This window comes from Schistocerca serialis, chromosome 8, assembly GCF_023864345.2.
Source record: "Schistocerca serialis cubense isolate TAMUIC-IGC-003099 chromosome 8, iqSchSeri2.2, whole genome shotgun sequence".
Taxonomy (NCBI): Eukaryota; Metazoa; Arthropoda; class Insecta; order Orthoptera; family Acrididae; genus Schistocerca; species Schistocerca serialis.
In genome coordinates, this window is record NC_064645.1 from 147988341 (window position 1) to 148129161 (window position 140821).

Genomic DNA, 140821 nt, shown 5'->3' on the forward strand with positions numbered 1-140821 from the left:
TAGGGACAGCTTAAACGCCAATCAGCACACTCGCAAAATCCACCTAAGATGCGATAATCAATACCACGATAGAATAACAGTTAACATCGTCAAATGATAAATCCTAGTACGCAGGCAGGCAAAATCTGAGCAGATGCACATGGAACCGCAAAAGACAATTCCACAAACAACTCAAACAATGCTAAAACATTAATTATACAGCAACAAGACGAATTGCACGTAGACATGAACTTTAAGAACACAGAAACTGTCGAAAGACCAGATACACGTCGTCTACTGAGACGAACGACCTAACGACCAACTATCGGTTGTTGCCAATCAAGTCAGGCAACGGAAACGTCGGAGTATAAAACCCCCAACTGACAGCTTGATCACATGAGGTCACTTCGACGGACACACACACACACACACACACACACACACACACACATACAAGTGAAGGTTGCACTACTGGAATGTTACGATCCATTCAACTTAAACTCGCTGAATCCGGTCGGGCGAGTACTGGCTCTGCGGACCTCACTGCTGCTCCGTCCCCCCCCCCCCCCCCCCCCTGAACGCCGACGCACGACGACGCGGAAATACTAGAGGTCGCTCCAAGGATAGTACCACAGTACTCGCTATCGATAAACGCCGCTGCTGCCACTCACGGACAGACAAAGCGAGCAAACGTAGGGGCGCCAGTGAACGCTCTAAGAAAACCAAACCACGACGCCAACCTGTCAACGGCACAAACGCGAGCCGGAACACGGCTCAGCGAGGTGAATCACATTTTTGCTCCACTAGGTCGATGGTCGTCTCCACAAATGCCATTATCGAGTTAAGCGGTGGCTCGAAATATGCAGAAAGGCACGGACACAGGCTTGCCGGAGCAGTATATTACGCTATGGGAGACATTCTCAGCGCTTGCATAAGACCTGTGGTACTAATCGAAGACACACTGACAGCTGAGTGTGAGAACCACCTGTACCCCTTCATGCTTGATGTCTTCCCCGACAGCGGTGTCATTTTTCAGCTGTGTGAGTGTCCGTGTCCCGAACCCAAAACCATTCTACAGCGGTTTGGGAACATTATAGTGAACTCACGTTGATGTCTCGGCGACGAGAGTCGTCTGATGTAAATCCTATTCAACCCAGTTGGCTCGCTATCGTGCGCCATCACCGTGTACGGAAATCAGCGGCCTGTTATTTACGCGAAGTACATGACCTGTGTGTAGACATCTAAAGCCAAGTACCCCGGCGAGCCGGAGTGGTTGAGCGATTCTAGGCGCTTCAGTCTGGAGCCGCGCGACCGCTACGGTCGCGGGTTCTAATCCTGCCTCGGGCATGGATGTGTGTGATGTCCTTAGGTTACTTAGGTTTAAGTAGTTCTAAGTTCTAGGGGACTGATGACCTCAGATGTTAAGTCCTCTAGTGCTCAGAGCCGTTTGAACCATTTTTGAACCAAGTACCTCCACAAACCTACCCAACAAACTATCCAAGCCCTGACACGTAGAGTCAGTGAAGTATTACTTTCCGAAGATTGATAAACAAAGTATTAAGCAGATGGTTGTAATATTTTGCCTCCTCAGTATATGCACCTGACGTATCAACCATCATTGAAGAACTGACAAGAACGTGATTCTCTACTTTGTGTTTTCAGAACACGGCTTTTGTGTTGTGGCAGTTCCGGCACTAACAACCAGAAAAATTTAGTGTAACTGTGAGCTGGTTGGGTGAAACATCTGTTTTTACTTTATTAATCACGCTGTGTGTGTGTTTTCACTCATTACTTGTTTTATTTTTGTGTTTTTACGTGCTTCAAGCTTCCTATGCGGCAAACGTGTCAAGAAGCTTTTTTTTTTTTTTTTTTTTTTTTGTTTGTCATCAGTCTACTGACTGGTTTGATGCGGCCCGCCACGAATTCCTTTCCTGTGCTAACCTCTTCATCTCAGAGTAGCACTTGCAGCCTACGTCCTCAATTATTTGCTTGACGTATTCCAATCTCTGTCTTCCTCTACAGTTTATGCCCTCTACAGCTCCCTCTAGTACCATGGAAGTCATTCCCTCATGTCTTAGCAGATGTCCTATCATCCTGTCCCTTCTCCGTATCAGTGTTTTCCACATATTCCTTTCCTCTCCGATTCTGCGTAGAACCTCCTCATTCCTTACCTCATCAGTCCACCTAGTTATTCACCTCCATTTGCTTATATTTATCAATTCATAGTGGAGGTTCAGTCTGAGGGTAGCAGGATTTGCTAGTACTGTTGACGTTATTCTTGGTGACTGTGCACTTCCAGAGGAGGTACAAACTACAACCGTTATTTTCGCCGAGGGCATGCAGTTGTACTGTATACTCTTGGGTAAAACATTTTGGAGGTAAAATAGTCTTCCATCTGGATCTCCGGGCAGAGGCTTCTGAGGGACATCGTCATCGGAAGAAACTAACTAACAACAATATAGCGGGCGGAGCATGTTATCTTAGATCCCCTAACCGGGTGGGTAGGATAGAAATTTTGAAACGGAATTGGATAGGTTGAAATTAGATATCGTGAGGATTAGTAATATTCGGTGGAAGTATGAACAGGACTTCTGGTAAGGTGAGTACATGGCTATAAAGACAAAATGAGTTAGGGGTAATGCTGGAATAAGTTCAATAATGAAAAACAAAGTAGGAATGTGTTAAGGTATTATGAGTAGCGCAGTTAATCTGTTGCCGTAGCCAAGATGTGCACGAAGTCCACATCCACCGCCATAGTACAAGTTGGTATGACAAATGGCTCCGGAGATGGCGAAGTGATCGGAAAAAATTTATGATGAGATAAAGGAAATCATTCAGATAGTTAGCAGTTAACAGAGAGGAAAATTTAATTGTGGTGGGGGACTGGAATTCGATGGTAGGAAAAGGAAGAGAACCAAAAATAGCAGGGAAATGAATGAAAGAAGAAGCCGCCTCATAAAATTTTGCAGAGAGCATAATTTAACAATGGCTAACAATTGGTTTAAGAATGATGAAAGAAGGCTGTATACGTGAAAGAGACGTAGGAACATTGGAAGGCCTTATATAGGTTATATAATTGTAAGAAAGAGATTTCGGAGCCAGATTGTAAATTGTAAGACAGTGGCAGTTGTGGACTCTGAACTATATGTTAAAACTGACAAAATAGCAAAAAGGTAGGAAATTAAGGATATGAAACCTGAAACAATTAGGCAACGCTTGAATAGAGCAGGGGAAAGGAATACAGTAGAAGATGAATGGGTGGCTATGAGAGGTGAAATACTAACGACACCACAGGATCGGATAGCTAAAAAGACATGGCCTAGTAGAAATCCTTGGAAAACACAAGACATAATGAACTTAACTGATGAAAGCAGAAAATTTAAAAACGCTGGAAACGGAGCAGGCGAAAGCGACTAGAAACGGCTAAAAAATTAGATTGGCAGGAAACGCAAAATGGCTAAGCAGCAGTGGCTAGAAGACGAATGTAAGGATATAGACGCATATATAACTAAAGGAAAGATAAAACTAAAGACAGGAAAATTAAAGTGGCCTTTCGAAGAAAAAGAAACAGCTGTATGAAAGCCAAGAGTACGGATGGAAAACGAAAACTAAGGAAAAAGTGAAAGCTGAAAGGGGAAATAACTATATACAGGGGCTATACACGGCAAATGAAAGCGATACCGCAGATGAAGAAAGGGATGACGCAGATAAAGATGAAATAGAACATATAATACTGCGAGAAGCAGTTGACGAGGCACTGAAGGACGTAAGTCGAAACAGGGCTCCTGGAATAAACAACATTTCGTCAGAACTACTGATATCCTTACCAAACTATTCAAATAGTGAGAAAGATTTTCAGTACATACGAAATACTCTCAGACTTCACGAAGAATGCTATAATTCCGATTCCAAAGAAATGAGGTGCAGAAAATATGAAAATTACCGTACTGTCATTTCAACTAGTCATGATAGCAAAATACTAACACGAATCATTTACAGAAGAATGGAGAAACCAGTAGAAGTCGATCTTGGGGAGGATCGTCTTGGGATCCGGAGAAATGCTGGAAAACTAGAGGCAATACTGACCCGGTGACTTTTCTTAGAAGACGGTTTAGAGAAAAGAAATTTACGTTGTAGTACTTCTAGAATTAGAGAAAATTTTGACAGTGTTCATCAGAATACATTCTTTGAATTTTTGAAGGTATCAGGGGTCAAATACATGGAGCGTAGGCTATTTTCAAATTGTACACAACTCAGGCAGCCGTTATAAGTCAAGGGGCACGAAAGGAAAGTATTAGTTGAGAAATGATTGCCTATGTTGTAGTCTATTTACTATGGTATTCAATCGGTGGATTGAGCAAGCAGTAAAGAAAACGGAATTGGGTGAAGGAGTTAAAGTTCATGGAGAAGAAATAAAAGCTTTAATGTTTTCAGATGACATTGCAATCCTTTAGGGGACAGCAAAGGACTTGGAACAGCAAGTTTTTCTATTTCCAGCATTTGATAAACTATTTAAAATTTTGTGTATATGCAAAGACTATCTTAAAACATTTTCAGAACCGTAAGAAATTTGATTTTCTTTTTGCTCCTGATAGTCATCCTCTAATATTTTATATTTCATTTAGGTTGCATGTATCTATTAAAGAAATTATATGCCGACTCACATCACACCAGAGTGCTGAACTGTTAGTATTATGGATATAGTGTAATTTACGTTTCCTGCCAGCGACATTTGTCATCTTTTTAATACAGATTTGAATCATCAGCTTTCAGTTTCTGGCACGGTTTATATGTCACTAAGAAAGATGTCATTGGCAATGTATACCACTTATCGTGCATCTGTTACTATCATAAGGCCACTGTCTGCTTATTAGCTTTTCTTGAACAACAATATTTTTCTGCAGATCATCCTGGAATGCATGAAACGTAATATAGGGGTCTGTGGGTAGCGGATTTGACTTTTAATCAGGGCATCTTAGGGCGCAGGTTCAATCTCAGTTACTGCTTAAATTCTGAATGAAAATCAGCAACAATGGTTGCCGAAGTCTTCCAATATAATGAGTCACCCTAGTACTGTCAATAGCCTTGTCAAAGGAGGGTGTGGGCTGGACATAGTTTCAGACCAATTTATTACTCTTAGGGTTGGAAACTGTCCCTAAGTGACGGAATAATTAGCTGTGATTCTTATCTCTTGGCGGGGTCGGCCAATAGGAAGGTGACCATGAGAAATGATTGAAAAATCAACGAAAGGTAACATTATATAAGTTGGACCATGGAATACCAGAAGACTGCATATATAGTAGGGTAGTCAGAAAATCTGGAAACGGAAACGCAAAACCTCAGTCCAGATAAAGAGTGTTTCAGCAAAGAGAACCCACAAAATCTGAAAAGGGAAATGCAAAGCTTCAGTATACGTACAGTATAAAGTGTGTCAGTAACCCACGTTATAATTTTTATCTGTTTGTAATAAATTTGTTCAGACAAAAAGAGAATAGAAGCTTTCGAAATGTGGTGCTACAGAAGAATGCTGAAGATAGACGGGTAGATCACATAACTAATCAGGAGGCATTGAATAGAATTGGACAGAAGAGAAATTTGTGGCACAACTTGACTAGAAGAAGGGATCGGTTGGTAGGGATATTCTGAGGCATCCAGGAATCCCCAATGTAGTACTGGAGGGCAGCGTGGAGGGTAAAAATTGTAGAGGGAGACCAAGAGATGAATACACTAAACAGATTTAGAAGGATGTAGGTTGCAGTAGGTACTGGGAGATGACGAAGCTTGCACAGGATAGAGTAGCTTGGAGAGCTGCATCAAACCAGCCTCTGGACTGAAGACCACAACAGCCACATAATAAATTTACATGAAAACTGTATCACATATCGTTGCTGTTATATCTTAGTAGAAATATGTCCTGTCATATACATTACCCGTATTTCATACAGCAAATGAGTCACGGAATAAAAATTTAGGAAACTTCCCTTTTTCCCCGTTCACAAATCGAAGATAATCCTCAAACTGGCCAAAGAAAAAGGGAAAATATATCCACAGTTCTTCCATTTTAAATATTTTATTTAATACATAACTACAGAACTGGTGGAAAGGAGATAATTACTGGACAATATGAATTAAAATGGAGTTTTACGGCTAATTCACCGAACACGTACGCTTATTTCTTCCTGAATACTTACTGTCATTTCCATTTCACATATTGATTTTGTTTCAGCCGCTTGTCGCGCTGTTCACAGTACATAATATCCAGTGCACATGTTATTATTCAAGAATATTTCTAATTTTTCACTTGTTCATTCTTACCTCAAACAGTATTAAACTTTTTCGGTGATGGTGTATTATTCTTCACCAGCACAATCACTGTTACTCGGTTCCTACAGGCGTGCATCCACACACAGATACACACACACACACACACACACACACACACAGACACACAGACACACACACACACACACACACACACACACACACACACACACATACACACACACACACACACAAAGAGAGAGAGAGAGAGAGAGAGAGAGAGATGCTAATCCACATATACGAAGGAGCTGTGTGTTTCCCATGAGAAAAGTCGTAATAGATATTTGAAGCAATTTGTAGAATTAAAGGTGCTTAGAATATTGCACAGGAAAAATATATTATGCTAGATAAAATTTTATTTATCACACATGTGCAGTTAGTGCCTTCAGATTTGATGCAGCGTTACTAGTTTAACAATAAATTTTTAAGTTCCAGTTTGCATATACCTTATAAATCACTTTTTATCTTGCATCTTGTTAATGTCGAACAGATCTTGCAGCATTCTGTAGTATAAATAACATTTTACTCCTATCGCTACAATACAGGTGTAATTATGTCTTAGGTTACTTGTAATTCATATCTAAAATATACTGCACCAAAATGTTGCTCTTGTACATCGAAAAATATGAGGTATAATCTTTTATTAGTGTTAGAATGCAGACTACCTCTAAGAAAAAGACCCAGTCAAGTGTGATATAAATACTAGCATTTGTATTTTACTTAGTAGTTTACGTGGGTGATGCTTGAAATAAACAGCGGCATGAAGGCAAAAGAAAAACAGCGCCAAGTTCACCTTTAGAAGTTAATCATCATGTTGAAGATCGTATACGATGTGTTCAAAATCTGAAAAGAAAGATAAACAAGTTTTATAATGTGAAAGGTTCAAATGGTTCAAATGGCTCTGAGCACTACTGGACTTAACATCTGAGGTTATCAGTCCGCTAGAACTCAGAACTACTTAAACCTAACTAACCTAAGGACATCACACACATCCATGCCCGAGGCAGGATTCGAACCTGCGACCGTAGCAGTCGTGCGGTTCCACACTGAAGCGCCTAGAACCGCTTCCACCGTGGCCGGCAACGGCAATGTGAAAGGTAAAATTGAGGAAATATCTGAAGCAGTGCTACAAATTTCAAATTTTTATGTGCTGGTCTCATAATAATACGGACAGGTATATGTAAAGTACAAACATCTGCTGAAATACCAGAAAAAATACGCCTGACGACTCTTAGGATAGACACCCCGTATGTATAGTGCAGGAACTACGTACAGGTTTTCTACTAAAACTGACTGTGACGGAAAAATGCTGTGCTGTGTTACGATATGATGAGAAAATGCATGTATTTACGTCATCCCATAGACCCTCCCCCCTTTTATTACCGATGCAGTTCTGTGAGTTTCAACTTTCGTGGTCTCTGGAGTGTAGCGGCAGAGTTATCTTATTAAAAAATTCTGGTAAACATTACCATAATTTATGAGGTAAGACATTTTGACATTACAGTGTGTGGCCAGGCCTTGGTCGAATTTCTGTAATTTAATGACGTCATGGCATATTCTGCAAAAACGTGAAATATTAATATAATTTATGACATCATACATATTAACATCACACTAAGTTATTGGACACTTCTTAATTTCTATAAATTAATGACATCATGGCACATTCTACAAAATGGAGGGAAATATTAAAACAATTTATGATGTGAAACACTTTGATATTACAGTTTGTGATAGGGACATTGCTGAATTAGTATAAATAAATGACATCCTGACATTTTCTGCAAACCACCTCCCATTCATATTTCCAGTTTTTGATCGATTTTCTCCCACTTTCCAAGATTGAAAACCGAATACACCCACAAATACAGGACTGACAATTACCACACTGTGACATTTAAAGAAATTATATACATGTCCCATTTAAACACATTCCACATACCGTTAGTTAACAACAGATATACTCCTACCATGCATATTCTGCTAGCACTCGAAAGTATGAACACACCCCTCCATTGCTATATATAACTCATTGAGTTTTGTCGGTATTCTCTCAGTATTCCAAATACACACATAAGTGCGAGACTGAATAATTAACTCCGTGTGACATTGAACCAAATACAGCGATATCCTACGTAAAACAAACAGCACACTGCATTAAATAGGTACCAGGTCTAAAAGGAACGCTCTCCTGGATTATCAGCATGTTAGAAACAATGAAATCACTATAAGACTGCTTTGGAGATATACAACGCCACACGATTATAGTGGACTTGTAAATCATGGAATAAAAATCTGAGTACTCGCTAAATTTACAGTGTAAACAGTTAGCATCTCCACCGCTATTAGACAGGAATAGTCTTGGAGATGAACTTTATTCAGAATTTAAAAAAAAGAAAAAGAAAACCTTCCGAACCCGAGGTTGGAGCCCCAATGATACCGAGTGGCCACTGTGTCATTCTCAGCCTTTAGGCATCATACGGAGGGCATGTTGTCAGCACACCACTCTCCCGCATGTCGTCAGTTTTCGTGACCAGTGTCGCTAACTCACAATCAGACAGCTCCTCAATTGGCCTCGCAAGGGCTGAGTGCACTCCGCTTGCCGACAGCACGCGGCAGACCCAGACTGTTACCCATCCAAGTGCTAGCCAAGCCCAGCAGCGCTTGACTTCGGTGATCTGACGGGAACCGATGTTACCGCTGTGTCGAGGCTGTTCGCGTACTTTATTTAAGGTAAACCAAAAATGTAATGCGATGTTATATTTATAATCGTACCCATGGTCAGCGATGACTCTTGAGATTGCTAGCTCAGTATCTAATGCCCTTTCCGCTGCCCAAGGGGAAGTACTGGGGCAGTTGTTGGGGTGATAATCGTTAACGTCGGTGTAGCCGATTTCCTCGACTAGCCGCTACCTATTGTAATGGCGATAGAGTGTGCATGGCACGGACGGTAAATCCCAAATCATTTGGCTGTCTCAGAGGTGGACGTTATGTATCATAAGGGGACGAATTTATGATGGTTGGTGGTTAGTGGAATAGAGAGCGCATGAAATGCCATTATCCTTCTCTCTTTCTCTCTCTGCCTTTCTCTCTCCTCTCTGTATACATCCAGAAAATTGTGCTTCCCTGATTAAAAGGTGATATGATATGTATATATGCAAGGTACAGAAGCCTCTGGCAGAGAGTGCGGGCAGCAATGGCGGCAGTAGACTCTGAGCTGTAAAGCTGCCGTGCCACACCTGATAGCAGATATGATGACACTTGTGTCTCTACACCACATTTTTGCTTGCTTTAAATGAAATGCAGTTCCTCTATCGCTCCTAAATTTATCAATGTGTTGTGAGTGTAAACCTTGAATTTTTATGTCATTATTTACATGGTCACTACAAGGGCAGTTCAATAAGTAATGCAACACATTTTTTTTCTCGGCCAATTTTGGTTGAAAAAACCGGAAATTTCTTGTGGAATATTTTCAAACATTCCCGCTTCATCTCGTATAGTTTCATTGACTTCCGACAGGTGGCAGCGCTGTACGGAGCTGTTAAAATGGCGTCTGTAACGGATGTGCGTTGCAAACAACGGGCAGTGATCGAGTTTCTTTTGGCGGAAAACCAGGGCATCTCTGATATTCATAGGCGCTTGCGGAATGTCTACGGTGATCTGGCAGTGGACAAAAGCACGGTGAGTCGTTGGGCAAAGCGTGTGTCATCATCGCCGCAAGGTCAAGCAAGACTGTCTGATCTCCCGTGTGCGGGCTGGCCGTGCACAGCTGTGACTCCTGCAATGGCGGAGCGTGCGAACACACTCGTTCGAGATGATCGACGGATCACCATCAAACAACTCAGTGCTCAACTTGACATCTCTGTTGGTAGTGCTGTCACAATTGTTCACCAGTTGGGATATTCAAAGGTTTGTTCCCGCTGGGTCCCTCGTTGTCTAACCGAACACAATAAAGAGCAAAGGAGAACCATCTGTGCGGAATTGCTTGCTCGTCATGTGGCTGAGGGTGACAATTTCTTGTCAAAGATTGTTACAGGCGATGAAGCATGGGTTCATCACTTCGAACCCGAAACAAAACGGCAATCAATGGAGTGGCGCGACACCCACTCCCCTACCAAGAAAAAGTTTAAAGCCATACCCTCAGCCGGTAAAGTCATGATTACAGTCTTCTGGCACGCTGAAGGGGTTATTCTGTTCGATGTCCTTCCCCATGGTCAAACGATCAACTCTGAAGTGTATTGTGCTACTCTTCAGAAATTGAAGAAACGACTTCAGCGTGTTCGTAGGCACAAAAATCTGAACGAACTTCTCCTTCTTCATGACAACGCAAGACCTCACACAAGTCTTCGCACCCGAGAGGAGCTCACAAAACTTCAGTGGACTGTTCTTCCTCATGCACCCTACAGCCCCTATCCCGCACCGTCGGATTTCCATATGTTTGGCCCAATGAAGGACGCAATCCGTGGGAGGCACTACGCGGATGATGAAGAAGTTATTGATGCAGTACGACGTTGGCTCCGACATCGACCAGTGGAATGGTACCGTGCAGGCATACAGGCCCTCATTTGAAGGTGGCGTAAGGCCGTAGCATTGAATGGAGATTACGTTGAAAAATAGTGTTGTGTAGCTAAAAGATTGGGGAATAACCTGATGTATTTCAATGCTGAATAAAACAACCCCTGTTTCAGAAAAAAAAAATGTGTCGCATTACTTATTGAACTGCCCTCGTACATTAAAAAAAGGGTCGTATTTCTCTAAGAGGACGTTATAGAGAGATCATTGATTTTAACTCTCTAATAATGCAGGGGCATGTCCCTTGCTAACTTGATATATATATTTGTTGCAGTGTACTATTTATGTAACTTGGGATATCGCTGTACTCCCTTAAATATCACATTGTGCTAATTGCCCACTCTTGTATTTATTTATGTGTCATTGGAATACTGAGAGAAAATCAGTAAAATTGTAATGGCCGTTAAAAGCAATGATGGGGTGTATTCATGCGCACAAGTGCTTGCAGACGGTGCGTAGCAGGAGTACATTTGTTGTTAAATAATGCTTTGCAGAAACTGGTTATCGATTTGTTTGGTTATCATATTACTGTAATTATTCAGTCCCATGTTTACACATGTCTGTGGTAAACGCTCTTCCAAAAGTGGGAGAAGTGGGAGAATATCAAAAAATAGTTCAAATGGCTCTGAGGACTATGGGACTTAACTTCTGAGGTCATCAGTCCCCTAGAACTTAGAACTACTTAAACCTAACCAACCTAAGGACATCACAAACATCCATGCCCGAGGCAGGATTCGAACCTACGACCGTAGAGGTAGCGCGGTTCCAGACTGTAGCACCTAGAACCGCTCGGCTACTCCGGCCGGTGGGAGAATATCAGTCAAAAGTTGTAGATAGGCGTGTTCAGGCTCTAGAGTGCTGACAGAAAACAAGATGATATCATTAATTTATAGTAAATCAGCGGCGCCCCAGTCACACACTGTAATCTAAAAGTCACTTATGACATTGTGTTATTATTTTCTACGATTTTTCAGATTATGCCTTGAAATCATTAATTTATATTAATTAAGCAGTGGCCTATTCACACATTCCAATGATAAAGCGTCTTATGACATTAAGTCAATATTTCCATCCATTGTGAAGAATACGAAATGGTGTCATGAAATTATAGAGATTCAGCTGTGTCCCTATCACACACTGTATTGTCAAAGAATCTTTCCTCATAAATTAATATTTCCTACCCCTTTTGCAGAATATGCTATGACGTTATTAAATTACAATAACTCAGCCAAGCAACAGGTACACGCTATAATGTCAGAAAGTCTTATCTCACATTATTGTAATATTCACCTCCATTTTTAAGTACGATGAATACAGTGTACTGACTTCAAATGATTAAATTCCCACACAAGTTGAATAGTAATAAAATGGCGAGGAGGGCTTCATTTAAGCTATGCTGTTCGTCTAGAGAGAGAAAGGGTAGGAGGTGGAGGGTGGAATCTTCTTAAATAATTATCTTAACCAATTGGCCCACTCTATGCATGACATCCATTTTCCCGCTATTTTTGTATCACGCAGTTGACAGAGAGATGTGGGTGGTGGAAGGAGGGGGGAGGACAAATAACATGCATTACGTTAAAACCTCACCTTGAATGTACCACGTGCAATGGCCCAAGAAGCATTATGTTACATTCTGACACTGAGTCTACCAGGCATAACCACTCCAGAGGTGACGATGAGGGTATCAGGCTACACCGTGACCTGGAGTATGGCACTGAAAACCTACCCGTGAGAAGAGTGACGCAGTGAAGAACGGGAAAGAAAACTGATGCTGTGGTAAGAGGACCATCTGTCTGGTTTTAGCTAGTGTAAGTGTATCAGACGGACACTCGATGTCCGTTTCAGAAAGGAAGCAAGACTTAAGGAAAATGAAGATATGTTCATAGGATCTGTTGATCTAGAAAAAGCTTTTGACAATCTGAAACGGTGTCAAATGGTCGAAATTTTCAGAATAAATAGGGAAAGACGGGTAATATACAATACGCGCAAAAATCAATGAGGAACATATTCCCGACTGTAGGGTCGAACAGCGATCAACACAGTTTAAAGAAATATATTTTTGAAGTAATTTTTGATTTGCTTACCGGTCTAGGCACGAAGTACCGTCATCAGGCTACTATATGTTCAAAAAATGCCAGTAAACAGTTGGAACAAAATGCAAGAGAATTTTACGAAACCTGTTCCTCTGTGAGGGCGCGGATGGTACAGACTGCAACCTTAAAACGTGTAGTTGGCCCCTTACCGCCGGAAAGCAGAGATCACGCTCTCTTCCCAAGTGCGTATGTCCCATATTAAAAGTCAATGCTGAGCTCTAGAAATCATTTTAAATCAGTGATTTAAAGATTTATTTTGAGATGATACGGGCCCTTGCACAATGATGTTTTAAATGCACTTGACTACCTGTTGTAAGTTGCAGATGCACAAAGTAGCTATGGACGGAAGTGGTCTTATCACTTACAGATGTGCAGGACCGCCAGGTGCTGAATATAGTAACTGCACGAAAATGCCGCAATATGATAACGTTCGCAGCACGGCATGTTTGTATGAATTAGTGTCGTGGTCCTTTGTGGTCTCTTAATATCAAAACTCATCGATGTAGCTTCTCGCAGTTGCCAGTTACCGACGCGCAGTGGTTATCACGGCCGTGGCTGGTGGATGAACCACGACCCAGCGTGGAGAAGTGTGATACAACATTGCTGAGAGCGCCTGCATACACATGGCCACAGCGTGGATGAACAGACGTTAACAAAGTGATGGATACTCACACTGTGACGCCACTCCCTCTGAATGCTCGGAGCTTTTCAATAAAAGTAATTTAGGGTTTTTAATATACAACACCATACTTTTGACGACATTTAAATGATTAAAAGATTCATGCTCAGATCGATTTTTATTCTGATATAAACTGTATACAAGCGGTCTGAGTGTAAACATGGGTTTTAATGTTTTATTGTAGTGGGCACTATTTTATACTTTGTTTCGTTACTTAATTTGTTAATTTCATATGTTATGTTATTTAATGTATTAGTAATCTTTCACATTGTGACTTTCTGTAAGAAGTAAAAAATTTAGCTCTGTGCATAGGGGGCTCACTTATCATTGCTGCCCCCAACCTGGGTTATTTTGAGGTTGCACTCTGTACCATACCTTACGATCATACAGAGAAAACAAATTTTGTAAATTGTCTCACACTATTTTTCTACGTTTCTAGGTACTGGACTTATTTAATCATAGGATGGGTTGAGGATGGTGCTATGTACCGAAACCGAGTAGGCAAAGTACACAAATTTCAACGAAAGACTAAAACGCATATTTTTTCTAAAGGGAACACTAAGAACGGAAGGCCAAGAACGAAGTGCTCGGATTAGAAACTGTTAAGACACGGACGCCGTCTTTCGCCACTTCTGTTCAGTCTATAAATGGAAGACGCAATAACGGAAATAAAAGAAAAAATCATATCAGCCGTAAGATTTGCTGACGACATTGCTTTCATCAGTGAAAGTGATGAATAATGATATGGACTGTTCAATGCAAAGGTCAGTGTAGTGTGTGCAGACTATGGACTGAGTGTAAACCGAAGAGAGACTAAAGTAGTGATGAGTAGCAGAGATGACATTAGCGATTAATTTAACATAAAAGTTGGTGACCACGAAGTACATGAAGTGAATGAATTATGCTAATTCGGAAGCAAAATAACACAAGACGAACGAAACAAGGAGGTCGTAAGAATCAGACTCTCACAAGCAAATAGGGTATTCCTTGCTACTGGTATTGATTATTGACCTTAATCTGAGGAAGAAATTTTTGAGAATGTACGTGTGGAATCATGGAACATGGGAAAACCTGATAAGAAGAGAATCTAATCGTCTGAGGTGTCGTACAGTAGAAGTAATTATGTTACGTGGAATGATAAGGAATGAGAAGGTTTCTCGCATAATCGGCGAAGTCAGTAACATGCGGCAAACACTAACAATAAGAAGGAACAGGACAACAACGCATATCAGGGAACAACTTCCGTGGCACTAGATGTGAAGGGTAAAAACTGTAAACGAAGACAGATTGGAAAACTTTGGAGAAGAAATTGGGGACGTAAGGTGCAACTGTCACTCTGACTGGTGGCTAAAAATATCCCCAGAATGCAGCAATTTAGTAGCCTTCAGAGGCTGTCGAAACATCTGTTGTTAAATTGCTTTAGTGTTGTATAATGTCTTAGTCGAACACCCAAAAGGATTTTGCTGAAAGTAACATCGGTTGTGGAAAATTTGTAGATCTATGAACCTCAGAGTATCCGGATGCACACATAGAGTTTACCTTTTAGATGAGCTGATTACCAATTAACTTTAATTTTAAGCAATATGCACAGGTGTACGTACCTGAAGGAAAAGGTTCCTGGAGAGAGTGAATACCTTCCCAATCTGCAGCTTAAGAGGGCGTGACACCTGTAGCATGAAGATGCGCAGGGTGCTGCAGAAACGCTTGTCCGCCTCTGGCCAGCCACAACTGAAGGCAGACTCCAGAAGCCGCTCGCTCTGAAACACAAATGCCGCCACCGCGTTCTCTGTACAGTAGGGCGAAACTTGTGTCACAATTAAAAATGGCGTTTTTGCCATATCAGAACTAATAAATGAATTATAAGTATTGCACTGACGGAAAAAAATCGCGACACCGAAAAATAAGTAACATAGAGTAATGACATTTCAGGAATACATCTATCTTCCGGATTTCCGGAATATTTCTGGATTTCCGGAAGGCTTTTGACACTGTACCACACAAGCGGCTCACAGTGAAATTGCGTCCTTGTGGAATATCGTCTCAGTTATGTGACTGGATTTGCGATTTCCTGTCAGAGAGGTCACAGTTCGTAATAATTCACGGTACGTCATCGAGTAAAACAGAAGTGACTTCAGGCGTTCCTAAGGTAGTGTTATAGGCCCTTTGCAGTTCCTTATCTATATAAACGATTTGGGAGACAATCTATGCAACCGCGTTCGGTTGTTTGAAGATGACGCTGTCGTTTATCGACTAACAAAGTCATCAGAAGATCAAGACAAACTGCAAAACGATTTAGAAAAAAAATCTGAATGGTGCGAAAATGGCAGTTGACCCTAAATAATGAAAAGTGTGAGTTCACCCACATGAGTGCTAAAAGGATTTCGTTAAACTTCGGTTACACGATAAATCAGTTTAATCTAAAAGCCGTAAATTCAGATGTTAAGATTTGTGTGAAGTCCTAAGGAACAAAAATGCTGAGGTCATCGGTCGCTAGACTTACACACTGCTTAAACTAACTTAACGCTAAGGACAAAACTCACACCCATGCCCCAGGGAGGACTTGAACCTCCTGTGGGAGGGGCAGCACGATTAGTAACATGGCGCCTCTAACCGCGCGGCCGTAAATTCAACTAAATACCTAGGTATTACAATTGCGAACCACTTACATTGGAAAGAACACACAGAAAATGTTGTGGGGAAAGCTAACCAAAGGCTGCGTTTTATTGGCAGGACACTTAGAAAATGTAACAGACCTACTAAGGAGACTGCCTACACTAAGCTTGTCCGTCCTGTTTTAGAATACTGCTCCGCGGTGTGGGATCCTTAGCAGATAGGACTGACGGAGTACATCGAAAAAGTTCAAATAAAGGCAGCACGTTTTGTACTATCGCGGAATAAGGGAGAGAGTGTCACAGAAATGATACAGGATTTGGGCTGGAAATCATTCGTTCCGACGGAATCTTCTCACGAAATTCCAATCACCAACTGTCTCCTCCGAATGCGAAAATATTTTGTTGACACCGACCTACAAAGGGAGAAACGATCACCACGATAAAATAAGGGAAATTAGAGCTCGCACGGAAAGATATAGGTGTTTATTCTTTCCACGCGCTATACGTGATTGGAATAATAGGGAATTGTGAAGGTGGTTCGATAATCCCACTGCCAGGCACTTAAATGTGATTTGCAGAGTATCCATGTAGATGTATATGTAGATATAGGTAACATAATTAAGTTATTAACAATGCAGCATCACAGGTTAAGGTAAGTGCGAAATAAGCCATTGCACATAAGACATGATGGTACATTAATAAACAGTGTAACCTCCAGAATATTGAATGAAAACATCCAAACGTGCATTCATTGTGTTGTACGGACGCAGCTTATCAGTTCGTCAAATGGAGTTCCATGCCTGTTTCACTTAGTCGGTCAATACAAGGACAGTTAATGCTGTTTGTGGATGATGCTGGAACTGTCATCCGACGATGTCCCATACGTGCTCGATTAGAGACAGATCCGAGGCAACATGTCGGCACTCTGTAGAGCACGTTGGGCTACAGCAGCGGTATGTGGGTGAGCGTTTATTTTGTTGGAAAACACCCTCTGGAATGCTGATAATGACCGTCAGCACAAGAGGTCGAATCATGAAACTGACAAACAAATTTGCAGTCAGCGTGCGCAGGATAACCACGAGAGTGTTCCTGATGTCATACGAAATCGCACCCCAGACCGTAACTCCAGGTGTAAGTCCAGAACGTCAAGCATACAGAAAGGTTGGTCGCAGGCCCTCCACTGTGTGTTGTAATTCGATCTTTGTTTGACACAGGATTTGCGCTTACTCAAATTCATGAGCGCTTATGCCTAGACTGTGTGGATACAGCCACGAGTGAGGGGACGGTTGGACAACTGTGTTGGCACATTACAAGTGTCCGTGCAAATGTGCAAGATGAAGAACGAAGCGGGAGGCCCAATATCCAGACTAATGCAATCGCTCAAATGGTAATTATCAAACTGCGATGTAACGGATTCACACTACTGGTCATTAAAATTGCTACACAAAGAAGAAATGCAGATGATAAACGGGTATTCATTGGACAAATATATTATACTAGAAATGACATGTGATTACATTTTCACGCAATTTGGGTGCATAGATCCTGAGAAATCAGCACCCAGAACAACCACCTTTGGGCGTAATAAAGGCCTTGATATGCCTGGGCATTGAGCTTGGATGGCGTGTACAGGTACAGCTGCCCATGCAGCTTCAACACGATACCGCAGTTCATTAAGAGTAGTGTCTGGCGCATTGTGACGAGCCAGTTGCTCGGCCACCATTGACCAGACGTTTTCAGTTGGTGAGAGATCTGGAGAATGTGCTCGCCAGGGCAGCAGTCGAATATTTTCTGTCTCCAGTAAGGCCCGTACAGGATTTGCAACATGCGGTCGTGCATTATCTTGCTGAAATGTAGGGTTTCGCAGGGATCGAATGACGGGTAGAGCGACGGGTCGTATCACACCTGAAATGTAACGTCCACTGTTCAAAGTCCCGTCAATGCGAACAATAGGTGACCGAGACGTGTAACCAATGGCACCCCATACCATCACGCCGGGTGATACGCCAGTATGGCGATGACGAGTACACGCTTCCAATGTGCGTTCACCACTATGTCGCCAAACATGGATGCGACCATCATGATGCCTTAAACAGAACCTGGATTCATCCGAAAAAACGACGTTTTGCCATTCGTGCACCCAGGTTCATCGTTGAGTACACCATCGCAGGCGCTGCTGTCTGTGATGCAGCGTCAAGGGTAACCGCAGCCATGGTCTCCGAGCTGATAGTCCATACTACTGCAAACGTCCTCGAACTGTTCTTGCAGATGGTTGTTGTATTGCAAACGTCCCCATCTGTTGACCCAGGGATCCAGATGTGGCTGCACGATCCGTTACAGTCATGCGGATAAGATGCCTGTCATCTCGACTGCTAGTGATACGAGGTGGCTGGTATCCAGCACGGCGTTCCGTATTACCCTCCTGAACCCACCGATTCCATATTCTGCTAACAGTCATTGGATCTCGACCAACGCGAACAGCAATGTCGCGATACGATAAACCGCAATCGCGATAGACTAAAATCCGACCTTTAGCAAAGTCGGAAACGTGATGGTACGCATTTCTCCTCCTTACACGAGGCATCACAACAACGTTTCACCAGGCAACTCCGGTCTACTGCTGTTTGTGTATGAGAAATCTGTTGGAAACTTTCCTCATGTTAGTACGTTGTAGGTGTCGCCATCCGCGCTAACCTTGTGTGAATGCTCTGAAAAGCTGATTATTTGCATATGAAAGCATCTTCTTCCTGTCGGTTAAATTTCGCGTCTGTAGCACGTCATCTTCGTGGTGTAGCAATTTTAATGGCCATTAGTGTACTTTTGGGTTCTGTTCGATGAATTCCGTCGTTTGGGACTCATCGCTATTTGCCAAACTGTCAGATATCCCAAGCGTGTAATGTGGGCGCCGAAAATGTTCATCTATAAACACAAATAATATTGAGCGGGCCTCGCGGGGTAGCCGCGCGGTCTCGGGTGTCTTGTACGGACTGCGCGGCTTCCTCCGTCGGAGGTTCGAGTCATCCCTCGGGCATGGGTCTGTATGTTGTCCTTAGCGTAAGTTAGGTTACGTAGTGCGTAAGCTTAGGGACTGATGACCTAAGCAGTTTGGTCCCGTAAGACGTTACCACAAATTAAAAAAAAAAAAAGTTAAGCGGATGAGCACTTTTGGACGACTATCTACGAGATGGATATGCCTGTTTTTTCGCGCTATTACAGGCGACTAGACGTTGATGACCAGTACCAACGCGAAACAGCAATGGCGTCGTGCAACGTTGCCAATACCGGATAAATTAGAGACCGACAAGTTAAGAAATGACGGCTATTGTTTTTGGGACGTAAAACGCCTTCTTTCGATTGATTTCAGAGTACGTTGTTCTAGTAATACAGCCGCAGTGTATTGCGAAATAGATGTGTGAGACCTAACACCTGAGCCTGGTACGAGGAACTGTTGTCCGGGTTAGTCCTCTTCATTGTTAATGCGTTCCCAATCAATGCTGCCCACATCGAAAAAAATCCCCAACTTTTCCAAGACTGCGAATACTACGCTTTATTTAGACTTCAAGGTTGATGGACTTTCCTAGAGGTCAGTGGACGTCATGTGACTCAGATTTTCACTATAAGCTTCTCGACCACACTCAGAATGGCGTCGACATGGCAAGCAGTGACTGTTACCTCTTACTGCAGTTGGTGGACAACAACTTGCAGACCAGGAGGGCCACAATTCGTTTCCCAAGCGGAGAACTTATATGAAGAAGGCTTGAAGACACTAGGCCGAAGTTACGAATAGCTTTCGCGAACATTTTGCACCATTTTACTTTGTCAAACACGTTTTGTAGAACAACAAATGCAACGTACGTGTCTCGATTTTCCGTAAGTCTTGTTTCCATTATGAAACGCAAAGTCAGCTGACTTCCTCTAGTGTCTTTTCCTTTCCTAAAGCCAAACTGAATCTTCTTTCACGTTCTTCTGTATATTATTTTTGTCGAGAGCGCTGATGTACGAACTGATAAGCTGACTGTATAATAGTTTTCACACGTATCTAACATGACAACTTTCTGAAACGTGTGGAAGATTTTTTTAATTTTTTTTTATTTTTGTAAATACTGATGCCATGTGTCTAGTAACGTAGATTCTATAGGCCAATTTGAACTTGAATAATCGTTTGGTTTCCAACTTCTCCCAATGACGTGAGATGCCTATGTCTTCCGTCTCGTTTGATCTCAAATATTCGAAAGCTCTGCTGATTGCTGACTCTAACATAAAATCCCTTTTATCTTTCATATCGTCTTCCATTTCATTTACAGTCACGCTACGTTCACACTGCGGGATTTGTCGCGGAGATTCGTGCCCGGCACATCTAGCTGATGAGGTGTGGCACAAGTCGCAAATCCCTGCGACTTTTACCTGCAACGTCGACGCTAGAATTCCGATAAATGCTCTGTTCCGGCACATGTGCCTGTCTCCGTTCGCCGAGCGATATCACGGCACAAATCGCAGATATATTTTCTACTGCGCTTGCGCAGTTCACAGGCAGACGCGAGGTGTTGCATCTTGGGTACACGTGATCAGCTCTGTACGTTACGTAGCAATTGGTGTTATAACCTGTAATCTCGTCCTATTTTGCATTCGTTTGCGATGATGGAGTGGATGAAGGACTACACAATGAAACTAATTCAAGAATTTCTTGAAAGACGCTGTTTGCGGAATCCATCATCCCCTGATTATAAAAATCGCAATGCCAAACGGGAAGAAATTCATCAGTTAGCGTGTTTATTCGGCGTTTCTGAGAACTTAAGATCTCAATTCCAACGGGAATATAATAAATCAACGACAAAGCCATCAGAATCGGGCAGAGAAGATGTTTACATATCTAAGTGGTATGCCTACAATTCACTGCTATTCATGAAGGACATAAACACGCCAAGAAACAGTTTATCCAGGTTTCACGTAAGTAAGATCGTATTAATTCCTCTTGTTTTTTTATTACAAACTTTTTTTTACGTAACACTGATCATTGTGAATGTGTTCTTTTCTGTAGTACCTGAAAAAAAATATTTTCGATGAACAGTCTCTGAAGTAGCTTCGACACTAAGCAAACAAATGTTGCCACCCCACTTGTCCTTCAGCGGTGACAAAATATGCTGCGCCGGCCGGGGTTGCCGAGCGGTTCTAGGCGCTACAGTCTGGAACCGCAGGACCGCTACGGTCGCGGGTTCGAATCCTGCCTCGGGCACGGATGTGTGTGATGTCGTTAGATTAGTTAGGTTTAAGTAGTTCTAGGGGACTGATGACCTCAGACGTTAAGTCTCATAGTGCTCAGAGCCATTTGAACCATTTTGAAAATATGCTGCAAACTCATTTCTCACTTGCTTTGCGTCTTCGGCAACATTTCTGCCCATACTTGATAGCGATGTAAGTGGTGGATGGTCTCTCCATCTCCCAGGTTCTACAGTCCCTTAATCTGTGTTTTTAGAACTGCCTGGTGGTGAATAAATTAGGCGAGCTTCCGATTTCTTCTTAGGGAGTTGTGAAGATAAATGCAGCACGAAACCACAACAGTTGCTTTATGGGGATCAAGATGAAAAACAGACGACAATATCCCAAAGGCATTTTCGATTACTCTTCGGGCTCTACAGAGTCTGTAATTATATACTCTTTCTTTGCTGCCTTTGTTATGATTACCTGGAAATGGTTCCATTATGTGTTCTTTTAGTGCAAAGGCATCGTCAGCAACAATTACGTTGGGGGTGGACACTTCTCTTCCAGACAGAGGTTCTGGTTCTGGTATGTGCAACTCGCCTGCTTCAAGGGCTTTGTTAAAAGTTGTTCGGTTAAATACACCTCCGTCCGAAACAGGTCCTTGCACTCCCACATCTGCATAGGAAATTGGTAATAGACACCAACTAATGCCATTAACAAAAAGCTGAAAGTGTCTTTATAGTTGTAATTAGTGCTAACAGCATGGTTCAAATGGCTCTGAGCACTATGCGACTTAATTTCTGAGGTCATCAGTCACCTATAACTTAGAACTAATTAAACCTAACTAACCTAAGGACACCACACACATCCATGCCTGAGGCAGGATTCGAACCTGCGACCGCAGCGGTCGCTCGGCTCCAGACTGTAGCGCCCAGAACCGCACGGCCACTCCGGCCGGCGCTAACAGCATGAGCAGGGTTAACAATTCGAACATATTTTCCATCTAAAGCCCATATGCAGTGAGGGAAATTCCAGCGATAGTCAAATTCTCGTGAAATTTGCTTCTATTGTGCTTCAGTTTGCGGTGCGTGAAAAATATAAACAAAGATTCGGAACCTTTTTTCCGTTTTTTGGGGTACATCAGAAGAAGTAAGAAAAGACGATGACTCACAACTGGAAGAAAAAAAAAGTATGAATACTGCGAGTATTTGTAGTACTTCTAGGACACAGTTGAGTCACCCCAAATTCCACCGCAGAAGAAAGCGAAAATTATTCAAAATAATTCGTCTGCCGATGCTGCACTTGAAGTTTTAAAGAGGACAAGTGAGCACCTCCTCACGAAAAAAGAAGATAAATTGACGTCATTTTCAAAATATATTAAATGTGAACTACGAGAATATCGTAATAAAAAACGTCTTACCACTCTGCAAAAGAAAATAGAGGACTTAACATTCGAGGCAAAACTCGAAGAACTAGAAGAATTTGAACAGAGTGAAATTACGAAAATTTTAAGAGAAAACAGTTAAATGTCTACATCTGCGTGTTAAATTCAGTGGTATTTTGTTCTAAGAAATCAATAAAAATAAGTAAGTAATAAAAATAAGTAAGTAAGTAAGTGCATGTACCTTAAGGTGCTGTACGAATCTCCAGTAGCTGAAAAGCATAGTGTAACGGCAAGTTGTTCAGCAGGGGTACAGCCTCTCAACATTTGTATCCTTCAGTGTGTAGTACTGTGCCGTCATATTTAGTAATACTTCAAAGTCCGTCGTAAACAAACGAAGAAAATTTTTGAAGCCCTGTCTGTCTTGAAGTTTAAGGTCACGCATCCCAGAAATATAAGCTCCATGACTAACCCCTTAATTGAGAAAATTACGCACCCACAGCTTGCGTTCCTTTCTCCGCTTATTCTCCGTATTCACTATTATAATCACAGCTCTAGCGCAAAGAAATAGAAGTTCTGCGTCGGATGCCATGTTCCGTGAAACTGACTGGCTGCACGTCGCCAGTGAAAACGCTCACGTTTGCTACTTGGTCCAAGTCGCGAGATACATGTGCCGAGAAACATTTCTCCGCGACTTGTGCCGGGCACGAATCTCCGCGACAAATCCCACAGCTTGAACGTACCTGTAGACAGTTTCTCCCCCTTGTAGAGCTCTTGACCCTACTCTTTCAGTCCATCCGCTCTTTTCTCTGCCTTTAACAGAGCAATTCCTCTTGCACTCATAATGTTGGTGCCTTTGCTCTTAATTTCACCTACCGCTATTTTAACTTTTCTGTATGATAAATCTGTCCTTTCGACTAGAATTTCTTCTTGCTTTTCTAAACATTTTTCCCTGCAACTGTCTGATTTAGCGCTACTGCACTTACCATGTATTTCCTTCCCACGAAATGTTGCATTGCTCTACTGCTGTCTTTTCCCGATCATTTTTATTTCTTCTTTCGACGACCAATTAAAGTGTCGCTTCTGTTACCCAAGATTTCTTTCCAGTTACCTTCTCGAACCTATGTCTACCCATGTTCCATAATTGCTCTTTCGACTGATGTTCATTGCTCTTTAACTGAACTGTTGTGCTCAGTATCGCACTAACTCTAGCCTAAGAGAATTTGAAACGCTCTTCATCAATCCTCAACATCTCAGAATCACAATTCATTCTACATTGGTTCTTCCGACCGATTCTCTTAAATTACAGCCAACTCTTCATTATTACTGCATTGTGATTTAACTCTATATTCGTTTCTGAGTACGTCTGACAATCTAATTCCTCGCTTCGGAATCTCTGTTTGCTCATGATGTAATCCAGCGGGACCATTCCCACGTCTCCAGACGTTTCCAGATATACATCTTTTCCTGTAATTACTGAACAGCGTATTTAGTTTTCACACAGTTATCGACGGATAATGCACGGCTCAAAACTTTGGCGGCCGATGGATAAATGCGTGACGCTGCTGTGCGATTTCACCGTGTAACAGCGTCGCACATTCATCCATCTCCGCCAAAAATTAGAGTCGTACATTTTCCGTCGATAACTGTGTGAACACTAAATACGCTGTTCAATAATTACAGGAAAAAGATGTATATCTGGATACGTCCGGAAATACTAGGGCATAAAGTTTTTGCAAATTTTATTCTGTGTACTCAGTTGCACAGTAACTATGCCTCGCAGACAGCACTTAAACAATATGCTCCCTGTGGCCGAGCGGTTCTAGGCGCTTCAGTCCGGAACCACGCGGCTGCTACGGTCGCAGGTTCGAATCCTGCCTCGGGCATGGATGTGTGTGATGTCCTTAGGTTAGTTAGGTTTAAGTTGTTCTAAGTCTAGGAGACTGATGACCTCAGATATTAAGTCCCATAGTGCTTAGAGCCATTTGAAACATTTTGAACAATATCTACAAATGTCAGCGTTTGAGAGTGAACGTGAGGTTGGGCTCAAAGAAGCCAGTCGGAGTAATCGGCGAATCCCTGTAATTTGAATAGGACCGATGCCACTATTCTACGATGTTGGCAGGAACGGGTGAATCGCGGCTGAACAAGCGTCGAGAAGGAAACGGTCGACCTAGAGAAACGGCAGAATACTAGGGCCGAGCAATCATCACGGAGACACAAGAGCACTGTTTTGATCATTATTATGGAGCTTCACTGACCACAGAGACCATTAATGAGCGCCTGAGAGAAACGGGGCTGAACTCACGGCGCCGCTTTAGCGGACTACAGTTGACCTCTGTACAACAACTAGCACGTTTGCAGTAGTGTGCGCACATTCAGCCTGGAATCTTATTGACTGGAATCTTCAGGGATGTGTTCGCGCTTCGAACTGAAACCCGATAACCAGCGAAGACGTGGCTGGAGACGCTCCAGATAGCGGTGGGCTACCAACCTCAACCTGAGGTGCCACTTCATTTCATAGCAGGAACCCTTTGGTTGTCATCCACGGTACCCTTACAGTACAGTGGTACGTTGATGATATTCGACTCCCTATTTTTTGCCCTTCATAGCAAGTCATCCTGGACTTAAGTTTCATCAAGATAATGCCCAGCCGCACATGGCAAGAGTTTCTACAGCTTATCTTCGTGCTTGATAAACCCTATCTTGGCCAGGAAGGTCGCCCAATCTCTCCCCAGTTGAGAACGTTTAAAGTATTATGAACAATGCCCTCCAACTAGCTCGGTATTTTGACGACCTAACGCGCTGATTGGACAGAATGTGGCACGATATCCCTCAGGAGAACATGCAACAACTCTATCAATCAGTTCCAATAGCTGCTTGCTTAAGGGCCAGAGACAGACCAATGTTCTATTGACTAGCTCAATTTTCGAAGCACTTTTTAATGAATATATCATCCAATTCTTTCAAAATTATAACCATTTTTCTGTGAATGTACATTTATATCCTGTCCTTTCTGCCTGCTGCTACCGAGCCTATATACCCTCGTAACTTTCTCTTCTATTCCTTCTCCTATACGATGTTCAAATCCCTCTAATTACAGTAGAGTCCCATTAATCCGAACTAATTGGGACCGAACCTTGTTGGGAGTGCTGATTTGTTCGGAATAGACTGAATTACGGTGACGAGTTTTCTGGAATGAAGTATACCAAGAAGATAAGTAGGTACACCTTGGTAACAGATGGGAACAAGTGTGGGAACAATGGCTCACTCTCACTCCCTGCCCTTATTGTTGCTATGCATTGTTGAGACCTTTGTAGTGTCTGCGGTCAGTGCACTGACAGTTGGCTCGCAAAGCGCTTGGTTATGTTAGTTATCGATTGCTGGCACGCGTTAACAGTTGTATTCGTTCAGCTGTAGTGGTGAACGTATTTTCATCATGAGTAAATGTAAACCTACAACTTTAACTCTCAAAGAAAAACTGAATGCTTTGAAGCGGATAGACAATGGTGAGAATGTATGTAAACTGGGAGCAGAACTGGATGCTGGTAAAGCAACCATTTTTGATTGGAAGAAGAACCGAGTGAAGCTTGAACAGTCCTGTGCAACGTTTTCGGGAAAAACACTCGAAATTCGGCAGCCTTTGAAGCAGCCCCAGTACGATAAAGTGGATGAAGCTCTTTTCCTTTGGTTTACGCAGGAAAGAGAAAGGGGAACGCCTTTGAGTGGAGCACTGGTTTAGGAGAAGGCTGTTTACCTTAACAAGTTAATGAATGGTGATGAGTCTTTTTGTGCGAATACTGGTTGCTTGAAAAGATTCAAAGAACGTCGTGGAATCCTTCAGTTAACAATTACTGTAGAGAAGCTTCCTTCTGACCGTGATGTAGCGAAGGAATACTTGGGTGAGTTTGAAAAAATCATAAGAGAGAGAAAGTATTCTCCCCATCAAACTTACAACGCTGACAAGACTGGCTTTAATTTTATGGCATTGCCAACAAAAAGCTTGGCATCAAAAGCAGAAGACCATGCTCCTGGTTTTAAAATGTGCAAAGATCGTGAGACTTTATTAGCGTCCAGCAACGGTGCTGGTAATCACAAGCTGCCTTTAATGTTGATCGGCGTATCTGCTAGGTCCAGAGCTTTTAAAAACTGCAACATGAAGTCCCTGTCCGTATATTATCGCAACCAGAAAAAAGCATGGAAGGATGATAAGCTGTTCAAAGAATGGTTTCACGACCAGTTTTTTTTCCCTCTGTTCGACGGTTTTCTAAGGAAAATCATTTGTCTCCCCGTGCAACCCTTTTAATTGATAACGCGCCATCTCACCCAGGCACTGAGGAATTAATTGATGGAAAAATTGTGGCGAATTTTTGCCGCTGTATTTTACACTACTTCCACAGCCGACGGACCACGGCACACTGCAAACATTAAAACTAATTTACAGAAAACAATTTTTAAGAATGCTGATCCAAGATGATAGCATTCCTTTACTGGACGAAATAAAAACTACCAATGTGAAGGATGTTGTTTATTGGACCGCTAAGGCTTGGCAGAATATTTCAGAAAATACTCTGAGAAAATATTGGAGAAAACTGTGGACATCTCTTGAATTTCAGGACAACCTAGTTGAAAATGGAGAGAAAAATCTACTACAAATGATACAGACAATCCCTGGATGTGAAGAAGCTAGTGAAGGAGACGTAGATGAGTGGATGACATGTGTGGAGAACCTTACTGACGCTGATTTAGTTGCTGCTGTGGCTCAAGACCAGGGAGAAGTGGACTGCTGTGACGGAAGTGACAATGAACCTGAAAGCGACAAAGAAGAGCTGGTGCCACACAGTGACGCAGCAGAAGCCCTTGACGTCGCCATACGTTAGTTGGAACAACAGCCCGCTGCTACACCTGCTGATTTCATGTTTATGAGACGATGATGCAGCTATGCGTCATATAACAGACTGTCTTCATTAGGCCAAAAACTGAATGAGTTTTTGTTCTCTAAAAAGTAGGGATAAAATGTCTGCTGTATTTTACTAAGTCTGACAGCTTTTCTTTCATTGTTATACATTGTTTAAACCTAATGTTTTCTTGCCAAGTTTTCTAATACATGTTTACTGTACTGTGTAAATTAAAACAGTCTGTATGTACAGCAGTTTACCGCACAGTTTTCCATACTTAGACTAACCTTTTTCATGTTCGGATTAACCGAACGTTCGGATTACTAGGATCCGGATTAGCGGGACTCTGCTGTATTAGTTTTTCGTATCCCTTTGTATTTTTATTACCCGTTCATTATTCTCATATACTTTCTCTATTTCTTCATCTTCTGCTTGTATTCACAGTGTATTAACTGTTATTGGTTGATACTGATGAGCTAAATCCTATCACTGAACTGTACACAGTAATTCACTCTCTGCCCTACTTTTCTGCTCAAACCTAATCCTGTTCCCATTATCCCAACTTAAATAAGAAGGCATATATCTGATGAGACCAAATTCTCGTCTGATCAGATACATACCTTCTTATTTCAGTTGTGTGGTGACTACTGACGGCAAATTCTGGTATGCTGCTGGGCAGTTCGAAGTGAAACTGAAGAGTGGCTGCACGGTAAACTACCTTAACAAACAGTTACAAGGAGTCACGACACGCAACCAGTGTTTTTCCGCGACCATACTAATAATCATAGTCTGCCACCGTGTTTGTTTCTTGCAGACAATTCCGTAAACTGCACTTAAAATATTAGGATTGGAATAGATTCCTTGAAATAAATATTTAGTAGCTCTGGAAGGGAATTATGTGGTAAAGTAATTCAAGAATTGGATGTCTCTGGCCTTCGCTATCTGAAAGCTATCCAGTAGTAAAATGCTTCATCGAAATGAAAAACCATCTTTTCATTTTACCGTTGCTCTTTGGAATATTTGGATGAAATACAATGGAGCGAATTACATCACAGGTAGGCCGGAGTTTGTGTTTGACAAAGAACGTACATTTACATTTAACGAGACGTGACGTGCAAATTCCTCGCCACTGTTTCACGACCCACTTGTTCGTTGCTAACAGTCATATAGAGAATATGTTTCCTCGGGGGAAAGCCTTTAAGCATGTGAAACCTTTAGATACACCGATGAAAATTGGCGGCATGTGCTGCTTACAATGCGATATACACTCAGTTTTCCTTCTCTGAAAGCACTTTCGTGACACTCTGCACAAGCTATCAGCACTTCACCTAACTGTAGCCTTAAAATCAATTTGGTAATAAAAATTTTCCGAAAAACATAGTCCAAATGACCTTCTGTAATCTTATTATATATTTATATAGATATTCACTCGACGGTATTTTCTCTAACCCCCAAGATTCAAATGATCGAATAACTCTTTTGTGGACAGAGGATCATGTCGTTGAGAGACGGATAAACCTCAGTCTGGTACTCATCGATCCCACTGAAACTCCAGGAATTTACAAATTAATTTATTTCCTAATTTTAAGTCGGAAAGAAAACATAATTCTTCCGTGTGCTTCGCCACAGATCTTCTGCGTGTTGTATATGCTCCATTTTTGTAGTTGAAATAACACATCAGTTTATAATATGATGACTGATAACCTTTCTGATTTGTCACGCATCCGATTTTGATGTCATATTCTGCCGAACGTTGGTGCAGTTTTAACCGAAAACATTCCCTTAACACTGGCACGACAGCCTGTGTACAAACGACGATTTTCCAAAATTTTAGCCAGGTAGCTTCAGTGAAAGGAACGGAAAAACTGGTTTGAGTAGCTTGTTTGTGAGTACAAACGAAAGCTAATATAGTTACAAAAGTAATCCTATAGACACTCAATCCATCTAGCGAAACTGACACATAATCTCCCAATCACCGGCATTAGGCGGCTCCACCACGTACCTGGTCTATGATTTCCTGGCCGTACCAGCAAAAGTGGGCAGTCTGGTTGATGTATGCTGGGAAAGTCAGCACTTTCTTCAGAACGGTTGATCTCTTCGCGCCCGGACGGAAAGCCTGGCAAATACAAATAGAAATCTGCATTATATTTGAGCTTCTGAAGTGATTATTACAACGAGACGTGGCTGTAACATAGGCAGCGAGTGATTCGTGTAGAATTTCTTTAGCTGAAATGTCCCCAAAAAAAGTGTTATGTGGCTACACACAGGGGCTTACAGGATTCGCCTTTACAGTACTTCCGACCGGAAGGGGAGTTATTTACTAGGACAGTCTACATGCTTTAAATATAACAATGGCTATTTCTGAAATAAACTTGTGGCACAGGTAATATAAAGCGCAATGACGTTTCTGGTATGGATCTAGCGCAGCCCGAAGAATGATTTGGTGCAGTTCTTCACTCTGATCTCTGCTGTGCAAGCCTCTTCAGCTCTGTATAGGTACTACAACGTATATCCGTCTGAACCTATTTACTGTATTCAAGCCTTTGGTCTCACTCTGTAATTTCAACCCTCCACGTTCCCCATCCAGCGGGTATTGTAAAAGACTGGCATTTGAGCACCATTGGTTCTACCCTTCTTGCGATTCCTTGTTCCTCGAAGTCACATAATCTGCTTTTCACTCATCATTCACCCTTGTTCGTTTACACTAGCATTGCGGTAAACACTTGCACCAAAGTGTGAGAGTGAAGTGACTCGTCAACTGGAAACGCGTTCCAAATTTGATGTACACTGAACAGCAAGATTCTTGTGGGCAAAACGCTATGTTGCACAGGGATTCACTATGTAAATCTGGCGGTATGTGGAGCAAATGTAATGTCGTGTCCAGGAATACTGAAATTGTGCCAGCAATTTGATCGCCGCGCGGGATTAGCCGAGCGGTCAAGGGCGCTGCCGTCATGGACTGTGCGGCTGGTCCCGGCGGAGGTTCGAGTCCTCCCTCGGGCATGGGTGTGTGTGTTTGTTCTTAGGATAATTTAGGTTAAGTAGTGTGTAAGCTTAGGGACTGATGACCTTAGCACTTAAGTCCCATAAGATTTCATAAACATTTCAGCAATTTGATTGGGAAGGAAGGGTATCGACTTGGATCACAGACTGTAATTCGTAGGAAAAGGGTACCATCAACCGTAAGTCTTCGTAACACTTTTATTATTTAAGCAAACAGTTTCGTCGCTTCATTAGCCACATTTTCAGGCCACTATGCAAAAGATATTGGAGCCGTCCGAACTTAGGTGCACTTATTGTAGGTACAGTACATACTGAACTGGATACCGCGGACTTCTATTTATTCTACCTGTACACTGCACACGCCCGAGGACAGTTGCCTTTTTCACGTGGGGTCCTGAAGATGACAATAATGAAGCGTCGAAATTGATTGATTAATAATAAATAAAAATAAAAAAATAAATAAATCACAGCTGCTGGTATACTTTTTCTACGAATGATTGATCAGCCGCAGTCCCACATCCACGTCTACTTATGAGTTTCCAACGATGAAGAGATTCGCGCAGAGGTTCTCGAATGGCTACGTGACCAAGGAGCAGATTTCTTTTGTCGAGGAACTAAACGATTGGTAGAATCATGTGACGGATATTTGCAGACGTGGTGAATATGAAAAACATTGTCATTTACCTACGTTCATTTGAACTCTAACGCAGAATTCAATAAACGTTTCATGGCCTGTCTCTGTAATGTCTAACTTAATTTATAAAAAAATTAAAACAAAACAAAAAATCAAGCAAATCTTGCTTAGCTACCAGTGGAACATTAACCATAATCATTTCCTTCCTCGTAATTTTGTTCGTTACGGAAATAGGAAGAACAGTACGTCTTGTTTAGTTTGCATACTACTTTTTTTCTTTTTTCGGTTCGGAACTTCCTCTTCTGAAGGCCATTCAAAAATGTATCACTGCAAACCATTCACGATAACATGAAGTTATTAGAAACGTAACAAAAGTCCGACTTTGACTCTACTCTCGTAGCACACAGGACAGGTACGTGGGGAAATATAACTCGTTGAGTGTGAACGTAGGCCTCCGCGGCCGTTGTCACAGTCAACAAAATTCTTCTGGGTTTGAGGCCGCACTCTCAACTATAAAATTCCGACGTTGCGGCAGCTGTTGCAAGGCGCCTTCCTCCGGGTGTATTGCTAACTGCTGGATGCTGCTGCTGTTGCATGACAGGGGACTCATGGGCCCCTGTTGTTCGATGGAGTCCAAACGGGGGGTGCTATGCCTCCACGGTGGCGATTGTCCGTGAGTTGACCTGACTTCATGATGATGTCCTTGCAGTCGGTTGGGACGGTGTCTTCTGGACGCATGTGCGACTTATTGGTCGCGAAGCAGGTGGAGCCATCGGGTTGTGTTAAGTCGTGGCACCCGGTGACCCAGTGCTCGGAGGAGCGGATTTGTGGACTGAGCGCACTTCTCGTAGAAGAGCTGTGCAGCCTGGCGGAACCTATCACGAACAGTAGGTATGTTGGAGACCCGGTTGAGGTCGGCGGACGGGAAGTCCTGAACTGCTGGAGAAGCACTAGTTTGTTACTTATATACTATGAAGGAGTACTGTCATTGGATATGAGGGTAAGGAGGAAAGGGTATTAGTTAATTTTATTGGTCTTTGCATTGCGTGTTGTTATTGGCGGAAATCGGTTTTTTCCACTGGGGTTTCCTTCATTGCTTGCCATTGGTGGAAATCGGCGAAAAGGAAACTGAGCGGCGTCTGCAGCGTAGCGCTGTTTACTAACTGCGCACTATCGACTCTGTGTACCCTCCGCTGTTGTGGCCTACCGCGCGCCTGTTGCTTTGCGAGAGCTGTCCTTCCGCAAAGCTGTCACTGCAGGCAGCCATGACGCTGAAAGTCGGTACCCGTCTTCTCTATTCGTATTGTCAGGTCGCTTGGCTATTTCTGTAGCCTCTCTAATCTTCCTCCTCAAACGAAACGGCTGTTTCGCCAGTACGCGGACCTCTCGAAATTCGATCTTCATCCTACACTGATACTAATGTTCTGCCACTACTGATTTGTTGTATTGTTTGAGGCGGATGTATCTCTCATGTTCAGTTAACTTTGTGCTTATTGGACGCCCACTCTCCCCTACATACACCAGTTCACATTCGCACACTATTTCATAAACTCCGGCTGCACGAAATTTGTCAATTGTATATTTTGTCGAGCCCAGAACGTCTTTTACATTGTTGTTGCTACGAAAAATCGGCTTAATACCTGCCCGACGGAGAATTCTGCCCAGACGTTCAGTAACCCTTTGTACGTATGATAGCAGGATGGTGTTCTGTGCTTCGTCCTGCAGTACCCTATTGCCCCCTCCTTCAGCGCCATGGGTTTGTGTATCATCCTCATGTCGTAGCCATTAGCTCCAAAAATGGACCTTAGGTTCTGTAGTTCAGTATTCAGATTGTGTTCATCGCTGATCCTGAAGGCTCTCTTAGTTAAAGTTTGCAGGGCCGATTTCTTTTGCGTAGGATGGTGGTGGGAGAATGCATGCAGGTACCTGTCCATGTTGGTGGGCTTCCTATAAACTGTGTCCAAGTGTAGGGAAGCAGCCTACTCACGCTGTAATAAATTCACATCAGTCTTTCCATTGTGTGCCAGCCGAATCCGCTGTAACTAGCTCTGACGTCATAAATGTTGCGCAATACTTTTAAAATCAAGTAAGTAACCTGAAACGGTTCTAGCATGTCAGGAGTAATACTAAATTAATATGTGTTGAATTTCAGTTCGATAACGTTAACCATTTTCGAAATTTGAACGTTTTTATGTAAAAATCATTGGTGCAACAGAAAAGAGTTAGAGACTTAAAAATTTATATTTGCATTCCTTTTTCATAATCATTTGATAGAAACAGTACTTTGGATCTCACAAATTAAGATTTTAGTTGAAATTCAATATTTTCTGGTTTTTGTCTTAAAAATTAAGGAAGCAAGATAGATTAAGTAGGCTAATAAATAAGGCTAGGATGTTTATATTTAAGTAGAATGGAGTTCCGCTATAATCATAAAGATGTGAGAAGTTTCAATTGAATAACTATATAACTATAGCGATAGCGTATATCCAAAGGGCAAGTTCAGAGCTCGTCTACTGCGTGTAGTGTAATTAAATTAATTCTCTCGCCCAAAATAATTGACTTAGCCACGTCAGATTTTTATTATGATTACTTACCTGTGTGCTGAAAGCACATTTAAATTGAGAGCTTCATCGGCCATCAGCAAAAGGAGCTATGATGTATTCAATGACTTAAAGTGGTGGATTACTAGCCCAGCGGCTAGTCGGGAGAGCCGATTTGATCAGGCGTTCCCTTAGCCGTCCGCACCGCGGCTTTATATATAACAACGCTGCGCGAGGAATAAAGGCCCCAGTTCTCTCCAGACGCTGAATAGCACACCATCTGTGTCGGGAGACGCGTCGCGTCGGCATCATCACTATAAACAGCCTCGGATGCCGTATAAGTTACTCAGGATACGCGTAACCATGAAATCATTTTCGAGTGAAGTGTTAATTCTGAGATGACTTTAATTATCTATCTTCAGTTTGCGTATGTCGTATTTTCACGTGCCGCCGCAGGACAGACATTCTACCATTATTTTAGCGTGGCGTTTGATGAACATAATCATCAAATTATGGCGAGCATTCACTTAAACATTTAATTTGGACAGTTATAGTTGCATCAGCGCATTAGACTCTGAACTGCTCTGTTAGTCAGATTGTGTGGATTCTTTTTTTTCATCTGTGATTTTCAGAATATAACGAAGTTTTTTTTTTCACGATCGTTTTTGATTATGAATCCCAGACAATCTCCAAATTCCTCGGAGCTATAAGCTGTAGCTATAAGTATATTTCTCAGATGAAGTGGGCACTAGGAATTCTAATTACAGGCTTCACGTTTTGCTAATCACTTTCTGGTTGCCAATATTGTAGTTAGAGAGCCAGTGTTGAGAACGGCAAAAGACAGCATAAATAATAGGAACAAAAAATTTTAAACAACATAAAAAAATGGTTCAAATGGCTCTGAGTACTATGGGACTTAACATCTATGGTCATAAGTCCCCTAGAACTTAGAACTACTTAAACCTAACTAACCTAAGGACATCACACAACACCCGGCCATCACGAGGCCGAGAAAATCCCTGACCCCGCCGGGAATCGAACCCGGGAACCCGGGCGTGGGAAATAAACAACATAATTCCACCCGCAGCCCCACATATGGTTAAACGGCCGGGAAATGAAGTGTTTCTACATTACAATTCTACATTTAAATAACAACATAAATTCCACCTGCTGCCCCACATATGGTGCATCGGCCGGCAATTGCATCTTTTCTGCAGCTACATTTTAAACAACAACATATAATTTCCACCCACCGCCCACATATGGTGAAACGGCCGGGAAATTCATCTTTCCTATCCACTAAAGTTTCTACATTACAATTCTACATTTATGGAACAACATATTATTCCACCCGCCGCCCCACAATTGGTGCATCGGCCGGGAAGTGTTTTTACAAAACATAATTAAACAAAAATAAATTACCAACAGCCGCCCTACATATGGTGCATCGGCCGGGAAATGCATAATTTCTGCATTCTACAAAACCTTATAACATTAAATTCCACCCGCCACCCCGCATATGGTCCATCGGCCGGAAATTGCATCTTTTCTGCAGCTACATTTTAAACATCAACATATAATTTCCACCCGCCGCCCCACATATGATGAAACGGCCGGGAAATTCATCTTTCCTACCCACTAAAGTTTCTACATTACAATTCTACATTTATGGAACAACATATTATTCCACCCGCCGCCCCACACAAGCTCCCCCTCAGGCTTACGGTAAACTTCCACCACGAGAAAAGGAAATACCCCGTTCTTTTCTATCACCATGTTAAAGTGAATTTTGCTGTGCTGCAGGTTGAAATGTTGGTGGAAGTTCTGAAGCTCTTCAAAATGGTTCAAATGGGTCTGAGCACTATGGGACTTAACATCTATGGTCATCAGTCCCCTAGAACTTAGAACTACTTAAATCTAACTAACCTAAGGACATCACACAACACCCAGTCATCACGGGGCAGAGAAAATCCCTGATCCCGCTGGGAATCGAACCTGGGAACCCGGGCGTGGGAAGCGAGAACGCTACCGCACGACCACGAGCTGCGGACTACTGAAGCTCTTTTTCTCCGTGTGGCCAGATAACAAAGGTGTCATCAACGTATCGTAGCCAGCATTCAGGGCGTAATGGTGCGGATTGGAGTGCTATTTCTTCGAAATCTTGCATAAAAATGTGTGCTGCGGCAGGCAAAAGAGGGAACCCATAGCTACACCGTCCGCCTGCTCATAAAAATCCCCTTTCCACCTGAAATAGGTGGTCGTCAAACAGTGGGGCACTAGTCTGCAGATATCAGGTGCGATGCTTTCCTCTGAGGTGCTCATGGTGTCCGTCACGGGCACATACGTGAACAAAGACTTCACGTAAAATCTGATCAAGCGTTACAAAAGTAAGCATACATAATACATACATACGTAATCCCCCAGTTATCGATATTAGTTGACTCTAAACCTGGTGAATGATTCCTGGCCGTACGAGCAGACAGAGATGCCTCATATTAGCAGACTTCTGACTAAAAATAGGCTATGTGAACAAGTGGTGGTAAGTTCCTATGGGACCAAGTTCTTGTGGTCATCTGTCCCTAGGCTTTTTTTTTTGGTCATCAATCTACTGACTGGTTTGATGCGGCCCGCCACGAATTCCTTTCCTGTGCTAACCTCTTCATCTAGAGTATCACTTGCAACCTACGTCCTCAATTATTTGCTTGACGTATTCCAATCTCTGTCTTCCTCTACAGTTTTTGCCCTCTACAGCTCCCTCTAGTACCATGGAAGTCATTCCCTCATGTCTTAGCAGATGTCCTATCATGCTGTCCCTTCTCCTTATCAGTGTTTTCCACATATTCCTTTCCTCTCCGATTCTGCGTAGAACCTCCTCATTCCTTACCTTATCAGTCCACCTAATTTTCAACATTCGTCTATGGCACCACATCTCAAATGCTCCGATTCTCTTCTGTTCCAGTTTTCCCACAGTCCATGTTTCACTACCATACAATGCTGTACTCCAGACGTACATCCTCAGAAATTTCTTCCTCAAATTAAAGCCGGTATTTGATATTAGTAGACTTCTCTTGGCCAGAAATGCCTTTTTTTGCCATAGCGAGTTTGCTTTTGGTGTCCTCCTTGCTCCGTCCGTCATTGGTTATTTTACTGCCTAGGTAGCAGAATTCCTTAACTTCATTGACTTCGTGACCATCAATCCTGATGTTAAGTTTCTCGCCGTTCTCATTTCTACTACTTCTCATTACCTTCGTCTTTCTCCGATTTACTCTATACCATACTGTGTACTCATTAGACTGTTCATTCCGTTCAGCAGATCATTTAATTCTTCTTCACTTTCATTCAGGATAGCAATGTCATCAGCGAATCGTATCATTGGTATCCTTTCACCTTGTATTTTAATTCCACTCCTGAACCTTTCTTTTATTTCCATCATTGCTTCCTCGATGTACAAATTGAAGAGTAGGGGCGAAAGGCTACAGCCTTGTCTTACACCCTTCGTTCTTGATCGTCCACACTTATTATTCCCTCTTGGTTGTTGTACATATTGTACATGACCCGTCTCTCCCTATAGCTTACCCCTACTTTTTTCAGAATCTCGAACAGCTTGCACCATTTTATATTGGCGAACGCTTTTTCCAGGTCGACAAATCCTATGAAAGTGTCTTGATTTTTCTTTAGCCTTGCTTCCATTATTAGCCGTAACGTCAGAATTGCTCTCTCGTCCCTTTACTTTTTCCTAAAGCCAAACTGATCGTCACCTAGCGCATTCTCAATTTTCTTTTCCATTCTTCTGTATATTATTCTTGTAAGCAGCTTCGATGCATGAGCTGTTAAGCTGATTGTGCGATAATTCTCGCACTTGTCAGCTCTTGCCGTCTTCGGAATTGTGTGGATGATGCTTTTCCGAAAGTCAGATGGTATGTCGCCAGGCTCATATATTCTACACACCAATGTGAATAGTCGTTTTGTTGCCACTTCCCCCAATGATTTTAGAAATTCTGATGGAATGTTGTCTATCCCTTCTGCCTTATTTGACCGTAAGTCCTCCAAAGCTCTTTTAAATTCCGATTCTAATACTGGATCCCCTATCTCTTATAAATCGACTCCTGTTTCTTCTCCTATCACATCAGACAAGTCTTCACCCTCATAGAGGCTTTCAATGTATTCTTTCCATCTATCTGCTCTCTCCTCTGCGTTGCACTCTCAATGTTACCACCGTTGCTTTTAATGTCACCAAAGGTTGTTTTGACTTTCCTGTATGCTGAGTCTGTCCTTCCGACAATCATATCTTTTTCGATGTCCTCGCTTTTTTCCTGCAGCCATTTCGCCTTAGCTTCCCTGCACTTCCTATTTATTTCATTCCTCAGCGACTTGTATTTCTGTATTCCTGATTTTCCCGGAACATGTTTGTACTTCCTCCTTTCATCAATCAGCTGAAGTATTTCTTCTGTTACCCATGGTTTCTTCGCAGCTACCTTCTTTGTACCTATGTTTTCCTTCCCAACTTTTGTGATGGCCCTTTTTAGAGATGTCCATTCCTCTTCAACTGTACTGCCTACTGCGCTAATCCTTATTGCTTACACGCTACGTAATCTAACTTAAACTAACTTACGTTAAGGACAACAGACAAACTCATGCCCGAGGGAGGACTCGAATCTCCCAAGGGGGGCAGCCGCGCGAACCGTGGGAAGGCGCCCAGACCGCGCGGCAGTCAACAAGTCTTCACCTTTCTGTTACAGTAATAGTGATTATTATTACTATAGGGAATATAGCAGTACACAGTTATGTAATTACATCCTAAATGAATCCTTGCAAGAAACGTCACAAGCCATAAAAAATAAGCATTTATCTGTTTGACCTTACTGATTATTTTAACATATTGTGACTAAGCAGTTTCTATTTTACGGGTAAACTGTGCCAGAAATTTTGCACTGTGTTCTGTTGCCGTTAAACGATGAAAAGATGTTCTGCGCATTATTTGTTAGACCACACATATAATGTGCCACACCTCTGTCAATGAAAGAATTAGTGTCGTCTGGAATCGGACATACGTCAAACAAAGATACATTATAATTATTGGCAGGTTAACGATGAAGAAATGCAGTGGATACGAAACTGAGTCCTGGGACCGTTCCCTGCTTTATAGCTCTGGCATGAAATTGAGAATTATTCCCTATTTATTGACAATTACGATTACTGAAAGGTCAAAAAGAAACGACACATTGGTCGCACGGAGTATAGCATTGAAGATAGTTAACTGATGAGAAAGTGTACTGTTTTCTTTATCCTCCTACTGCCTTGAGATGACTGTGTTGTCCGTTTAGCTACCTTCCGAGGGTACTCCAAGCAATTGCTGCAGTACTTACGTCCACAAATCCAAGGCCTTGTAAGCAGATGTTTACTGAATTTACGCCCAGCATGAGGACGCTCGATTCACTCATCAGAGATTCCAAGTCGTTGATGATTCTGTAACAACAATGATGGCCCGTTTCTCATCAGTCTGATGTCGAATGAAGAGCAAGGAGAAGAGACTTAGTGCGAACTAACAGCAGCACACTCGCTGTAATTGTCTTAACTTTAGCGGTGACTAAGATTCATGAAAAAAATTACAGTGAGATTGGACCTGGGATAAAGGGCGAAAAGACAGTAACTCGTGGAGGAGTATACTAAAATATGAGCATACTTTTGGAATGGTTTCATTCACATATTTTGTCTTTGTGTGAATCTTTCTTTTTTATTTTTTACTTTTTACTTTTTTTATTTACTTTTCCCCGTGTATATTTGGCCCGTCGACAATAAACATGTGCAGAGATTCTTAACTGAAAAACGAAGTAATTATATAAAATTAATCTAGTTGGAGTATGTTTAAGTAGTATAAAAGACAAAATTAAAATTCGGGGAAAAATTGTGGGAATCTCTGATATAGCCATGGCGTTTACGGTCGACGTTGCTTTAGAAAGGCATCCAACACGAAATTCAGCAATAGTTAAACGAAGATTTCTTATTAATCGTTATATTATTATTTCCTTAAATTTAGGTATAATTCGGGCAACGGCCTTGCCGCGGTGGCTACACCGGTTCTCGTGAGATCACCGAAGTTAAGCGCTGTCGAGCGTGGTCGGCATTTGGATGGGTGACCATCCAGGCCTCCATGCGCTGTTGCCATTTTTCGAGGTGCACTCAGCCTCGTGATACCTACTGAGGAGCTACTCGACCGGACAGTAGCGGCTTCGGTCAAGAATACCATCATAATGACCCAGAGAGCGGTGTGCTGACCCCACGCCCCTCCTACCCGCATCCACTTGAGGATGACACGGCGGTCGGATGGTTCCGGTGAGCCACTCGTGGACTGAAGATGGAGTGCTTAGGTATAATTCAGTTATGCCAACGGCCTTGGCGGTGTGGTAACACCGGTTCCCGTCAAATCACCTAAGTTAAGCGCTGTCGGGTTGGGCTAGCTCTTGGATGGGTAACCATCCGCTCTGCGAGTGCTGCTGGCAAGCGCGGTACACTCAGCCCTTGTGAGGCCAACTGAGGAGCTACTTGACTCAGCGGTTTGCTGAACACATGCCCCTCCATACCCACATCTAGTGACGCCTGTGGGTGAGGATGACATGGCGGGCGGTCGGCACCGTTGGGCGTTCATGGCCTGTTCCGGCGCAGTTTAGTTTCAGAATTCAGTTCTAGAATTTCTTAAACACTACCTACACTTTATTTTGAGCCCTGCGCAAAATTTTGTAGTGAATTATTTTATAAGTTGATTAACTTGTCATGATCGAAGTTCAGAGCCATGTAGACTTTTGCCGAGGACATCATATTCGCCGTTGACTGCAGAACTTAGATTTTTCTTTCACATTTGCAATTTCGCCCTTTGAGACACTTTGGTACTGCAAAAGATTTTGTTTCATTACATGTCAGACTTTGAAATCTTCCGACATGTCTACATGTCGCCGTCAAAAATAAGGCATTTCAGTGTGGAAATATAGTAACATCAGACGAGTCCGAAGCTCTGTACATCGTGAAATGATGTAAATGACGTAATGGAAATGAGCGTTTGGCGTCATTGGCCGGGAGGCCCCTTACGGGGCAGGTCCGGCCGCCTTGGTGAAGGTCTTATTACACACGACGCCACATTGGGCGACCTGCGCGCCGGTTGGGGATGAAATGATGATGAAGACAGCACAACACCCAGACCCTGAGCGGCGAAAATCGCCGACCAGCCGGGAATCGAACCCGGGTCCCTTAGGACGGCAGTCCGTCAAGCTGACCATTCAGCTATTTTTTCTTTCTTTCTTTTTTATTTTTCCACTTTTTCATTGTTTTTTCCTTTTTTCCACTTTTTTTACCGAAGAGAATATTGAAAAAAGTAAAATAAAAGAAAATATAATTTAATAACTAAAAGTAAATAAAGCACCAAACATTTGCGGCGCGATAAAAATATGGCGGCTGTGGGGTGTTTTTAGACCGCTTTTTTTAAACAAAAAGGAAAAAGGATTTTGTAAGGTATGTTTTTCTGCTTTTTTATTTCATTTATTTTTATTTTATTTTATTTTTATGCAAATGGATAAAAGGAAATCCGTTCCTCTTCGGCTACATAAACAGAATAATAGGAAGTCGTACCGTTACGACAAAGGATGCTCCATATTATAGCCCGCTGTGATTTTTTCGATGACTGTCGTCTTGTTGCTGTGTTGTTTCCGTTGTTTGTACAGTCTCATAAAAAAAAGGGAACTGGAAAGAGGTGCTGCGTTTATCTTCTCATGTCATCGATAATCCAGCTGCGAGGCGGATTATGGAATGCGCTCCAAAGAAAATTTGAAAAATTTTGCCTATCTTTATGGTTCTATCGGGGCGGACTGTAAATGACGTGAAATGTTACCAATGGTAACATCCTACCCATAAATCGTTACAAATCAATGTTCTAACTCACTGTTTACCAATTTCTGCTTTCAGCGGCAAATACGATTCTTTTCAAAAATTTTCGTAGTTAACTGAAGTAAAAGTTGCATGCAGCCCTATAAACACCAAAAGCTATATTTATTTGACAGTCGCGAAAACGACGGAAGAGTTGAAATAGACGATATTTCAGCCCCTGTGTTGTTCTGAATCACGATGCAAAGTTCTTTCAGAATAACACAGGTACTGCAACATCGTATTTATCCGCCGACACCGGGTAAGCGACTTTGAAGATGGATGAGTACGGGTTGTAGACGCATCGTTGACGAAATATGAAAGTTTGGGTCTGGTCGTAAATCGTACATGGCTAGCCATATGGTAAGGCGACGCTCGCTATAAGCGGGAAATCTGGGTTCGAGTATCGATCCGGTACTAATTTTCATTGTCTTCATACCATTTTACAGCTGATGGTTGTCCATATTCACCAAAACGTATTAGAAGTAGATGGTTTCGAAGCTGAAAAACAGTTCAAATCGCTAGACGGAGGAAAGGCCACTAGATCTGATGGCACCCCTGTGTGATTTCGTATTGAACGTGGAGGTCTCTTCTGGCGTCAGTTTACCGTAGGTTTCTGGAGCAACGGGGCGTTTCACGCGACTGGAAAAAAGAGATCCTTACAGTATACTGACGAATATTTGTTCTGGAGTAATGTAACACGCACTGTTATTTCCAGAGAAAGCAAATATGTGTCTCAACTAGAAAAAATGGCTTCAACAGTAGAAACAATAGTTGGTACGACTTGAGTACAATAAACTAAGTTAAAAAAAATGGTTCAAATGGCTCTGAGCACTACGGGACTTAACACCTGAGGTCATCAGTCCCCTAGACTTAGAACTACTTAAACCTAACTAACCTAAGGACATCAAACACATCCATACCCGAGGCAGGATTCGAACCTGCGACCGTAGCAGTCGCGCGGTTCCGGACTGAAGCGCCTACAACAGCACGTCCACCGCGGCCGGCTAGAGTAAGTGAATGTTCCTTCAATTAGCAAAGGAAATTATTGTTTAATTGCTGACACGGCAGTGGCTTCACTAGGTCAGGTAGGCAAACGGGTGTTAAGGATGACCAATTAACATCTTTCTTCCACGACTGTTCACTCCAGACAACCACGTAACTAACCACCGTAATGGAAATGTATATGTCTCTGAAACTACTTGTGTTATTATATGTCATTAAAACGAAAATAGCAGAAAATATCTGCTGTAGTTACTTAGCACTCCGTCTGCAGGCCACAAGTGGCCCATCGGGACCATCCGACCGCCGTGTCATCCTCAGATGAGGATGCGGATTGGAGGGACGTATGGTCAGCACAGCGCTCTCCCGGTCGTTATGATGGTTTCCTGTGACCGGAGCCGCTACTATTCGGTCGAGTAGATCCTCAATGGGCATCACGAGGCTGAGTGCACCCCGAAAAATGGCAACAGCACATGGCGGCTGGATGGTCACTTCTAGTACTTCTACACGGCAAATACATTTTTCTTGCATCAGCGATGTGAATACAGAATTAACTCGCCAGCCTAGTTTTGGGTGCTAGAAGAGTATTACAGGGCAGATTATGCTGGTTTAAAATCAATTATCGCTCTACCGTGGAGAGTCACCGCATGAGCATGTGCGATAGAAAGCTGATTTATGTCAAGCGAGAACAGTGCAAATATTATTCATAGAACCGCTTTGTTAGTCTGGAAGTCGCAAGGAAGTCAATTACAGGCTAATACTTGAATGACGAAGCGTGTCGGAAACGATGACGTTGATACTGCTTCGATAGCGCGTGGAATGAAGCAGCTACTGTTAGGGGGGTGCCCGGAAAAAATAAATAAAAGCGCCGTTCAAAAGGTTATAGAAGATTATTTTTGTATAATTGTATATCTACATGTTTGACTGAGAACATAAAGTTTTGCAGTTTCCAATACATACATGCTATGTTATCAGTTATTTTCGCATAAATTTCCCAAATTAATAACAGATTGTTGAAACTTGTCAAACAAATCTAAACTACTCCTCACTTACCGAGAAAATCAAAAGTGAATCTTTGTCCAAGGAATACCAAATGCGTAAAACAATTTGTACATTGCACCATAAATCTTATTATTATTTAAATTAAGTTTTTATGATCTCAAATAGAAAATACATGAGTAGAATGTTCAGATGAAACTCTGAAACAGCTGTGTGTCTAAGAAGGCAAAAAATACACAGCACTCGTTTTAATCAGTATACCTGCAAACAAAAATATTAAAGAACAGTATTAATGAAAGGAAGTAAAAGCAGAAGAAAATATAGATCTACATATGTACTCCGCTAGCCAGCAAGCGGTGTGTGGCACTATTCGCGCCAAAGTCACATTCCCTCCCCCCCCCCCCCCCCAACCCCCCTCTGTTCCTTTCTCGGATCGCACGAGGGAGAAACGCCTCAGTACGAGCTATAATTTCTCTTTGAATGGTGATTCTTGCGCGATATGAAAGTTGGTGGTAATAATATATGCTCTACATCCTCGGCGAAGATTGGATTTGGGAATTTAGTGAGCAAAAAAATGGTTCAGATGGCGCTAAGCACTATGGGACTTAACATGAGATGTCATTAGTCCACTAGACTTAGAACTACTTAAACCTAACTAACCTAGGGACATCACACACAGCCATGTCCCAGGCAGGATTCGAACCCGCAACCCTAGCATGTAGTGAGCAGCCCCTTCCGTTTAGCGCGTCGTCTATCTGCAAGTGTGTCCCACTTCAAACTTTCTAGGAGATTTGTAACGCTCTCGCGATGGCTAACTGTACCAGTCACGAATCTTGTCGCTCTTCTTTGCACCTTCTCAGTCTCCTGAAGCAGACCCAATTGGTAAGGGTCCAGTGCAGACAACAATACCCTTAGACTGGACGAATTAAAGTATTGTAAGCAATTTCCTTTGTTGAATGACTGCATCGCTTCAGGATTCTATCAATAAAACGCAATCTAGAGTTCGCCTTACCCGTTACTTGTTTAATCTGATCGTTCCATTTGAGAGCATTTCGAATAGTCACACCCAGATACTTGACGGATGTTACCGCTTCCAAAGACTGGGGATTTTCGCTTTGTTATAGGCAGTAGGTTACACTTACTAATATTGAGAGATAACTGGCAGTCATTACACCACGTCAAATTCACACGACTGACAGAAACCATTATGGTTTCGTAAAAGAAATTTTTTCAGAGGAATTGAGAAACAATGTGTAGTGTTTATCTAAAAGAAATATTAAAACCCTGTTGAGTATTAGTATGCACTATGCTGTTGTATTTGATTTAACTTCAGACGGTTTCTTCGTATTTTATAGAGTTTACGAACTTCTTGATAAGCATTTACACTGCCCAGTCACATTATTGGGACCACCTGTCAAAAGCGTGATTAACCAGCTTTGGCAGCCCGCACTGCTACGAGGCGTGCAGGAAGGAAGTCGATGACGTCCTGGAAGGTACGTACAGGGATGTGCAGCCTGTCGACTCCATGGCCGTGGTCGGGTGCGCTAGGTTTATCGGTTGACGATCCGTGGCGCTTACAGCCCCAACAATGTAATTCCACAGACTCTCAATTGGGTTTACGCCGGGGAGTTTGGTGGTCAGCGGAGTACGGTAAACTCGTCCTGGGGCTCTTCGTCCCCCACAAATATCCAGCGAGGTGCGTGACACGTTGCATTGTACTGCTGGAAGATGCCATTGCGACGAGGAAAAACAAACTGCATGTGGGTGTGGATATGATGTCCAAGTGTGACGGTACGTCACATAAATATTGACATTTTTAGCGGTTGTAAATCATAGTTTACGTATTTTATGAATGTAATTAGTGTAAAAGATATAGTTAACGTTCTTGAAACAACTAATATGCAGCGATAGCATCTTTATTTAACGTCTATGAAAATAAAAAAGGATCGAAAGAGACGCGATTGTACGGCCGAGGAGGAAGGGAGTATTTTGTGGTGGACACACTGTTTTGTTTCGCTATACGGAAGGCAGCCATTGAGCGGCTACACATATTCTATGTAAGCTATTCGTATTTACTGCTAAAATAAACTTGTTATTATTATTACAAAATGAATTTCTTTGTAATAGTTGCCTCCTCAAATGCTCGCAGTGTCTAACTATTTTTAATAAGCATTTCTTCAGTAATTTGCGCTGCGAGAAGCTCATCTTCTGATGCAGCCTCTGGTCGGCCATTACGCGCCGAAGTATTAATTTATTTTTCAAGGTGTTAACAGTAAATGTAAATGCAAGATACTGCGTTGTAAGAACCTTTCTAAATTGCAACAGATAATTAATTTACCTTAAAGTTCAGTTGTTAAACTATACAGATTCCATGAGTTCAGTAAGTTTTATTTTAGCCGCTCCACGGCAACAATCGAAATTCCCTCAAGCCTTGCGTTGCAATCAAAAGATAGAAATTAACAAAATTACATTCAATTCAGTTAACCGCAACTATATTTTAGTCATTATGTTGGTACATGAATAACTGAGTCCCTTCAGGAACCCGTTTCATATTTACTTATGCACGTAAGTAAAAGTGATAAGAAAAGACAATATCCCTGAGAGAAAGAAGCATGCTGATAAATTGAAATATATATATATATATATATATATATATATATATATATATATATATATATATATATATATATACAGGGTGTTTAAAAAATGACCGGTATATTTGAAACGGCAATAAAAACTAAACGAGCAGCGATAGAAATACACCGTTTGTTGCAATATGCTTGGGACAACAGTACATTTTCAGGCGGACAAATTTTTCGAAATTGCAGTAGTTACAATTTTCAACAACAGATGGCGCTACGGTCTGGGAAACTCTATAGTACGATATTTTCCACATATCCACCATGCGTGGCAATAATATGGCGTAGTCTCTGAATGAAATTACCCGAAACCTTTGACAACGTGTCTGGCGGAATGGCTTCACATGCAGATGAGATGTACTGCTTCAGCTGTTCAATTGTTTCTGGATTCTGGCGGTACACCTGGTCTTTCAAGTGTCCCCACAGAAAGAAGTCACAGGGGTTCATGTCTGGCGAATAGGGAGGCCAATCCACGCCGCCTCCTGTATGTTTCGGATAGCCCAAAGCAATCACACGATCATCGAAATATTCATTCAGGAAATTACAGACGTCGGCCGTGCGATGTGGCCGGGCACCATCTTGCATAAACCACGAGGTGTTCGCAGTGTTGTCTAAGGCAGATTGCACCGCCACAAATTCACGAAGAATGTCCAGATAGCGTGATGCAGTAATCGTTTTGGATCTGAAAAATGGGCCAATGATTCCTTTGGAAGAAATGGCGGCGCAGACCAGTACTTTTTGAGGATGCAGGGAGGATGGGACTGCAACATGGGGCTTTTCGGTTCCCCATATGCGCCAGTTCTGTTTATTGACGAAACCGTCCAGGTAAAAATAATCTTCGTCAGTAAACCAAATGCTGCCCACATGCATATCGCCGTCATCAATCCTGTGCACTATATCGTTAGCGAATGTCTCTCGTGCAGCAATGGTAGCGGCGCTGAGGGGTTGCCGCGTTTGAATTTTGTATGGATAGAGGTGTAAACTCTGGCGCATGAGACGATACGTGGACGTTGGCGTCATTTGGACCGCAGCTGCAACACGGCGAACGGAAAACCGAGGCCGCTGTCGGATCACCTGCTGCACTAGCTGCGCGTTGCCCTCTGTGGTTGCCATACGCGGTCGCCCTACCTTTCCAGCACGTTCATCCATCACGTTCCCAGTCCATTGAAATTTTTCAAACAGATCCTTTATTGTATCGCTTTTCGGTCCTTTGGTTACATTAAACCTCCGTTGAAAACTTCGTCTTGTTGCAACAACACTGTGTTCTAGGCGGTGGAATTCCAACACCAGAAAAATCCTCTGTTCTAAGGAATAAACCATGTTGTCTGCAGCACACTTGCACGTTGTGAACAGCACACGCTTACAGCAGAAAGACGACGTACAGAATGGCGCACCCACAGACTGTGTTGTCTTCTATATCTCTCACATCACATGCAGCGCCATCTGTTGTTGAAAATTGTAACTACTGTAATTTCGAAAGTTTGTCCGCCTGAAAATGTACTGTTGTCCCAAGCATATTGCAACAAACGGTGTATTTCTATCGCTGCTCGTTTAGTTTTTATTGCCGTTTGAAATATACCGGTCATTTTTTAAACACCCTGTATATATATATAGATATGACGTAACGAATGACAGCGACGTCACACAAGGATAGATGTGCACTTGTGTTGATCCATTGTGCCTTCCAGAATGACGAGATCACGTAGGGAAAGCCACGAAAGCATTCCCCTTCAGGCCCGTAACGTTCAGACGATAGTCGTAGTGTGTGTTTTCAAAATCACGCCGTGCGTGCCAACAGCCGCCTGATCGGTGGGGCACACAACGTGATTGACCTGGAAAGGCCACCTGTCGCCACTCTGTGGACGTCCAGCTGCGTTCGTCGCTGATAAGCAGCACTCCGCATGCATGCATTAAACAGGCGGCTATTGTGCTAGCCTACACGCAGGAACCTCCTCTGAACGATCGTTGAGGAGACGCTGTTGGTAGCATCTTGATTCACCTGGACGGCGCCCGCCCCCGGTAGCTGCTTGGTCAGCACGACAGAATGTCAGTCCTAAGGGCCCGGCTTCGATTACCGGCTGGGTAATCCGCTCAGGGACTGCTGTTGTGTTGTCCTACTCATCATCATTTCATCCCCATCGACTGGCAAGTCGTTGAAGTGGCGTCAAATTGAAAGACTTGCACCCGGCGAACGGTCTACCCGACGGGAGGCCATAGTCACACGACATTTACAGTTCTACCTGGTCGGTCAGTTGCTCAACAGTTGCACGTCTGTTCGCCCGTACACATCTCCGAGGATCACGTTCACCCAAGTCATCTATAGCCCATTGTGCATCGCACTCGCTTCGGCATCAGTTTTGCATAGCAACATTTAGCAAAGCACAGTGTACTTCAGTCACGGCGGCTCGAGAACAGTTTACAGACATAGCCGTCTCGGAAATACGCCCACCCTTGGCCCGAAAGCCAGTGGTAATGCACTTTCGGTCGTCAGATAAATCGCTTCGTTCTTGCATTACGACACGAACTGCACTGTTTCCGAATCCCCTCGACACGCTCTACATACCCTGCACTGCTGGTGCTGCCACCTGCTATATGTGTGTGGTTATCGTACATTAACCGCGAACAGAGGAGGTGAACGCATTAATATGACTGGATCGTGTATAATACCTTACGCCAAACCACCTTCTGAAGTTTTTACTATCAGAAACAATCTTGATCACAATTTATTTATTACGGTGACCGGTTTCGACCAGTACTGTGGTCATCTTCTGTCCTACAAGTCGTATACATAGCTTTAATTAGAGGGCTACATACATGAAAGAAAATAAATAATGTTACAAAGCTATAAAACGATGAATTATCAATGAGTAAGAACCTCCTTCTGGTGATAAATCACTACTGGGAAAACCAGTAAACTATATACAATGGCAGCTCCGCCCACTTCTGACGCAATGATGTCATTGCTAACCAATGGGTTGTAGGTCGAATAACAATGCAAAAGGCCGACCTTAGTGGCCGAGCGGTTCTAGGCGCCACAGTCTGGAACCGCGCGACCACTACGGTCGCAGCTTCGAATCTTGCCTCGGGCATGGATGTTTGTGATGTCCTTAGGTTAGTTAGGTTTAAGTAGTTCTAAGTTCTAGGGGACTGATGACCTCAGATGTTAAGTCCCATAGTGCTCAGAGCCATTTGAACCATTTGAACAATGCAACATTTCTTAGTTAAAAGAACATTGCCAAGAAAGGAAATTAAACACACACTAAACTTAGCTTGTTAAACAGCTATTGTCAATTAAGAAGCGTTAAAAATATTTAAACATATAGGATAAACGAACTTCATTTTAACAGTACATGTGTTGCCCTCTCAAGGGCTGTTAGTGAACCATTTTGAACCATTGGTTGCGATGGTCAAGTTGGACGCCGTTCAAAGTGTGGCAGCAGGCTTCTTTCCACTGAAGTTGTTGTAAAGTCGATGGGCTAACTAGTGGTTGCCATGGTGAGGATAAACGCCAGTCCAAAGATGTGGCAGCAGGCTTCTTTCTAACGAAGTTGTTGCGAAAGTGGAATTCCGCCAGAAGTGGGCGGAACCTCCATTACATATAGTAAGACGTGCACTGGTTTTTCTATTAGTGATTTACCACCAGAAGGAGGTTCATACTCATTGGTAATTCATCGTTTTATACCTTTGTAACTTTATGTATTTTCTATAATGTGTGTAGCCCTCTAATTAAAGCTTTGTTTTCGGCTTGTAGGTCTGAAGGTAACCACAGTAGTGTTCGAAACCGGTCACCGTAATAAATAAATTGTGATCAGGACTGTTTCTGATAGTAAATATTTGTAACGCATTGATCACTGTTCACACCCACATTGTATTCAAAAGTAACCTTCTGAAATGTACATCGGTATGACAAAGACAAAACATCACAGCCATATAGCCTTACGTCACTGTTAATATGTTACATATTTTTCTAGGGGGACGACTTGCAGGGAAGTATATCAGACCTTCGGTATCCTAATTAAGTCACTCTGATCATTCACTAAATAAGTCAAACAGGAAAGTAAGTCAGGTTAACGATGACTGTTTAAATGTAAAAGACTGTAAAAATAATTAGGCCCAAATCTACTTACGACATTATAATTTGATGGTGCTGAATGTTCTTCACTAACGTCCTGTAGAGTTGTGTGCTAGGCTCGGCGTCGTACTGTGTCTGCACGGCTGCATTCTCGTCATACGGTTCACCTTTCTCGGCCACCGGCTTCTTGCTCTTGTACGTGATTTCCCATGCAGTAGATATCTTGTCTCCTTCTGCAGACTTCTTCACGAGCCCATCTTCTTTATGCAGGCGCATGTTTGCGATGATGTTGTTCAGTATAGCGATGTCGGCTGTTACATTGACCATTAAGCAGGCGAAGAAAAGGTCAACTACGACGTTCACCTGTACCACTGTAGCGAGCATGAAGAGCTGAAAGACGTACGTTATTTCGTAGTTTGGATGCGTCTGCGTGTCTATAGGCATCCAGATAAGGAGCGGAGTTTTCCGTATGACTATTGTGGTGTTTTCAGGCGTTGTTATCAGCGTCTTGGCCAGGGCAGGTTCTACAAACCACATCGGCATGCCAACCAGAGGGAAAATCTGCAAAATAGAGTTGAAGCTGTGCGTAAGAGGTACAAGAATATGCGGTAAATGCTCTTGCAGTTACAAGGCAATTATGGGAGCAGGTGTCAAAAGCTGCGCTTAGTCTTTCATAGAGAAAATCATTGTTGCAAAACTATAAACTGTTGCTGTTTTTGTGTTCTTGTGGAGCCGTTGTTGGGGGCTAAGTGAACCTCTTTATGGCGTGTGACTCATTAAGTATTCTATCACCTTTCAACACTCCATAAATGTGCAGGAACACACTGTTCCTCTTACGTGCGTAATGCAGAATGTGATTGTGTTGCAACAGTATGGAACTTTGGCGAACTTCCGCTGGCTGGAGTCACCCTCGCCAAGCCAACACGATGATACTGACGAGGTAACGTTACGAACTTGACCACATAATTTGACAAAACCGCACTCTTACCGTCTATTCCGGGACAAAATTTGGGCCATAATTCTGACACTTTGCAGTTCCGACATATGAGTGTGCCGCTTTTAAACAGTCGCCCAAACGTTTGTCTGTCGACCACTACGCTCCGCTGCAACCACCTTAAGCAGTCGCCACGCGGACCGTACGTTCGAACGTTATTCCGACGGAACAGCGTGGAAGAAAGCAGTGGGGAGTAATTACGAACGTTAGGCCAATATTGAGCATGACAAATTCTCCGTATGTGCGTCTAAACGTAGACCAGTGACATAGAAGAACGCCACTTGAGTCACATGCACGCCATCTTCTCTCAGCACAGAGTTTGGAGAAGTTTTATTGGTTTTCAGTTGAAGCTCATACTTGAAGTTCTATGAAAATATACCGTGGTGATGAACTAGCAAAGTGACATCTCGAAAATCCATTGTTTATCGGTTCGATTTGCTACGATGCGTGTTACCAAAGTACACCACTTCAAGGCAATGGCACATTGAAGATCTATCAAAATCGCCTCACGTTATTTAGTTGTCTTTTCTTTTTGTTTTATTCACTTTTACGTTTTGTGACAGGTTCTGCTACTTTCTTGTTGAGATGATAGAATTATGTTCTATAATGTAACTGCACTCTCTCACACGATTGTGTGTGTGTGTGTGTGTGTGTGTGTGTGTGTGTGTGTGTGTGTGTGTGCGCTCGATTCACTTCATCTACTAGAGAGCTTGCAGTAAAATATTTTCCACATCCTTATTTAGTCTTGTGCTTCACGGGTTCTAAAGGTGCTGTAGACAGCACATGACATTAGAGTTTTACTAAAAAGTGAGAAATATGAACTAAATCTCATCGTACATGAAGACTACTGTAAATTCGTTTCTCACTATTTGTAATGGAATTTTTGCAAGCTGATGTCCCTACTACCTGTATATGAAATTTTCAATTTTGCCTTACATCATGTTTATGGATTTTGAAATTTTTATTTATGTATACTGCACAGAGAACAACGTGAATAGAATGGGGCAGCGGTCATATCTGTCCAACCTGTTCGACAACACATATTTTACGCAAAAAGGAAGTGAGTCATATGAGTGCGTTATATCTTAGACACACGAACACACATGTTCAAAACTACAAATATTTTAACACTATTTCTGCATACATTGAGGTGACAAAGGTCATGGGATAGTGAAACGCACATACACAGATGGCCGAGTTATCGCGTACACAAGGTATAAGCATTGGTGGAACTGACATTTTTACTCAGTTGATTCACGTGGAATGATGTCCGACGTGAATTAACAGAATCTGATAGCAGAATGGTAGTTGGAGCTAGACGCATGGGACAACTTAAAGCCCACTGAAACATCAATGAACTGAGTGATGTTCCCTTGTGAGACCTCTTGCCAATTGTCGGGAAGCACAACGAACGCTTATTTACCGTCGATATCGAAGCATCCCGTAAAAAAAAAAGAAACATAATGACCGTAAGAGACGAGTAACAAAATACATAATGGCAGTGAATTCCCCCAGTGCTGCAATCCTCGCTCCCCCATAACCCCCTCCAACATCCAACGTCGTGTTATATGGACAAGCTCTATACGGCACCCACCGTCAGTTAAAAAGGACGTGTTTTCATCATAGCGAGTCTTCCTTTCGTGTGTTATAAACCTCCCTTTTTTTTGTATGTATCACAATCAAAAACTCATTTAAATCATATATTTTTTGGCGAGCATGGTGTTGTATCAGTAACAAACTTGGTATAAGAGACTAACCATATGGAACCGCCAATTTGTTACTAATATCGCTACGATCTTCGAATGAGGTATTACAAAGTTTATCAAAACAATAATTGACGTTTTAAGAGATAGAAACCTTCACAGTCAACTGCTACATGCTCTGTTTGAACTAAGGTGAGTTTGTTGCAACCATGAGATGTATTACTAATGCTACGTGATGGATTCACCATATGTACACCAAATGCAAATAATGTAAAGTTACAAAATACTCAAACATCACAGATGATTAAAAAGTATCAATGGCGTCGAACAGGTGGGGCATCTGCTGGTGTCAATGTTTCCGATGTAGAGAGGGAAACCAAGTTCCACAGACAAAATTTCGGAAGTTGTTCACGTACATTATCCTCAACGTTCTGGTGTAAGGGACCCATGGTCACTGCTGGCTAGTTGTAGAATAATTATATTTCATTTTTGTTATACCGGAGCCTAGGTAGCCGCTGAGGGACGGCAACCCATGTAACAACACAGAGGACGAGGTTGTCTATGACCAAAGGCGTACCCAAAAGCACCATGACAAACACCGGCTATTTACACACAAGATAATCGAAACAGACCTTCCGAGCACTACTTCCTTCAGGGGGAGCTCGAGCCACTGCCTGCAGGATGTATCACTACGCCGAAATCTGACTGGCTGGAGACAGCTAAATAGAGGCTAGAATCAGGCCCGAAGTTCAGTTCACGCCGGATGTCGATCTCGTGTACTGTAAACCGTCGAAGGTTACGTCTTCGTCGCGGAATTGGATTGTTACTAGTGTGTGAGTATGTTACCACGAACCTTTCTGGAAAATAGGAAGTGAAATTTTCTTTGCCTCAATCAGGAGACTTTTTTCGTTGTTGTTACCTTTCGTTTGTATGTTCAGTCACCAACCTTGTGAACTTACATCAATAAAAATTATGTTGTGAAAAATTGCGAATTGTCAGTTAAAACAATTTTATTTACTAAAGCCATTTATCTGCTAAAAATACTTATCTGCACAACAGTGGAAATGAAAACTAAGGTGTTGAACTCCTTCACGGTATATGCTGTGAACAACAGCGCTGTCTCTCTTTACTCTTCAGCATCAAGCTTGCATCCGGTAGTGCTTGGCTCTACACACAGGTTATAAACTAGTGGGACAACAACATGCACATACGAATATGGCAGTAGTATCGCGTACCCAAGACATAAATGGGCAGTGTATTGAGATTAATGTGAAAAGGTGTCCGACGTGCACGACGGAAATTAACAGACTCTGAACGCGGAATGGTACTAGAAGTTAGACGCATGGGATATTCCATTCCGGAAATCGTTAAGGAATTCAATACAATGGCCTAGCTGTGGCTAAGCCATGTCTCCGCAATATCCTTTCTTTCAGGAGTGTTAGTTCTGCAACGTTCGCAGGAGAGCTTCCGTAAAGTTTGTAAGGTTGGAGACGAGATACTGACAGAAGTAAAGCTGTAAGGACCGGGCGTGAGTCGTGCTTCGGTAGCTCAGATGGTAGAGCATTTGCCCGCGAAAGGCAAAGGTCCCGAGTTCGAGTCTCGGTCGGGCACACAGTTTTAATCTGCCAGGAAGTTTCATCTGGTTGACAGTTTCTGTGGTTATATCATGAAATAGCCACACGACTGGAATTGGCGGATTGTTGCTTTAATTTTGGGTACCAGTGTATTTAGGATTTACCGTTGGAAACCGCTGGCTGACGACTGGATACTATGGACACTCACAAAATTAAAAATGTTTTTAATCTCACGAGAGGTGCAATGCGTACAGTTTTATATAGCTAATTACAACTAGTATATCGTAACTGTCTTAAGTCATACCATCCAAACAACGCAGACGATCATCGAGCGCCTGTGGTAGGACCTGCGTAGGTCTGCGCTGTCTTCTGTGAACCGCTTCCTCATGTTCAGCACATCCACCACCAGCTGCTGAACTCGGTTCTGCCGTACTAGAATCGACACTATCTGCAATGCAAACAATACAAAATATAAACAGGAGACTTTTTAAACACTATGGAAGACATGGAGAAAAGAGCGTAATGCCAGTGCTTGACTGCACACTTTTTTTTTTTTAGTAATTCGGTAAACCTGGGACAGCTATAAGCTGATGAATAATGTAGTTCGTGCTGTTGTGTTCGAGAAGCTACTAGCAACAGAAGCGCATACAGAGAGCGTAAAGAGATGTGCAACAAAAATCAGAATCAATATCAGTCGTACGTGAGGATCACGCATTGTGCTTTGTGGTTTTCAGCTGGAAGTTGATGACTGAGGTCGAAAACAATTTAGGGCAACCATTTTTAACCCGATTTATGATGTCATGTTCGACATTATGTAAAGCAAAATATTTCTATCAATTTAGTTTGCGAATAATCAGGGCTATAGAGACCAAATGCATATTTATCATCATTAAAGAGGGATAACAACATAATTATTCACGCCTCGATATTGTACCCTGAATTAATTCTAGTTTCTATAAACTATTTACATAATTTATAAGTAATTAATTAGATCTTAATATCCTGTCGATAAAGATCATTATCAGCAGTAAATACTTCTCTACCATTAAAAAGTAAATGAATTATTTTCTTTGATATGACACAACATTCTGCTGTATGCTTGCGTCAATCTTTTTATCACACATTAATACTCGCACCTAAGGAATTCACTTACTTATTCTAAACGCTGCCTTCCTGTACAAAACTCTCAATTATTTATTCCAATCGCTGTCTTCCCGTACGATTTGTACCCTCTGCGCCTCCCATGGACGTTATTCCCTCATCACTTATGCTTCTTAACTTATGCCCTACATGCCTAGATGTTCTTCTTGCCAGTGTGTTCCACATATTTTTTCTCCCGCCGATTCCACGTAGGAGCTCCTCATTTCTTACTTTACTAGTCCACTTAACGTCTGATATCCATCTGTCACACATTATCTGAAAGACTTCGGTCTCCTTCTTTCTCAGTTTTTTTCCGTAGTTCATGGTTCACTTCCATGCAATGCTGTGTTCAGGAGGTAATTCTCCCAATTTTTTTATTCAGATTGTGGCATATGTTTTGCACCAACCAACTTCCATAGAGAGGAATGCTTCCATTACATGTGTTGGGCTGTTTCTTATGTTCTCCTTACTTCGTTAATCATGCGATATTTTGTTGCCAACGTAGCAGAATGCCTTCATTACTTTGTGGTGGCTAATCTTGTTCCTGCTGCTCGTCAATCCATTGAACTTGATACGTCAACACAGACAACACAAAACAAAATTCTCTCTTCATTCCTTTCAACAGGTTCCGAAGTTTTTTCCATACTTTCACAGAAGGCAGCAGTACCATCAACTAATCTTATTATTGATACTCTTTCACCATGAATTTTAACGCCACTCCTGAATCGTTCTATTTTGTACCATTTCTTATGCGATACACATTCTAGGCACTAGAGGTCAAAGAGAGAATACGACCTTTTTAATACAAAGACTTCTGTAGTTTTTCTCTCATGGTTCTTATTTGTATAGTATTGTCATTCTCTATAGCTTACACTTGTTTTACTGAAAATTTCATACGCATTGCATTACTTCACATTAATGAACACTTTTCAAGGCCGACAAATCCTATGCGATCTATATTAAGGTGGAAAACCTGTGCAACGATAAAAATGTAGAAAGGTGGTTTGTGGAAAACTTCCAGGTTATAAATAATGTCACTATGATGTTTATCAATATAAAAATTAAAAGCACAGGTAGTACAACAAGAAAAATTAATGGCTGCACCGCAGGATATAGACCATTTACGAAAAGCTTAAGGAAAATAGGAAGACATCCTCAAAAGACTTTTCTTTGATTTGTGGGCAGTACAATTAATAATAGTGTGTGTGCTTTACATACAGCTTTATGCAGTAAAGATCTGGTGGTTGTCCATAACTGAAATAAAATTCTTTAATCCACAGAATGTCTCTATAATAAGTCAATAACCACATGACGGAAAATGTCGTACAGAGTGCAATGCCCTTTCTTGTTGGCTAATATATAATAGTTGGTAACTGCTGTATTGTAAGTGGAATTGGACTTTGGCACAGGTTCTTAGTCGCACGACCACTTTACAACGACTGGTTGTTCACATGGGTTATCCACTCCCTTTAGCACCACGAAATGGTACAGGGAAATCAATTTTTATTTCTCGCCTTTTATACATTCACCTTAAAAGCAAATATCTATGCCAATATAAAAAGTTGTTGACAAATAAACAATAAGTTATAAGCTCTCTATTGGGAGTTAGTCATTCTAAAATCACTTTCTCCAGTCACTGCGTCAAGAATAAACTATTCCCTCATTTCTCCCCTAACAGCCACGGAGCAGGAAATGTAAACAAAGGCATGGTGAGCACAACACATAGACCGTATATAACATAGACCGCGCATGTCCCTACCCCTGCTGTGTTAATATTTGAAACCAATATCTAAGTCACTTGACTTTGGGCAGGAAGCCGTCTTTATGTCATTACGCGTTGTGTGAAGCGGAGCTGACAGTTACAGTTTCTGCCGTTTAGAGTTGAAATCAAATATTTATTTTGACAAGTCAACGAACTGTAGTACTACTCTTACACATGCAGTAGTGCAGTTAACCTACTTTCTCGAAATACCCGTTAATAAAGCAGTGGTTATGGTTTTTACATGTGTCAAGTTGAAACGTATTGAAAGTTGTTCTAAAAAGCGACAGAACGGCTGTTCTTTAGTGAATAGTTTTTTTTCACTGTGAATTCTTGTAGTTCACCGCTTCCACATAAGTGGAAGACAAAATAACAATTCCGAACGCAGCATCATTTTTCTAACGGTTCCAATATGTGTAAATGCTTCAGTAAGCTTTGGTATGAAAGTAAATTCGTTTATGGGCATAATGTCAGGTATTTACACAAAACAAGTACGTTTGCTTTCTGACTTTTGCTTAATCCAGTACAGATAACGAAACGATATCAAGATAGGAAGCGTAATATATTACAAAACGTTGATTATACTGGCGTAGTGAGCTATATATTAATGTTATATCGTCTCAAAATCTTAATCATTCACCAAGTTTTACATCCAAGGACCAACATCCACACTAACTTACAACTTATGTAAATACCTCTGCAAGTATTTTAAGGTAATTCACTCACACAACTGAGATTTTCGTCACTTTACCTAATCTGTAGGATACGAAACAACTTTCTAATCTAAGCATATGTGAACGTCTTTACTTCTGCATGTATTAAAAAGAACAGCATTTGATCTGTAACAAAAACGTCATAAATTGAGCACTATAAATGCGTAATGACATGCTCGGTTTCGTGCCCCGAGTCACGTGACATAGGTGTTGGTTTAAGTAAAATGACATCATGAGGAGTGTATGATATCTAGTATAGTCTATGGCACAATATACCCACCAGAATAATCAAATATGCATATTACCTGTGGCGCATTACTCACACGGCATTTGCCTAACGATATAGTACCCCCGCTAATACCGTGTGAGAGCTCTTCATTTCTCAGTTTATCGTTCCACTAAATTTTCAACTGTTTCTGAAAAAGTCTGAAAGGCTACAGTTTTCTTCTTTTCAACTTTTTCTACTGCTCATAGTTACACTTCTACACAATGCTGTTTTTGGGAAGTAGAGTCTCAGATCTTTCGTTTCAAATGAAGGCATATGTTTTCTATGAAACTGTCACGCAACCTATTTTGTGATGAATATGAACATCCCAACAGTCTGTATAGTTCATACTTAAACGCTTCATGAAAACAGCAGACAGTATTCACTACTGCTGATGACTGCGTTGCCACTCACTTCTTATTCTCCTTTCGTTTTATGAGTTATTATTTTCTGCAGCCTTGGGACGTTTTTCAGCTGGCTTGTGACAAGGAAATTAACTTAGGAGGATCACAGTGTCATAAAAATTTGTGGCCCTGAAAGCCATCCTTTAGCGTTTGTAGAACAGGGAAGCCCCAGAGTCCTGTCTCTGCAGAGCAAGTGTTCAGGAGGGCAGCCTGTGTTCTGTAAAAGAAACTGCACTGTACGAGATATTGGAAGAAATCCTTTTTGGCAAGGTAAGATCTAAAAGCCAGGTGAAATACTCAGAGTTTGTGACCAAGTGTCTGACTATTGGTCACAGCCGCACCATGTGGGAGTGATATTTTAAGTCTGAGTACGAAATCTGAAAGTGGTTCACAGTAATTATTTCGGCAAAAGGCACCTTTTCTCCTCCAAGTCTATGTGCAAGGGTTTCCATTGGCCGCAGCTTGAAATCTGTCGAATGTAACGACAGAGCTTCTCTGCCCACACCATTATCGGTAAACCATGAGAAAACCTGTAAGAAAAGAAATTCGTTAAATTTTTTATAAAATTATTAATGATCAGAACTCACAAAGTATGCTGCAGTTGGCTGGTGAGATTGCAACACCAGCGGTATGAGATAAGATCCACCTCATTACTTTAAGGATGTCGTCTAAGATACGTGAAACTTTAGATTCGTGTGAGTGATGCTTTCTGAAACCGTGCTGATTGACAATGAGGTCATTCTGTTCGAAATACTTTATTACCCTAGTGCTCAGATAACTTTCTAAGACTATAAAACAAATGTACGTGAATGATATTGGACAGTAGTTTTGTGGATTACTTCTGAAAACTTTCTTGCTGACAGGCGTCAGCAATGCTTTCTTCCAACCTCCGCGGATACTTCGTAAGGAGGATTGCAGTGTATTTTCGTACAGAGAGGGGCTAACTGAGTCTCAAAATTCATATAAAACCCAATTTATGCAATTTTTTTTTGCAGGGTGTCACAGAGATTCTATCTGTCACCGAAGACTTGTGAAAGAACTCAAATCACTAAAATAGTATGGGATTGACCCAAATATCTACATCACCCTTTCTTTTTGTCTCAGTGGTGTGAGTATTAAACAGGACCAATACAGCCAGACCAACCTTTGTAAACAAACATTCGAAAAAGGGCTTCAGAGTTTTACCTTTGTTACTAACGCTGCAAGGTGAATAGTCAAGAGGTATGCACACAGAACAAGAAAACTCTCATGGCTCAGAAATTTAAAAAGTTGATATTAGGCTTAATCTTAGGTCTTCAATTCTTCTTCTTCGTTATGCGTTTAGCAGCTGGTAGGTCTTTTTCAACTGCCGCATGTCTAGAAAATAGTTTTGTCCTCCGACTTTAAGTTCCGCACGGAAAACTTAAATCTTGTATAAGTTTCTAAAATTATGGGGGCAAGGTAGCCTGTCGAAACTATGTAGCTACGAGTGACATACCAGCAGACTTTCGGAAGAACATCATCCATGCAATCTCGAAGATAGCAAAGGGAATAAATATGTGAACTATCACACAGTCAGCCTAACAACTCACGCTTAAACGTTGCTGATAATAATAATACATAGAATGATAGAAAAACATTGAATGTCTGTTAGAAGTCCAACAGTTGGCTGTAAGGCTCGAGAGGGCAGTCTCGCCTTGCGGTTGACAATGGGGAGAACACAAATAAAAATCAAGACACTTTCCTAGGATTTGTTGACCTTGAAAATGTGTTCGATAACATCAAGGAGCAAATGGTTTTTCAAATCCTCAGAATACTAAGTAGATATGAACTACAGCGGGAGAAACGTAGTATGCAGTATGTGCAACAACCAAAAATGTGCAATGAGAATGGAAAAAACGAGAGAGAAGTGCTCGGTTTAAAATGGGGGTAAGACAGACATGCATTTTCAATCTTTCACTCCTAATACTGAAACCTATACATCTAAGACGCCGTAACGAAAATAAAAGGAGCTTTCTCTATCGGAATTAAAATTTAAGTGACAGGATGTTAATTATTAAATTCTCTGATGAAAGTATTAATACTCTCAGTGAAAGGGAGGAGGAATGACAGAGCATTTAGGGTGTACTGTACAGTCTAATGATCACAGAGTTTGATTTTAGAGCAAACAAACGGAATACAAATGTTATGAGGAGCAACAGAATAATAGATGAGTTGAACATCAAAACTGAGGAGCTTTGTAGTAAACGACTTGAAGGAATTATGTACCTTCGTATCATAATAACACGTGGCGGACGGAGCAACGAGGATATAAGAACCACGCCAACAAAGGCAAAGGGGTATTTCTCGCTAACAGGTGTCTTGTAGAATGAAAAATAGGCCTTAATTTGAAGAACATATCTATGAGTATGTACGTTTCGAAGGCAGCATTGTGAGCAAGTGAAACATGGATTTTCGGTTATTCGGAAAGAATAGAATCAAAGCTTTTGAGATGTTAGGTTTAAGAAAGCAGCTGAAAAGTGAAACGGACTTATAAGATACGAGAAGACTGTCCGATGAAAGATGATGAAGGTAATATAATGGAAACGTTCAAGTGAAGAAGTAACAGGAAGAAGAAGTGTGGCAAGACAACATCTTGATTACGTTCGGTGGTACTGGACGGAGCCAAGGAGCGAGAAACCGGTACGGAGACTTCTATTCATTTATATTTTTTAATAGTCGTGCATCTGACTGGTTTGATGCGGCTCGCCACGAATTCTTCTCCTGTGCCAACCCTTGCACCTCAACGTAGGCTTTGCAACGTACGTCCTTAATTATGCGCTGAATGTATTCCAGTACCTGTCTTCTTCTACAGTTCTTATCCTCTACAGATCCGTTAGTACCATGGAACTTATTTCATTATGTCTTCACAGATGTCCTGACAGCGTGTCTCTTTTTCTTGTCAGTGTTATTCATATATTCTTCTCCTCACCGACTCTTATCAGTCCACTTAATTTTCAACATTCGTCTACACCACTACATCCCAAATGCTTCGATTCTCTTCTGTTTCGGTTTTCTCCTAGTCCATATTTCAATGACATGCAATACTGTACTCCAAACGTACATTCTCAAAAAATTTCTTACTCAAATTGATATTAGTAGACTTCTCTTTGCCAGTAATTACCTTTTTACAAGTGTTAGTCTGTTTTTATGTCCTTCTTGCGCCATTCGTCAAGGTTTATTCTGCTGCCTAGGTAGCAGAATTCAGTAACTTCATCTACTTTGTGGTCACCATTTCTCATGTTAAGTTTCTCGCTGTTCTCACTTATGCTACTTCTAATTACTTTCGTCCCTCTTCGATTTACTTTCAGTCTATATTCCGTACTCATTAGATTGTTCATTCCGTTCACAGATTCCTCTTCGCTTTCACTTGGAATAGTAGTGTCATCAGCGAATCTTTTCATTGACATCCTTTCACCTTGAATTTTAACCCCTCTCCTGAACCTTTCTTTTATTTTCGTCATGGGATATTCGATGTATAGATTGAAGAGTAGGGGCGAAAGACTACATTCCTGTCTTACGCTCTTTTAATCTGATCTCTTTATCTTTGGTCTTCCAATCTTATCGTTCCGTCTTTGCTCTTGTACATATTATGCATTACCCGTCTTTCCCTACAGCTTACCCCTATTGTTGTCGGATTTGCCAACAGCCGTTCACCACTTTACATTGTTCAATGCTTTATACTTGTTGGCAAATCCTATGAATGTGTCTTGGTTTTTTTACCTATACAGACTAGAAGAAATCCGACATATAGTCGAGGACTTCGGGTATAAGTTCTGCTCTTACGTTCGCGTAGGAGAGGAAATAGTGGAAACCTGCATCAAGCTTCTCACCCGATTGATGCCCCTCCCCCCACCCCCCCAAAAAATATCCGTTCTTATTATTCTTTAACGAAAGTATAGCAAGTAAAACAGTTTTATTCTTGGTAATCAAGTTTTGCTTCTACTAATAATAAATTGAGCAAATACTTTTTAAATCAGAAAGCAGCCCCGTTCTTTTAATGTGTCGAACTCCCGTGTATAAAATAGCTTGAAACGTCTGGTTACTTTGCAAATGAGTAACATGTGTTAAATATTTGACGTTAAACGAGTACAACTTTTATGGTGAAGAATACCTAAAATGGGTTGGTTTTATTAGCGTCGAATTATTCATCCACAGAGTAATCAAAAAGTATGTTCAGTGGTACTTGTGGATACTGTCGGCGAAATCGCAGTAAGGAAATAATGAATTAAAGCCTCACGGTTGTTGCTTCTGTTTTATCGCATGAACTACGAACATTTACTTTTATTGTAAGGAAATGAAACGCCTACAGGCGTCCTTACGATCTTATTTATTGTGTACCTACCTGTTTCCGCACTTCAATGCGTCATCTTCCTTTCGTTGACGCTGAAGGGGTTATCACTATCCACATATCGCTGCATCATTGGGCAATATAACTGGTTTACGCAGACTATCTGTAACTGTCAACTGCCTTTAGAATGAACTAAGGGCTGAAGATATCGCACTGAAGCGCCGAAACTGGTAGCTTCACAATAAATAAGATCGTAGGCGTTTCATGTTCTTGCAATAGTGAAAGGTCGTGGTGCCTAAGACTTTCAGTCAAAATCTTACTTTTATTATTTTGTGGGCTGTACACAAGACAACGTTTCGGAAACATACGAAGTTATTGTTACGGTTGCTGGTTGTGATAGTTATTCACATTCTCAACTACTGAGTGAAAACAGTCTGGGTAATTTGCACTCCGTTCGATACTTGATATATTCTCTGAAACCTCTGACACAGAATTGTAGCTCTTAGTTATTAGATTATTTTAAATACGGTCTATAATTATTTGAAAAACTGAAAATTAATTTTTTATTAACTTATGGTTCCTTACTCTAAAACAGCATGATGGAATTAATTTGACATTTAACGTACGAGATTTGATTAATAATTTTATGTGTAAGTAATTACAGACCATAGAATTAATGAGACATTTATCTTTGAAATTGGGAAACTAATGAGCGCATATCACCTTCGATCAAAGTGGTTCCAATTCTCAGAAAGTTTTGAAGGTGTTCAGCTGAGTTACAGGTTTTATTTTTACTCTTAATGTGCTTTACTCTTGAAAATAACTTTCACAAAAGTACGTGCTTCCCAACAATATGACGTATATAACGCATGCCCGTGAATCTTCGGATATTTGTCTCTGGGAAGATATATCTTTTAGCTGGATTTCAGACTGTCATCTATAGCCTACTCATTCCACTTGAAAATCTTATGGAAACGTATCTATGTTGTTTGTAAAAGGTGTCTCATGAATATAAAAATTCTGAATATTTTTTTGAGGATCCTGATAATGATTTTCAAATTCTTGCATCAAATTTGAAAGTTGTTGTTGTTGTTGTTGTTGTGGTCTTCAGTCCTGAAACTGGTTTGATGTAGCTCTCCATGCTACTGTATCTTGTGCAGGCTTCTTCATCTCCCAGTACCTACTGCAACCTACATCCTTCTGAATCTGCGTAGTGTATTCAGATCTTGGTCTCCCTCTACGATTTTTACCCTCCATGCTGCCCTCCAATACTAAATTTGTGATCCCTTAATGCCTCAGACCATGTCCTACCAACCGATCCCATCTTCTAGTCAAGTTGTGCCACAAACTCCTCTTCTCCCCAATACTGTTCAATATCTCCTCATTAGTCATGTGATCTACCCATCTAATTTTCAGCATTCTTCTGTAGTACCACATTTCGAAAGCTCTTATTCTCTTCTTGTCCAAACTATTTATCGTCCATGTTTGACTTCCATACATGGCTACACTCCATACAAATACTTTCAGAAACGACTTCCTGACACTTAAATCTATACTCGATGTTAACAAATTTCTCTTCTTCAGAAACGCTTTCCTTGCCATTGCCAGTTTACATTTTGTGTCCTCTCTACTTCGACCATCATCAGTTACTTTGCTCCGAAATAGCAAAACTCCTTTACTACTTTAAGTGTCCCATTTCCTAATCTAATTCCCTGAGCATCACCCGACTTAATTCGACTACATTCCGTTATCCTCGTTTTGCTTTTGTTGATGTTCATCTTATATCCTCCTTTCAAGACACTGTCCATTCCGTTCAACTGCTCTTCCAAGTCCTTAGCTGTCTCTGACAGAATTACAATGTCATAAGCGAACCCCAAAGTTTTTATTTCTTCTCCATGGATTTCAATACCTACTCCAAATTTTTCTTTTGTTTCCTTTACTGCTTGTTCAATATACAGATTGAATAACACCGGGAAAAGGCTACAACCTTGTCTCACTCCTTTCCCAACCACTGCTTCCCTTTCATGCCCCTCGCCTCTTATAACTGCCACCTGGTTTCTGCACAAATTGTAAATAGCCTTTCGCTCCCTGTATTTTACCCCTGCCACCATCAGAATTTGAAAGAGAGTATTCCAGTCACCATTGTCAAAAGCTTTCACTAACAAGGAGACGGCATGACCGAGGGGTCGGGAATTTGTTCGAAATTTTGTGTGGTGAAAGCGGAACCCGAACACCTCATGTGGTTAAAATATTAGGGCGCACTACTCGGAAAATCGCGAGAAAAATCGATCCAAAGTTTCTTAGGTGCCTTATGAGTATAAAATGTTAGTCCATGGCCGAGCCACCGTCTGGCCTGCATGGTTAGGGCTCGGACATTACGCCAAGAGGTCTCGGGTTCGATTCCTCCTCTGGCACTTTTTTTCTTCTGTTTCATTTTCTTTTGTTATTCCACCAATCGTTCAGAAAGTTTCCCAAACCTACAAGATCTTTAATAAATTAGTTACATTATTGAATAAAAATCCTTTTCTTTTTGGTCAACAACACAATTCATGGCGGTGGGTTTTCTATTTTTCATTGTAAAGTATATGAGGAAAAAAATTGGCTTTTTTATCGGAATAAGAAAGTCGATTGGGAAACATTCAATTTTTATACATATAATAATTATAAACAAGAACCGCAGTGGATATTATTTTTTGATTTTTGATTTCTTTTTCCTTCTATGCCAGACCTAAGAAACTTTGGATCGATTTTTCTCTGGATTTTCCGAGTAGTGCGTCCTAATATTTTAACCACGTGAGGTGTTAGGGGTCTTCTTTCACCACACAAAATTTCGGACAAATCCCCGACCCCACGGTCGTGCAGTCTCCTTGTAAGTCTACAAACGCTAGAAACATAGGTTTGCCTTTTCTTAATCCATTTTCTAAGATAAGTCGTAGGGTATGGTTGCTTATTTCATTGCATCGTTAGCATTGTGTCTCTATATCTCTAGTTTCGCAATCGAAGTTTCAGACCTGCGTATCTGTAGGATTGCCCGGTTATAAGAACGACACTCCAGGGGTTCTAGTATCGCACGCACGACCTCGTATTTGTGCTCCTGGTCACTACCAAGCAAAATTGGCAGGCCGTATAAAGTCGATCAGAAAGCAGAAGATAATGCAAAATAATTTTAAAAGCACGTTTATAGCTCACCCTAACTGCCCAGGTGAAGGTGCAGGCGGCCGTGAAGAGCCCCTCGCTGGTGGTATCGAAGTCAGGCGGCGGGTCGACGATGATTTTCACGAAGCCCCCGATGATGACGGAGCTCATTATGAGCAGCAAGACGGCCGTGACCAGAAGCTTGGCGCCCGCGGGTTCGCCGCCCGGCGGCTGCCACATACCGATTCTGCGCATGATGACGGCGCACGGTCCCAGCAGCGCGTCCACCTCCTCGGTCGTGTCCCACATCTGCTGCCAGACACAGGCGTAAAAGACAGAAGAGAACTGGCTGTAGACACTGCCGTAGAGGCAGCTAATGTGGTCACGAGACTGACGAGGGGAACAGGGCAAGAGTCATCACTTGATTTCCCAGAAACTGCGCTCAGTGAAAGAGAAATAAAAAAAAAGTGAACATGTGTCGGCTTATCTGTAATTACCGTACCGTTTCTGAAAAATCTACGGTCAAAGTTCTCGAGGTGTTTTGAGGTACTGTATGCCCGTGCGACACCATCAGACGAAATGGCGACCCTGAAAGGAACCTCAGCTTCTGATTTTCCCAGATGAACTGTATTTACTGTGCACCAAAACCAAAGCATTCACGTGAGTCCGTGGGCACATGGTGAAATATTTATTTCACAATGGACATAAAGATGTATTGGACTTAAGGAACTACCTGCAAGAATGTCATTATGAAATTGTATGGAAACCAAAGTACAGGTAATAATTTTCTAATTACTTAGGGAGTGCCCTACGTGAACCTCCCCGCAGCTGGATCATCAACATGTAGGAGAAGGTGCCCACTGACGGACTTGACAGAAACGCGACTGATTATCGATGGGATAATCTCCGACATGCGTGAACACAGAGGATCCTTATGCATCGCGTACGAAGCGCATTTTTTGCTTCCCCATGTACATTACCTCGGCGTCGGAATGTCCTGAGATTATTCGTTTTGTTTACTTACTGCAAGATGCGTGGATATTTACGCGTACTTTAGTGTGGCATACATTAAATAAAAATAAAAAATAAATACATAAAAATTTTAAAAATTAGAAAAACCTTTCCGGTATTGTTTTCCCCCTCACCATTCCTAATACCTTAACGGCGGGAGGGATACTGTGGCCAGGCCGCTGGTTACGAACCCTGCTCCCTGTGCCCTCCCCTCCATCCCCTCTTTATAACACAGTCATCAGAAGAAGTTTTGCATCACCTCGGTTCTGGGAGATCCGGAACATGTACAGAAAATTGGAATGGAGATCAACATAAGCATCATTTCCGCCCTTTTTAATGCTCATGAAAACCACACATTGCATGTTGTACCAAAACATAGCGAGACCTTCAGAGGTGGTGGTCTAGATTGCTGTACACACCAGTACTTCTGATACCCAGTAGCACGCCCTCTTGCATTGATGCATGCCTGTATTCGTGTGGCATACTATCCATACGTTAGTGTTGGTCCAGATTGTCCCACTCCTCAACGGCGATTCGGCGTAGATGCCTCAGAGTGGTTGGTGGATCACGTCGTCCATAAACAGCCCTTTTCAATCTCTCCCAGGCGTATGCGATAGGGTTCATGTCTGGAGAACATGTTGGCCCCACTAGTCGAGCGATGTCGTTAGCCTCAAGGAAGTCATTCACAAGATGTGGACGATGGGGGCGCGAACTGTCGTCCATGAAGACGAATGCCTCGCCAATATACTGTCGATATGGTTGCACTATCGGTTGGAGGATGGCATCGTACAGCCGTTACAGCGCCTTCCATGACCACCAGCGGCGTACGTCGACTCCACATAATGCCATCCCAAAACAGTGCAGTAGTAGCCTATGTCATCGACAGTTCCTGTCTCTCTGTATCTCCTCCATGTCCGAACAGCATCGCTTTGGTTCACTCTGAGACGCCTGGACACTTCCCTTGTTGAGAGCCCTTCCTGGCACAAAGTAACAATGAGGACGCGATAGAACCGCGGCATTGGCCATCTGGGCATGGTTGAAGTACAGACAACACGAGTCGTGTGCCTCCTTCCTGGTGGAATGACTGGAACTGATCGGCTGTCGGACGCCCTCCGTCTAATAGGCCACTGTTCATGCATGGTTGTTTACATCTTTGGTCGGGTTTAGTGACATCTCTGAACAGTCAAAGGGACTGTGTCTGTGATATAGTAAGCACAGTCAACATCTATCTCCCGGAGTTTTTGGAACCGGGTTAATGCAAAACTATTTTTGTTGTGTATACAACGAAAAGTCGTCTGGTGGATTGCAAAAAAAAGTGGTCTCCAAACAAAAAAATTATGACCCAGTGGTTAGCGTTTAGGCTTATTAATTTTGCACCCGGTTTTCGAAACCCAATTATTGTTTTTATTTATTTTATTTCACTCTATTTTTATTGTTTTCATTTATCTGTCCATACTAGTAGAAGGTTACTACACGAATGTTTCTTATCAAATTCGGGGATGCCAGGGCATCATGGTGATTGTAAAATCGCAACTGGGTTTCACCGTAAGTGTCATAAATCTATTATATAATATATGTGTGTATGGTGTGTTAAGCGCTTACAATCTTTTTCGTTGATACCATATCAGCACTTATATTAATGCTTATGTTTCATTCATACCGTCATTCTTCATGAAGAAGAGTTGGTGCATTCCCTTGGATCATACCAATCGTAGAAACATTCCAAAGAAAGATATTTCGAAACCCACAAGCAAAGCACAAAGGCAGGTTAGCCATAGTGCCATTTCTTCCTGCATGTCTCACTCGGGTAAGAAACGTAGTTAACATTTCTTGAAGATCTCACGCGTTGGGAAAAATTTCGCGACAAGCCATGCACAACGGATAACGTTTTAGAAAATTGTGGCTTGCAATTGAGTAAGAATCAAGATACACTATGAGAATTTCACCGAAAACATTTTCGAATCATTTCCTCTTTTTTTTTTTTACTTCGGTCATACGACATACAGTCAGTACATGAATAAGTAAAACGATATGTCCATATACACTATAAAACATTGGTGAAGTAATCATCTACATACATGGATAAATGAATGTAAAACAAGAATAAAAGAAATAAGTTGATTTCAGACATGGCACAAAATTAAAAATGCGCCTCTCTAACCACTGATCCATTATTTCGGCTGAGGATATCACTTGCTATAAAGTACCTCAAAAGCACTTGGAAAACTTTGACTGTAGTTTTTCTTTTTTTTCAGAAACGGTCACCTACGGATAGACTGAGACACGTGATGTCTTCAAAAATGGTTCAAATGGCCCTGAGCACTATGGGACTTAACATCGATGGTCATCAGCCACTAGAACTTAGAACTACTTAAACCTAACTAACCTAAGGACATCACACACATCCATGCCCGAGGCAGGATTCGAACCTGCGACCGTAGCAGTCGCACGGTTCCGGACTGCGCGCCTAGAACCGCGAGACCACTGCGGCCGGCCGTGATGTCTTCCTTTGATCCTTCTTCCACTGGGCGAAGTTTCTGGAAAATCGGGTTTTGGGACTTACCGTGTTATCCTCGTGAGTACACAGTCACGATCCAGTTCGAAACAGCGCACATCGTTACACTACAGTGCAAGCACGGAAAATAATAGTGAGAAATGGCGAACGGCACAGAAATCTTGCTGTTAACGTCATTAAAATTACTGGCAGGATAGAACTAAAGTGGTGAAATGTGAAGACAATACGTAGGGAAGCTGATGGTGTGCGAACAACGGGAAGGAATTATGCTGAGCCAAGTATCAAGAAGCGAAGTGCACTCAGTAAATATTCCACTGACGGACAAATATGTTAGCACGCAGCAGTTTCGGCAATGTTATGAAGAATACAACCCTCAACTTTGCGAAAACTTCACTTTGTCTTTCCACAGAACTGAATTTTAAGGCCTAGGATGCAATCTGCATCTACATTTATATACGTACACCGCCAGCCATCATGCCAGAGGCTATCTTGTACTACTTTCCTATTGCACTTGAAAATGGAGCCTTAATTTCTCTTATCTTGCCTTTGCGTTCATTACACGAAGCATTACACAGATTGGCGGCAGCAGAATATTTGCGCAGTCAGCCGCGAATGCCAGTTGTTTCATTCCGTATTGATAGTTAGTTAGTTACTTTCACATTCCATGGATCATTCTGCATGATAAATCGTAATGAGATGGAGCGAGTCATATCACATTCACATTAATTTGTAAATGTGGCCACATGTTGAACATCTATAAATTGTAATTCATTTATTTATTTTAAACACAGATGTGAGTACGTAATTCCTACCCATCATCCTTTACAAAAATAAAAATCCTTCTACTGAATAGAAGGACTTGTCAAGAAGAAAGTTTTTCAGTTTCTTTTTTTTTCAAATTTTACTTTGATGTCTGTCAGACATTTTACATTCCCTGGTAAGTGATCGAAATTTTTAGTTGCAGCATTTTGCATCCCTTTTTGCGCTAAAGGTAAACATACTGTGGATTAATGAATTTCATTTTTCTTTTTGGATCATTTTGAACTGTAGTAAATTACTTCCAAAAAACTTCGTGGGGGAATAAATATACTGTAAAACCGTGGCCAGTGGGCCTGTCTCTTAAACAGATGTCTACAAGATGATCACGGGCTGAGCTCCACGTATTATTCTTACATCTCGTTTTTGAACTATGCAGACTTTCTTAAAGACGAGTGGAATATTGTTGCATATGACATTGAATGAAAATATGCAAGATATGCCAAAGTACGGATTTATCTCTCCCCAAGTTTTGCAACATTCTAAGTGCAAATGTGGCTGTGCTAAGTTGTTTTAGAAGTTGTTTCTCAACGTTACGCCTAGGCATTTAATCAACGTGACTGTGTATAGCAGCGTACCACTAATATTATATTTCAACACTATGGGATTGTTTTACACACACATCTATAGTAAATAAAATCTTTCACCTAAAACAATTTTGCATCCTTCCCACTCACGCAATGACGACACTTTCCCGTGCACTACAGCGTCCTCGGCAAACAGTCGCAGATTAACGCTCTCCCCACCCGTCAGATTATTTGTGAATACAGGGGATATACGGCACTTCAATGGGGCACTCCTGACGACATTCTTGTCTTCAAACGATTCACGTATGTGGCAATGTGTTCCGCATGCTGTGACCTTTCTCAAGGGTCTACACTACGGCACTGAGTCAAACGCTATCAGGAAATGTAGGAATATGTGATTTTTTTCCCGTTTGCACCTTCATCCATTATTCGCAGGGTTGTTGTTGTTGTGGTCTTCAGTCCTGAGACTGGTTTGATGCAGCTCTCCATGCTACTCTATCCTGTGCAAGCTTTTTCATCTCCCAGTACCTACTGCAACCTACATCCTTCTGAATCTGCTTAGTGTATTCATCTCTTGGTCTCCCTCTACGATTTTTACCCTCCACGCTGCCCTCCAATACTAAATTGGTGATCCCTTGATGCCTCAGAACATGTCCTACCAACCGATCCCTTCTTCTGGTCAAGTTGTGCCACAAACTTCTCTTCTCTCCAATCCTATTCAATACTTCCTCATTAGTTATGTGATCTACCCATCTAATCTTCAGCATTCTTCTGTAGCACCACATTTCGAAAGCTTCTATTCTCTTCTTGTCCAAACTATTTATCGTTCATGTTTCACTTCCATACATGGCTACACTCCATACGAATACTTTCAGAAATGACTTCCTGACACTTAAATCAATACTGGATGTTAACAAATTTCTCTTCTTCAGAAACGCTTTCCTTGCCATTGCCAGCCTACATTTTATATCCTCTCTACTTCGACCATCATCAGTTATTTTGTTCCCCAAATAGCAAAACTCCTTTACTACTTTAAGTACCTCATTTCCTAATCTAATTCCCTCAGCATCACCCGACTTAATTAGACTACATTCCATTATCCTTGTTTTGCTTTTGTTGATGTTCATCTTATATCCTCCTTTCAAGACACTGTCCATTCCATTCAACTGCTCTTCCAAGTCCTTTGCTGTCTCTGACAGAATTACAATGTCATCGGCGAACCTCAAAGTTTTTATTTCTTCTCCATGAATTTTAATACCTACTCCGAATTTTTCTTTTGTTTCCTTTACTGCTTGCTCAATATACAGATTGAACAACATCGGGGAGAGGCTACAACCCTGTCTTACTCCCTTCCCAACCACTGCTTCCCTTTCATGTCCCTCGACTCTTATAACTGCCATCTGGTTTCTGTACAAATTGTAATTCGCAGGGTATCGAGCGAAAAAAGGACAGTCTGTGTCCTCCAAGAGCGATAGTTCCTAATTGCAAGCCGGTTTATGGACAGCAACATTTCCGTTTCAAGGAAATGCGGTGATTGGTTTAAAAAACGGAACATTGTACAACATTTTTACGAAGAAATAAAGCAGAAGTATGAAAATGGTCATTGGTGTATTCAGACGAAGTGTCGATTTATGTGCGTTTTACGGCGAATAATTGTGGACTATTCACAAACAAAAGTGCTGGCCCGTCTTCAACTGTTGTGCAATGCAAGGAATGGTCGTATAGGCATGTAGCGTGTTACCGTAGCAGTGTGCTTATACTGAAGTATACGATGTTACTGATATCGTTGCCTGTTTGCGTGGAGAAAACTGTGCGTGCAGCCATCCTTATCAGGTATTCAGTTCGCTATGGCGAACACTGACGTCACAAAAGTAACAGCACAGCGATATGCACTTACATAGATAATGATAGTATCGCGTACACAAAGTACGAAAGGGCAGTGCACTGGTGGAGCTGTCATTTGTTCGCAGGCGATTCATGTGAAGAGGTTGTGAGACGTGTATATTTCTACTATTGACAAACCACAATTTCGGAAAGATGTTGATATTTTATTAACAGGATTAAGTAGGAATAATTAATATTTGTCATTGTGGAATTAATTGTGGTAGCAGGGAATGTCTGCACCAAAGTATTGTTGGCGGGAGAGACCACACATTGATATAATTTTAAAAAGGGCGGGAGATACCGAGTATGGATACATTTTAAGAAAAGAGCGGGAAAGACCGCGCATTGATACATTTTGTAATGGTAGCAGGGATTGTCTGCACCAGAAAGAATTGTTGGCAGGAGAGACCGCACTTTAGCATTCGTAGGAAGTCAGTAGTAAGCTAGATGTGAAGCGAGCCGGTAGCAGGTCTGAAGCGAGAGGTTGAGAGGAGCGGTGTGCCTGCCAGCCACCAGCTATGATTTACAAGAGATTGTAAACGGATGTACAGAGACATCAGCTAACTATTATCATAAGAGGAACTAATATTATTGAATTACTTTTATGAGAAACTCAAGACTACTGAAGGTATGTTTGCGCAATGCTAGTTGTAAGATTATTGTAAAAAGTAAGTCCCATTTGAAAGTTTGTAAAATCATTTCATTACCAGAAGTCATAACCAAAAGTAAATATCTGAAGAATCGTTTTCAAAATACAATTAATTTTTGTCAGCAATATTGCATTACTGATTATAATCCATATCAAAAACCATCAACGTAAAACTTTGCAAAATTTTATTGTTGTCAAGAAAAAATTTAACTATGAATTACGTAACTTCAATCAAATTAAATAAAGAATAACGTCAGCTTTGCTATTAAAGAATAACGTCAGCTTTAGTAATAAATACAACCACTTATTAGACAGCCCACCAGCAGCTAATAGAGTATAGTAATACAGAGTACCGGTAAGCATATTCATGTCGCAGTTCGATGTAGCAGTCAGATGGCGATCCAGTAACAGTAAAAAAGATAAGGAACAGTCTTGGGTTATTGCAGGTAACGACTGAGGGGCCACGACGACGACACATTCTATGTTTCGTCAAAATAATCAGCAAATCGCTGTTAATAAGCAGCATTTAAATTTGTATGCGAACATTGCACTTATTATTATTATTGAGAAAGAGAATTAATTTCAAAGGGAAGATTTCATTTGTTATTATTAAGCAAGAGATAGAAATCCGAAGGGAACGTTTCGTAGGTTATTGTAGAAAGGAAAGTTGCGTAACAATAGAGATACAGAGGAGACGGGAAGGTTTCAAGGTGACCACCGTCATTATGGCCGCATGACGGGAATCAACAGACTATGAAGGCGGAATGGTAGTAGGAGATAGACGCATGGGACGTTCCATTCCGAAAGTCGTCAGGGACTTCAATATTCCTAATAATACAGTGTCAGTAGTGGGCCGAGGTATCAAATTTCAAGCATAACCTTTCCCTCATAGATAATGCACTAGCCCACGACCTTCTGTTAAAGACCGAAAGCAGTGGCGTCTGAGTAGATTTGTCAGTGCCAACAGACAAGCACCACTGCTCAAATAACCACAGAAATCGAAGTACAACAAACGTATGAGTTAGACCAGTGCGGCGAAATTTGACGTAAATAGGCAATGGCAGCAGAGTCTCTTTGCTAACAGCACGACATCACCTGCAGCGACTCATCTGACCTCATGACCGAATCGCCTGGGCCTAGACGACCGGTAAACCATGGTCTGGCTAGACGAGTCTCCATTTCAGTTGGTGAGACCTGATGGTGAGGTCTAGGTAGACTCCACAAGGTCATGGACCCAGGTTGTCAACAAGGCACTGTGAAATGGTGGTGGCTCAATAATCGTGTGGACGGTGTTTCCATGGAATGAACTTGCTTTCCTGGCCCAACTGAGCCGTTTATTGACTGGCAATATTTATGTTCGGATACCTGGAGACCATTTTCTGCCATACAGGGTATTCATATTCCCAAACAACGCTGGAACTTATAGGGTGAAAATGCACTATGCCACCGGGTCACAACTGGTTTGAAGAACATTTTGTGCTATTGGAGCGAATTATTTGGCTAACCAGATCAACTGATATGACTCCCATCGAACATTTATGAAACATATTCGAGAAGTCAGTTCGTGCACAAAATTCTGCATGGGCAACATTTTCGCAATTATGAACAGCTGTGGATGGAGCGTGGCTCACTATTTCTGCAGAGGAGTATAAACGACTTGTTGAGTCCATTCCACGTCGAGCTCCTGTACTACGCGAGGGAAAAGGAGATCCGATACAATATTAGGATGTATCCCACGACTTTTGTCATCTCAGTGTAACGCGGTAACTGTAGCGTGTCAAGTGGTCATGAGCGTGAAAGAGAGCTTCGGCTGACGCAGGGAGAAAAGCGGAGCCTGTAAACCATTCCCACCCCATCCCCGACTTGATGGCCTGGCAGTCCACATCTGTGATTTGTGCTTCTGCGAAAGAAATACTCACACTAGGTCATAGCGTTCGTCGATCCTTTCAACGGCGTGTGAGCCATATTCAAATGGCCGGGAAAAACTATTCACTCATTTCAAAATACAAGAAGTCAACGAACAACGCACAATACACGGCAAAGAGGATTGCGCAAAGCATTCGGTAGCGGCTTACCCAACCATAGTTCTAAGAACTCTCCACCACAGCTCCCACACTGATGTGTGATCTTCAGCCGAAAACGTCTTCCAGCTACTATCTTGCATCATCAACGCTGCGATGCTACATCCATATAGACCAGTTTACTGCAGTCCAGTTGTGGCCCCCGTCTGCCAAATCTCATCCCCTCGCCTCCCTGTATTAACAAGTTGACTATTCCTTAATACCTTAGGATATGTCCTACCTAGAGTTGTAAAACTACCGTAGATTACCGCAGAGCGCCAAAGCAAGGGTAGATAACGATAGCTTTCCTAGTAACTATGGTCCGTTAAGGTCGTCCCCACGCTGCCTTTAGGGTTGGGAGTGTTGCGTGCCCATCAGGAGGTATCTCGTAAAGACAGATTTCCTTACGTATGTGATCGCTCTTACTAATTTCCCCCACAAACCGAAGTATTCAACTGTTTAGAAACTGAGGAGGATATGTAAAAGATCAAATATCCTACGGGACATTTTTGTTCTACATAGTTATATTTTTGTCTGTTATAACAAAATGAAATCGTCAATATTTAATCCAGGTTTCATTCGAAAATTGCTGATTTGTTTTACTTAGTAAAAACTTTCTAAAGCGAAAATCGCATAAAATTTTCTTATTTAGAAATAACTGGTTTCGACAAACTTTACTTTAGATCTCCAAAAATTTTTGTTTTAAAATTGTTCAGTTTGAGTTGGACACAACAATTTGGCGTGAAGTCCAACTGAAAATGAACAAAGTTATGAAGACATGAAGACGACAGCATAGTCTGTCGAAAAATGTTGTTTGTAAATAACAAAATTTATATGCTATCTTGGCTTTACGAAGTTTTTACCATAAAATGTTCTTCTGTCCTTCCTTTCAACCAAACGTGTAACACACAATAGCTCAAAATATGCTCTGAAGGATCATCACTTTCTTCCACTGCTCCTATCAGTGGAATATTGTGAAAGATTAGAAACCTTTAGCTCAACTGAACAAAAGATAACTGGTCTGTAGTTGCACCATATGCATCGAGCTCACGGACATTGTAGTGAGTAATACTAATATTTTAGAAAAAACTATTTGTTTGCAGGGTTATTTACCTATTTTTCTTATCCACACTCCACCCTTCTACAGCTACATTCTTTATAGGAAGGAAGGAAGACTGGGCTTAAGCGTCTGCCAGTCAATTATTTTGTTAGAGTCGTAGCAAAAGCTCGGACTGAGAAATCTGCGCAAGGAAATTGGACATATCCTTTTCAAAAGAACCGCCTCAACATTCGTCTTAATCATTTTAGGGAAACTGCGGAGTATTTAACTCTGGGTAACTCGATGGGGAGCTTAAGTCCGGTCCAGGCTTCAATTTCTTCTTTATATGGACGATAGGTTTTTCTTTAATTCTATTCTATATTTGTGGAGAGGAGGGTACTGACCTTCCTTGCACCGAATCCATGACATACAGTACAGATTTGATGATAATATCTTCTTTCTGTACCAAATTTAGAGGTTGGAAAAGTGAAGAAAATCACTTGGGAATGAATATGATGAACATGTAGGGGAGCGATATATTTTGCTACGCACTTTTTGGCCTCATCAAAAGATAATTTGTTTTTTCTGTTTGCAATTTGGCCAGCAATATAACTAACTGTGACGGAAGTGAAAATGATACGTAATTTGCAGACTTTACGTGTTAATATCTACTGTTGGGATTTGCACTAAAATACTCAGGAGACGCAACTTGTGGCCGATGTTTTCTTCCAAAGAGCAGTTTCATCTCCAGTGTCGACCAAAGTCTGTTCAAACTGAGCAGTCCCTTTCTAAAAATCTTTGCCGGCCACGATCGTCTGGACACGTGGCAGCTATTTTTGTGAAGCATTAAACACTCGTCATATCGCCGTATAACTTTTTCCAAGACGAGTCCTATGCTACGAGGAAGAATACACTGTTACATAAAAATGGAAGAAATTGTTGTTTCTATAAAATCTAAATAGAAAAAAATTAAAATTGGTGACTTACACGGTGAAGTATTCATTCTCTTATCTTCGATCCCTCACCTAAATCTTCTTCATATATGTTAAACTATTTATGAAGCACTGAGGGTAATGTCGTAATGTGTACATCGCGTATGCAAACCTTACAAAACTATTTCACTTTCGTCTTACTTTTTGTGGATTATTCCTGGTTATACAATAAAAGAACGAGCGACGTATTGCATTACTTTATTTCTCTAGCAGCACAGTTATGTGATTTTATCGTTAGAAACGCCAGACTAAGTATACTAACCCAAACTGAAGCGACTGACTGTCAAAGCATAAATAGAACTTACGGTGTGTGCAACAGTGTTCCAAATTGAAAGCGATTGACGATGGAGTGCCCTGTAACATTTAAACAGATTTGTTGAACTACGTTTCTGCCGTCTAGTCTCTCAGCAAATATGTGAAACTCTTCGAGCGTTAAATATTAACGAAAAATGCAGTATGTTTCCTGCCTGCTAGGCAGACTTTAGTTGTGCGCAGTCTATCAAAATTGGGTTGAAATATTTTTCGGCCATTACGCATGTCAGCTCGTTAATCAAGGTTTTAATTATTAAATAATACTAGCAGGTATTATGGGATTTTACAAAAGATTTATATCTTGTTTTGTTTTATGTTTGAATGAATTGTACTTTGCAATGCTTTGGATAGGGTTTATTTGACAAATTACTTACTGTTCACAGTTGTTTGCAATTGACATTGCGCTTATTACTTTCGTGTTCTATGGCGCTAAATGCTACAGACCAGCAAAATAAAATAACAATAATAATTTTGCAAAGAAGAACATTGTTTTTTAAAAAATTGACATATTAAAACAGATTATGTTGCCATTTAATGTTGATATAGTGATTTATTACGTCACGTACGCGATTTTAACGTAATTGTTTTTTTAAAAAAATACATATTACCGAACACACTATGTTGCCATTTATTGCCGATATAGTCATTTATTACGTCAATATAGGGTCCATGACGTAATAAATTATTATTTGAATAACACTGAGTCACGATGTCACATTTTCTTTTCCAACCAACAAAATCATCACAACTAAGGTCACAGGTTCGAATCCTGCCTCGGGCATGGATATGTGTGATGTCCTTAGGTTATTTAGGTTGAAGTAGTTCTAAGTTCTAGGGGACTGATGACCTCAGAAGTCTCATAGTGCTCAGAGCCATTTGAACCACCAATTCACAAAGACCTAGTGGTTACAACTGACAAAGTCACAATCTTCAGTTGAATAAACAAAAAAATAAAAGTGCTAAGTGGAATATCAATTACGAAAAACTGTGAATAATAAGTAATCTGTCAAATAAACTCAATCAAAGCTTTATTAAGTACAATTAATTAAAACGTAAGAAAATAACATAAAAATCTTTTTGTCATATATCACAATATATGCGAAAGTGCATAAAAAGCGGAGGAATAACTGTGCTAAATCGTCATAAAATAGAGGCATGAGTGCAGTGTAATAGTCTTGTAATAAGCAGAAACCAATATTCGATATAACGGAAATTAATAAATTAGTGTAATAGTACATCTGCAATTTTCATTTTTTTTCTTTCGATGGTATTGGCAAAGAGGCCGTCATACCTTTCCGTCTGTGTGTTCGTGAGCTGTCATCGCCTGTGCTGCTCCAGAGCAAGTGGAGCCACGTATAAAAGTCGCAGTGAAATGTTAAGGCTTGTGTCGTGACGCGGCGCTCAACTGTTTGCGTCTAAGCGTCGTGGTGGGTCGCTGGCCAGTAAGTACCGACCTTGATGTTCCTACCCTGCAGAGTTCTCCAATCACGCAGAGGCCCACAGACGGAAGAACTTGTTAAGTGCCGCGTATTGCTGACTGCTAACTAGTGGACAGTTCGAACAAGCGGAGTTCGGACGTTAATTGTCGGTTGCCACAGACTACTGTGTTGTCTCCGGATCAGGTTTTTGTCCCTCAGGTCATTCATTACTGGAGCGCATAAATTTATGAGATGTTCCCTGGAATGTGGAGTAATGTCGTGTGGCCGTCAGGAGTATTTTGTGGCCCTGCTGCTCCCCTATTTTTGTGACTTGAATTTAAAACCCCTAATCTCGGATGATTGTAATTTATACCGACAGACGTACTGGAGCAATTCGCTTACCCCTCCTCTCTTCAGATTCTTCCGGTGGCTGTCACGCATGTGATATTGTTTATGCATGCGGGAATTTACGAGTGCTCTAAGGAAATTTCCAGAAAGAGCCCATTCCTTAGCAGTAACCCCAACGAATACCTGAGCTTTGCCAATGGGACCCTTCGATCGCTCTCATATGTGCTTACCACAAGCATTAATTATATCGCTGCCAGTTTCCTTAGTACTCAAAGAACAGGGTATAAAAACAAATAAACCATTATCTTCTTTCACATGATTTACAACTCACGTAATGTTACGCACAAGACTTTATAGCAGTTATGACAAATCACTCAGACGCTTTATGAATCATATTTGATAACTGACAAGAATTTCTTATTCCTCGATTAACAGCTTACGAGTAAGAAAGTTGTATTAGTGGTCTATCGCTGTTGTTGTGGTCTTCAGCCTGAAGACTAGTTTGATACTGCTCTTTACGCTACTCTATACAAGTTACTTCACATTTGCGTAACTGCTGCAACTTACATTTGAATCTGCTTGATGTACTACGGCGAGTTGAAAAGGAGAGGGATAGACAGAACGATATGTGATAAATCCCTTCCCTCTAAAACTTTTCTCCTTCATAACTCGGCGTCGTTACCACAGATGACGTGTCACTGATCTCATTTGCACTAAGACTGCAGTACACGCCAAGGTGCTACTTGCCCCCACCGCCCTGAGTGGAACAAGTAAGTTCTAATAAATATTCACCAACCTCCAGTCTTCTACAGTTGTTGTCCCCTGCGCAGAAACCAGCGCATAGGTCGTGAATCCGTTATCTTTAAGCTTTAAGAAACTCTTAATGAGGAACTGATGGTATGTGAATAACTATATTTTCAAATATCATGTTTACACTGGATGCCATTCGCTTTTTATTAGCAAAACACAAGTAACTGGACAATTAAATTTCGCTTTAGAGTCAGAAATAATTTCCATTGTTCAACAAAATAATGAACTGTGTATTTCCGTATTTACTATCACACTGTTCTCAGCTACATATCCACATAACCAGAAACTGCTAATAAAGTCTTAACTGACACCGACCCGTGACCTTCGACACAGCCGAAGCAGCTCTGACCTCACAGCCGAACTACTTCGCCAACCATCCAAGTTAGGCGCGACCCGAAGATCACCGAAGTGCTTCGTCTGCCTTATCGTTTAGCAGTTGTTTATTATTCTGCTGGTTATTAATACTTGTAAAATTATGGAATGATAGCGTGCTATTGAGAGTTGCTTTAATTTGAAATGCAAGTAAATACGCTGTTTACTTGTCTAATGTCAATAACAGAAGATTATCATTTTGGCGCGCAGCTTTCGAATGCAGCAGCCAATCGCGGTGAAGGACCTCAATTTAGGCGGTCTTTCTCACCATACCCATATGGAACAAACCATCTGTCATCGGTACCTCACACCACATGACATCATCTTCCCACTGCTGCCTTCTGAACTGCTCTAACAAGAGTTTCTTGTACCTGAAAATGATGGCTGAAAAGCCAGAAATGTTACTAAACTCCCTCTTCAAATTAAAACTCTCATACTTCCCTCAGTTACCAAACTGACATTGCCTTGATGCCTTAAGATGTGTCCCAACAACAGATCCCTTCTTTCAGTCCAGTGGTCCCATATAATTCTTTGCTATCCAGTTCGATGCCGTACCTCGTCTTTAGTTAACCTAGCTACACATCTATTCTTCAGCATTCTTCCATAGCACCACTTTTCAAAACATGGTATTCTCTTCCTAGATGAACTCTTTAACATCAGCCTTTCACTTCTGTTCAAGACTGCACTACAGACAAAGATATACAGAAAAGACTTCCGATTTACATTCATAGCTAACAAAATTCTATTTTTGAGAAACGCTTTCCAATTTTTAAATGCATGACACAAAGCTGTTTGTTGTCTTTTGTTGTAATAACTGTCTTCGATTTATAGTATCATCATAGCACCAAAGATGAATTGTTAATCACATGTCATAGCATATCACATCAATATGGCAGTTTACATAATTACTGCCCTTTCTGAGCTATTAACATCTACAGAACCAAACAGGCATACTTGCAGAAAAGGTGGTGTGCCCAGCCACAGTTTTAACTCAAATTGGGGCCCATTACCTCTTGTACATGACTGTTTGCGGTTCTGTAGACATTAGTAGTTCAGATGGGACAATTTCGATTGCCATATCGATCTGATACGTCGTGACATAAGATTAATATTTGAACTTTTTTAGCATGATGATGGTGTTACAAAAAATACAGTTAAAAAGCGTTTTAAGAAATATGTAACAGCTATTGACAGTTGCATTCACATAATTTTCAGTTGCTTTTCATTCTGTTGGAAGTCTGAATTTTATGTTCTACCTACTTTGCTCATCGTCTGTTATTTTCTTGTCTCACTTTGTAAAGTAATTCCCTCAGGATCACCCGACGTAATTTGACTACGATTTATTACCCCAGTTTTATTTTTGTTGAGGTCGATCTCATGAACTCTTCCATATCATTCAAATTATGTACCTGGTCCTTTGACGTCTCTGACAGAATTATATCATCGACGAACATCCACTTTTTATTTCTTCTTCATGAACTTCGAATTCAAGTTCTCCTTGGTTTCCTTTATGACTTACTCAATATACAGGCTTCGAGTACAGATTACTTATCTTGCTCACTTCTTTGTCAACAAATGATTCTCTTTAACATCCGTTGTCTTACTTCTGTAAGCTAGTTTCTGTATTTGTTGTGAATAACCTTTCGGTCCCTGTAATTTATAATTACTACTTTCAGAATTTCATAGTGAGTATTCTTTCCAACATTCTTAAGAGAATAAGATAGTATAAGGAGCACTTTATAGCTGTTTCCTTCTATCGATTACCAGAGTCATACCTAGACGTAACAGAAAACCTCACCTCGCCAGTACGTATTTCACCTAACGTTTCTTTCACCACTGAAGGAGACTTTTGTCACCTAGCAGCCGAATGGGATACTTACAATTTTGTAAGTATTGGGCGTGACATGACGTGTTGCGAAACCACACTAACTGTTTTTATCTGAAAGATATTTATAAAAGAGAGTTCGCAATCCGATTTATGACGTAAGGACAGTAGATATATAGATCAGAAACAGATCGAAACTCTGTGAGGTATTCCACGTTCACGCTGGTGTCAGTAAGCACGAAGTAGTTTTAGTAATAATATTTATGAAAGTAAACTGGGTAGCTGAAGCCACTAGGAATATTTATGTGTTGGGCAGAATAATAAAGAAGCAGTACTGTCGTATTTCATGAAGGAGACTGTTTATAAAACATTCGTGTCACCTATTCTATGCCGGCCGAAGTGGCCGTGCGGTTAAAGGCGCTGCAGTCTGGAACCGCAACACCGCTACGGTCGCAGGTTCGAATCCTGCATCGGGCATGGATGTTTGTGATGTCCTTAGGTTAGTTAGGTTTAACTAGTTCTAAGTTCTAGGGGACTAATGACCTCAGCAGTTGAGTCCCATAGTGCTCAGAGCCATTTGAACCTATTCTAGAATATGTTGCGGGTTCTGAAGCAGTTAGGACTAACAAGGAATATCCATAGAAGCAGTGACGAACGTTGTCAGATTTATTTTACTCACTGCAGAACATCACCGAAATACTGAATAATCTTAAGTGCATCCTTTCGCAAATACAAAAGAAAATGTTCAAATGTGTGTGGAATCTTATGGGACTTAACTGCTAAGGTCATCAGTCCCTAAGCTTACACACTACTTAACCTAAATTATCCTAAGGACAAACGCACACACACACCCATGCCCGAGGGAGGACTCGAACCTCCGCCGGGACCATCCGCACAGTCCATGACCGCAGCGCCCTAGACCGCTCGGCTAATCCCGCGCGGCTTTCACAAATACAAGTCAGATATTTCGTTAAAACCTATTTTACGAAAAACTTCAAGAACCAATATAAAACAAGTAACCTAGTAATATGCTACGGCTCTCGACAATGGATGCGGCGAAGACGACACAGGAGAAACCACAGCGCGAAAAAAAGGAATTAAACAGCAATTTTACCCACGTGCCCCACAGTAGTGAATCGGGAAGAAACTGTAATATGCGACATGATGGTAAGTACCCTTGCCATGCAGTTCATAGCGGTTTGCAAAATATGGATGCACATGTCGATTAGAGCCCCGTAAGGAAATCGAGAGGGATGGAGGTGGGCAAATAATATGCTTCACGTATGAAATAGCTCCTAGCTTGCCTTTGATAGCTTGTTATTTACATGACAGTATGCTGTAATCATACTTCTAACGCTTAAGACATCAATCGCTTTGAAATTAAACAAGGATAGTTGGAATTCGATTTTTTTTTTGTTGGTTCAGAAACGACTTTGCAAATTGGGTGTGTATTTTTGGAAAGATTTACGACAATTGCTGCTTGTAAAAATAAATCATTATGAACAAAGACTGTCTCGGCATTTATCGCCATTGTAAAATACCTACGGAAACAATTTTGCTGACGTCGTGTATAAACGTGAATGTCATTTATAATCGAGTGGCGTCTAGAATGATGTGACGTCCATATTACGTCGTTAGTGAACTGTCTTGTAGCTGTCAATGTTTTTTATTAGATGGTAAATGACATAAATATATTGAAAATAAAACGTAAATTTTACGTAGTGTGATACTAGTTCGACAGTTCAACTCTTAAGAAGTTACTTGTTTACAACGATTGTGCAGATGAATAGCGATATTATTTTACTAGCTTCAATTTTGTCACGGTTATCTCTGGTTGTTGCATATGTTATTTCCGATTTATCCTTTTTCGTGTTCTAAGGGTTCAGTAAATATTTGAGGTAGTATTTGAATAAATTCTGTATGCTCGTTTAATATTTCTTGTGAGTGTTTTCAAGAACATTCATTGGAAGTTATGGTATTCAGTGCAGGATATGGAGTGCATATTTTTGTATACTTGTAGTGTGGTTTTGAGCTTTCGATTGTAGAAAGAAGTTCGACTGATTGTTCTCGCTGTTTATAATGTGTTCTTTATACCTTACGTTAAAGGTTCTTTCTTTTTGGCCAATGTTAAAGTTATTACAGTTGCTATGTGTGTTATTATAAATGGATGGGTTATCATATTCGGAAGTTTCCAGTGGTGACCGAACGTAATTTTTTTGAAAGTTTCATACTGGTTCGAAAGTATTTGTGGCTTTATGAAGTGCATCATTTTGTTGGAAATTCTACCAAGGTAGAGTGCTGATACATTTCTTACTTTTTGTTTAGCAAAGTTTCTCGAGTTGGGTATATCACCTTATCTCTTGTATTCCGTTTTGGTGTTCCACATTAGGGAACATTCCATCTGACACCATTGTGCTCCAAATATCGAGACAGCAGTCTGGGTGAGACTTGGGCAGCTGAGGCGCACAACGAATATCTAAACTGTGAAAGATCGGTGAGAAACAGCAGCACAAAATCTCCGCCTGATGAAATGAGAAGGGATCAGATACAAAGGAATCTCGATGGAGTGATGTCGCACTTGGTACATAACAGAAACAATGATAATGGTCGTCTGTCTCTAGTTATGAGATCATAAAATTCTAAAACAACTCCTATATGCCCTGCATCAGCTGCATACTTTCCATAAAATTTACGAGTGCATACACGTTGCTATTGCCACACTTGCTCTGCAGCGTTTCACACGATTCTTGACAACTCCAAATCGTGCGACTGTGGTGTCGCTGAAGTCAAACTATAACTCTTTACCGAAGACGATACTGGAAAGAAGGTACCCAGTTGTAGAAGAATGTCACTTACAAGCTGCCAAGAAACTCCTGTGGCGGAATTTATTCATAGCGTAGTCAGTTTTTTCGGATTCAAGTGCAACTTTTTGGTCGGTGTCAAATGGCCAATTGTAGAATGCCACATTCGTGGTAAGCATGTCGTGCACATGTCTTAGGGATACGGACCACGCAGTTTCTTAATTCTTGCACAGAGACGTCAGAAACTAGTGCGCATCCTGTTTATTTTGAGTCTCTAGACTGCAAAGAGCAACGGCTTTGCCGCAGTGGAACACTGGTTCCCGTGAGATCACCGAAGTTAAGCGCTGACGGGTGTGGCTGGCACTTGGATGGGTGACCGTCCAGGCCGCCATGCGTTGTTGCCGCTTCTCCTGGTGTATTCAGCCTTGTGATGCCAATTGAGGAGCTGCTCGACCGAACAGTAGCGAATCTGGTCAAAGAAAACTATCATAACGACCGGGAGAGCGGTGTGCTGACCACACGCCTCTACTATCCACATCCTCACCTGAGGATGACACGGCGGTCGGATGGTCCCGATGGACCACTTGTGGCCTGAAGACGGAGTGCCATGTAAGCTATGCTGTGTAGACTGCAAAGAATTTCAATACGGTTTGGCACGGATAGTAAATTTAATCAAATGTCCTGTTCTTCCGTATTGCAACTAGAAACGTAGTTTGACTTATATCCTGTTATACTTAAAAATCATTAAATATTTCTCTGAGTAACTGATATCAAAGCTCCATACGTTGTTTCAGGGACCTCCGAAGATACTCAGAGAACGGACAGTTTATTTTTACGTGAAATGATTATGCAAGAAGCCCTTTGGTTTGATCATCTGTGACACAATAGTACGTTAACATTAATTTTCATACGATTAGTATGTTATTTCATTAGAAGAGAGTCAAATGCCTAAGCTTGAGATAACAACTTTTTAAATTCATCTGTCAGATGTATTTCGTCGTAGACAGCTTTGAAATAGTTCTCTGAGTATAAGGAAAGTCGATTACAGACTGTCACTTAATACCTGGTAAATGTTTTTTTGCAGATGAGGTGTTGCTGGTGACGTGGTCCCGCTTATCGAGTGAGTTTCGTCTCCAGGTAAGATGCATTACATATATGTTTATGACTGAAGTACGTAATTGAACGATCACTTCTTTAAGATATAATATTTATAACATTCAGCTGCAATCCTCAAAGTTGTCTAGGTTAAGAAAAATGGCTCAGGTTCCTTTTCAACTGCGTTACTTTAAATCTAGTGCTGCTTGTGGACTGCTAAAGTATTTCAGAGACTTTTTCTATATGAGGAGAAAGTGTCATGGTTTATTTATAGGGAACAAAAACAAGTGAAGAAGCTGAAGGATGAATGTTGTTCCTCCAGCGTATCATGAATAGAATACAAAAAAGCGATATATATCGAGTATGTTCTTTCTTCTGTGGCATACAATACACAGAATTTTGTTACCTGGATTACTGTAGTGCAGTGAGTGCTGGACTTGTAATTCAACTGATGTAAGAAAACATATTGTCTCTAGCGAAAAAAAATATTACTGCATTCGTACGTTCATCCACTGTGGCTGATAACTGGTGAGACAACCCTGCACCCTATACTCTATATCTCTCCCGATGTGATTATCACGCCTTTGGTCCCTGGAACAGGCTCTGAGTGGTCAAAGATTCCTGTGGGGCGAGGTTGTGCAGCAGGTAGTTACGCACCTCTTCATTCGGCAGGACACAGTGTTTTACCACAAGGGTATCTTCAGTGTGGTGCGTCGGAGCAATGATTACCTCAATGCTCACGACGATTTTGCCTTGGTTGGCATTCCGACTCAGAACTGTATGGCCTTCGAACTGAAATTTTTTGGTCGCCCCTTCTAAATATTCTTATTTTTCTATTCTTTTCCATATGGTATGAACTTACATTAGAAAGACTGATAGACAGTAGTGGGATATTAAATCAATGGAAATCACAGTTTCGTCTCTTCTATCTTCTGAAATAGAGAGTTTTAAATGCATCTGTGGAGTTTAACGTACCCAAATCCACCCTGGAAAGATATTTTCGTAGCTCTGAGAATATCCCAATTATAGAGTTGACAAATCAGCTGGGAAGTTTGTAAATGTTTTCAATGCAGAACTAGAAGACGAGGTAGCATGCCAGACGTCATGGTGAAACAGACTCTTCAGTCCATCGATGAAACAGCTCATTGACAGGTCATTAGCCTATCAACTAGCAGAGGTTAAATAAAGTAAGAGCAACAGCAACAGTAGCCAATGGCCTTGCCGAAGTGGTCACACCGGTTCCCGTCAGATCACCGAAGTTAAGCGTTGTGACTTGGACGGGTGACCATGCGGTGTGCCGAAGTCTGCTGGCAAGAGGGGTGCACTCAGTCCTTGTGAGGCAAACTGAGAAGCTACTTGACTAAGAACTAGCCGCTTCGGTCTTGTAAACTGACATATGGCCGGGAGAGCGGTGTGCTGACCACATGCCCCTCCATATCCTCATCCAGTGACGCCTGTGGGCTGAGGATGACACAGCGGCCCGTCAATATATTTGGGCCTTCATAGCCCGTTCGCGAAGAGTTTTTTAATTTATTTATATATAATTTTTTTTTTGCAGCAACACTGACTTGAATTATGCCTTAAAAAGAATAATACACGTGCCAAATGACATGAAAATACTCGTATTTTCTTGCTGTTAACGAATTTCTTGTCGATTCCGTATTTCTTAGTCTAAATTCTTCATGAAACAACTCTATGTGTTAGTCTGAAGATGATGTTCCTAATAATGTCAATGTTTATGCAGTAATTTCAAAAAAAATTGCTATTTTCCCTTTTACCGTTTGAATGGTGAAGAATGGGAAATATATAAGCGTCTTTTTTGAAAAAATGTAAAAAAATACGAAACATACGATTGTAAACGATTTACAAGTAAAGGTGGTGATTTTCGTACACCTTTAGCAAGTGTTTTGTTATGTTCCCTTATTTCACAAAAATTGTTAAACACAAAGTAGTTCGTTCTGCCCCAAGTTCCCTTAATAGTGATTCAACATTACGGCTCAAGTTTGGGAAAGCGCTGTATGAAGACCAATACCAACAAAATGTCACACTGAAAGAGAGAAAGAAAGACAGTAACATCAGTCAGAAACTGAAAGAAGGCTACAGAACTCAAAGCTGGTTTAGGGAGTCTTAATGTTACAGTAAAATTACATGACTATGTTCAACGGGCGGAAGACTTGGTTGTATAAAACAACCTTAGTGAAATTGTGAAAGATACCTCACTCTGATTCCTGTGGGCGATCAAGAAGGCGATCAAGAACAGCAAAATTAATCTCCCCAGTTCAAAACAATAAAGATATAATGACAGTGAATCGCCAAGTATCTGTTTAAGGGCCAAATTCAAAGTTCATAAAGATCCAAGCAGAGCCTCAGCATTTTTTTTTCTTTTTAAAGGGCAACATTCCATCAAAAGCAAATCGTTCAACATCCTAAAGTTTACTAACACTTTGAAAACGGAAGACTCATAAAGAACAATGAAGAATTCCCTCAGGCAGTAAGGACATGCATTATTCAGTCCTCCTCGACCAGCATCAGTTGATATTGTAAAACTGTGTTCCATTGTCCTAGTGAAGCCCTCATTAGACATCATTAACTAAAATTTAAATAAATTTAAGCCAAGTGTAGCCACATAAATTAAATAGCTTATGGACCTTCTTGAACTTGTGTTGAAACGTACTTTCCGTTTAACAACAAATTTTTGAACATTCAGAAGAATTGCATATGGGATCAGATCTCTTTAGTATATTAGATGGCTTTTGTCTTGCATATAATCAGGTTCTTTGTGCGTATCATGCATTAGTTAGTAAAATAATTAACTTTTACAGACATGTACATCTCACGATCATACTATTCCAAGGCAATAAAACTGATGTAGTAAAATTATACAGTCTTTTTACAGCAGTTACTCCCCAACATCAGATTCACCATGGTGAATGATGTCGACAAGACATTAAATATGTTGATCTGTTTGCATAAAAGATAAACAATGGACTCACCATTATCATAAACAGAAAGATGATAACTGCAAAGTGCATTCTCCACAATAGATCCTTCCATTCCACTACATGAGAAATACCAGCATACAGAAGTACTGTTGGTAAGACAGTGTATATCCTAGTGGCACAACAGGATCTTGGAGATGATATGTATTAATCAAGCAAATAGACGCTAATGACTGATATTCACCTCCTCAATAAATTGAAGCCCTTTTTAATAAATGGAAAAGAAAGAAAGTAGAAAAGAAACAACACTCCCGTTACCAACAGACATTAAATCCGTAATATACGAGGGCGGTTCAGAAAGTAACCTCCGATTGGTCACAGTGCGGGTTGTGGGGGGAGTAGCGACGCCATCTGTGCGTTCACGCACTCAACAGGTCAGTCGGCATCAAGCCGTGGTCGAGTGAACGTCGTACCTGCGCTAGTTTAGTTTTTGTGGCAGTTTGAAATGTGTGCTGCAATAGAAAACCCCGCCAAATGTGAAGTGCGTGCTGTCATAAGGTTTTTTACAGCCAAAGGATATTCTGCAGCAGCTATTCATCGTGAGCTTTGTGCCGTGTACGGACCAAGAGTTATGAGTGAAGGAGTTGTCCGTGAATGGGTACGTTTATTTAAAAGTGGACGAGAAAACGTTCATGATGAAGAGAGGAGTGGTAGACCATCATTGGTGACTGACGAACTCGTTCAGACAGTTGATGCAAAAGTTCGGGAAAATCGACGTTTCTCAATGTCGGAGTTGTCTACTGGTTTTCCACAGATTTCTAAGACTCTCTTGTACGAGATAGTGACAGCAAGATTGGGTTACCGTAAGTTCTCTGCACGATGGGTGCCCAAAATTCTTACCGACAACCACAAAACTCAAAGAATGGCCTCTGCATTAGACTTTCTGTCACGTTATGAGGACGAAGGAGAACCATTGTTAAACAGAATCGTGACCGGTGACGAAACCTGGATTAAGTGCGTGAACCCTGAGACAAAAGAACAATCAAAGATGTGGGCACATTCAAATTCGCCTACCAAACCAAGAAAAGCCTCGCAAGATTTTTCTGCCAGAAAACTGATGGCAACGGTGTTTTGGGATGCCAAAGGGGTGTTGTTGGTTGAATTCATGGAACGTGGTACGACCATTAATCAAGACGTGTACTGTGAAACAATAAAAAAGTTACGACGGGCTATACAGAACAAACGCCGTGGTATGCTGACTTCCGGTATCGTTTTTTTGCACGATAACGCCCGTCCTCACTCTGCTCGCAGAACAACGGCCCTTCTTGAGTCCTTCAAGTGGGATGTTATCAACCATCCACCTTACAGCCCAGACCTGGCGCCAAGTGATTATCACCTCTTCATGCATTTGAAGAAATGGCTCGGGTCACAGCGGTTTGATGACGACGAAGAGCTCAAAGATGCGGTCACAGGCTGGCTCCAGGCACAAGCAGGTGATTTTTATGCAGAAGGAATTTCAAAGCTTGTGAAGAGATACGATAAGTGCCTCAATCGCTATGGAGACTATGTAGAAAAATAGTGCAAAAATGTAGTTGTAAGATGTATATATTAAAATATTTTTATTTAACTTGGTGTATTTTTTTAAATCAACCGGAGGTTACTTTCTGAACGGCTCTCGTATTTCAGTACTACATTCATTAGAAGTGCTTCTTATAAAATCACCGATAAATATAACAGGTATAGCATCGAAATGAACTATTACACAAATAATAAAATATGCATATCCTTCCTCACAGTTTCAATGAACAAACACAAATAACTAAGATAACATGACCAGATTAGCCCAGTTTTTATATAGGTAGAACAGGAGATCATTTCCCATACGATATAATGAATACATGGAGGGTCTAAATTTAAATGCGTGTCATAAATCTACAATTCGCTTGAGATTTCTTTTGATGAATTTTTCAATCTCTTGCTATTATACTTGATAGTATTCAGTGGAGTCTTGCTATGAAATTGAATCGAATAACAGATAGATCGGCAAATTTCCGAACATCTGAAAACGTGCATACATCAAGCAGCAGATGATGAAATTATTGCTGAAAGATACAAATTAAATGGTGAAACGAATTCTTATTATCTTGAATTTCATCTCTCTCGAAACAGCGGATACATCACTTTCATTATAGCATTCTAAAGTCGAAATATGAAGACGAAATTGAATTATTATATCAACATAGGAGAGTACAGTTACATTTACAGTATAAAGAGTAGATACGAGGATGTGAAAAAAAAACTGAGGTGTCTTATAGATGGAGTTATCTACTAGACATCATCTACAAGACACTTCATGTGGGTAAACGATATTATGTATTAAAAATGAGTCCACCGGCGAAATGAAGATGGAAGTCATTGGATTACGAGAAAAACTGTGTTCATACGAAGTCAAAGGCGTAGAACTGCGTGTTGAAAAGAGTAAAATAATATTCTAACTATGAAAAATTTTGCAATTGAATAATAAACAAGAAAAAAGTTGTAAAAATTTAATTTTAAGAGAAAAGCATATTTACATTGTTTAACTGAATAAGAAACCTTGAATCCATATGTTTATAAGAAACAAGTGTAGGAAAATCTTAAACACACGTCACCATTTGATCATTTTCCTCTGCGACACCTTTCGCCTAGTTTAACAGAAATATTTCACGTGAGATTCCTCAAAACATAGTCAATAATGTCTGAAAGAACAGACACCTCGCAGAAACGGCAGTTGTGATACGTATTATGTAAATTGAAGGTGGAGAGGGGGAAAAGGAAATGGGGGAGGGGATCACATCAAGCTGCAGATGATGAAATTATTGCTGAAAGATACAGATAATATAAATGATGGTGAAACGAAGTCTTATTATCTTGAATTTCATCTCTCTCCAAACAGCGGATGCATCACTTTCATTATGGCATTCTAAAGTCGAAATATGAAGACGAAATTGAACTATTATATCAACATACGAGAGTACAGTTACATTTACAGTATAAATAGTAGAATAGATAGGAGGATGTGAAAAAAAAGTAGCTGAGGTGTCTTATAGAAGGAGCTATCTACCAGACATCATCTACAAGACACTTCATGTGAATAAAAAGATATCAGTATTAAAAATGAGTCCACCGGCGAAATGACGATGGAAGTCACTGGATTACGAGAAACAATGTGTTCATACGAAGTCAAGGGCATAGAACCGCGTGTTGAAAAGAGTAAAATAATGTTCAAACAAAATGAGTAACAGAGCGTGATTCGAGCACGGTATGTCCATCGTACTATGCTGGTGCGTTACCAACTGCGCCATCTGGAACACAGCGTTAGCACAACTTCTCGGAACATCTCTGCACACCTCACAGTCGATCCACATTCGCATCGGGCGCCACCTACTCGCAGCCCCTGTCCAATTCCTCCACGTTCTGTACTCTGAGACTCCCACAGGAGGTCGGACGTCTTTGTGCATCTGCACTGGCGAATATGGATTCATTGCCCAGCTAGGCGTATCAGTTGTATGACTGCGTGGTGTCTGTTCGTTCGGTCATGTGCGAAATGGACAGGGAGTGTCAATAAGTGGCGCTCGGTGGGTATGTAGGACTGCCGTTAGGCGTGCCGAGATACTCCATGCGGTTGTAGTAACACTGCGTCCCGGATGTCGAAGTGATTAACGCAGCTGCATCAGAAACAGGGAAACCTGGGTTCGAATACCGGTTCGGTACACATTTTTCACTCTTCGCCGCTGATTCCGCGCAACGTCCTGATGCAGCTGACAGAAGTGATCCCCTTTCCTCCCTCCCTCTCTCCTCCCTCAATTTACTTCGTACAAAGTTTCTGGCTGTGATATGGTGGTTCATTTATGTTTTCTGGTACTGTATAAAAACTGTGAGGTAGATTTTCCGGTAACACATTCAGACTGTCTTCGACTGTGTACTACACTTTCTAGAGGCTGTGTTTATTCTTAAATAGCTGCATCAGGCCATATTCATTCATTCAGAAATGATGTACTATTTTTTTTTTCTTGCTATATTTCTCTGTTATCGTGAAACGATACATAATATGTGGCAGAAGACATCCTCCTGCAGGACAAGCTCGGCCGAAAACGCTGTTCCTGACCATGCACTGACAATTACAGGGTAATTCAGCAGCATCTACTCATAGGTATTATGCAACCCACTCCATCTTCAAAAACCACATGCGAGATTTTCGTATTCTCTCGCTTGCTATGTGCAAACTTTTAGTCGCACAGCAACTTTTCCAGGTAATTCAATGTGGCTGAATTTTGTACTGCGCACACTGGACTCGCATTCGGGAGGACGACGGTTCAATCCCGTCTCCGGCCATCCTGATTTAGGTTTTCCGTGATTTCCCTAAATCGCTTCAGGCAAATGCCGGGATGGTTCCTATGAAAGGGCACGGCCGATTTCCTTCCCCATCCCTCCTTCACCCGAGCTTGCGCTCCGTCTCTAATGACCTCGTTGTCGACGGGACGTTAAACACTAATCTCCTCCCTCTCCTTTGTACTGCGACACGTTTTGGCTTCAGACCACAGTTTTCGAGGAAAACACACTTTACAGTGTCTTTTATAAGTTTTTCTTGAATGACTCGAAAACTGTGCCTCTAGCGGAAACGCATCTCAGCTCAAAATGTAACTACATCAAATTTATTACAAAAAGGTTCTATTATGTAGAACTAATTCTTTGCGCATATTGAGCGAGGGAACATGAAAATCTTGCATGTGGCATCTGAATGTGTTCCACCTTGCATAGGACCCATACGTAGCGACAGCTGAATCACCTTGTGTAATCTTATACACAGCCTGATAAAAAACTGAAGTACCCAAAACGTGAGGAGACAACGAAAACAAACTTCACGGATCGAGATTATTTCAATGATCACAAAATATTAAATTATAGATAGCAGTATGAGCCCACTTATAAATAAGGCTTCCCCTGGCTTGGATGGCCGGCCGGAGTGGCCGAGCGGTTCTAGGCGCTACAGTCTGGAACCGCGCGACCGTTACGGTCGCAGGTTCGAATCCTACCTCGGGCATGGATGTGTATGATGTCTTTAGGTTAGTTAGGTTTAAGTAGTTCTAAGTTCTATGGGACTGATGACCTTAGAAGTTAAGTCCCATAGTGCTCAGAGCCATTTGAACCAATCTTATACTTTGCCTGACAAAGAAGTGATATTCCCAAGCATGGGAGAAGAAAATGAAACAAAACTTCGCAAGGTGAGAGGATACTTGATGTTATTTCAGTAATTACAAAATCAAGTCAAATTTACAAAGAACATAGCACTTACAAATATGACATTGATTCCCTCTGCCCTGGATGCATACCCCTCAGGGGCGTAGCATTCGTTTCCTGAGTACAGACGTGGCGACCCCGGGGTTCCTGAGCTAGGGACCGGTAAGCGCCGCCAGTCCCCTGTCACCTTAAGCTCTGAGCATGCTTCAACGCCCACTGAGAAACGCTGTGTGTCACAGGGAACAGGGATGTCGGCTTCACCACGCAGACACCGAGTATGGTAGAAAGCTCTATAAAAAAAGCATTCAATTTCAATGTGTGCTGCATGCTGATGAGATGCGTAGATGTTGATGTGGAACAGCAGGCAACGTCTGGGGAACCTACCGCACCTCAGGTGTAGATGGCCTTTTTAAGGTGGACTTTTATTTCCCTAGCTTCTCATAGGACCGAGATAGATCATTCGAAGTTTTCTATTCCACCTTCCAGTGGAACGAGTGGGCCGCTGGTAGGTAACAACACCCCAAAAAATAAGAGGGCCCGGGTAACCACTCCTCCTGACTCAGTCATTTATAACAGAACACTTGCTGTTTCTTAGAATGTGTTCCTAATAGTTAAAAGCAATGAGGGCAGTTTCTAAAAAAATTTCACCATGTTTTATACAAAGATGATTGGAACATTAAAATCTGTCAAGCACTTGATAAGTGCGAACCTGTTGGTCGAAACGTGCAGTTACCGACAAGTGAAAGACCCTTAAAAAAGCTCAATGCTTCGGGGAGTCTACAACTGAAACTGAACTGTGCAACACCTTCAACTACAGCAAAGGTGCTGTGATATGCAGAGACCTGATTGACATTCCCCGAGAAGAACTGAAAGCTGAATGGTCTAGGAAAGGCATTGTTGACGTTCAGAACATTATGAAAAGTGTGGATCGCAATCTAGTGGAATCAGACTCCTTTATACTGATGTTCATCAGCACATAACTTCCAGAGCACGTTAAGGCTGGGTTTCTTCGGCTTAGTGTACAGCCCTATTTTCAGAATCCGATGCGCTGTTTTAAGTGCCAGAGCTTTGGGTGCACTACTGTCGGATGTAAGGGGAAAAGCCACTCGTGACAAATGTGGGAAGGCCGCCCAAGAAGGAATTGGCTATTCACCTCCTGTGAAGTGTCTTAGCTGCTCTGGTGATCACTCCTGAGTAGGGATTGCAATGTCTTTCTTGAAGACATGAAGATACACGAATAAAAACAACTATATGTAACTCATATGGAGAGGCAAGAAAGGTCTATAAGGTATGCAATACCCAACGTTCACTAACTCCTTTGCGTCTGTTATTAAACCGACGCTGCTACATGAACGGAGGTTGCCAGTTTGAGCTCTATTACCCGCGTCAGCGAGTGCATTTCCTCTGCCTCAGTTATTTCAAAGCCCATACTTCCTCCCAAAACTGCAGACAGGGCTGTGGTTCCCGCTATTGTTGAGCTCCCTGATCCTTTGAAGGTTCAGCCTGGTCAACAGTCCAGTGCTGCTGCTACTACCGCAACCACAGATGTGACCCCAAAGCCCACTCAGGGCAAAAAATCAGACGAAGAGTTAACCACTGGCAGAGCCAGGAAGACAACTGTTTGATGATGTCGAACTCGTCCTTTGGATGTATCTCTTGATTTTCATCTGAGCTAATGGAACTTGGACTGCAGCACTCATCTCATCCCAGAGCTCCGCCGCCTCCTACGGTAGGTACTCCTCCCAGGCGGAAAGACAGTATGAGACTGCAACCCTATGAGAAATGGCTCCCATCCGTCAGTGAACATTAATGGGTTCAGGACAAATGTGGAGGAACTGAAGCTCCTATCACAGGACCACCCAGTGTGCATCTGTTTCTTAGAAACTCATTTTAAAGCGTTTGATGCATCTATCCTACAGAGCTATGATGTCTATTGTAAGGATGACCTGACTGGGGAAGAGCCAAGGGAGGCGTTTGTGTTCGTAAATAACGCGTACAACTCGTCTGCTCCCTCCCTAGCTACTGATCTGCATGCAGTTGCTGCTAAAATTCACACATGTCTGCGCTTACCTCCTTCTGATGCATTAGACGGTGAGGCTCTCGAAATCTTCTGCAACATCTATCCCATCCGTTTCTCCTCTTGGGAGTCTTCAATGCTCGATATGTCTTGTGAGGCTCGATCTTCATTTGCCCTCGAGGTTGAGTTTTGGAGTGCGTCCTGACGTCCCAAAAGCCGTGCATCCTAAACCCTGGTACTCTCATCCATTTGTGTGTCGCAACTGGGTCATTCTCGACCAGTGACCTCTCTCCAGACCTTGTGGGCTTTGTTCAGTGGGAAGTTATTGATGACCTTCATTCCAGTGGCCATTTCCCACTCCGCTTTCAGCTAATACATGGATCACTAGCAGAAGAGAAGCCACCAAAATAGATGGCCAGGAGAGCTAACTGGATGCTGTTCAGTCGGCCAGCTAATGTTTGAACACCGCCGCGGCATCCAAGGACGTGTGGACCATATCACACATGTGATCCATCATGTCACTGATGTATCCATCCTCAAGCCTTCTGGTCATCTTAGGAGGCCACATGTACCTTGGTGAACAGACGAGTGCCGTTCAGCAATCAATTTTAAATACCGACCGACAGCAGACAACTTCAGGGTCTTTCGAGTCACGCGGGCCAAGGCTCAACCTGTCATTAGGGAAAGTAAGATAAGTAATGGCAAGCGTTGCTGGGTCCATCAACCATTCGACTTCTTCCACGACATTATGAGAAGCCATCCTAAGGACTTCCAGTAAAAAACCGTTGTTTACCAATAGTAGCAGTACTGAAACAGGTGTTTCTCCAAATAACAGCCAGTGACATGACTCAAACGCTGGCAGGGCATTTAGCAAAAACTACTGTCAATTCCAGCCAGGATCTGGCGTTTCGTCGCTGTCGAGATCCAACCACTCTGAGACTAACAACTATCCTTTACTCATGTGAGAGCTATAATGGGCTCCGAGACATTGATACTACCCCTGATCATAACCAAATGCAGTACTGCATGCTTCAACAATTGCCAGCGGCGTCAAAAGAAATCCTCCTCGAATCCTTTAGTCTCATACGGCAGACCGGTAACTTCCCCAACTCGTGGAGAGGCACTTTTTATTCCTCTCCTTAAATTAGTAAAGGGCCGAAAATGTTCCAGTAGTTACCGGAGTATCCCCTTATCGAGATGTGTAGGAAAGACACTGGAGCGCATGGTGAACCGTCGTCTAGTCTGGCTGTTAGAGACCAGTCTATTACTTAGCCGCTCTCAGTGTGGGTTCTGGAGATTTCGGTCCACTGTAGACGACCTGACCCTGCTAGAGGCGGCTATTCAGCAGGCTTTCCTACTTAAACATTATTTATCGGCATATTCTCTGATATCAGTAAGGAATACAATACTAGTTCAAGACACTGTATTCTCGAACAACTGCATCAGTGGCTACCCCCCCAATCATCGTATGGTGTTTTCTGTCTGAGAGGTTTTTTAGGACCTGAGTTGGAGACTCCTTATAAGATCGTTTTAAGCAGTAGAATCGTGTCACTTAAGGCAGTGTTTTAAATGTTCGCCATAGCCATAAATAGTATTTTGTCTATGTTAAGAAGTCCTCTAGAGTGCTCCTTATTTGTGAACGATTTTGATGTTTTATCTTCATCCATCAGTGCTGCAAGTGAGAACCTTCAGCTGCAGCTTACATAGCGCAGGATAGAGGAATGGGCTGCAAAGACGGGTTTTCAGTTTTCTGCAGGTAAGTGTGTGTTCCCGTCGTATTTTCAATTTGCCTGACTTGCATATTCTACATTTTAGAGACTCATTAAGGTTCCTGAGTCTCCTAATATGTTTGGCATATCTGAGAGACCTGAAAGCCAGAAGCCTTGCTTCAAGATCTTTGACGCTGTCCATGATGAGGGGACTCGGGTGGCCATGGATGTTTATAGGACCAATCCCATACCCACTTTCTGTGCTGAAGCGGGGTAACCACCACTCACTATCCGGCGGCAGTTGCTCATGGTACGCCGAACATGTAGGTTTCTTGAAGCTCATTCACCAACAATTCATACGGCTGCTCATCCGCCTCTATAACACCTTTTCTCCAACCAGGATGTCAGATTACACACCTTTCAGCCATAAATTATCAACCTTATTTTATTTGGTAATGAGCTTCAGCGTTTTACTACGCCATCTTCAGGCCCCTGGCCAACCTCGCTTGTGATCAAAGCAGGTGCCAGCAATACTGGCGTTGACAAACTGCCTATTGGCTTCTGTCTCGGGTTCTTCGGCCGACGTTCATCTAATGATTTTTCTGACGTTTCGCCAGCACCAGTGGCTGGCATGTCAAAGCTTCACCCTCCATTGCCAGTGTTGAAGCTTTGACAATGCCAGCCAGTCGTGCTGGCGAAACGTCAGAAAAATCATTACATGAACGTCGGCCGAAGAACCCGAGACAGAAGCCAAAAGGCAGTTTGTCAACAAGTGGCCACGAAAGCCTTAACAATTGTGTAATACTGGCATTACTAGATATTTGGTCCAGTGATCACATTAACCATCAACTGCCGAATGTTCATGATGAAATGACGGTTCAAGTGATCACTGGACCAAATAACTACTAATACCAGTATAGGTGGTCCCCGTTTTGATCACAAAGGAGGTAGATTCATCCTACACGTCGATCAGGGACCTGAAGATGACGTAGCAAAACGCTGAAACTGGTTGCCAAATAAAATACGGTTGGAAGGTGTTTAATTTGACATCCTCTATCGAACAGCCGAGTCCCTCAACCGTCTCTAAAAAGATGCGGGACTCGGCTGTTCGATAGAGGACAGAGACTTTCTCCAACCACCGACAAGCCACACTGGCATGTGAGACTCGCGTGCAGCATGTGCTAGAGTCACGCGGTGTGGAGCAAATACAACCAAAAATTCTGGGTTTTAACGGTCTGCCGCCATGGTTACTGCACAGGCCGGACGTCCTTTTAGATTTAGTGCAGTACAGGAGAGATTGCACTCCTGCTTTTGTTTTTAATTCGGTATTTTCTGACATTTTGTATGAGTACGACAACTACACTACTGACCATTAAAATTCCTACACCACGAAGATGACGTGCTACAGACGAAATTTAACCGACAGGAAGAAGATGCTGTGATACGCAAGTGATTAACTTTTCAGAGAATTGACGCAAGGTTGGCGCCGGTGGCGACACCTACAACGTGCTGACATGAGGAAAGTTTACAACCGATTTCTCATCCACAAACAGCAGTTGACTGGCGTTGCCTGGTGAAACTTTCTTATGATGCCTCGTGTAAGGAGGAGAAATGCGTACCATCACCTTTCCGACTTTGATAAAGGTCGGACTGCAGCCTATCGCGATTGCGATTTATCGTATCGCGACATTGCTGCTCGCGTTGGTCGAGATCCTATGACTGTTAGCAGAATATGGAATCGGTGGGTGCAGGAGGGTAATATGGAACACCGTGCTGGATCTCAACGGCCTCGTATCACTAGCAGATCATGTCCTCAAGATTCGCATGCCTCCAGAATTTGTGGTCTTTGATGCAGAATTATATGCGATCTTGCAGACACTGCAGCAGATGAGACGTTCTTCCAGTGCTAAATACTTTCTTAATTCCGATTCTCACTTGCTCCAAAGATTTTATCCAGCAGAAAAAAGTAACCTCCTCCTCCAACTACAACGACTGGGCAAGGAGATGTCTTTCTGCTGGGTACCAGGGCACAAGGGTATTGTAGGGAACGAAAGGGTGGAACTAGCAGCCAAGGAAGCGTGTCTTGATGCTCAGGTATTTCAGTGTGCAACCTCACTGCATGCTGTAACCTCGCTGTTGAGGAACAGAGTATTGCGTCGGCGGGAGGATGTGACTGACAACAATCCCACAACTTGGCCGTGGCGTACTTCCTTCCAGCCACATCGTCGGGACGACGTCCTTCTTACTCGTCTTCGCATAGGCCACAGCCCTTGACGCATGGATTCTTGCTCTGGCGAGAGGTGCCCCCAATATGTGGTGCCTTTGGCATGCAGATCACTGTGTGCCACATTTTATTGGACTGTGTTCTATTTTCCTATCAGTGGGCTTTGGCAGATTTGCCGACGGAATTTTAGGTTTCTTTCAAACGAATTTTTTTTTAACAACATTCTTCACCGAAGTTCTCTGTAAGTACTCAGCCAGTCACATTTCCCCGCGCTTTTCTGTTTGCTGTTCTTTGTTTTGTTTTCTCTGTGCCGTAATTTCATGTATAGCTGTTTCCCTCTTTTTAATTTGTTTTACCACATGTTTGACGGAGTAACTGCGTGATCACTTCGAGAGCATGAGTGTGCAACAATTTTAGAGTTTATCTCCACATTCGTTTGTTTTGTTAAGTGTAAGGGCGCTGATGACGTCTCCGTTGAGTACCCATAAGATCCAAACACACACACACACACACACACACACACAGACGCGTGCGCGGGTGCGCGCGCGCACTCACATACACACATCTGGATGCGTGCACTGATTTGGTTGGGAAGAGTGTATTAAATCCGTTGTATCCTTTCCTGATGAAAGCTGGCCTACAAATGTAACCGGACCTTTATATCATGTTTACTGGCACTGGGACGGAACTCCCTGAATCACAACCCGGAAGTCATAACCAATGGCTATCACACTATAGCGCCAAGAGTTATGCCGCTTTGCCTGTCCAAAAAATTGAATAAAGGGACATCTCTCCCACGTGCCGGTCATATTTACTGATGACGGGCGTCCACAGTGTAATTCCGTGTATCAACAGTCTGTGATGTTGCACATCATAATGTCTATCGTGTGTTCTATCGTGTAATAACTTACTGATTCGTTACGACACAACACCAAACACAGCTATTTCTGTTATGAGTTAATGGCAGCAGCTGCATGTGATGACAATCCCCTAGTTCGATAGTTCGACTGCTGCTGCTCTTTGATCAATGGTGTAGGCTGGCACGGCACAGAATGTTACAGGAAGTCCTTTACTTGTTTCCGTATGGCAGTTGTAGATGTGAAGAAGTTGCGAAGTGCATGGCGCACAAAGCAGCGATCCTTCCTTGTGGTTATCAGACATGTCGACAAGAAACTTGACGACGACTCCGCCTATCCCAACGTATACATACATTCGAATATGGGACCTATGTCACATCCGAATGCTCCAAAAACCAGGATGTTATGCGATTTCACCAGCCAACCAAATATATACCCTCAACAGGGTCCTTTCCTAATTCTGTCAGGTGCTGATAATGCACGCAACATTTACATGTATTTCAAAGTGCTCGCTCAACATTTGATGCCGTTCACAAAGCTTATACAAGTATATCCTATCAGGAATGCCAACAACATTAAACGCTAACAGCACTAATGCAATGTTCTACCAGTCACAGAGGACTCCAGTTGTAATCATTTATACAGGGTGGTCCATTGATAGTGACGGGGCCCAATATCTCACGAAGTAAGCATCAAACCAAAAAACTACAAAGAACGAAACTCGTCTAGCTTGAAGGGGGAAACCAGCTGGCGCTATGGTTGGCCCGCTAGATGGAGCTGCCATAGGTCATACGGTTTACAACTGCGTTTTTTAAAATAGGAACCCCCATTCGTGTAGTACGTAAATAAATATGAATGTTTTAGTTGGACCACTTTTTTCGCTTTGTGACAGATGGCGATGTAATAGTCACAAACGTATAAGTATGTGGTATCACGTAACATTCCGCCAGTGCGGACGGTATTTGCTTCGTGATACATTACCCGTGTTAAAATGGACCGTTTACCAATTGCGGAAATGGTCGATATCGTGTTGATGTATGGCTGTTGTGATCAAAATGCCCAACGGGCGTGTGCTATGTATGCTGCTCGGTATCCTGGAAGATACCATCCAAGTGTCCGGACCGCTCGCCGGATAATTACGTTGTTTAAGGAAACAAGAAGTGTTCAGCCACATGTGGAACGTCAACCACGACCAGCAAGTAGGTGTTTTAGCTGCTGTCGCGGCTAATCCTCACATCAGTAGTAGACAAATTGGGCAAGAATCAGGAATCTCAAAAACGTCGGTGTTGAGAGTGCTACATCAACATCGATTGCACCCGTACCATATTTCTATGCACCAGGAATTGCATGGCGACGACCTTGAACGTCGTGTACATTTCTGCCATTGGGCACAAGAGAAATCACGGGACGATAACAGCGACGAAGCGTCATTGACCAACAGCCGTTACGTAAACCGGCATAATAAGCACTATTGCGCAACGGAAAATCCACGATGGCTGCGACAAGTGGAACATCAGCGACCATAGCGGGTTAATGTATGATGCGGCATTATGGGAGGAAGGATAATTGGCCCCCATTTTATCGATGACAATCTAAATGGTGCTATGTATGCTGATTTACTACGTAACGTTCTACCGATGTTACTACAAGATGTTTCACTGCAAGAGAGAATAGCGATGTGCTTCCAACATGATGGACGGCACATAGCTCGCGTGCGGTTGAAGCGGTATTGAATAGCATATTTCATGACAGGTGGATTGGTCGTCGAAGCACCATACCATGGCCCGCGCGTTCACCGGATCTGACGTCCCTGGATTTCTTTCTGTGGTGAAAATTGAAGGATATTTGCTATAGTGATCCATCGACAACGCCTGACAACATGCGTCAGCGCATTGTCAATGCATGTGCAAACATTACGGAAGGCGAACTACTCGCTGTTGAGAGGAATGTCGTTACACGTATTGCCAAACGCATTGAGATTGACGGACTTCATTTTGAGCATTTATTGCATTAATGTGGTATTTACAGGTAATCACGCTGTAACAGCATTGGTTCTGAGAAATGGTAAGTTCAGAAAGGTACATGTATCACAGTGGAACAACCGCAATAACATGTTCAAACGTACCTACGTTCTGTATTTTAATTTAAAAATTCTACCTGTTACCAACTGTTCGTCTAAAATTGTGAGCCATATGTTTGTGGCTACTACAGTGCCATCTATCACAAAGCGAAAAAAGTAGTCCAACTAAAACACTCATATTTCTTTACGTACTACCCGAACATGTAATAAAAAACGGGGGTTCTTATTTTTTTGTTTTTAAAAAAAGGCAGTTGATATCCGTTTGACCTATGGCAGCGCCATCTAGCGGGCCAACCCTAGTGCCGTCTGGTTTTGCGTTTCAAACTACACAAGTTTTGTTCTTTATAGTTTTTTCGTTTGACGCTTATTTCGTGAGATATTTGGCCCGGTCACGATCAATGGACCACCCTGTATATCCGCCGATGGTTCGTACGAGTTCGAAGTTACATTGACGGCCAACCCTGCCTTGTAGGTGCTTTGTCACACAGTTTACGTGCATTTAGAATCAGGAAGTGAGTCCTGCGTCTTATTGGACTCCGTGAGAGCCTTTGTATTATAGTGAAAGTGGCTAGAAAGTTAATTGCTTCTTTGATCTTTTAGATAAAACGGTAAAGAGGATCTTTGCATGTTTTAGGACAAAAGATACAGCAGTGACACACAACATATAGTGGCATTATGTACAAGACTCCTTTAACACAAAAGATTTCTTATCCCATACTTCACCCCAAGAAGTGCCCCGTAGAACTGCATTTTCTCTGCATAATCGCATCCATTCCCATCACAGTTTCGCATCATCATCCATAGGTTCCGCAGTGAAACCAGTTTCATATTAGCTAAGTGTGGTTCTGCTTTTTTTACCTCTGTTTTATTCTTCTCTTTCTTATTGTGGCGTGCTTTTTTAGATCTTAGTGTGTACCTGGATAACATCACCGATTAGTGTCAGTATAATCAAGTACCACGTGTATTATTCAGTTAAAGATTGTAGTATAAAAATTCGTCACTTGTCACTCGGTAAAGAATTGTTGGGAAAATGTATTATTTTATTAATAGACATTAAATAGTTTGTTGTTAGTGCCTGCACTTTCTAGTTCAGGAATATATTTTGAATGGCATTCTGTCTTCAGTCACAACATCTTTATTTTCTAATTATTGTCCAAAGCGTTTTGAAAAACTTCATATACCAAACATGCGTTACACCTGCTACGATTATCCATCTAACAGTAACATAGCGACAAAGTTGTAGATTTAATATGAAAACTCAGGAGGTATTCATGAGGAATAATCTAGAGAAAGAGGAGCAGTGAAGTGACGCAACTTATTACCTGCGTTTGAATACGTACACTCGTTTTCTGCAATGATGAAATACTTCTGCATTTCCACTAACGTTCTGAAAAATTTAACACGTGTTTGACACTACTACATGACTCAAATGAAGCACACTTAACCATTGTTACAGTGATGCGATGGAGTGTTGAATTTCGTATTATTTTCCTTTACATAGATTGACGAAATAAAAAAAAAATGCTGCACAGAGAGGTGACGGATAAGAATTAGTTTTACATTAGTACATACTCAACACGAGGCTTGACATGCTTATTACTAGTTACAATTAACTGCTTGTGTTGCTAACTAAGTAATTTGTACAGTAACAACACCATATTATTGTAGTTACGTATGCTAATCAAATGAAATTACCTGTAATGTGGCAATGAGTACAAAATGGGGATTAGTGGAAGGAAGGGAACGGGGAGGAAAAGAAGAGAGAGAGAGAAGGAAAGAGGGAGTGAAGTGGCAGCGAGCGAGATAGAAAGAGAGGGAGAGAGAGAAAGAGAGAGAGAGAGAGAGAAAGAGAGAAAGAGAGAGAGAGAAAGAGAGAAAGAGAGAGAGAGAGAGAGAGAGAGAGAGAGTGGGATAGAGGTAGAGAGGAGTGAGACGAGGGTAGATGGAACGAGATGGATATAATACGGTAATTGACGTTTGAAAAAGGTATAAGGGACCATTGCATTTACACATTATTTTGCCATCGGTTTTCATCCATTCATTTTAGGTGGACAAAAAGCTGATGTTTTGCTTATCTATATTATCGAATATAGCGCTTCTTAAGTGTTTTTCTCCCTATAATTTCCTATGTTCTTTCATGTTTCATTCCTGTCATTTCCCGAAATCTTTTATTTCTGACGTGTTCCACTCTGCAGATACGACAATTTCTTTTTTTAAGGTCCGTCTCACCGGGCATCACTTTATTTTATCGTTTTTTTGTTAGCTTTATATTCCAGAGCGATATGTCTTGATCCTCTCCACAACTGACTTCGTTTTTCTTTTGTAATTCCATAAAAAGGAGTTAAGTAGGCCAATTACTTTTTCTACCAGCCTATATTTATTTGTGACGTCTTGTGTACCTCTTCCACTTATTCTACAAGCTACTCCTAATTGTCGAAATCTATAGAAATTTTTAATTTTTTTAGAATCCTACATAAAAATCTTCATCTTTATCCAATCCGTCTTTTTTGTGTTTCTTCTCATGCCCTATTTTCATTATTCTTTGTGCAGTTTCCTGATGATGTAAGTGGAGCCATCTTTTTCACCTATCAGAACCTGGTCATCGGCGTAACGTGAAGTACATACTATATCTGGTCCTACAGCGATTCTTATTTCTCAATATTTCCTCTGCCAGTCTTGCAAACCTCTTTCAGTGCGTACTTTATATAAAGTTGGCGCTAATGAGTACTTTTATTTACTAAGAATTCTTAGTAATTTGTTACCTACTTTAACAATACCGTTGCAACTCCCTTATAAGTTTCCAACTGACTGGAAAGACTTATTAACGGCACAAAAGTTTGCACTGGTATCCAGAACTTACATTGTGGGACTATGTCGTACGTTAAGTGAACGTACATTCCCCTTTCTAGCTTTTTCTCAACATATTATTTTTCAGCATATTGTTTAAGAGAGAATATACGTTCTGAACATGAACGTCCTTCTCTAAACCAAGATTATTCCTCCAACTCCGTTATTTCTGCTTCTATTCTATGCTTTATTACTTAAACGTGCAATCAGGTCAGTGGAGAACTAACATCAGTTGCCTATATTTTGGAGAATCGCGTTGGCTTTCTTTTTTAAATACGGATGAAGTAATTGCTGTTTTTCATTCATTTGGCGGATCATCAACGTTTGAGCATCTATTAAATATTGCTACCAAAATATCTAAACCTACTGAGGATGTTGCCTTTACATGTTCCACAGGTACGTTTCCCAAACTTACAGTTTTCTGATTTCTCACGTGTTGGAGTGCTTTACCGACACCGCTGATTCTGCTAGTGTCGGTTGCTAGGCTGGTGTTGAGTTGGAAGGATGATTTTCATAATTGGCTGTGAATTCTGACGTATCTCCGTTAGCTGATTTTTGTAGTAGGAATTCCACTTCGCTATGGAAGTGAGACTCATCTCTGTATCATCCTTATGTTGCGTTCGCATTTATTTTACTACCTTCGATGCTTTATTTACTTTTCTATTGCCTCTTTATAGGTTAAAGTTTTGGTGTATCTCTCCCCAGTACTTATTCTTAGCCTCCGTGACTTCTTTCTGCACCCATGTCGTTCTGTCATTATAATTTAATCTATCTTGATAGTTTGGTGTAGATGATTATTTTCCGTAGGCACGTTTCTTAGGCACTTTTCCTCTAATCTGCAATCTTTTTTATCTCTTCACTCCACCGTGCTATATGCTTCCTATTCCTCTTAGGGAGTATTTTATCATTTCCAACTTCATACATACAAGATTTCCGATTTTATTACAAGATTAGTCAGGTAAGTTCTTAAGCTACTGCAGAATTCATAGCGTACATTTAAACTTACAGCTGACATACATTTATTATATAGTATGGCAGAAGATCTGCCGGTCCTGTCAAATAAAAACTGGTACAGTCTGGGCATTTTATCTTGTAAACACACTACATTTGTCAAATTCGTTGCAACTAGGAGGAAGGAGGCTCTTCATTCTGAATAATAGCTCATTTTAATCCTACGCCATTAGCAGTGATTGTTAATTTTGTAAGAAGCTCTTCCAATGAATAGATTACTGAAGTGTTTTACAGGCTTAGTGTCTGTGGTAACATGTCATTTGAATTCTATTTCCTTTCATTTTCATTTTATTAAAGAGATAATCAAGTGGGGGGGGGGGGGGGGTGATGAATATGCACCATTAGTGGCTATTTGGTTGATTAATACATTTCATCATCAAGATCCTGTCGTGCCATTGAGATGTTCACTTTCCTATTAATCACTCTGCAAGTTTTTATGCAGTGAGATGGCTTGTTGAACATATCCTCATCTCCAGAATGAGATTTTCATTCTACAGCGGAGTGTGCGCTGATATGAAACTTCCTGGCAGATTACAACTGTGTGCCCGACCGAGACTCGAACTCGGGACCATTGCCTTTCGGGGGCAAGTGCTCTACCATCTGAGCTACCGAAGCACGACTCACGCCCGGTAAAGTTTGGAAGGTAGGAGACGAGATACTGGCAGAAGTAAAGCTGTGAGTACCGGGCGTGAGTCGTGCTTCGTTAGCTCAGATGGTAGAGCACTTGCCCGCGAAAGGCAAAGGTCCCGAGTTCGAGTCTCGGTCGGGCACACAGTTTTAATCTGCCAGGAAGTTTCATATCCTCATCTTCTGCTTAAGCTCATAGCTTGGTTCTCTTAGCTGCTTGTTTCCATTCGATGATTAGAGTTTAAGTGAATTTTATACCATTACATACGAGTACAGGGTGTGTAAGAAAGATTCGTCCCGTTTCACGATACTGTACCTTCTTTATGAATGAAGACATTAACCTGTGCTAAATTTTAACTTGCGCATAGAACTATAAAACGTCAGGTTTCAAAATGATCATCCGCTCTTTTATATTCACATTCATGCGAACGTATAGAACCTTCCGGTACTTTTTACAAAATAAGTTTCGAATCATAGTTTTATTTACTCTTCATCAATATTCAGCCTGCAAAGAAGAGACTTCTCTCTAACGTACAACAAGACGTACATAAGAGACGACTTTAGTCCTGCCCACTTCATTACAAAGAGTGAGTGATTGAATAAAAGATAATTTGTAGTTCTGTTCACAGATTGAGGCTGTCGATAACATTACGTATTGATTGGCATATGTAACAGGTTGACTTGATTATTGTTTGAAAAGTCGGTGGAATTAATTGTTAAATGAGAGATATCAAACCAAATTACCCCGGCAACTGGAGACCATCTTACGCTTGCCTAACCAGAGGACTGTCGTCTCGTGGTGGCAGAGCAGTTTGCCGAAAACTTAATTAATTATTTCTGATATTTTCCAAGATTACGTAAGTCTAGAAAATCTGACAGAATTGATACTTACGAGGTGCATTCAAGTTCTAAGGCCTCCGATTTTTTTTCTCCGGACTGGAAAGAGATAGAAACATGCGCATTGTTTTAAAATGAGGCCGCATTCATTGTCAATACGTCCTAGAGATGGCAGCCCCGTACGGCAGATGGAATTTTACCGCCAGCGGCGAGAATGAGAACTGTTTTAAACACTTACAATGGCGACGTTTTCCTTACTTGAACAGCGTGCAATCATTCGTTTTCTGAATTTGTGTGGTGTGAAACCAATTGAAATTCATCGTCAGTTGAAGGAGACATGTGGTGATGGAGTTATGGATGTGTCGAAAGTGCGTTCGTGGGTGCGACAGTTTAATGAAGGCAGAACATCGTGTGACAACAAACCGAAACAACCTCAGGCTCGCACAAGCCGGTCTGCCGACATGATCGAGAAAGTGGAGAGAATTGTTTTGGGGGACCGCCGAATGATTGTTGAACAGATCGCCTCCAGAGTTGGCATTTCTATGGGTTCTGTGCACACAATCCTGCATGACGACCTGAAAATGCGAAAAGTGTCATCCAGGTGGGTGCCACGAATGCTGACGGACAACCACATGGCTACCCGTGTGGCATGTTGCCAAGCAATGTTGATGCGCAACGACAGCACGAATGGGACTTTCTTTTCGTCGGTTGTGACAATGGATGAGACGTGGATGCCGTTTTTCAGTCCAGAAACAAAGCGCCAGTCAGCTCAGTGGAAGCACACAGATTCACCACAGCCAAAAAATTTCGGGTAACTGCCAGTGCTGAAAAAATGATTGTGTCCATGTTCTGGGACAGCGAGGGCGTAATCCTTACCCATTGCGTTCCAAAGGGCGCTACGGTAACAGGTGCATCCTACGAAAATGTTTTGAAGAACAAATTTGTTCTTGCACTGTAACAAAAACGTCCGGGAAGGGCTGTGCATGTGCTGTTTCACCAAGACAACGCACCCGCACATCGAGCTAACGTTACACAACAGTTTCCTCGTGATAACAACTTTAAAGTGATTCCTCATGTTCCCTATTCACCTGACCTAGCTCCTAGTGACTTTTGGCTTTTTCCAACAATGAAAGACACTCTCCGTGGCCGCACATTCACCAGCCGTGCTGCTATTGCCTCAGCGATTTTCCGTTGGTCAAAACAGACTCCTAAAGAAGCCTTCGCCGCTGCCATGGAATCATGGCATCAGCGTTGTGAAAAATGTGTACGTCTGCAGGGCGATTACGTCGAGAAGTAACGCCAGTTTCATCGATTTCGGATGAGTAGTTAATTAGAAAAAAAATCGAAGGCCTTAGAACTTGAATGCACGTCGTAGAAACTCTTGCCACGGCTACTTTGCAGTGGAGGGACATTAGACTGTTCCACCATTCCCATAACTGACACCACTCAAGTAATCCAGGCCCATGAGGCCGGAACAAATCGTAACTGCCATCACGGTTATGTTGACCACGGTGGTCCTCTTTCGGTGGTGCTCTTTCTGCTGGCGGCCTAATGCTCAGCCTCAGTCGGTCGCAGTTCGAGGCTGGAGCTAGTCGCTATCCTCACTTGCGCCTGTGGTGCCGCCATTTTCATGTTTGTGTGGACGTTTCCTGTATTTGGTAGGAGCCATGGGCCGTGCAGCCCGTGTTAGTGCAGCTTTGGTCAGTAATATAGCTGCGAACATTTCGATTGCGAACTTATAGTGATGCTGAGTGGCAGGTGCGGGAAAGCTAAGCATGCTTTTGCTATGGATAACTAGTGCTGTCAATGACTGGCATTCAATCATCTCAGTTCTTTCTACTACTAATCATTTTAATGTGACCCTCACTGCACTTCCTCTCTCTAAACAGGGTCTGGATGAGGTACACAGACGCTCGTTTATGTTTCAGGTACTTGTTTCATTTGTCCTGACCTGCAGCTAAGTATTTTCATGGTTACTTTTTGGTAATGTATATTGGGGGGTGCAGACTTTGCGGCCGCTACATTTAAATCGTGTCTTAAGGCGAAAATCAATGGAAAATTTTAATTTATGTTATATAAGATTAATTTTTACATTTATTTCACTGTTTTTAAATACTCCGGTTAGTTGTTGATTTTATAATACTAATGAAAGCTGGAATATTCTTATATCACAAAATCATACACCTTTGTGGGAATTTTTAAATAGGACACATAAATGAATTGTTAGACAACTGAATATTGCATTCTGACAACTTGTCGTATCTCTGTAGCAAATAAATGAAATAACTTTTCACATAAAAGTAAATTCCACTTTCTAATTTGGCACATGCATACTGTACACGATTGGTACAAAAAATAATTCTGCAAAACTGACGTTCAATGCTGGCACTCACTTTTTTCTTCACCACGGTTCATAACACCTTTGATTTTGTCTAATATTTTAAGTACGTATATTATTGTAGAGACGAAAAGGCCCCATACCACCATAGTCCTGAAGTTCTTTCTCCACCAGAACCTTTTGTTTGCTTGTAGAAATGTGGTCACCGGCGACTGCCAAGTCGTTTGCTTATTCGTTAATTTCTTTATGTATGTTACTTCTTCCACTTACAGACTAACAATTTCACAAAACTTACGATTTTTCAGATTGACACATTCCTGAAACCACATTCTGAAATATACTGAAGAAAACCCGTACGTAACTTACGAGGCGCCGGCAGAGGAACTCGCATCACGTGTCATCAGCATAGAAGGCGGTAATCCAACCGCCAAAAAACATTGAAGTGTTGGCGGTTTAAAAATGGAAAGGAACGGGGTGGTGGCGATAGAAGCAGTCCAAAAAAAATTGCCTTGGAGACTGAGTTCTGAAATTCTTGCGAGTTAACGTTTCATATTGCAACAGGCTACCTCGCATTTCAGTGTGTCTTTGGAACAATTTATTTAAATTTTTGCAAGATATGTTAGTCTTCTGGTCTGCAGAACTCTCCTGTTGCCACATAAACTATCTTTTTAGCTGTCAGAAACGCCCGCTAGGCGAAACGGAGTCCTTTTACGGCTACGGTCAAATTACCAGGTGAGACCAAGCGTTCTAGCCAGTTGGGACTCAGGGGGCAGATAGCGTTAATAATTCGTCACTCTGATCGCCATATTCAGTTGGCAAAAACAGCAGCATCTACAGATGTGCCTAACACTGCATGCACAACAAACGCCCAGACGATAGTCGAACACGCCGCATACTTCTGAGAGCATATCACGAGTTAGTGCATTCAGAGGGTGTCGGCATGCGGTGTCGCAGTTCACCAAATGTTGTTGGGAGGGGAAATCACACACACGTAGCCTATCGCAAGAGACCAAAACCTCCAAAAAATGGTACCGTGAGATAAGGCGACCTTGGAGGCGAATTCTGGAGGAATGCAGACACGGAGATATGCATACGGCAGGTTTTGCCGGAGATTTGCGGACACCACATTTGTCAGCTAATGGGCGTGTTCAACAACTGCGCATAACTTAAAACAGGTCATTGTTTCTCCCACACCCTACATAACCAAAGGAGGACAGAACGCTCAAATAGCGTCTACAGATTTCGATTTTGTTCAGCACATAACTAAGTATTGGCAAAACGTGATGCAGATCCCGTTATCATTTCGTGTCACTGACGTGCATTTCACAGACTATCAGTTGTGGCATAAACACAATGTGAGGTTCGAAGTGAAAGCAGTTTTCTACAGTTCCAGTGTGGGATAATCTTGTGATTTAATTCAACAAACTAAAGGTGTGTTTTAATATTTAAAATGAAAGAATTGTCCCAAAGAATCATTTATTAACCACATTGCGATGTGTTCAACGTAACTATTTTTGTATAGACTTACGCTACCTAAGAATGTTGTAATAATATAATTTTCAAAAAATGCTAAGGATGGAGCTTTTCGATTTGATTTAAACGTGAAATACGAGGACATGCATAGATGCATAAACCATTATTTCAGGCATATTCGGAGGGCAGACAGTGCTTTCTGTTTATTTACGTACAAGTAAATGTGTGCTATTATTTGAACACTTTGCTTTTTTCGTGTTAAACACCGCCTTACTGCTTTTGGTATCAGTGTCTTGATGGTAATGATTCTCTCGACTTACCTTATAAGAGTACAGTTTCAGAAAATTGCTCGTAAGGAGCAATTATAAGTACAATTGAAGTCAAACAGTAAAATACCCAAGGTAAACCTCAAACAATGTTCAAATGTTCAAATGTGTGTGAAATCTTATGGGACTTAACTGCTAAGGTCATCAGTCCGTAAGCTTACACACTACTTAACCTAAATTATCCTAAGGACAAACACACACACCCATGCCCAAAGGAGGACTCGAACCTCCACAGGGACCAACCGTTCAAACAATGATTAAAGGATAATGAATTTCAAGGATAAACAATATTTAAGGTTAAAAGCAAGCAAACACTTTTTTGTAAGTATCGTATCACATTTATTTTTAAAGCTCTTTACTTGTTCTGTGAAGTTGCCAGTATCAGCAATAAATAATTCAATTTTTTTTCTACTTACGCTTCATCATTTTTACGGTAGAATTGAATTAGACTTTATTTATTAATATAAACTACCAAGAAAAAAAATACAAAAAAACAGTAGGAAACTACCCGGCTCACAAAAGGACAAACAGAAATGGAGAAAGATTAATAGAACTATGCAAGGGTCATAACTTAAAATTAATGTCTACAAATTTCAAAAAATCTCCTAAGAAACAGAAAACATGGAAATCACGAAACACAAGTATTGGAGAGTTTCAGATAGATTACATAGCCATCACACACTATAATTAAAAAGAAATAACGAATGTGAGAGTTCGGAAAGGGGCAAACATTGTAACTGACCACTACTTATCGACAATCAAATTAAATTTCATACCACAAAGAAAGAAACAAATACAAAACAGGAAAACTCAAAAGATAGACACAAACATCTTGAAAGAGAAAAGAGAAGAATTCTGTCAAAACATAGTTATATGTTCGTATAAATGGGAAAATATAAAAGAAGGAATGATAAGATCTGCTCAAGAAGTCGCAAAAATGAAAAAGAGAAAGAAACACGAATGGTGGGATGAGACATGTGAGGAAGCAATAGAACAAAGGATGAAGGCATGGAAGAAATGGCACTTAACCAAAAGTGATAAGGACTACCTGGAGTTCAAACAGCAAAGATCTTCTACAGCAAAACTCATTAGATCAGTAAAAAGACTATTTGAAAAGAACCAACTTACACAAATGAATAAGATTTTAAGAGAAACAATAACAGATCCTTTTACAGCACATTCAGACAGAAACTACAAAAATATGTAGCACCAAATCTGTGTTTTAAAGATACCAGGGGAAAACTGGCAATGAATAATGAAGAAAACTGTGAAATATTAGCAAAATATTTTGAACAAATCCTCAACTGTCAGGAACCTATTGAAAAATTACCAGCCAACACCCCAAACACAGTAAACAATAATTCTGAACCCCCATGCCTGATAGAAATCAGAGAAATCATTAAAAACCTTAAGAATAATAAAGCACCAGGGGAAGACATGATAATTGCAGAAATATGTAAAAGTGTGGATAACACAACTCAAGAAAAACTACTGGGAATAATCAATGAGATTTGGAGAATGGAACGTATACCGGAAGAATGGAAAACTGCATTAATCCACCCCATCTTCAAGAAAGGGGATAAAACCGATGCAAATAATTACAGACGGATATCTTTACTTCCGGTAACGTATAGAATTGGAGAAACAACTCGATCAAGAAATTGGTGACTACCAAGCAAGCTTTAGAAAGGGAAGATCTTGTGTGGAGCAAATTTTAAACTTGAAGTTAATTATTAAATATAGACGATTAAGAGGAAAAGACATCTTTGTCACGTTTGTTGACTTTAAGAAGGCGTACGACTCCGTTGACAGAACAACCTTGGTTAACATCCTTAGTGAGTTTGGAGCAGACAGGAAAACAGTCGCAATCGTCAAAGAAACACTTACGGATACCTATGCAAAAGTAAAGTTCCCTGGTGAGGTATCCAGACATTCAAAATCAGAACAGGATTAAGACAAGGAGATGGGTTGTCACCTACCCTATTCAACTGTGTGTTAGAAAAAGTTATTAGAGAGTGGAGGAAGAAAACGACTGAAGAAGGAATACAAAAAATCGGATTAAGAAGAATAAAGGATGGATTAGAAGTAGGTTGCCTCGCTTTTGCTGATGACTTAGAGATTCTGGCAGGAAGATTGGAAGAAGCAGTCAAACAGATCAATATTCTGAATGAAACAGCAGAAAAAGCAGGACTGAAAATCTCCTTTGAAAAGACAGAGTACCTAACCAATGTAAAAGAGGCACCGAACAATATGATTACAAAGTATGGCCAGAGTGAAGAAGGTTTCTAATTTCAAATATTTAGGGGAAATCATCCAGCCCAATGCTTCAGATAAAGAAGGAAATAAAACAAGAACAAGAAAAATGGAAATGGCATTCCAGCTAACAAAGAACGTGTACAACAAGAAGTCAGTATCAATTAACGCAAACATAAGGCACTACAACACTGTGATTAAGCCAGAGTGTCTGTATGCATCTGAATGTTTAGTAATGAACACTAACAAGGAAATGGAAGCTATAGCAAAAAAGGAGCGAAAAATCATTAGAAGAGTACTTGGGCCGGGGTTTGAGAATGGGACTTGGAAGCTTCGAAGTAATAGAGAAGTGTATGACAAAATTGACAAAGTGGGAGATACTATGAGGAAGAGAAGAGTAAGCTTTTACGCCCATTTGAAAAGAATGAATGATGAAAGGCTGACAAAGAAAATATTCATGTTTTTTGACAAAAACCCCAGAACCCAAATTACCTGGTTCAAAGAAGTCAAAGCAGACTTAAGGGAGATGGGTATAGGAGAAGATGATATAACCAACAGAGACTTAATGAGAGACAAAATTCAACATTTTGGAGGATTTGAAGTGAAGAAGAGAAGAACTGGAGGAACAGTGTGGACAGAAGACCGAAGGGAGCAGCACAGGGAGAGGATGAAGACATATTGGCAGAAGAGAAAAGAGGAGGAGCGCAATAGGAGAAATGTACATTGAAAAATAGTTTTTTAACGCGGTCCCTAGACGGCCAAAATCGGAAAAAAAATAAACTACAATTAATGCTGATAATATTTTTCAATGTAATTAATAATTTCAACAGTGTCATATATGAAGCTTTGATAGCCTTTTAATGCATTACCTGCGAATAGATGTTAGTCCAGTTTTTGAAAGTGGGCAATAGTTTTCAAGCAGGATCTAATTTTTTACAACTCTCTCTATCCTGTCGTCCAGCTTGCAGTTTTTCTTCTTCTTCCTATTTCCTTCACGAATCATTTCCTACTGCATGTACATGCAGTTTGTAAGCTCCTCTTCCTTCTTTAAGCATTCCATCAAATGGTTGGTTCTAAGATGAGGATTTCCCATCACATTATTTATTTTCCTGTACCACCTTTCGACATCATTCGTCGTTCGGTGGCTTTGTCTGTAGTAACTCCACACTGCGACGGGAATATACTGATTCGATAGCCAGGTATTCACAAAACTGAGATCGAATCTTTCATTATCAGGACGTTGCAAATGAATCTCATCCCATCCATTATTTGCATCCTCCGGTTTTACAAATGCCAACGCTGCACGCATTCAGAAGTGATTCTTCGTTCTGAAGGTACTTGTCTGTTAGACCGAGATCTTGAACTTTTCTCTATAAAGTGTTCTTCCTGTAGAAATAACATCCCCTCATTTGACTTGAGGGGAAAAACCAAGTTCCGATATTGCAGCTGCCACTTTTCTTGGACACCACTGATGAACTGCATGTTTAATCAGACTAAATAGGCGAACATAGACGCCTTTCTTCTTGTTATGGAACAGGACAAATATAACAGGAAGAATGCTTTTTTCGTCACTCGGGCATCCTAAGCCTGCATGTAATTTGTAGATTTGTTCAAACTGCTTGCTGCAGCATTGCACTAACAAATTCATAACCTTTATCATGAAGAGTCCTCATTTTATCCACGTATATATCGGATAACCGTGCAACTCTTCACCAGCGCAGACGTAGGTATCTTTATTAATCACGAAGGAGCGAATTCTCAAGTGACTTGAGCAGAGCACAGATCCTTATCCGTATTAATTAGACGGGAGCGACCACCAAAACAACTAATTTTGAGTAGCATCGCGCTATACATTGTTACGGAACGCTTCTGCACATTTGCGGTGTCCCCCAGGCTCCTTGTCCGCATTTTTCCGCACACACATCATTGCGACCCTTAAGGCCAATCGATTTTTGTCGCAACTCATTGTTGAAGAATGCCTTCATACCCAGGTGCCAGTGCGGTGGTTGGAAACTCGAACTTTGGCATTCTCTTTCGAATGCGTAATGAATGGGAGAATGAGCGAGCGAGTAACCTATTTGCATCAAGGAGACCCTACCGCCAACCATCCCAACCAGGATCTTAGAACCGTTGCCAGAATAAGATTTAAGTTTCATGCAGAGGTAAAATTCACTGAACGCCTTGTCTTCATTCATGTAGAAGACATAGCGTTTTGAAATCAGAAGTCTTTTTGTAACACCCAATATTATGTCGTCTCTGGTTTTATGGTCTCGAAATTTTTAGCAAATACAGGAGATGTTCGTCAATTGACTGAATTCCTTCCCTAAATTACTATTTGCTTTCACCATCTTTTGCGTGATGATCGTCTACCAGGTTGTCTAATTGAACTCAAAATATTGTGCTTATTATCGCTATCATCGTTCCAAAATTCAAATCTAATTTTAAATTTCAGCAATTCACAAGATACTTAGTCTTACTTCATTTGTTTGGTAGTAGTTTTGATTCCTCTGTACGTATTTTCAGGAATAAGTCGACTATCTTTAACATGTGGTTCTTTAGAATGAGCTATATGAACTTCAAGAATGTATTCGTGCTCTATATTATATCGTTGTGTATCGCTTATATTACTCCAAATTCTTTAAATCCGTGTATAGATAATTCACCTACTCATATGAAAGGGCCAACTATATGCTTCTGTTCGGGTGAAGTTACTTGAAGGAGCTATGTTATTTTCTTGTCATGTATTTCTCCCTGTACTCTGTCTCTTTTTTTTCTTCCTATTTTTTCGTGCTGGATCTGTTGATGGTCGTACTTAAGTCTACCATGCGTCACTTCCTCTTTTGTTTTCTGTAATGATGCAGACAAATGCTGTGGAGCAGGCATCCTTAAACTTTGTTCGTGGGTTGACGGAGGAGTAAATTATTTCTGTCTCGTAATTGCATTTCATCCACTCTGTTGACGTATCTGTATCTGCTGATAGTACACACGTGTGTTTCCTTATCTGATTTACGAGAAATGTTTTGGTTTGAAAGCCAGTCACTACTAGAAGGCTATGAATCTCGTTTCCAATGCCTGAAATATTCCCTTTGTTATTAAACTTGACCCATAAGATAACAAACGCAGTCTCACTAAGTTTTAAGTGTGGTACTTTTAGTAACGCACATGTTGGACTGCCACTACGTGGTTTCGGAGGAAAATGGTCAGTGGGCAGAGAAGAGGGTACACACATCCCTAGGGACAAACCGAAAGGAATGACAAACATGAAACCTAAGAATTGTCAACAGAGGACGAACAAAATCACAATAACCAAGAGAAATAGGGTAACTTCGTGCGAGTAGTAACGTCGGTTATAGGGGAGATTCTTATACATCAACACCGCTGGACGATAAAGGCGCAGACACTTTTCTTCTAGTTTCTGCTAGAGGGTCTTGCCATTTGGTGCAAAGCCCTCGTGGCCAGCAGTGCGGCTGTGAAACGAAACCACACTGGACGACCTCTTCAGGCGCGTTCATCTTTATGTCCAAGTCTGGTGACGATGCTAAATTTGCAACAAGAAACGTTCTCATAGCACAACTGAATAATGAAATTGTGTTTTAACGTAAGCTAAAACAAGAGGAAACTGAAACCATAAACCTGATGACAGATCACACGTAGTCACTAGCTATCAGTTTCTATGAATTACACTTTATAGCCTTAATTCGTGCAATTCAGATGTGTCTACAGTCTGTATCTTGCAGCACCTGATAAACTGAAAACACTGGAACTAGTGTAATAACAAAATATCGGTCTATGTCGCTGTATCCACATGGCTCGAAGTTCCACTGCAACACGAACATACATGGCCAACTGAAAAATTAAATTTATGACTAAGAAACAGCCCTCACAGCTAACGACAGTTTATACTCCCTCTGCTAGAAATATAGTGAAATCGAAATGCACTTCGCTGGAGAACGTAGTTCGTAAGTGAACAGGCGTAAAGCATTGAACAAGTATCAGAGAAAGAAAAATACGTTCACAAGAATTCCCAATTTCTATGAATATTTGTGGTGTCACCGCCAGACACCACACTTGCTAGGTGGTAGCCTTTAAATCGGCCGCGGTCCGCTAGTATACGTCGGACCCGCGTGTCGCCACTATCAGTGATTGCAGACCGAGCGCCGTCACACGGCAGGTCTAGAGAGACTTCCTAGCAGTCGTCCCAGTTGTACAGCCGACTTTGCTAGCGATGGTTCACTGACAAATTACGCTCTCAATTGCCGAGACGATAGTTAGCATAGCCTTCAGCTACGTCATTTGCTACGACCTAGCAAGGCGCCATTATCATTTGCTATTTATCTTGTGATGCGTGTACCGTCAGACCGATGTTCACCAATTATGGATTAAAGTTAAGTATTCCAGAAGCTAGTCTTCATTACTTGTCCTGTTCCAGACCTCACGCCATCCTGCGTGAGCGTAAACGCGTGCCTTTCGGCTTCCTCTCATTGTGGGTTGGCGCTCTGGCGAATCCACAACAATATTAAACGTATATTGTTCAGAAAATGAATAGAAAACGACGTGTTTCAAAAACAAGTGCCCTCCAGTGGACTACGTGGGTTTACGGTACCGTATCCATACAAAAGTCTAGGAAAAGAAATCTATGTTCTTATTAATGCCCATGATACTATGTAATGATTGGAAAAGTAATGTGATAATTTGCAAGGCCCGAATACTTACTAGGAACAGAATGTTGATTCACACGTGTTCTATCGAAACTGTAAACTCGAAAACAGAATTAGTTTTGCCGTCTTAACTCGTTAATGCCCAAGACTATTTTAAACAGAATACTGATTCCCGCGTGTTATATCGAAACTGTAAACTCGAAAACAGAATTAGTTTTGGCGTGATGACCCATTAATGCCGAAGACTGTTTTTTTGTTTGTTTTGGATTTTGATGAAATTAAGCCAAAGTTGTTCTTTTAACGGTAGCAGGAGGTATCAATGACTAAAATGTTATTTCTTTAATTTTTACACTGTTTGATTTCACATATGATAATTGACATTAATATTTAAAGTTCAATAACACAGTGTAATTTATTAAGTAGCAAGAAAACCATGTTAAATCTAATTTTATTCATAAAAATGATACATTACTGTTTTTTCAACTTACAGTTTATTCATGGTATTGGGAAAATAAAAAAAAAACTGGATGAAGACCAAAATCACATAATATCAGCAATATGTTCTGTATTTTGCTCTTTGTTTGCCTGTGGTGTTGCAGAAAACAAGAATCTTAGTGAAGACAAACATTACATTTCATACAACAAAATTATGTGCATTTTCCGTATTTTTACATCTCCTCTGACTTAGAATTTTGTCCACGAAGTGCCCAACATCGTCTCTGCGGACATCATTTGGTACACCTTTCGTGGATTTGCCATGGGCCCTCGAGGTTTATCCATTAGTGCCGACGTAACCACATATTGACGTGGCCACAGTCAAGGCAGAATCTAACATGAGGCCAGTCCCATTTCCTGGAGTGGACCCTTCCATACAGACCTCTCAGTTTGTTGAAAACATCAAAACTTCTCACCCCTTTGCTGCAGAGTTGTACTAAGTGTGGTTAAGGCATAGTGATTTTGTTCCTCCTTACTCCATGTTTTGCAACTCCCCTTGGTAAGACAATCACTAATGTGTAGATTTGTTGCTAATGTCACTTGGCTGTTGTCATGCTGCCTTAGCAGGGTTAGATGTTCGTCTTGAAGAACATGGTAGGATCCACGAGGTTCCTTTCTTTCCTTTCATTGGTGCTTTATCAATCCTGTCTCTCTGGATAGTGTCAATGCAGCGTAATTCATGCATGCTTAGTGATTCCAAAAGTGTGAGAGAGTTGAAATGGTTGTCAATAACGACAACATAATTATGAGGAAGAAAACCTACACTGTTTTTTTTCCGTATTTGAAGTTCCCTATGTTTTACCTTCTTCTTTGTCACCAGCACCAGTGTGTGGAATGAACTTCACAACATAGCCGTAAGATGTTGCAAGTCACCATACGTAGTAACAATGGCGCGTCCGTTTTTCTCTTATGAGTTGTTTCATCCTGTAACGTCCATAGCAGGGTTCTATGGCTTCATCTAAAGAGACGAACTTCCTAGTGGCTGAACAAGTTGCAGAAACTTGATGTTGAGGTGTTTCAAAAGAGGATCAATTTTGTATGTTTTATTATGTGGATCTATAGTTGTGTTATCATTGAAATGCAGAAAGTGGCTCATTTGTTCAGTACTTTTCCTACTGAGCGAATTACTTATAAGACAATTGAAGAATCTTCTCTTGTCTTCCAATGCATTCTTCTAAAAGGGACTGAATTGTAACCAGAAAGAACAAGAATTCCCAAATATTTGTGTAACTCATCAACTGATAGTTGAAATGTTAAATATCCTTCCTGAGCAGCATATTTCACTGTATCTTTACAAATGTACTCTATAAATTCTTCATTTAACAATTCCTTGAATATAACTACAGGCATCTTATGAGAGAAGTCTTTGATATACTACCAGTGAAATGTACTTGACTGCCAACATTCATGGTTTTCAGTTCTTTTGATATTCACTTACATGGCATTACTTTATTATTCTTAGGTAGTTCTTCCTTGTATCTGTTGTTGCTTTCTCTCACATACTGCACAATAATCCCGTTTCTGTTTCCTTATGATGTGGCTTATACGTCCATTGACTGCGAAAGAACTCCTTTTCCAGTATCACTAAAACTAACGAGTGTTCCATTGTCCCTAGGAGCATCATCACAATCGCTATCATTTTCTTCCCGTGGTGAGAGAAGGACTAAATCCAGCTCATCACCTCGCTGTATTTCACTGCAGATACCATCTTCATAGCTGAAATTCTCAAGTAGTTTTAGAATCTCTGGGTCACCGAGATTGTCAGGATTGTAACAGTATTTATTTGACCTATCAGTAAAATATACATAAGATCCTAGTAAAATGTCCTCAGGAAACCACTACATCTATTATGTTACCTTAAAAGTAAAAAAAAAAAAAGTTTCCTGAATTACGTTTAAAAGTGATGATAGTTTCTCATTGTATGATATATCATGAGACAAAGTATTACTGTATTACATAAGCGTAGATAAAGATTTTACAACCAAAAACAACATCATGCTTGATTGTTATTCTGATCTAATACTTAACCTATAGCCGGTCGTTGTGGCCGTGCGGTTCTAGGTGCTTCAGTCTGGAACCGCGTGGCCGGTACGGTCGCAGGTTCGAATCCTGCCTCGGGCATGGATGTGTGTGGTGACCTCAGGTTAGTTAGGTTTAAGTAGTTCTAAGTTCTAGGTGACTGATGACCTCAGAAGTTACGTCGCATAGTGCTCAGAGCCATTTGAACCATTTTTGAACTTAAACTATAAGCCAAACATTTATAAAAATACAAGTGGTTTCAGTACAGGAGAAAGTTCTTATATCTCGCACATTATCTTGCCGGTTCAGAGTAGCACTAAAAGGAAGTGGCTGACTGTCTAATAATGGTATTTTTGTGTCACTGAAAATTACCATTGTTGTGGAGTGCCACCTGCTGACAGTACACACAAAGAATTGTAAGAAAGCTACACTATCCCATTTACTGGGAATAATGCAAAATAAAAGCAGCTGTGCAGCTTATGATATAAAATTAAGTTGGTAATAATGGTTTATACGACTGCAAAGTATCTCACATAAATAAATTAGAAGTTCGACTTAGTACAATTATGCAAATGGAAAGTAAGCAAGCAAATCAGTGTGCAGTCATCTGTAACGGAGATACCTGATCAAAAATGCCCACAAATGCCAGTGTATCGCGGAATGGTCCACTAAATGTTGTGAGAGGCGTATCTGACGGTGCAAAGAAAGCATTTAATATTGTGTTGGCAGTAGAGAACTAGTAAGAGCAGAATTAATCACGCAGGAGAGGTCACTGACTTCACCAACGTGGGCAAGTCGCTGAATGTTACCTGAGCAACATCTCCATAAAAGATATTTCCACCTTTGTAAATTTTCCCAAGTGGACAGTTGGTGATTTAATTGTGAAATGTTAACATGAAGTAACAATCACAAATAAACCAAAGCCAGACACATCTCATCTACTGACTGACAGTGATCGCCACGCAATGCGGAGGGTGGATGTACAAACTAGCTTGAAACCATTCATGAGTTGCAAACTGTTGCCAGCACTCTAGTTACCACAGTGACTGTACATAGGGAGTTAAAGAAATGGTGTAAAGCCCATCATAAGCTACACATTTCTGCATTCAGTGCTGAGCGAATCTTGACATGGTGATTTGTACTCATGAACTACTCAGAATACCTTGGCAATCCGATGGAAGTGTTTGAGTTTGTTGAATGCCTGGAAAACGTTTCCTATCGCGATGTGTAGCACCAGCAGTGAAGTACAGAGGGCATGGTGTTATTGTACTGCGTTACTTATCATGTTTAGAACGTGGTCCTTCATTGCACTTAAGAACACACTAAATGCAGAACGACATCAAGACATTCTGGCAGCATTTCGCGCAGAAACTTTTCGGAAACGATGGTTGTTTAGGCTCCCAGGTAGATGCCATTTTCCCTGACTTCCGGAAGGCTTTCGATACAGTTCTGCACTGTCGCCTGATAAACAAAGTAAGAGCCTACGGAATATCAGACCAGCTGTGTGACTGGATTGAAGAGTTTTTAGCAATCAGAACACAGCATGTTGTTCTCAATGGAGAGACGTCTACAGACGTTAAAGTAACATCTGACGTGCCACAGGGGAGTGTTATGGAACCACTGCTTTTCACAATGTATATGAATGACCTTCTATATAGTGTCGGAAGTTCCACGCGGCTTTTCGCGGATGGTGCTGTAGTATACAGAGAAATTGCAGCGAAATGCAGGAAGATCTGCAGCGGATAGCCGGCCGCTGGTGGCCGAGCGGTTCTAGGCGCTTCAGTCTGGAACCGCGCGACCGCTACGGTCGGAGGTTCGAATCCTGCCTCTGGCATGGATGTGTGTGATGTCCTTAGGTTAGTTAGGTTTAATTAGTTCTAAGTTCTAGGGGACTGATGACCTGAGATGTGTGAGAAGTCCCAAAGTGCTCAGAGCAATTTGATTTTCCAGCAGATAAGCACTTGGTGCAGGGAGTGGCAGCTGACCCTTAACATAGGCAAATGTAATGTATTTCGAAGACATAGAAAGAAGGATCCATTATTGTATGATTGTATTACAGCGAAACAAACACTGGTAGAAAAATGGCTCTGAGCACTATGCGACTTAACTTCTGAGGTCATCAGTCGCCCAGAACTTAGAACTAATTAAACCTAACTAACCTAAGGACATCACACACATCCATGCCCGAGGCAGGATTCGAACCTGCGACCGAAGCGGTCGCGCGGTTCCAGACTGTAGCGCCTAGAACCGCTCGGCCACACTGGCCGGCCACTGGTAGAAGTTACCTCTGTAAAATACCAGGGAGTATGCGTAGGGAACGATTGGAAGTGGAATGATAATATAAAATTAATTGTTAGTAAGGTGTGTGTCAGGTTGAGATTCACTGGGAGAGTTCTTGGAAAATGTAGTCCATCAACAAAGGCGGTGGCTTACAAAACACTCGTTTGACCTATACTTGAGTATTGCTCATCACTGTGGGATCCGTGCCGGGTCGGGTTGACAGAGGAGATAGAGTAGATCCAAAGAAGAGCGGCACGTTTCGTCACAGGATTATTTGGTAAGCGTGATAGCGTTACGCAGATGTTTAGCAAAATCAAGTGGCAGACTCTCCAAGAGAGGCGCTCTGCAGCGCAGCCTAGCTTGCTGTCCAGGTTTCGAGAGGGTGTGTTCCTGGATGAGGTATCCAATACATTGCTTCCCCCCTACTTAAACCTCCCGAGGAGATCACGAATGTAGAATTAGAAAGATTCGAGCGCCAACGGAGGCTTTCCGGCAATCGTTCTTACCACAAACCACACGCGACTGGAACAGGGAAGGGAGGTAATGACAGTGGCACGTAAAGTGCCCTGCGCCACACACCGTTGGGTGGCTTGGGGAGTATAAATGTAGATGTAGCTGTTTGTGTTAAATATAGCATTGCACCCTGTCATAAGGCATTATCTGTGAGGCAGTGGTTTCCGGTCAACAGTACTCCTGAAACTCGCTGGTCTGCCCAGAGATCTGACCTGACCCAGTGGAACACTTTTGGGTGATTCAGAACGCCGATTTCACTGCCGACACCAGCGTCCAAGATCATTACGTTCTCTGACTTTGGCTCTTGAGGAGAATGAGTCTCCAGTCCTCCACAGATATTCAAACATCGCAGAGAATGAGTCTCCAACAGAGTTCAATCCGTCATAAAGGCAAAGGGTGGACACATACCACAGTAATGTCCGCACCTGGTGACTGCATACCTTTGATCAGACAGTATAGAATGCGAAAGAGATGTTAGTCTGTATACCTAAAATATTTCAACGCACGTAGGTCAGGAAGAGACATCGAGTCCCTCAACCCTATAATGCATATGAAAACGAGACACATGGAAAAAAGAAGTAAACTGTTGATTATTTCAAAAGTAGTCACCTTAACTGCTAATAAATTCACTGTCAGACAAGACGGTCAGTGCCTTTATGGAAAAATGTTTGCAGTTGCCTACGACATCATGATTGTACACAGGCATGCACCTCTTCATGCGAAGCAAATCGACAACCACGAATATCTTTCTTCAGGGCTTCAGAAATATGAATTTCGCTTGGGGTGGGGCCTCTACCTATGAGATTTTCATGTCTTTAGAGCCCTGAAGAAACACATTCGTTGCTGTAATTTTACCAGCTCGAAGCCTTATTTGTGGCCAAGTACGTTCTGATGAAGAACAGTTTGGTGTATAATACGTTTGGAGTATAATACGTTAGAAGAATTCTTGTTATACCCAACGAATCAGTGACAATAATCTTTACAACGCCCTCAGTGGCATTGTAGCGAGAAGGAAGCGACTCTGCCTTGCTCCTCTGGTTTCTGTATCACTAACCTGGTGTCTTGCTGCTTCGGTAGTCCCTGGTCGCCCAGTACTGGCGCTCAGGCGCCAGGTTCAATGTAGGTGACCCTGAAGTGGAGTATTTCAGGTTGCCAGTTGTTAAATGTCAACAACGATTTGTACTATTCTCGTTTTAATAAAGAAAATACTTTGATACACAGTCATAGAATTTCCAATATGGTGGCTCTTGGCTACACCGTTATTCAACCTTTTACAACACATTAACGCCTTTCTGACTTTCCATAATCGTGATACACACTGCCCCCGACACGTGGCGCTCACAGATAACTGACCTTCACTTTAACTCTTGTTTCACAGCTGGAATATTTACTCACGATCGTTCTTTTGGAGCCGCCCCCGGTTACTCTACTGTGCTTTTTGAGTGGCGCCTCGCTACTAACTCGCCCTGTCTTCCTGAAGGACAAGAGAGACCCCCCACCCTTTGTCCCTCAGCCAATAAGGACACTTCTCTCGTTTGCTACACACACATATATATATATCCAAACTTTCAGCCAATGGGCATTCAGATCGCTGTTGCTAGGCTGATCTGACGTCACGTTTGCGGACATTGTGACGGAAGTTTGTCGTGGAACACTGTCTCAGATTGTAAGATCCTTCTTCCGAATAGTCGGATATTGTCCCTACTAAAATTGCACAACATTCCTCCTATGATTTCATCACTAATGTTCCTTGCTGACGCTTAATTGTGAAATATACATGTAGCCTGGGTGCTGCCTAGCATTCCTGATCACATAAATGTGCGTAATACTTGGCTTAAACACGTAAAGGGAATGAACATATGCATTACACATTCTTCCCCTCCTTTTATTTTCAAAGTTCAGCATGCTCGAAGACCTTGTTTAATTTTGAAATATTCTCGGTTGAGTGTCTCTTGTCGTTGGTTTACATCTTTAACCATTTGTATTATTTAAACTGGCACATACTCTAGTATCATTGCTTATCGATTACTGGTATCATTATTACACTATCTTTAACATGATATAGCGATAAGATATATGTTGTTGTTGTTGTGGTCTTCAGTCCTGAGACTGGTTTGATGCAGCTCTCCATGCTACTCTATCCTGTGCAAGCTTTTTCATCTCCCAGTACCTACTGCAACCTACATCCTTCTGAATCTGCTTAGTGTATTCATCTCTTGGTCTCCCTCTACGATTTTTACCCTCCACGCTGCCCTCCAATACTAAATTGGTGATCCCTTGATGCCTCAGAACATGTCCTACCAACCGATCCCTTCTTCTGGTCAAGTTGTGCCACAAACTTCTCTTCTCCCCAATCCTATTCAATACTTCCTCATTAGTTACGTGATCTACCCATCTAATCTTCAGCATTCTTCTGTAGCACCACATTTCGAAAGCTTCTATTCTCTTCTTGTCCAAACTATTTATCGTCCATGTTTCACTTCCATACATGGCTACACTCCATACGAATACTTTCAGAAATGACTTCCTGACACTTAAATCAATACTGAATGTTAACAAATTTCTCTTCTTCAGAAACGCTTTCCTTGCCATTGCCAGCCTACATTTTATATCCTCTCTACTTCGACCATCATCAGTTATTTTGCTCCCCAAATAGCAAAACTCCTTTACTACTTTAAGTGCCTCATTTCCTAATCTAATTCCCTCAGCATCACCCGACTTAATTAGACTACATCCCATTATCCTTGTTTTGCTTTTGTTGATGTTCATCTTATATCCTCCTTTCAAGACACTGTCCATTCCATTCAACTGCTCTTCCAAGTCCTTTGCTGTCTCTGACAGAATTACAATGTCATCGGCGAACCTCAAAGTTTTTATTTCTTCTCCATGAATTTTAATACCTACTCCGAATTTTTCTTTTGTTTCCTTTACTGCTTGCTCAATATACAGATTGAACAACATCGGGGAGAGGCTACAACCCTGTCTTACTCCCTTCCCAACCACTGCTTCCCTTTCATGTCCCTCGACTCTTATAACTGCCATCTGGTTTCTGTACAAGTTGTAAATAGCCTTTCGCTCCCTGTATTTTACCCCTGCCACCTTTAGAATTTGAAAGAGAGTATTCCAGTCAACATTGTCAAAAGCTTTCTCTAAGTCTACAAATGCTAGAAACGTAGGTTTGCCTTTCCTTAATCTTTCTTCTAAGATAAGTCGTAAGGTCAGTATTGCCTCACGTGTTCCAGTGTTTCTACGGAATCCAAACTGATCTTCCCCGAGGTTGGCTTCTACTAGTTTTTCCATTCGTCTGTAATGAATTCGTGTTAGTATTTTGCAGCTGTGACTTATTAAGCTGATAGTTCGGTAATTTTCACATCTGTCAACACCTGCTTTCTTTGGGATTGGAATTATTATATTCTTCTTGAAGTCTGAGGGTATTTCGCCTGTTTCATACATCTTGCTCACCAGATGGTAGAGTTTTGTCAGGACTGGCTCTCCCACGGCCGTCAGTAGTTCCAATGGAATATTGTCTACTCTGGGGGCCTTGTTTCGACTCAGGTCTTTCAGTGCTCTGTCAAACTCTTCACGCAGTATCGTATCTCCCATTTCATCTTCATCTACATCCTCTTCCATTTCCATAATATTGTCCTCAAGTACATCGCCCTTGTATAGACCCTCTATATACTCCTTCCACCTTTCTGCTTTCCCTTCTTTGCTTAGAACTGGGTTTCCATCTGAGCTCTTGATATTCATACAAGTCGTTCTCTTATCTCCAAAGATCTCTTTAATTTTCTTGTAGGCGGTATCTATCTTACCTCTAGTGAGATAGGCCTCTACATCCTTACATTTGTCCTCTAGCCATCCCTGCTTAGCCATTTTGCACTTCCTGTCGATCTCATTTTTGAGACGTTTGTATTCCTTTTTGTCTGTTTCACTTACTGCATTTTTATATTTTCTCCTTTCATCAATTAAATTCAATATTTCTTTTGTTACCCAAGGATTTTTACTAGCCCTCGTCTTTTTACCTACTTGATCCTCTGCTGCCTTCACTACTTCATTCCTCAAAGCTACCCATTCTTCTTCTACTGTATTTATTTCCCCCATTCCTGTCAATTGCTCCCTTATGCTCTCCCTGAATCTCTGTACAACCTCTGGTTCTTTTAGTTTATCCAGGTCCCATCTCCTTAAATTCCCACCTTTTTGCAGTTTCTTCAGTTTTAATCTACAGGTCATAACCAATAGATTGTGGTCAGAGACCACATCTGCCCCTGGAAATGTCTTACAATTTAAAACCTGGTTCCTAAATCTCTGTCTTACCATTATATAATCTATCTGATACCTTTTAGTATCTCCAGGGTTCTTCCATGTATACAACCTTCTTTCATGATTCTTAAACCAAGTGTTAGTTATGATTATGTTGTGCTCTGTGCAAAATTCTACCAGGCGGCTTCCTCTTTCATTTCTGTCCCCCAATCCATATTCACCTACTATGTTTCCTTCTCTCCCTTTTCCTACACTCGAATTCCAGTCACCCATGACTATTAAATTTTCGTCTCCCTTCACAATCTGAATAATTTCTTTTATTTCATCATACACTTCTTCAATTTCTTCGTCATCTGCAGAGCTAGTTGGCATATAAACTTGTACTACTGTAGTAGGTGTGGGATTCGTGTCTATCTTGGCCACAATAATGCGTTCACTATGCTGTTTGTAGTAGCTTACCCGCATTCCTATTTTTTTATTCATTATTAAACCTACTCCTGCATTACCCCTATTTGATTTTGTGTTTATAACCCTGTAGTCACCTGACCAGAAGTCTTGTTCCTCCTGCCACCGAACTTCACTAATTCCCACTATATCTACCTTTAACCTTTCCATTTCCCTTTTTAAATTTTCTAACCTACCTGCCCGGTTAAGGGATCTGACATTCCACGCTCCGATCCGTAGAATGCCAGTTTTCTTTCTCCTGATAACGACATCCTCTTGAGTAGTCCCCGCCCGGAGATCCGAATGGGGGACTATTTTACCTCCGGAATATTTTACCCAGGAGGACGCCATCATCATGTAATCATACAGTAAAGCTGCATGCCCTCGGGAAAAATTACGGCTGTAGTTTCCCCTTGCTTTCAGCCGTTCGCAGTACCAGCACAGCAAGGCCGTTTTGGTTATTGTTACAAGGCCAGATCAGTCAATCATCCAGACTGTTGCCCTTGCAACTACTGAAAAGGCTGCTGCCCCTCTTCAGGAACCACACGTTTGTCTGGCCTCTCAACAGATACCCCTCCGTTGTGATTGCACCTACGGTTCGGCTATCTGTATCGCTGAGGCACGCAAGCCTCCCCACCAACGGCAAGGTCCATGGTTCATGGGGGGGGGGGGGGGGATAAGATATATATCCTATCAAATTTAAGTATACATTCTATCTTCAAAATTACTTCTGTCCTTTATCTGATCTGATCTTTATTTGATGGCTTCATATTGGCACCCACCTTTCTAGCTTTAATTCTCTTCTGTATATGCCATGAACATTACCTAACATGTATGCACCTTATTTAAAATTGAATATTTATTCATATGTACTTTACCTCATTTAAAATTGAATAATTATTCAGATGTACTTTTGTTTTATCTGAGATGGAACCTCTACTCACGTATCACTTCCTGTTAGCTCATCTAAGCATTTACATATTAATTATTTCTGAATCCAATACAAAACAGCTTATCAAAACTTATAAAACTGCCATTAGGATTATCTTAATTTATAATGCCCATTTCCTACTATGTACAATACCATGTACTATGCCATCAGCTCTGTAATTGCCGCCCTATAAGTCACTGGTTCACTACTTGTTTTCTTTTTCGTCAGCGAATGCCGTCCTCCTCACTTTTATAACTTTCAATCATTGCCCTTGTTGTGGCCATTCTATTGGTTATAAATCAACTTCCAGTTCACTACACTAGAAATAATTTATGAAACCTAAAGTTCGTGATGGGGTGAGCTGAGAGACGAGAAGAAAGTGCGGTGCTGACGCCCATGTGAGTCTGGCAGCAGTGAGCTGTGGGAGACGAGACGAGAAGAATGTGTAGTGCTGACACCCCTGTGATTGTGGCAACAGCGAGCGATGTGGTGTGTGGTGTGTAGTAGTTGCTGAGGCTTTGCCGACCGGCTGTCTCGCTCCATTGCGCTCTGTGTCTCTCCAGGCCCCATTCCTGGATTATATGTAACAATTTACACATACATTTTACCATAGCTTCCAAGTAACATTCGATATACTTTTTTTCAATTTCTATTCCATGCTTGTTAGTCAGTTCTGTGCTATCAAGTAATGCAGCTGCGGTTTTCAGATCCTGGCTATTGATCTTTAATTCCTTCATTTCGTGTATGCCTTACAATTACCTAAGACAGTTTTATTCTTACATTTCCATAGGAGATCAGTTCCCTTTATCGCCTTCTCTTTTTGTTTTCTTATTTGGTTTCTTTTGGTGAATCGTTTAATATCTCATTACCTCGACTTGCGTCAAGATTTTCTACCTAGTATGGATTACCTTCTTCTACTCATACATTGGAGACCATCATTTCATATCTTTCATGTGTGCATCTTCCAGGGCTTTTACTTGTCATACATAAATCATTACTTCACGTGCATGCATAGTTAAATGAAGCATTGCCTGTCTCTGTTCAACTGTTTCTCGCCTGTACTATTCCGTTATGTTTAATGACCATACTGATCGTGTAAGTGTGCCTATTATTACTTCTTTATCTCTTCTGCAGCCTACTAATTCCCATTACCTTACTTCAATATTTCTTAGCTTTGCTTAAGGTACCTCTCGGGTACCCATTATGGGATGTGAGGACACCTTTGTATGACCCTCATCATCCTCATACTTCATACCGTATAGCGATAACGTCCTCAGCCGCTCATTAACTTATACCTTTTCTTTCTTTTATTATATGGGGTTTGGACCCACTTCCCATACTTATATAACCTGAATTCTTCACCTTATTCTGCTGCACTTACCTCTTTATCCTTTGGTCATGGCTTACCTTGTCACTAGGCTAAACACACCTTTCGCATATTATTACCATTCGATCTCGTTACTGTTCACTTATCTAAGCACAATTGCAGAATGATACACACTTATCTCTATTTTGCATGTTTTAGCTAAGATGTTTGTTCGCTGCCTCCACAGTGTCTTTTTAGAATTTGTTAAATTTGTTTCCAACAGGCTAACATCTTTGTCTCTGTATATTCTAACAATAGCTTTTTCCTTATTGTACTGACTCTTTTTGTCACTTACCTTAGTTACTCGTTATTCCCACGGTCCTATAATCGAAGATGAAGAAATGACTGATGATAGAATGACGTTTTGAGAGAAAGAAGGGAATATTGCCTATATGACGAAACACGGAAATAATATCTCTCATGCCTGAGCATCTGGTGCGTGTCACCATGCACTTTACGTTGCAAAGAAGTAGTATACTCTGAAGTTGGATAGCGAAGAACTAAAGATGATATTAAATAGTTCTGATTGAAAGAAGAGGAAGATTGACAATATCAAGGAATGCTGAAATAGTATTGTCAATACCTGAGTGCCTGGTGCTCTAGTTTTGTACAGAGCACAACGCTGTTTGAGGTTTCCAATTAATCCTTTGACCAGTTGTGTTGTTCTGTCTATCGTAGTGTCTTGTCTCCTGATGATTTATTCAATTATGTGTGTGTTGAGGTAGTTGTACCTGTCTGTTTGTCATTTCTCCATGCATCCCATTTTCATTAGGTCCGTTATTTCCCAAGGGGTTTCCTCTCCAACCTTCTACATTCTGATTGTTCCCAGCCAATGAATCCAATTGATCCAGCGCTTGCACAATTGCGTTTACGTCTGACTTGGATGTTCCTATTAGTTTTTCTTGTACCCTCGGAGGTAGCTTGATCATAATTATTGATATTAAATCCGTTTCTTTCATGTGATCATCTAAATACAAGTTCTTTTTGACATAAGCCTGGAAGAACTCTTTGTAGCTTCAGCAACCACTATTACTAAAGTTTCGACCTTCAAATAGGTCTCTACGAACGCAATTCTGAGCGCTTTCTGGACCAGTACTGGTTCATGAATGCTTGCATGAACCCCTCATATGTTTTGCTTTTAGATCCAGTCTTCATACCCCAGGATGACACTTCGCCTTCCAACCTACTGATAACACTGCCTATTTTCTTTTTGTCATCCCAATTTTCCGGAATGATGCCCTCAAATTCCCGCTTGAAGGCTACAGGATCGATCTGTCTTCGTGACGAAAACCTGTGGAATTTGCGCACACACAGATACTGGTCATTTGAAGCTAACTGTTGTCTACTAATATCTTTAGACTTTCCCTCTTCGAACCACGTCTGCACTCTCCCTTTTTTTTCCGCCTCTACCTGAGTAGCATATTCAGATAGCTTTTTCAAGTCGGTTTCTTGTACGTGCTCTTATCTTTCGCAGCTCTGAATGAAGTGCCCCTGCATTGCTTTTGCACTCTTTTTCTACTATTTTCTTAATATTATCCATCTGTAAGACATGCACCTTTGTGCATTTACCGTTTAAACCATCTACTTGCTTTGTTACCTCCATTACATCTCTCTCTAATCGACCTATCTTTGATTCATGCTTTTTAGTCTCGGCAGAATTCTCACTCACCTGCTCCACTATCTCTCTTAGTCTATGTGTCATTTCAGCTTGGTACTCAGTTTTCATATTTGCAATCTTGCTATTGACAACTTTTCTAAATCTACCCAGGGATTTGTCAACATATAATTTAATATCTTCAAATTTCTTATAAAACTGCTTTGCGAATTCGTCAAACTTTCTGTTACTTGACCTATTGTTATCGTCCAATTTCTGATCAAGAGCTTGAAACTTATCAACCATTAAGGATAACAAGTCACTTTCACTAGGACTTCTCTTACTCATACTAGGTTCTTTTACCCTAGTGCTTTCATTCAGTTCCTATTGGCTACCCACAGGAACAGTGTCTGCTGACGCTACACTGTGCAAAACCCTTGACTCAACTATGTCATTTTCATAATCTGTTCCTTGTATTTGCTCAAGTGACAAGTACTCCTCCTCCACTACATTACTAGTGTGTTCATGCTGTAAGTGCTGACCCACTTCCCGACTATCATCAGCCATATTTGGTTCTTTTGCATTAAAATCTCTATTCTGAGCTTGTAATTTCACGGTCTTGTGATTTGCGTCATTCTCCTCAGAAGTGTCACTGTTATTACTTTCACTTCTCTCAGGAGAATAAATCACGTCTCTGTGACGCAAGTTAATTATTTTCTTATCAGCCATGGTGAAATTAATTCTTAACTCTCTTTTAATTCTAGGTTAACATAAGATATGTAATACATGTCAGCTCCGTTGCGTCTGAGCTCCTCTCCCCTTGAATTATGTGCACTGTTAGAACACTGCCGACGGTGACGCCTTCTTGCTCCTCCTCGCCGATCGCCGGTCTTCTTGCGCTGCGCACTCTTTGCTGACGTCCGGGATGTGTGGGGCCGACTGCCTTCACGTGTGTGGCCTTGACTGACTTCCGAAACCGGTTTCAACCAGCTGCTGCCGCCGCTCACTTTCTGCTGCGTCACGAGTCACTACTGCCCGAATTTTTTTGCGTGCCTCTCCGCTGCCTAGCGAGTTACATATAAACGTTGTGCACTGATTTTCACATCACTGCACTGTTCTCTTATAACACTAAGTAAATGTTCACTGTTTAATCACTGTTTACGCTGTCCAAAGTCACTGTTTAAGTCATTGTTCAGTTAATCCTTTTTTCTACCCTACCGTTCATGTTCAAATTCTTTATTCACTGTTTAAGTCACTGTTCATCACGTTCGTATTCTCGCATGTACTGATTTTTGCTGTGTATTCTGTTATAATGACTGCTGTGTGCAAACACTGTTACTCCCCTTAGCAGGATACTCTTCAGCTACATTCACGCCTGGGATGCCATGAACAATGCCCTCAGTGGCATTGTAGCGAGAAGGAAACGACTCTGCCTTACTTCTATCCCTCGTCGCACAGTAGTAGCGCTGAGGTGCTGAGGACAAGAGAGACTCCCCTTTCTTCCTCAGCCAATAAGGACACATCCAAACTTTCAGCCAGTGGGCGTTCAGATCGCTGTTGCTAGGCGGATCTGACGTCACGTTTGCGGACATTGCGAAGGAAATTTGTCTCGGAACACTGTCTCAGATTGTAAGATCCTACTCCCGACTAGTCGGATCTTATCCCTTCTAAGTTTGCACAACATTTCCACCTATGATTTCATCACTAATGCACCTTGCTGATGCTTAATTGTTAAATGTACATGTAGCCTGGCTGCTACTGAGCATTCCCGATCGCATAAATGTACGTAATACTTGGCCTAAACACGTGAAGGGAATGCACGTATGCATTACAATTTCAAGCCACATGAAATCAGTTTCGCATTTTTTGTTTTTGTTTGTCCTTTTTGGTGGAGCTCACATGTTTTCAACTTGTACTTCGCTTGCTGTTTCATGTCTGGAGCAACGATCAGTCGCACTTCTTTCAAAATGTTCCCAATCTCTTTTATGAAATCGGTTTTGATGCAGATTCAACAGATGTTGCGTTCATCATTCTCAAAGCTTTTTCATACTTAATTTTTAATTGAAATGTATAGTACTGTTTCTTGTGATATGCGAGTACATTAGCTGTTTCATAATTCTTTGATCAGCGGTCCTCCAATTCTATATTATGCTCCTAACCCATATCTGCAGTCTGTCAAGCCTTTAATGTTGATCGTCTGCATAAGAAGAGTGTCCACGTTCATGCTACCATGCACTTGTAATTTCTGTATATGAGGAGACCACCGACCTCCGCAGCTGAGCACACCTGAGCAACGGCGCTCGACTCTGACATAAGAATTTTTGAATATTCTTTATGATTTTCTTAACACTAATTATCAACAGGCGTTATATCTGTTGCAAAAATTAATTCTAGACCGTTACCCATCGTCATACAATGCTGATTTCACTCCACATCACAGGTGACTGCAGTTTACCTATATGACATCTGACAAACCCTTCATATATTTAAGAAAAATTAATCTATTATAACTAATAAGGAAATGAGAATTATACGTGCTGTGTTTGATAAGAGATGGTAAATTAAGTAGACATGTTACATACCTGATATTGTGTCTAATATGGCTCGAACTGAAGAAAAGGAATAACGCTCGTTTTTTGAGTGAATTTCTGTCAGAAAACCCATATTTTAATTTTTATCTCTGTTTATGATAAATCTACATGAAAAATACAGCATGTCTCACACCTTTTGGGTCAAATTAAAAGAGGTGATAGTAACCGATTACATTCCATTGAGATGGGTAACCAATGGTCGGAAAAGCATATTTATTGTGTTACGGGCATACACAGCGTACACTGCATAACAGCAACGCAGCTCATAGTAACTGTTCAAAGCGACAGCCGCCAGTGTCAGTGTGTGTCTTGCAATGATGCATGCAGTTCTACTGTAGTCTCGCTAAGATCCCAGCTGGCTGTTATACGCTGGAATAACGAAAGGTTGACGAACAGCGTACACACATGACCACCAACAGACATTTGTACACAGTTTAGCTCATAGCACACGTCTCATGTAACGACCAGATCCATCGCACCAGCACGTTAATCTGAGACGCATGTACGAGGGCGGTTCAGAAAGTAACCTCCGATTGGTCACAGTGCGGGTTGTGGGGGGAGTAGCGACGCTATCTGTGCGTTCACGCACTCAACAGCTCAGTCGGCATCAAGCCGTGGTCGAGTGAACGTCGTACCTGCGCTAGTTTAGTTTTTGTGACAGTTTGAAATGTGTGCTGCAATAGAAAACCCCGCCAAATGTGAAGTGCGCGCTGTCATAAGGTTTTTTACAGCCAAAGGATATTCTGCAGCAGCTATTCATCGTGAGCTTTGTGCCGTGTACGGACCAAGAGTTATGAGTGAAGGAGTTGTCCGTGAATGGGTACGTTTATTTAAAAGTGGACGAGAAAACGTTCATGATGAAGAGAGGAGTGGTAGACCATCATTGGTGACTGACAAACTCGTTCAGACAGTTGATGCAAAAGTTCGTGAACATCGACGTTTCTCAATGTCGCAGTTGTCTACTGGTTTTCCACAGATTTCTAAGACTCTCTTGTACGAGATAGTGACAGCAAGATTGGGTTACCGTAAGATCTGTGCACGATGGGTGCCCAAAATTCTTACCGACCACCACAAAACTCAAAGAATGGCCTCTGCATTAGACTTTCTGTCACGTTATGAGGACGAAGGAGAACCATTGTTAAACAGAATCGTGACCGGTGACGAAACCTGGATTAAGTACGTGAACCCTGAGACAAAAGAACAATCAAAGATGTGGGCACATTCAAATTCGCCTACCAAACCAAGAAAAGCCTCGCAAGATTTTTCTGCCAGGAAACTGATGGCAACGGTGTTTTGGGATGCCAAAGGGGTGTTGTTGGTTGAATTCATGGAACGTGGTACGACCATTAATCAAGACGTGTACTGTGAAACAATAAAAAAGTTACGACAGGCTATACAGAACAAACGCCGTGGTATGCTGACTTCCGGTATCGTTTTTTTGCACGATAACGCCCGTCCTCACTCTGCTCGCAGAACAACGGCCCTTCTTGAGTCCTTCAAGTGGGACGTTATCAACCATCCACCTTACAGCCCAGACCTGGCGCCAAGTGATTATCACCTCTTCATGCATTTGAAGAAATGGCTCGGGTCACAGCTGTTTGATGACGACGAAGAGCTCAAAGATGCGGTCACAGGCTGGCTCCAGGCACAAGCGGGTGATTTTTATGCAGAAGGAATTTCAAAGCTTGTGAAGAGATACGATAAGTGCCTCAATCGCTATGGAGACTATGTAGAAAAATAGTGCAAAGATGTAGTTGTAAGATGTATATATTAAAATATTTTTATTTAACTTGGTGTATTTTTTTAAATCAACCGGAGGTTACTTTCTGAACGGCCCTCGTACATCCATATCCCTGGTGTCACTTATCCGCTGCATCAAACAGCTTGTAATATATGGTGAGTTGTGTTACTGGGTATAGAGAATGATGTGTAGTCAGAGACGGAACGTCACGAGAGTTTCCAGACAAGTATTTCATGCATAGGGCGGCAGGATGTAGTGCCTGTAAAGCAGTACGAATGCACAGAGAATGCTTTCCCAACAAGTGTCATCCTAAATGGAAGAAACTTTTCTTGATGGGGACCAACGAAAGAAGGAGTCGTTCACGGTATAGAACATCATCTAAGATGGTGCCGGATCGTGTGGACGACCACACAGCAATAAGCATATGTCAAATAGCCCTTGAAACACACAACGCGGCAGTACACAGAGTGCTTCTGGAACTGGTATGCCGTCCGTGGTGGCCTAGCGGTTCTAGGCGCTACAGTCTGGAACCGCGCGACCGCTACGGTCGCAGGTTCGAATCCTTCCTCGGGCATTGATGTGGGTGATGTCCTTAGGTTAGTTAGGTTTAATTAGTTCTAAGTTCTAGGCGACTGATGACCTCCCATCGTTCTCAGAGCCATTTTAACCATTTTTTTGGGACTGTTATGACACCCCTATCATAAACAACGTGTGCAGGCAGTGGACCATTGGATATTGAGCCCCAGGTTCACTACCGTCAATGGATTATCCACCGCAGTGCTGTAGTGTATCAAAACTCATTGTCCCAGTGGTTGCACCCAGTCTTTATAAGACGGATGTAATACCTGTTCCAGCAGTGCTCTCTGTACTGTCAGAGTGTGTGTTTAATGGGCAAGTTGCTGTGTTGTCGGCTACAATATCCAACACCACGACACCATCTACTCAAAGTCTAGTGATCACACATGTCTTTGGAAGGAAGGTTAGTTGATTTCTGTGGCGTGAACACACCGCTCTTTTGTAAGTTGGTACCCATGGACATAAATTTATTCCATTTAGGATGCCACCCATTAAAAAGGCGTTCTCCGGAAATTCGTGCTGCTTTATGGACACTACATCCTGGCACCCTGTACGTTAAATAGTTGACTGCCAGCTCTCGTGACGAGCAATGTTTCATCTTCGAATAAACGTCATGCACTGTACGCAATAACACATCTCACCATGGGCACGTCACAAGCTGTCCAATGCACTGCACTTCTGACACCAGAGATTGTCTGTACATGCAGCACAGTTTGACGCGCCAGTGCGATGCACGTGGTCGTCACTTCACGCTTGTGCTCTGACCTAAACTGTGAATAGTTTGTATGTTTGGTGCTCATGGGAGTGCACTGTTTATCACCCGCTGCCTATTCCACTGTGCAAGAGCCACACGGGATCTTTGAGAGAGGACGGAAGAACTGCATGCGCCGTTACAACACATGTGCTGAAACTGATGGCTGTCGCTTAGTACAATTACTATGAGCTACATTGTTGTTATGCAGTGCACGCTGTGTACATCCATAAAACAATAGATATGCATTCCGACCATCTCAGTATACTGTAATCAGTTGTGGTCTCACTATCACGTCTTATAATTTGACCCAAAAGGTTTGAGACACACTGTATATCATGCAATTCAGTTAAATATCTTATCAGATACAGTAGACATATCTGGTGTAATAAATGGAATGAATTAGGGCATATAAAATTTAAGCGGTATCACGTTTTGCCCAATCACAATTCTCAAACTGACCATAGGTTTTTAGAGTGCCTTTATGACTAGTCTTTGCAAAAGTAAAGTTATCGACACACTCTTTAATTTTAAATATTTCTTCTATAACGTAATTACAGAACTGTTACAAAGTGTGTAATTAAGATAACTTTCGAAAAATGATACGTTTTACACCTCATTCATGCCACACAGATACTTCTTTCCCTCAAACTACACCTGTGTTTTCTATTTTTCTCATACTGCTCTTGTTTCATTTGCTTATGATGCTGTTTTCAGCAACCTATGATAAAGAATGTTCTTACTGCTCAAGATGGTTCCCACTTTTTAGCAATGTATTTT

General features: G+C 41.5%; 1 protein-coding gene across 1 annotated transcript; it reads right to left on the minus strand.

Moving 5' to 3' along the window:
• Positions 1-6974: 6974 nt before the first annotated feature.
• On the minus strand, positions 6975-79735 carry LOC126416448 (odorant receptor coreceptor-like). Its single transcript, XM_050084173.1, has 8 exons — positions 79627-79735; positions 66585-66839; positions 55110-55253; positions 50590-51095; positions 39278-39377; positions 29737-29850; positions 15246-15401; positions 6975-7143 (listed from the first exon to the last, which is right to left on the minus strand). Exons 1-8 carry the CDS (start codon positions 79654-79656, stop codon positions 7096-7098), a joined length of 1353 nt encoding a protein of 450 aa, XP_049940130.1. The 5' UTR covers positions 79657-79735; the 3' UTR covers positions 6975-7095.
• Between the last annotated feature and the right edge of the window lie 61086 nt (positions 79736-140821).

Coding starts and splice junctions, on each gene's coding strand:
- LOC126416448 (XM_050084173.1), bottom strand. CDS start 79,656: ATGACAGCTCACGAACACACAGACGGAAAG. Junction 55,254..66,584: donor CCTTCACCTGGGCAGTTAGG/GTGAGCTATAAA, acceptor TTTGCATTGCAG/ATAGTGTCGATTCTAGTACG. Junction 39,378..50,589: donor CACCATCAAATTATAATGTC/GTAAGTAGATTT, acceptor TTGTTGTTACAG/AATCATCAACGACTTGGAAT.